This window comes from Pipra filicauda, unplaced genomic scaffold (assembly GCF_003945595.2).
Source record: "Pipra filicauda isolate LSUMZ 115617 unplaced genomic scaffold, ASM394559v2 scaffold71_size5581439_pilon, whole genome shotgun sequence".
In the NCBI taxonomy this organism is placed as follows: Eukaryota; Metazoa; Chordata; class Aves; order Passeriformes; family Pipridae; genus Pipra; species Pipra filicauda.
The window spans coordinates 4,381,345-4,491,311 of NW_024104887.1; the positions used below are offsets into that span (position 1 = coordinate 4,381,345).

The 109,967-nt window shown below is 44.0% G+C and overlaps 4 protein-coding genes and 1 long non-coding RNA gene across 19 annotated transcripts; 4 read left to right on the forward strand and 1 right to left on the reverse strand.

The window, feature by feature from the left end:
* The first annotated feature begins 1,784 nt into the window (after positions 1-1,784).
* On the forward strand, positions 1,785-33,000 carry TPST1 (tyrosylprotein sulfotransferase 1). Of its 5 annotated transcripts, none has more exons than XM_039389312.1 (8): positions 2,153-2,242; positions 3,678-3,792; positions 8,133-9,075; positions 15,742-15,940; positions 24,280-24,330; positions 25,242-25,317; positions 26,379-26,426; positions 32,465-33,000. In XM_039389312.1, exons 3-6 carry the CDS (start codon positions 8,231-8,233, stop codon positions 25,284-25,286), a joined length of 1,140 nt encoding a protein of 379 aa, XP_039245246.1. In that variant the 5' UTR covers positions 2,153-2,242; positions 3,678-3,792; positions 8,133-8,230; the 3' UTR covers positions 25,287-25,317; positions 26,379-26,426; positions 32,465-33,000. The 5 variants fall into 5 exon arrangements, with proteins under 5 accessions (XP_039245244.1, XP_039245248.1, XP_039245245.1 ...); XM_039389313.1 differs by having other exon boundaries at positions 3,678-3,756; XM_039389310.1 differs by lacking the exons at positions 2,153-2,242; positions 3,678-3,792 and adding an exon at positions 1,785-1,996.
* On the reverse strand, positions 26,774-34,749 carry LOC113990466. The gene is made up of 3 exons (XR_003541633.2): positions 34,295-34,749; positions 32,220-32,624; positions 26,774-27,411 (listed from the first exon to the last, which is right to left on the reverse strand). It is a non-coding gene; the product is annotated as an uncharacterized LOC113990466 (long non-coding RNA).
* Positions 33,097-48,041, forward strand: KCTD7 (potassium channel tetramerization domain containing 7). Of its 7 annotated transcripts, none has more exons than XM_027725930.2 (7): positions 33,097-33,359; positions 33,584-34,117; positions 35,844-36,123; positions 38,175-38,367; positions 39,088-39,257; positions 40,440-40,618; positions 41,096-48,041. In XM_027725930.2, the coding sequence occupies exons 3-7, from the start codon at positions 36,074-36,076 to the stop codon at positions 41,470-41,472; spliced, it is 969 nt and encodes a 322-aa protein (XP_027581731.1). In that variant the 5' UTR covers positions 33,097-33,359; positions 33,584-34,117; positions 35,844-36,073; the 3' UTR covers positions 41,473-48,041. The 7 variants fall into 7 exon arrangements, with proteins under 7 accessions (XP_027581731.1, XP_027581739.1, XP_027581734.1 ...); XM_027725938.2 differs by having other exon boundaries at positions 39,088-39,224; XM_027725933.2 differs by having other exon boundaries at positions 38,178-38,367.
* A 684-nt stretch (positions 48,042-48,725) lies between these two features.
* RABGEF1 (RAB guanine nucleotide exchange factor 1) lies at positions 48,726-71,599 on the forward strand. Of its 4 annotated transcripts, none has more exons than XM_039389308.1 (10): positions 48,726-48,748; positions 58,349-58,534; positions 60,484-60,650; positions 61,669-61,788; positions 64,555-64,721; positions 66,445-66,526; positions 67,274-67,406; positions 67,815-67,906; positions 68,255-68,511; positions 69,454-71,599. In XM_039389308.1, exons 1-10 carry the CDS (start codon positions 48,741-48,743, stop codon positions 69,850-69,852), a joined length of 1,611 nt encoding a protein of 536 aa, XP_039245242.1. In that variant the 5' UTR covers positions 48,726-48,740; the 3' UTR covers positions 69,853-71,599. The 4 variants fall into 4 exon arrangements, with proteins under 4 accessions (XP_039245242.1, XP_039245243.1, XP_027581720.2 ...); XM_039389309.1 differs by lacking the exon at positions 48,726-48,748 and adding an exon at positions 48,839-49,133; XM_027725919.2 differs by lacking the exons at positions 48,726-48,748; positions 61,669-61,788 and having other exon boundaries at positions 64,552-64,721.
* A 920-nt stretch (positions 71,600-72,519) lies between these two features.
* TMEM248 (transmembrane protein 248) lies at positions 72,520-87,950 on the forward strand. Of its 2 annotated transcripts, none has more exons than XM_027725943.2 (7): positions 72,520-72,641; positions 82,276-82,450; positions 83,426-83,711; positions 85,277-85,427; positions 86,186-86,369; positions 86,824-86,967; positions 87,757-87,950. In XM_027725943.2, exons 2-7 carry the CDS (start codon positions 82,292-82,294, stop codon positions 87,775-87,777), a joined length of 945 nt encoding a protein of 314 aa, XP_027581744.1. In that variant the 5' UTR covers positions 72,520-72,641; positions 82,276-82,291; the 3' UTR covers positions 87,778-87,950. The 2 variants fall into 2 exon arrangements, with proteins under 2 accessions (XP_027581744.1, XP_027581745.1); XM_027725944.2 differs by lacking the exon at positions 72,520-72,641 and adding an exon at positions 73,553-73,716.
* The last annotated feature ends 22,017 nt before the right edge of the window (positions 87,951-109,967 follow it).

A 109,967-nucleotide genomic window follows, 5' to 3' on the forward strand; every position in this document is an offset into this window, starting at 1 on the left:
CACAGGTATCTGCTCACATGGAAAATATTTGTTTGCTAAGAAAATACTTATTTTCTTAGCAAATAAAACAGCTATGAGCTACACTGTGTTCACCCCTTTTGACAGTGATGCTTTTTCACCACCTCAGTGAAGCAGGAGCAGCACAAGAGCTCCTCCGTGTCAGCTCTCCAGGCAGTTCAGTGTCAGTGGAAACCATGTCCTGACAGGCTCGTAAAAGTTTTATAACAGGCACTTTGCAAGGGCCCTGAGACACGAGGTAATGGGCTGTGATTAATTCCCCCATCCTGATGGTATCACTGTCAGCTCAGGCCCCATCCCATGAGTCGGATGATGGCAAAGCCCAGCTGGTTGTCGCCCCAGCCACGAGGGATTTGTACCATCCCTCTGGGAGACAGGACAGAGAGTCAGATCTGATATGAGGGATTTCAGGATTAAAAGGGGATGTTTTCCCACATGGTGGTTTCCATCCTTTTTATACCAAGATCTTGCTGCTGGTGCCATCTCCCAGCCCCGAGCCCTCGAGTCTCGTGGCTCTGGTCAGCTGCCAGCTCTGCTGCAGGGATGGCAGAGGGGGTGTCCCAGCCACAGGAGGATTTGGGACACAGAGGGCAAAGGGCACAAACATCTGTTGTGGATGAGCAGGGACAAGCAACACAAATTTGGGGAATATCCCGTGGGATTGTTCCCCTTGATATGACCCTGCAGCAGCACTGGCATTTCCACAGGGTGTTTGTCTGCAAACAGTGACAGCTGCTGGGCCAGAGCTTCTGTATGTAAAGAAGAAATATGTTTTCAGTTTGATTTAGCTTTTACATATCACTATGTTAATGTTAACGAGTCCAACTCAACCTGTTTTCCTGCTCTTGAGGAACAAAAGTTGGCTCTCTGCATGGAGCACCGAGAAGGAAGTGGTTAGGATGGCCTAGGGCCACCCTTTGTCAGAGATGAACTAATCTATAGAGGTGAGACTCCTCCTAGAGCTGCACTTCCAGGGGCAAAAGAGCTGCTGCAGGTCATCCTCATTCCTTGCCTGGCCAACTCACCCGGCTGTGGGTCAGAGCAGTTGGGAGATGTGCCAGCAGCTGGCGCAGGCTCAGGCTTGTGCTGCAGCCTGACGCTATTCCAGATGTTTTCACAGTCGCACACGTGGTGGGCACGTGGCTTGTGCTTCCCCACTGCTGCAGACCAGGTGTGTGACCCCCGGGGACACCTGAGCCCTGAGCGGGGCCGTCAGCGCCTCGTGCCTGTTGTGATGCTTGGCTGTGACTTTCCTCAACTTACAGGGCTGCAGTTGGAGCACTGCACTCAGACATTTGCCCGGGACAGCGGGACTGTGTGTTTGGGATGGTTTCACCTGCAAGACCCACCTGCAAAAGGCAAACCGAGCGGCAGCACTCGCCAAAATATCCCTGTGTGAGAACCAGCCTTTACCTTTAGCAACGCGGGGGGTGCGGGGGGGTGTGTGTTCTCGTGGTGTGAGCGGTGACCGGGCTCCCTCTCCCAACATCCGCCTGGCACAGCTGGCCAGATGTGCGTGCACGTGGGCCCCTCCAGACGCTCACGTGGCGGCGGCGCCGCCCAGATGTGCCCGCGCGCGCCGCCCGGCCCAGCTGTGCGCGCCAGATGTTCCCGAGGCCCCGCCCGCGGGGGGAGAGGCAGCGGCCACGCCCCCTCAGCTGCCAATCATCCGCTCCGGCCCAACCGCGGCCCGCGACACATCGAGGCCCGCGACCAATCAGGGCGTGGTTGTGATTTCCATGGCAGCCGCAGCCGCGCGGCTCCAGGGCAGGCGGCGGCGGCGGCGGCGCGGCCGCTCCCGGTCCCGACCCCGGTGCTTGTCGCGATCGCGGTCCCTGTCGCGACCCCGGTCCCTGTCGCGATCCCGCTCGCTGCCCACTGCGATGGTGCCCGAGCGGAGCCGCGGCGGAGGAGGGGCGGCGGCGCCGCTGCCGCGCGGCTCCAGCCCGGCGCGGGGGCGGCGGCAGCAGCAGCGCAGGTGAGGGCGCGGCCGCACCTGGGGCGGGCGGGGCGGCCCCGGCAGCCGCCACTCCCCGTGCCCGCCCTGCCCCGCCCGTGCCGGTGCCGTTTTCAGTCCCGGCGCCGTTTTCAGTCCCGGCCGGGCTGTGGCGGCCGCGGCCTGAGGCGGCGGGAGTGGGTCGGTGCCCGCGGGGCTCGGGCCGGGCCGTGCTCCCGCAGGATGCGCCGCGGGGCCGGGGCGCTGCTCCCCGCGGATCCCTGCAGGGTAAATCCCAAAGTTTCCGTGCGGGGCGGGAGAACTCGCTTGGAGGAGCGCCCGGCGCTTTGTTCGGCGGCGGAGCGGTGTCGGGGCGGCTCGGAGTGCCCGCGGGGGCGGCGGGGGTGGTACCTGCGGGTGCGGCGGTCGCGGGCAGGGGGTCGGGGAATGGCTGGGTCGGAAGGGACGGGGAAGCTCCTCTCGTTCCAGCCCCTGCCGCGGGCAGGGACACCTTCCACTAGCCCGGGTTACTCCACGCCCCGTTAGATTTACAGCTTTGCAGCCCTGGACTTTTATGTGCCGCTCAGCTGGACGTGGGTTCGCTGCTGGCGTTGCTGGAATGAGCCCGTTTGCGTTTGCTCCGGGGAACGTGTTGTGCGGATTTCTGTAGGTCCGTGTGTTTGTGAAGCAGTTCGGTTCTCTGCAGTGCCTTACCCGGGGAACGGGGTGCTGAAATCCCTCTGCGGAGCCACAGCACGTATAAAAGTGCACAGAGCGGTAGCTCATCTGCTCTTAGGGTGCCACTGACTTTTTTTTCATCTTTTTTTCCCTTTCTTTTTCCTTTATACGTAACTTGAAAGAGCCTGAAGCCTCTGTGTGTTGCCAATAAAATTCCTCTCGTTGAATTGTTCTCAAGCAGTAACTGTAGAACTTAACAAATGCTGTTTATTCTTGCATAACCGGGAGCATGTTGGTAACTCTTTTTTGACCATCTTATGTGCAAATACAGATAATTTTCTCTATATGTCATATATGTAAGTAGAGCAGAACGTATGGAGTTATTTTCTTTCACTTGAAGCAGAGCTTTTTAATTAGCTGAATTTCAATTAGTTGAATTTTAAGTGCTTTGATAACCTTATTGGCTGTTTTGGTATGTTTTTTCTAATGGTTGTTAAGGAAACCTGTAAGTGTTGCTAAATTCAGAGGAAGGACTGACACTTCTGAATTTCTCTGTACACACATATGTATTTATTCATGTGTGTATCTATTTATCTGACTAATGGAGGATTATGAAGAAAGTTAGATTTAGGGGTGTCTTTTTGAGGGGGATAACTGGTAAAAGGAAAGTATACAGCTTTCTTTATCTCTTACTGATTATAGGATGGAAATGCATAATAATGTATAAAAAGCATATTTTTTTTTACTCTTTGTAACATGACTGTACTAGAAATTGTGGAATTATCACATAGTTGTATGTGTTATTCACCTATTATAGAAATTTAAGATTCAGCAATAGAGTATGACCATGAAGGTTAATCTGGCCTTTTAAAGTTCTCAGAGCTTTAGAGTTTAAAAAAAAAAAAGCAACCTTGAACCTTGTAGGTTCAAGGGAATGCAAATGTGTGAACAGTATTTCTAAAGCTCCTGCAGTTTGCACTATAAGGGAAAGTTGTTCACACATCTGCATTCCCTTATCTTGTCCATCTTTGTTCTGTCATTCTAGCTGTGAAACTGCTTTTCAGGAAGACTGGCTTCACTAGGTCAAGTTTGCTGTCTTTCATCCCAGATGCTTTCTGCCACTGGTTAGTTCTCTGTGGACTCCTTATTTCTTTGTGGAGGTGAATAAAAATTGCTCATTCAATTTTATCATCTTTTTTTTCCTATATGACTAATGGGAGGAGAAATCTGGGGGGGAAACAGCTGCAGGGCTTGAGAACCATGAGGACTTAAACAGCTAAAGATGGACTTGCTACTCAAGGCTTCTTGATTTTTATTTTTAGCTTTGAGTATTTTGCTTGGGATTTGCTTCCTGGTGCTGTTCCGTGACTGGTGGTAACACACATCCAGTCTTTGGGGGAATCATTAAGGTGATTGTGCAAACACTGCTTTGAAGGGATAAAAATGCTTCCTGAATACTCAAATTGTTTTTGGAGCAGTCTTCTAAATGAGCCTGTGATGGTTTGGGTGGCTCCTTGAAGTGGTGTTCTGGGAATATTTCAGCTGTGTTCCCCAGTGTTGTGCTATACCATTGTCATGTAACTTGGCTTTCCTGTGCAATCTTCTTTGTGGTGAACACGCACAACCAACCAGAAACAAACCAGTTCATTGAAGGAAAGGTGTCAGGGAATTCCTTTCTTTAGCTTTCATTAAGGGATGCTGACAGACTTAACACTGCGTGCAACTTGGACTATTTGATCAGCTTAATATAGAACTTCCTCTAAAAAATATATTGTCTCCAGTTTTCTAAATGGACTATTTCAAAGATGATTCTTGAGAATTCTCAGTAGTTGCTGCCTTTCCAGTATTTATTTTTACATTGTGAACTATAAAGGAAAGTTGTTCAGTGCACTTGGGCAGCTGCAGGAACAAGACACACTCCACAAAAATCTAAGCTGTACCACCATACTCGCCCTTCCCAGAAGATGATCCTGTTATCAGAATCTGAGCCAAAAGCTTGAGACATGGAAGCAGAGGACAAGCTAATCACTGTAAAATGCTTTATATATATGTAGAGTTGGAATTTTTTTTGAGATGGATAATGCCAGTGTTGCTGTCCTGTCAATTTAACCTTGGAAAAAAGCTGTCTGGTTGAACATGAGAAGGGAGGTGGTCCCTTTCCAGCCTCCAAAGTGAAAGTCTGAGCTCTGGAGCTCGAGAGGATTCCTCATGATTGGGTGGTAAAGGAACATCTTTTTTTCCTTTGGCAGGGGATGTTTCAAACAACAACAAGACCTGAACTGTTCTAACATAAAATACAAATGAATGATTTGCCTCTTGACTAAGCTAAAAATCTTCAACATTTTTTGGATGAACTCAAGGGAAAAGGTCTTGACCTGCTGCATGCAGGGGGAGGGAAGGGGAATGAGTGTCTGCAGCAGAAGGAAACAAAGCAGTCGGTTTTGCTTTACTAACATCATCTAGTGGCTGACTCATAGGCCTGACTTTTCTGGGCATAAAACTCAGTTACATACAATTCTGCTTGGCTGCACTTTCTTGTGATGAAACTTGTAGATCCTAATTCTTTTTTTTTTTTTTTTTTTTTTTTTTGAGTTACACTTAAATTTTTCTGGGAGTTCTCTTTAGTCTGTCATTTGAAACGTGCTGCCAAAGGCCTCTCTACCATTGTAATCATTGTAATCATCTGCAACTTCCTCACTGTGTTGTGTGTGTTAGGGGGTTGTGTTTGTTTGTAGTGGGTGAGTTATGTTTTTTGTTTGGTTTGGGGTATTTTTATTAAAAAGTTGTCTGTGCTTGTAGGGTGAGTGACACTTTGCTCTCCTTGGGTCATAGTTGGTAAAAGCAATATTTCAAAGCTCTGCTTAAATGCTGACAAGGGATTGCTAATTGCCTTGTTGTGATTTTTTTTGAATGCTGTCAGTTTAGTTACTGTCAACAGCAGAGCAGTAATAACTTCTATAATCCTTCAGGTTGACAGATGTGCTCCAGAGCACTTACGCATGGGGAGGAGGGGGAAGGTGGGGTTGATTTGCAGGCTGTTAGAAGGGCAGTAACTTCCATATGTCATATATATCCCAAAGAGCTTTACTTGTAACTTCAGGCCCAGAGGGGAGTTTGCTGGCTCATAGAATAGATTAATTTGCTGAGAGGAGCTGTTTCTGACCGCTCCTCTCTCGGTTTCGTGACATACAAAGCCCTGGTCTTGCCACAGTTTATGGCTCCAGGTATTGATTCCAGGCAAAAAAAAAAAAAAACAATACAGAAGGTTATGGAAGAGTTTAATTCTGGTCCTTTATGGTCTCACAGCCTTTGGCATCTTTGAACTTACCCAAGCAAGTTACTGCATCAAATGAAAGTATTTGTGGTCGATTGATGTGGGCTTTTTGTCACGTGGGTGGGGGTTTGGTGGTGTAGGTGAGTGGTCAGTACTCAACCCACTCACAGGCTGCAAGGCTCCTTTGCATTCCCAGCTGGAATTGTGCCCAGCATGAGTCATCATTTTGCTTTACCCAACCTGTGAGTTGAGGATTTCAGTCTTCAGTCTCCAGGCTTTCCTCCAGCACTGCTTGTTGTGAAAGCTGGTGTTGGTTTTGTTCTGCTTTGGAGTGATATTCTGATAGAAATGACCGGAGTAAAGCAGTGGATGCCCTCGGTCTTGCTACGTTTTCCTCTAATGATCACTTACCAGTTACTTTAGAAGAACATTACTGATTTCAAGGAGTGGTTTTTAGTTTGGAAGATGGAGATTTTTGTGGAAGGTTTTTAATTTTATGGAATTTACTCAAACTGAGTAATGTTAGGGATTGTATGAAGTGTAAATATTTGCAGGTCTTGTGTGCTCTGTGGTAAAACACTGTTTCAGTTGTGTTAACTTTTCTCTTGAATGAGTACTGACTTTTAACTAAATCTTTACTGTCTCTAAAGAATTCAAAGAGATTCTGTGTACTTTTTGCTAGTTTTAAGCAGAACAGTTTCACCTTCCCTAACTGTAAGTTAGGTCTGCATGCTGAATCTTTCTGAAGAGAAACTTTCTGATTCTTGGTGCTATGGAAGTATTGACTTCACGATCTACATTTTTCTTTCTTTTTGAGCATTGTTCAGATGACCTCCAGTTTAACTTCTGGGAACTTGTTTTGGTTTGTTTGGGTTTTTTTTAATATTCAGATATTTAAAATACAGTTAAAGCCAGCTCTTCAGCAAGGAGAGGTACGTAAGTAGAATGAAACGTGTTACAGAGGATGAATTGTTTATAAGAGCCATATTCTGGCCAGAGAGTGTGGGGAGCTCCTTGGCTGCTTTACAGAAAAAGAAGTGAATTAATCTTCAAGCTATATTTCCAGTTTAAATTTGGTAACAAAGACTAGAAGCTGAACTTTGAGTGCAGCATTGTGACAGCTGTTGATTGGAATAAGCTTTGTTAGCGCGAAGGGGCGAGGCGTTCTCGTGCAGGTTGGTGACCGGCTCTCTTGGATGGAAAATTACTGCTGTGACAGATGCCTGCATGAGGAATTCCTTCCTTTTTTTTTTCCCCTTGCACTGCTGTGGTGCTGAGTGGGAATTGGGTGCTCTGCCTGTGTGGCTGCCCAGCCTCACGAACAGGGGCTGTGGAGCGCGGGGGGACGGGGCCTTGCGCAAATCCTGCCTTCCGAGTTACCGACTGGATTGGCGTGGAGGGAAAGGTTAAGTGGATAATGCTTTGGAGGGAGTAGGCACAAGGGTGTTCTTCAGTCAGGGATGTGCTGTGCCTTGCTGACAGAGATGGAAAAGCTTTGAGGAAGCCAGTCATTTAAAAAGTTGGCGGTACCTCAGCGCTTGGAGATCCTCACAATTAAAAGCATCTGTGATTCAGACTGTTCACGGAGCTATTCCCGCCCTGAGCAGCCAGCTCGTACTTGAAAATTCAATTAGAGTACCAATTTGGTTTGAGTTCTGAGAGGAAGAGTCAGTTTTCAGCCTATCTTATCTGAAAATCCAAAGCAGTTGAACTACAGAACACAGGTAAAATGACTGTCTGTACATTATCTTTATTTTTTTCCAGGCATCACAGTTACAGGTTGGCAAGAACAGATTGAATCATCCAGGCAGCAGATTTCTGTAAGCCAGTGTTGGATGTAACCCTCTGGTATTCACTGTAGGACATGGCATGTTCTTAATCCTTCTTGTAAATGTCTACATTGGAATTCAGCAGACAGACATTTAAATCTTTTGTTTCTATCTAAAAGTTTTATTCAGACTCTAAGACATGTCCAGAAATTGTCTAATATAGTCTGGTTTCTTTCAATTTGTAAAAATTGAAATGACTTTTGAATAATGCAATTTTAAGAAGCTGAACTGGAAAAAAAAATAATGAAAAACCTTGGGTTTATTTTGTGTTTCTTGGGGTTTCAGCCTTAATCTCATCTCATTACAGCTTGGAGAAATAATTGCTCTGTTGATTTATTGTAGTAGTTCTTAAAAATGTTCTAATTTTTTTTCTTTACTTTTTCCTCCCCTTTGACAGACCTTAATTTATTTCGGAGGATTCCCATGGCACGTGAACTAGAAGATAATTCAGACTAGAAGGTCTCCTTACTTTGAAGTGACAGTCTTTAAACCAAAATGGTGGGAAAACTCAAACAGAACTTGCTGCTGGCGTGCCTGGTGATCAGCTCGGTGACGGTGTTCTACCTGGGCCAGCACGCCATGGAATGTCACCACCGGATCGAGGAGCGCAGCCAGCCCGGGAGGGCGGAGGGCGTGAGGAGCACGGTGAGAACTGCTCCCAGTGGGAATGCGACCAAAACCTTTGCCTACAACAAGGACATGCCTTTGATATTCATCGGGGGAGTCCCTCGCAGCGGCACCACCCTGATGCGGGCCATGCTGGACGCCCACCCGGACATTCGCTGCGGGGAGGAGACGAGGGTGATCCCGCGGATTCTGGCGGTGAAGCAGATGTGGGCGAGGTCGAGCAAGGAGAAGATCCGGCTGGACGAAGCCGGAGTCACGGATGAGGTTCTGGACTCGGCCATGCAGGCGTTTCTGTTGGAAATCATCGTCAAACACGGGGAGCCTGCGCCCTACTTGTGTAACAAAGATCCTTTTGCTTTAAAATCCTTAACTTATCTTGCTAGGATTTTCCCCAATGCCAAATTTCTCCTGATGGTACGGGATGGCCGTGCATCAGTGCATTCCATGATATCTAGAAAAGTCACAATAGCTGGATTTGACCTGAACAGCTACAGGGACTGCCTGACCAAGTGGAACCGTGCTATAGAAACCATGTACAACCAGTGCATGGAGGTTGGGTTTGAAAGGTGTATGCTGGTGCACTATGAGCAACTTGTGTTGCATCCTGAAAGGTGGATGAGAACTCTCCTGAAGTTTCTCCGCATCCCATGGAACCAAGCAGTGCTGCACCACGAAGAGATGATTGGAAAAGCCGGGGGTGTTTCTCTTTCAAAGTGAGTATGAACGTTCCTCCTTTACCCTGGGTTGTTTTAAGGGTTGAAATAGTCCCAGTCATGACTTGGTTTCAGTTTTTACGTAGCTGATGATGCCTCAGGAAGCTGATTTATGATGCACCTGGAAAATAAGAGTCACTGTTAACTAACAATTTGCAATCTGATTTGTTCCACTGAACAACTGTCCCATGAACATGCATATGGAGCATATGAACAAACTTCTAATGGTCAAGTCTAACTTGACTTTGGATGTCTAATATCAGCTTTGCTTTTCTCTCTGCCCCAAAATAAACCCGAACTGCTTTATCTAGGCTGGTGTTATCCATCCCAGCAAGATCATCCATTTGATTTCAGGAGCAATGTTGTTGTCAATGCAAAAATGGCCTTTGAGTTATATTTGCCAAGAACAGACTCTTCCAGGAAACTTGAGAAACTGTTCCAACAGAATAGAAAGCAGAGTTGGCCTGCTCTTCTGTTGGCAAGTGCTCCTAAAAGGACAAGCATTTTGATGAAAATTAACCTTGTTGTAAGCAAATCTCTCTCTATTCTGTTCAGCCATCTGTGCACCTGATTGAGCTGCTTTCAGAAACCAGTCCAGCCCTGCTTAGAAAACCTAGATGGTTATTGTGAAAAGCAAATCTATTAATTCTCTGGTTAAACTACTCTAGTTTCTTTGTCACTGTTTGCAGTTGAACAACTGAAATACAGAAGCTGGCTCGTCTTTACATCGAGAGGGAAAAGTGTAAATGTTTGACTCTCTTCCCTGTTTTTGCTGTGGCAGATGCATCTACCAGGTTGTCTTGTTTAAGTTTCTAAAATATTGATTAAAAAGCCCTATTCCAGCAGCAAATTAAATTACTTGGCTTCTGTTTTTTTGAATATTCCTCACTGGCCAAGTGCTTCTGAGTCAGAGGCACCTTGCACAGCAAGCAGGGTGTGCTGGGCAGAGACATGTCTGACTGTTCCAGAGTGGGTGTATTCTTTGTAAACTGCAGTTTTGTGAAATACAAATTGTAAGATTTTTTTATTTTCTTTATTTCATACCTAGGAATGTGACTGTGGATTTTCTGATAGATCGTAGGGGCATATGATTTAAATCATAGAATTGTTAGTCAGTGGTTACAACGAGAACTTAAAATTCAGGTAATAGTTCTATACTTACAGTCTGGAGGTTTTACATCACCAGCACTGTGTTCCCAGAGCTATCAGGAAGGGATCTCACCCCTTTTTTTTGGCAGTGTTGTTTGGTAGCAGATTGGAGGCTTCTGGAAGTGTTAACCTGAAGCACTGCACTGTTGTATCTCCCTGGAAGATGATCTGCTTGGGAATTCTCTGTAGTTACCTGTCTTTTGTTGCTTCTTCACAGTGGCAGCTGAGGGGGGAATAATGTTACATTTACTGATGTAAATGGGTGGTTGCCAAGTTCTGTTAAGTGTCCTGTAGAAAATAACTATTCATAATGCCATCTCTAGTAAAATATTACTCCCTTGCAGCTTCCAGATTAGTGTTTTTAAAAATTAATGGACCTTTATACTATAAAACTCAATAACCTTGCTGAATTCATACAGTCTCAAGTAATATTTCTTGCTAAATGTGGTAGAATGTGATATGAGGAGTTGGGAATACTTGTTCGTGGTTCTAAAAATTACAAAAATGGGCTGTTCAAAGTAAAATGTGGCTTGATGTTTATTTTTTTTTTTTAGTAAAACTTTCCAGCTTAAGACAAATGAGTATGGATGTGTTCTTGTGATCCTCAATTCAGTCTGTTCACTGAATTCTTTATGCTTTTATTATCTCTCATGAGATGATATATGACAGTAATTTCTTATTTCAGAAGGCTCTGGCAATAATGGAAAAAAGAATGAGTTACGAGTGTTATGTCTGTGGTGAGTTTTATCTAATCAAACAGCCTGGTAGAAGGTGGTGAGATTTGTTTTTCAGTTGCTGGAGACCTTTATGATTTGATAATGATTTCAGTGACTCAGTCTTTTGAGGGCTGCAGAAAAACCAGTGCATGTGAAAGCCTTGAACTTAGATGCCTGTGTTGTATAATTATATGATACCAGTTGAAATTGTGCAGGGGGAGCCTGAGATTCCCCACTTTGTTCTTGTGCCAGTTAAAACCTGCTGGTTTTGGCATCCCCAGCCCCAAGGGGGGTCCTTGCCCAGGGCAGGGGGTAAGTGCCCGGGGGAATTACTCTTTGAAGAGGTGCTTGGTAAGTAGTTTACTGAGAACTTGAGAGTCTGCCACAGCTTATCACATTTTGACAGCTGGACAAAATACACCTTGTGTTGGTTTTCCTTCTCTCCAGTTGCCTTTGGCTTGTTCTCAGCTGCAGCCAAGTCCTTTGAGGCCTCAGGTGTGTGTGGCTCTTACTTTCTGGGTCAGATTTTTACCAACATTGTTCTCTTCTGACTCCTTTCGGCTGAAACAACAGAATCTGCAGCAGTGGAGCTCCATATTCCAATTAGTGGCTTTCTCCCACCTCACTTTCCAAAGGGACAGTGCTGGAGATCAGAGATAATTAAGGAAATCCAAAGTGCTGCTGTCTCCTGCAACTCTGTCTTCTCACAGAGCTTTATTTTACCGTGTGCCTCATACCAAGTGCTCCAGGCTGTTTAATAATAGCATATTAAAATCAGAACACTCAAATCATATTGCAGTTTTTACTGACAGGAGGAGGAGATCACAAATAGCAAATCCCCTCTGTTGAAATGGGATGTTCATTTAAAAGATGTCACCGTGTAGGCCTGGCCTCTGTCACGTAGTGGGGAACAATATGAGAATCTTGATGAAATTAGTTCCCTGGTTGTCAGCAAGGTATTAGGTAGGGTAGAAAACCTCTGAAATCAGAGGATGAACTACTATTATAATCTGCAAAGGGTGTCATACTGTGTAAAGGCTTAAGAAGACAAGCAGAGACACCTGCCTTAATCATCTTTCTGTCACCTTTGAGACTTGCAGGTCTTTCAGACGGGCTCAGCATCCACTTCAGAGGCATGGTGTGGGTCCAGCACCAGATGCCTGGAGGTATTTTAATTGTTGGAGGTTTTTTTGAAATGAAATCTGTCAAGAGTTTGTTGTCTTGAAATATTTAAAACATTTCAAGAAAGATATCCCACTAAAATACCTTTATGATGATGCCATTACCTGCTAACAGAAAGGAAATGTTTGAGAATATATTTTTCACTTGTTAGAAATCAAAATTAACGCTTTTCAAGTGAAATCTGTGTCAGATGGAATGAGGCTGTAGGCTGCAAGATGTTTTCTATTCAGTTGTGTATAGAATTAAACTGTGCATGCAGGTTGTTTCTTTTCCAGAGATGAGCCAGCCCCTGGATTGCAGAATTCTTCCAGCAGTGAGCTGACTCCACTTTTCTCTTACTGCAAACTCAGAAACTCTTATGCATTATTCTGGTAATAGCACTAGGAGATAGCAAACAGACTGGATTTAAGATTCTGACTTCATTTGTTCCCCTGGCTGCTTGATTTGAGGAAACTTTTGGCTGCCTCACTCTCCTCTTCTGCATGTGTTTAGTAGTCCCTGCTTTTTCTGTTGCTGATGCAGCCCTTCCCTCACTGTTCTTCTGTTGTACTTAGGATTTTTGCCCTTATTTTGATTTTTGTCCAGCTGCAAGGAGAAACACTGCAAGGGTTCTAGAGATGAGCACCACAGCATTTGCAGTAGTGTGAAACCTTCTGTGGTTTGAAGTAATTGCCAACGTGGCTGTTGAAGGAATGTATTATGGCTGGACTACAAGCTATAACTAGTATTGTTAATAGAGCTCTGGCATTTGCCTCCTAACTGAAAGCAGCTGTGCTGACCACTGATGCAGAGAAATGTCAACCCTTTTATAGCAATTTTTATTAGGCTTATAATGGAAATAGCTGTCTAGGCAAAATTACTTCACAATATACACTATATTTAATGCATACCTTTCATTTGATTCTGGTACAGATGCAGAATTACTTGGGGTTAGTCCTGTGTTCTGTCCTACCAGCTGCTTCCAAAGCTGAAACTCTTCCTGAGGTGGAGCCTGGAATCACTGCCCAGCATTTGCCATAGACACACATAACAAAAGTTGCCAAGACTTGATGTGTTCCCTTGTTTTGCTGTTTGGATTTTTGGGTGTTTCTCTCCCATAGCCCTCAGAAGTTCTTTATCTGAAGAACCTTTCCCTCAAGTTGTGTTTTGCTTTTCTTCCCACCTTAACTGAAAGGACAGAAGAGGATTTAAACAGCCCAGATGGAGTGGTGTGTTTCTGAGTCAGTGCCTGGGAGCAGCTCCGTGTAGTCCCTTCTCTCTTCCCTGCTATTAATCACCAGGAAATGTTTCATGCTGAGGGTGTTGTTACCAAAGTGGGGGCAAAGCATACACCTTGAAAATGTGCTTTTGCTTCAGGATGAGGTATCCACATGTGTACAAATTTAGGTCCAAACTGATGTATAGCACCTGCTGTTTTGGGGTTCCATCAAGGTGTTAGACAAGCCCATTGCTTGGTTCTCACAGCATCACCCTTATTTTAAATGGTCAAATCAATCTGCAGTTTTGGTGAAGGGATTTTGGGCTTGGCTGGCTCAGTCTGAGGACCATAAATCTTACATTTTTCAAACACCGAGTGATAATTTTTTCCTGAGGGTCCCAGGCTCCTTTTCCCCTGGACTCGTGACTGTTGTGGTGCTTTTGCCTGTGCCTTGGTACTTTGAGCTTCTGAAACTCAACTCTTAACAGCTATTTGCTTGCTAATTTGATGCTCATCTTTTAATGAGAAGGATCAAAAAGGCAATGCCCAGGCTTTTTAGTTTTCCATACAGACTTGGGAGCCTTCAGGGAGGCTGAAATTCAGTTGCAGCTCCCTGGTCCCAAAATCCCCTTCTGTGTTCCGGCCTTTGGTCTGAGTTACTGAGAAGGGTTGAAGTGACTAAGGCTGAAAAATCTGGGGGTTGTTTTACAGGTGTTCTTTTGTTTGTCAGGCCCTTACTCATCAGCTCCCATTAAACACCTTTTGCAGCAATCTGAGGGCCAAGACATTTTCCCTGTGGGTGACCATTTCCCTGTCTGGTTTGTTCTTTGTTGATTGTGGTTAAAGTACTTAAGTCACTGACCTTCCAGCAGTGTATGAGTAATTTCCTTCCTCTAACCTGGAAGAATTTTAGTTATGATGATGAGTAAAAAAGAGGAACAAGGTAAAGCCTGGTGTTAAGATTAAACTGAGTTAATGACTGGCAGACATATACAGGTTGTTATTTAAGGCTCTCATTCTTGGTGCCCCTGTGAATGGGATGCCTCTTGCTATTGATTTATTGTTGGTCTATACAACAATTCTTCAGCCTCTTCTTGGACTCATGAGGTTAATTTGAGAACTGTAATCAAACTTCTTCCTGTTGTGAGTTGAGTGATGTCAGTCTTGAGAGCAATTTCACTTCAGGCTTCTGACCTCAGAAACTGCTGTATGGAAATTTCTGTCCATTTTTCTCAGATGTTTTCTCACCTTTTGCCTGCTGAATATCTGAAGAATTAGCTGCTTGAGAATGAATTTGAATCTCAGTGTTCTCATTCTTTACCCTGTGTAGATGAGGTGCTGGTATTACACTTTGTACTGTTACTTTCAGGTATAAAAATTCCATTTTCTGAGCGGTAGAGCTTTTTGAGCTCAAAATTCTTTGATGTAAAGGAGGGCAGTAGCTCCAAGTGGATGTGATGGAGTGTGCTCAGGTTTGAGGCAGGTGTAGCCAACCAGCAGCAACTGCTGATATTAATTGCAGTGCAGGTACAAATATTCCTTTAGGCAACTTTATATATACAGATGATGTATATATAAAGAGTGCATGTGCACTCTTTTTTAAGGCCAGGAAAAAAAAAGCTTTAAATTATTCAGAGTAAAAAGTCAGAGTTTTCAATTACTCTGAGTCTTGCTGGCCTGTTCCAGAAATAAACACAGTAAAGTTGTGTATCTTATAATCTGAAAGAAGCAAATAATGTGTGAGAACAAAGCAGTGCCAGATTTCTTCCCTTGAAAAAAAGCACAACAAAACTCGAGCAAGAATGAAAATTGCATTAGGACCTTTGATTAAATGACAGCTATTTTCTGTGACACTGCTGTGATTGTGCACTTGCCTTTAAGAACTATGTAATGACCAAACAATCAGTTAAAGGAATGGTTATGAAAAATATGACTGTAGTCCACACCTTTCTGTCAAGTCTCAGGTCTCTCTTTTATTAAACAAAGGAAAAAAAAAAAGAGATAAGTCACAGAATGGGCATGGGAAAAAATGGCACATGTATTTTAATTTAGAATGCAGCTTTTAAGAGCATCTGAGACAATTAACCAGCAAATGTGGGAACATGCCAGTGGGAAAACAGCTTTATATGTAGGTGTGTGCTTACTTCTCACTTAACAGCTCCTTGGGTTTCACTGCTGCCTTTATGTAAAGAACTTGCTTCAGTGTGTTCTGTGTGAAAGCCTAAACCAGGGAGCACGTGCAAATGCTGTGGTTAAAACTTCACTTCCCGTCAGCTCTGTAGAAACATGAAATTTTGAGAGAGAAGAGGGAGGGGGGGAAAAAAAACCAACACAGACAAAACAAGCTGAAGGTCTTGGTGATGGTGAACTGGCAGGTGTTGGTTGGAAAGCAGAAAATAACCTTCCCTTCTCCCTCCACAGGGTTGAAAGATCCACTGACCAAGTCATCAAGCCAGTCAATGTGGAAGCACTGTCCAAGTGGGTCGGGAAGATCCCTGCTGATGTTCTGCAAGACATGCCTGTGATTGCCCCCATGCTGGCCAAGCTGGGCTATGATCCATATGCCAATCCACCAAACTATGGAAAACCAGATCAAAAGGTTGTGGAAAACACAAGGAGGGTAAGGCTGCTGTGTGTTTAACTATTGACTGACTGGCTGGGAGCTGTAGAGCAGAAGTCTTGTGTTTTGTTTGGGGTTTTATAAGTCTGTTTCTAGTACCTTTTGATACTCCTTGCCCTGGAGGAGAAAAGAATTCTTTGGGACCTTGAGCACTGCAAGTCTGGCTCCTGCTGTTTGTCCAGTTTGATTCATCTCCCTTTATCCCAACCACAGGCTTGAGCTGTGCTCTTTGGTGTGTGGAGCCAGACCTCTTGAGAACTGTCCAGATAGTTGGGGAACTAGCTGGTAGTAGAAAAAAGCTTTCTTGTCTGGATGTCAAACTTGACTGAGCTCAGCTTTTTATACATGAGGGTTGGCAGGAGCTCTGTCACAAAATTACACCCCAAATACTTGTTAGAGTTTGAAAAATGACCCATGGAAAATGGCCCAAGATGATTAACCTAAACTTAAGCATTTTAGTCTGAATTTAATGTTGTTGGAATTTGAGTAGTTAGGCTCTAGGGCTGTTTATCCCTGGAGGTACCCATTGAAAAGTTCACTGCCATTGTTAGAAACAAAATTATTAACTCTGCTTTTGTTCTTCTGAGCACGTTTACTTTATTAAAAGACAGTGACTTTTGCTGCTGCAGCGAAGTAATCAGTGGAAAAATGGAATTAAACAATTTAAAAGGACTGTCTTCCACCAGCCTTCTGATACTGAAAAACTGTGGTAGGGGTAGTGGTTGGCATTTATAGCTCTCCTTGTGCTTACTGTTTTAAAAGGCTCACAAACAAACTGACTTTTCTGCACTTAATTCAACCACTTTAAAAATCCGAATTTGTATTGTAATGCAATAATTCAAGGTTGGTTATGTCTTACTGATAAAATCTACGTCAGTTTTCACAGCGTGGTGACCTTTTTGAGGCCTCTACCTGTGTGTGGCAAACTCAGTCCAAGTTGTAAAAATTGTCTGGATTTCAGTTGCTTTTTGAAATCTATGTCAGTTCAAAATCCAAGAAAGAAAATCAGCTAGTAAAGCTTTTAAAGAAATTAAAGCCTAATTTCAAAGGCTCAAGTGTTTTGAGGCTTTGAAAAGTTTGTTTTGAAGGACAGTTTGTTTTGTTGGTTTTTTTTTTTTTACTAATGTAAGAACAGCTGTTAAAAACTGAAGGCTAGTGCTATAATAGCTGATCTAAATATTGCAGACATATGGGACACTTGTTAATATTTTGACTGCTATTTTAATTAAATTGGTTTACTTACAGCCCGAGATAGGATTTTAATTTTGTTGCTTGTTGTAGTAGGCAGAGTATATTTTCTTAGTCACTTGCTCTTTATAATAAAATTCCATTTGCACATATGGTTTGATAGACAAAATGAGGGAGATGTCCTGAATTAAGGCTAAAATCCAAAAAAAGCAAAAGAATTAAAGATGGTTAAACTTCAAAACTTAAAATATTCCTTTTGAAAGGGAATATTTTGAGGAGGGGCAACGTGAGGCTTTCAGAATGTCGTGTACCCCAAGGAGCTGTTTTAACCGTGGCTCAAATGAGTGTTTGGGTTTGCACTTGGAAGCTTGAATTCCTCCCCAGTCGCTTTGCTTCGTTTCCTCCCAGCTGGTTCCCAGCAAATCCCTGCTCGGACCGTTGTGTCCTGTCTTTCTCCTTGGCTGTGGATGTCCTGCCTTCCCAGGGTTCAGGATATAAGGCTTCCCAGCTCCTTACATTCCCTGCCTCCCAGGGCAGCAGGCTGGGCACCCCCTGGCAGTGCCAGTTCTGGGAATGCCCCTGGAGCTTGGCCCCGGAGCCAGGCCGCTGGGAATACCGAATATCCTGGCTGGTGTCAGGGGGAACTGACTCACTTCGCAAAAACGCTTGGCTTTGTTTCCTCCCAGCATCTTTATTTTGTTTTTATTTGGGGAACAGACACATCAAAACACTTCAAGGTTTTGGGGAGAGGGAGAGAAGGAGCAAACTGGGATGGCAGTTTTGCCATCAGGGACAGCCAGTGTTGTCCTATGGATTTCCCTTTCCCTTCCATCAGCCTGTGTTAATTTATCCCTTGCTGCTGCAGCTTGGAGAAGGGAGCATTTATTTAAATAGATAAGTAAATATGTCTGGATTTTTCCAGCCTTTTGGAACTGGCACTTGGCAAGTTAAGTGTGTTCCTGTGAGTTTTTAAATCACTGTAGCACTACTTTCCCTCTTGCTTTCTTTGAGTTTCTTCACCTGGGATAGTTTTTCACAGCATTCTGCACTGGGTGTGTTGTTGGAGGTGAAGCTGTCCAAATAAAGCCTTTCCAGAGTTGCTGTTCAGTACATAGTAAGATTATGTCTATCTTGCTTGTAACCATTTATTCCTTCACTTTGTGTTTGGAAGCAGTTCTACTACGTTTATATTTGTGGTTTCCAAGACATTAAACTGAACACAGAACTTTATCTGTTTCCAGTGAATACAATTCAAGCTCAGACTTCTAAAGCTGACCTGTGTTGTGTTGGTGTAGTAACCCCTCAGAGTGACTAATTTGAAATAAATTTGGATTATCTGACACTTGCTGCTCCGATACCAGTCTCTTAGTCCAATTAAAATGGCACAAGTGGCACTTCAGATGAAGGAATTTGTCCCTGCCTGGCAAACACAAAGCAAAAATAGGGGGGAATAACTGATTATTTTATTTTAACTTTTTTGGAGGGGAGCTTGTCACTTTTGAGGGGGTTATGTAATGCTTAACTTTATTATGGAAGTTGCAACAGGAGGGTGGAAGCCCAGCACCACTGAAATTATTGGCAAGGCAGATTCTGGCTCCACCTAAAGATGGAACAACACTGTGTCATCTGGTTCATTGCATAAAGATAAGTGGAATGAAAATTTAAAAAAAAAATTGCTTAGTATGCAGAACATACTTGTAGCTAAAAAGCCTCTTTGGGATGTAGACAGGTCAGTATTTTATGATCAGTCCATGTTGTAGAAGATAATTTAAAAATATTTCAGACTTTCAGCTGCAAGATGTCTTTGTTCTAAAATGTGATTAAATGCAGCTGTAGATCTGCGTTTATACTGCACTGAGCAAAATCTGTGACTTCTTGGAAAAGACTGCAAATTGGACTTAACAGTGAAAATACTGTTCAACAATTTCAAAGCTGCTGCTGTTAGTTCAGAAGGGAAGAACCAAGTGTTTAAAAGTGCCTAAAACAAGGGCTGGTACTGAAGAAAAATGGAAAGAAGTGGCTAGTCTGGTGTAAAATACTGGTTTCCCCTAAGCTTTCTGAGCAGTCAGGTCCTGTTCTTGTTTTTCCTCTTCTCTCCTTTTCTGTCCCCTGCCGGTGACTTGCATGTGTACAGCTTTAAATATTTCTCTTTTTCTTCAGTCTGATGACAAAATGATGGTTCTCTCCAGCTGAAATGCAGTGCTTAGATTAGAAATTCTATCCACTTGTAGATAATGCAAGGAAAGCAATGCTCTCTGCTAAATTTGGATTTTTCACTTTGCTGTTACCTGTGTAGGACACCAGAACGCTGAGGCTGGTTTTCTGTGCACAGAAATAATAAGATACAACCAGTGCTTGTGCTTTGTCATCTTAGCTCTGCTTTTGTTTTAGGAACTAACAGAGCATGGAGCCAATTTCCCCTCTTCTTGTGTTGGTGTCCCAGTGCTGTGGGGTGTTATGAAATAAGACACCTCTGACAGTACCTGCATGGGGGGAGTGCAGAGCTGTCACAGCACAGCAGATTTTTCTGCTGTTTTCAATAACAAAGCCATTAACTTTCTGTTTATCTGTTTTATGTTAAGCCTGACAGTATTATCGTTTATGACAGTTTATCCTGTCTCAGTTAAGGAATGCAGAGCAGAGAGAACGAGGTCTGGACAGGATTGTGCTGTTCAGCAGATCTCTGCATGTGACCTCTTCAAGGCAGCCTTTACTTAGCCCAGTTCTGCCATCACTGAATATGTTGTGGTTTTTCTTGTAAGTCTGTTGCTGGTCTGTTCATTTTATAGTGACTGCAAGGCCTCCTTCCTTACAGATGCATAAATGACTACTTGTTTTTTCCCCTCCTAGAGTTTGAACAAATTCTACATCCTGAACATAAAGGAAAATAACATCCTTAAGTAAATGGAGTTTTCATCTGCAAACGATGCAGAAAATGCAAATAATTAAGCAGTGTGAGCTGATTACCCAATCACTGTGTGATGAAGTACCAAGGCAGAATCACTCCTCCTTAGAACAGTGTCTCCTGTGTCCTTTCACTGTTGGGAGTTTGTGTGTGTCAGCAGGCTCCCAGAACACCCCAAAAGTGGGGACCAGCTCAGGGCTGCAGGGCTCTGCCTCGTGCCCAGCAGAGACTGGAGTATTGTTGTGTTATGGTTGGCAGAGTGGTTTCCTCCCACATCTGTAACACATTACATCAGATTTTCTTTGGCACGTCCTTCCCACTAAATGAATTTGTATGCTTGGAATACACACTCTAGTAAGTTCTTTTAACTTCTTCGTGGAGTTGTGTTCCTTGCCCTGGAGAGGTTGGGAGATGGAAGTGTAGAGAACTCTGTAGGAAAAGCTGTGGTTTAAATACACATGGTCCTTCTAATCACATCCAAAAGCTGTTATCTACCTCTGGCTTGTGTTCAGTTGGTGGCATTTTCTGCAGTAACATCTTGGAGGAAAAAAAAAAAAAGAGTTTTCCTAACTCCAGTTTTGTACCTAGTTTAAATTGTGAGGAAACATCTCCTGTCAAGAGTCGAAGCGTCCATGACAGCTGTGATTTCAAGACTTTGTTTCTGTCTTTTAGAAATCTCAATCTATGAAACAAATATACAAAGTATATTTACACTATCTATATTTGTATTTATGCATGAGAATAATTTTGCTGCCAAAGATGTGTCATGGTGGGGGTGGCTGTAATGCAGGGCTGCTCAGGGCTGTGTCCCCATTTACACTGGTTAATAAAGGCATTTGGCTTGTTGGGCATCTTCTCTGATATTTGAAACAAAAATTGGGGGAGGTTATTTCATCTCACTTGTGACCACCAACAGCACAGATTTGTTTAATACCCTCTTTAGTGGGTGTTTCTTCCAGCATGTGGATTTCCAACTGCATAGTTTTTTTCCAGAGGTGCTGATATCTCATTTAAAAAAAAAAAACAAACAAACCCCTCGAGTATGCATATATGTGATTAGTAATGCATGAAGAGTTATTAACAACCAAAGCAGAAAATGAGGTATGGTTGCAAGCTGCCTTTTGGCAGATATTCATGCCTGAAATCCTGCTCTCTGTGTTGTTCCTGCTGGGTAAACATTTACATCTCAGATGTCCCTTCCTTGGCAGTTCCAGTAGAGGTGAAGAATTGTGTAAACCTTGAGAGCTGCTTTAAAAGTTAAGGAGAGTCTGAAAGAGCAGGATGAGGGTGTGCTGTGCAGTAGAGGATTGGTTGTAGAAAGAGGCTCTGGTCTGGTTTTACCAGTGTTCTTTCTTTTTCTGACAATAAACTTGTACTCTGCAACTTTGTTTTTGAAGTCTACCAAGCCCAGACACACTTAGTTGCAGGGTGACTTTTACACAAAAAGACCCATTATCTCTGTGACTGGAACTGGACAAATATACTGTGGCTCTTTCCAAACCAGGCAGGAAAGTGGGTGAAAAGGAGTGCTTTAATCTTCTGTAAAGATGAATTATAGGTTACACTTCTGTGTTATGCTTCTGTTCTTAAGTTTTCTCTGTGTTTTTTAAAAGGATTTTTTCAGACAACTGGATGTGAAACTTGTTTTCTGATCTCTTTGAGAATATTGTGCATGTAGTTTGGCTATAAGAATGTGTTTTGTTTTTTTAATAGAACAGCTTGAATACTGCCAGCACTGAACATCAAACTGACACAGACTTAAAATCCCCCTCTTTTGGAATTCCATTTGGACTTACAAAATAATTCCCTTAGAAATGGCAAACACCATTTCTTCTCAATTCTACTGAATTCTTGCTCAGACTGGAAATCATTCCAATGTCCTGCTTCTGTCTCTCTAATGCCACTCTGAGTAATGTGTTTTAGACTTATAAATTGGTCAGGAAAGAATTTTGAATCTGAAGCCTCTTTAATTTCTTTGGCTGCAGATGGAGCCATTGTTTTTAGAATTTCTGGATTGCCATTGATCCCTGGCTTTTGATTCAGAAGGGACCACTTACAGTTTTTGGAACTCCTTTAAACCAGTCTCTGTGCAGTCTCAGTCCTGACAAAACCAGCCTTCTAGGTAATGTCAGTTCTGAACTGAAATTAGGCACATTTGTGTGTTAAACCTGATCTTGGGCCTGCCACTGGTTAGATTTGCCTTTGTAAATTGTGGTGTATAATTGGTGATATTTCATGTGAATATAACATCAAATATAACAACAAAAGCATTTTCATTCCAGGCTGTGACATTATTTTTCTTATGGATGGATGAATGCCCTTGGCTATCCACTGTTGGATGCCTGTTAGGAGTAAATGCTGTTCCTACAAAGGACATTACTGTGGTGAAGTTTTTAGGGCAGACAAATATATATAAAAGAGATAGATAGATACACATATATAGATAGAATGTAAAAATTAAACTGAGTCATAATTGCAGGAGAAGGGAAAAGGAGGAGGCTTCTAGAGAGACAGATGTGGCTTTGGCCACTGTGGTTCTGAATCAGTCACAAGGTACCATCATCTCATCAGTATTAACTGGTTTTGAGAACTCCCAGCTGATGACTGCAGTGCTTTGCCAGAAAAGGTGAAGACTCCTGCCTGTTATTCTGTAACATTTTTGATGTGATACTATTGTTCATTTGTAACTTCCATTCCTGCTCTCTGGGACACAGCCTGCATTTTAATGGCTTGGTTAAAAGCTGCAAATGTGAAATCCTCTCCTTCATTTATAAATATTTATGGTATAAGAAGGCTCCAGTAGCCACACGCTGGATTTCTGACCGGGCCGACTTTCATTAAGGTTTCCATGGGAATCACAGTAGCCCCTGGCTGAATACAAATGAGAGCTGTGCCTTTTGCTTTTCTATTTTAACTAAAACACGGAATATTGGAAGGAGGAGAGTTCCACACTGTATGTTGGGGCTTAGTGAAGCCTCGTTTGGGTCTGTTTAGCCCAGGGATGAGGAGTGATGGGAGCTGCCAGCCCTGAGTCCACCCCCGTGAGTCACAGAGTCACAGGGTCCGATGCTTTCAGGGCTGGGGCGGCCGCTGGGCAGGAAATTCCGAGCTGACTCAGCTGCACTGCCGGGCCACTGCAGCATATTGACAAAACCAGGCTGGCTCTGTATTCTGGTCATCCCTTCGGAGGGAAGCAGAGAAAATGGATATTGTTAATAAGCATCCCCTGCCTTCCTGAGTCTTCTCCCTTTGGCGCAAACCAGGGAGTGCAGCTCTGAGCGAGGCTTTGGAGTAGCCCCATTTCCATTTTAGGGCCCATTTTCCATTTTTATAGAATTTTTCTACGTAGGTTTGTGCCTTTTGTAAAATTTTTTTTTATTTATTTTTAAATGATTACACAAGACTACAAAGAACTTAGGACATTGGGATGATTACTCCTTATGGTTCAGTAGAAAGAATGGTAAAACTCTTCAAGTGTACTTTTTTTTTTTAGGGGAAAAAACTAGAACAAAACAACAAAAAGAAACCCCCAAACAAAACCAGAATACTTTTTTCCCCCCTTTGGAATATTTAATCTCAGAAGCAAAGAGCTTTTAAGAATTATCCTCCGGAGAGAAGACGATACGTTGCCAATTTATTTCCTAATTGGTCAGATAGTGGAAAGGCTTGTTTGCTGTGGTTGTTGGTGTGTTGGAGGATATTTATTACTTGCTCTTTCTCCAAACAGTGTTGTTTCAGAATTAATATTATGCTCTAAAAAATTGGAAATCTTGATAATTCCCATGCAGTCAGGCTGGTAATGAGGCTGCAGTATGTGTTGTAGCAAGTCACTCCTAGTGTTTTTAATCATCCTGTTGAAAATCTTTTTCTGAAAGCTTAGTGCATGGATTACACTGGACTTAGATTAGATTTCAAACTTGCTTGAAATAACTTGAATATTATTTGAGTTGCATATTTTTACCATTTTAATGCAAACAGGGTCAGAGTGTTGAGTACAGACCAAGCCTGGAACTGAGAGAGCAGCTGTGGAACCACTTTGGAGAACCAAACCTTGGGAATAAAACTTGCTTTTACAAAGACATTGTTCTCAGTTTAAGTAGATCTGTTCTAGCTTTACTGGATGCTAATAACACAAAGGAATCTTTTTCCCTTTTGTTCTTTTTTCCTTCCCTTAACAAGCTCTTTAACATTTCAAACAGCAGTGAATGAGGGCTTTGAGTAGTGTATTTTTTGTTTGTTTTTCCAGGTCTATAAAGGTGAATTTCAGCTTCCTGACTTCCTTAAAGAAGTGCCACAGGTACAGTATTGAATTGATTTCCTCATTTGTAGCAGCAAATCAGTGTGCAAACAGTCTTTATAAAACCACTTCTTCATGAACCTGATTTTTCTGAGTGATGACAAGAGAACAGCTTGTCCATGAGGTGGAATCTCCAGTTCCAAGCCTCTCTTGAGTCCATGTGTAACTCCAGTTGATGCTTGTCAACCTGAGCTGCCTGAATTTTTGCTGTGAAACTCCAGGAAAGTTGGAGTTTCTTTTGTAGACCAAACTGCAAAGTGTGTTATTTGCAGAGGAGCTTTTATCTTTTGTTACCTTGCATGGAAAGGTTTAAAGCAAGTATAATACAGAGAGAGCAGAGTTATAAGTACTGAGAAACTTTAAAAAGAGATAGTAATGTTATCAGACATAAACAAAACCAGTTCAGCCATGGATAGGGATGCTGTGTTGGGTTAATAATCAAGTGAGCTATTGAACTTCAGATTTTACTGAGAATTCATAAGTTGGTACCTTCAAATGCTGTTAATTGTCGTCAGCTCCCTGAGGGGCCTGACCTGTGCAATTGCAGTTGAAAAAGCAAAATCCTTGTCATGGAGCTCTCAAACTGCAGGATCTTGTGGCACCCTCCCCCAGCCATGTGAACATCACGGAATCATAGAATCACAGGATGGTTTGGGTTGGAAGGGACCTTAAAGCTCATCCCTTCCATGGGCAGGGACACCTTCCACTAGACCAGGTTGTTCCAAGACCCCTCCAACCTGGCCTGGGACACTTCCAGGGATGGGGCAGCCACAGCTTCTCCGTGTGGGAGGCACACAGGTTAAGAGTACACAGGAGAATCTACCACATGCAAACAAAGCATTTTGACTTTTTCCTTTTGTTCAAACAAAAATTAATTGCTTAAAAAGGAAAATCGGTTTCTTTTGTTCCAGCCAAAGAAGACAGTAGAAAGGAAGTCTCGTGGCAAGATAAAATGAACGTGGACCAGTGAAGTCAAATAGCTGTAGTGTCTGTGTCATGTTTTCAGAACATAACTTTGCTGTGGGCACCAAATCTCTCTGATCAGTCTTTGTGTGATCTCTAATGTGGGCTTGGCTTTTTACTGGATGTCTGCCTGCTCTCACCCTTGGATCAGTTAGTGCTCCTGCTTTGCAAGTCGTGCTCAGCTCCTGGAGAGCCATTCCAGAGCTGGCACCACGCAGCTGCCTGGGCTGTGCTCACAGCATCGTCCCCTCTCCACTGCTGGCCCGAGTCTCTGCAGCTTAGCGGCAGAAATGCTGTTTAAATGTTCTTAATGTGCTGCTTAACGGTCCTGTCAGCAAACTGTGCTGAGAGAGCTGCTGGGGTTAGTTCTGATGCTTTCACGTGCCATTCCTGTGGTGATTCCCAGATTATCTGCAGCCTTTCAGATAAAGCTGCGGCATTATCTGGCTGCAGGCACAGGGTGTGCCATGACAGATTAAATGTTGCTGATAAGGATTTATGGAAAAGGCAGGGATACGAGTTATCTTCAAAACTGAGCACACTGTGTGTGTGTGCTAGCAAAGTAAATCCTTGATTTTTTTGAATGAATCCTTGATTAAATCCTTTAAATCCTTGGTCTTTGTACAGTGTCCACTAGTTAAATTTTGCTATTTTTGTTTTTCAGTTATCTTGTGACGCTTCAAAAGAACCTGGGCCACTCTAACTAGTAAATGTCCTTTCACTCCATATGACAGGGAGGTTTCCAAATGGCACTCTGCTAAATTCCAGGAGGTGGATTTATACAGTTAGCTTGGTGCATTACAGTATTGACCAGACTCTGAGCAGATTTATCCAGAGTAAAAGAAAGATCATCTAAAAGGCAAAAAATAAGCTTTGTGAAATAGTAAAAGAATATTTCTTAAACCATAAAAACGGACACTGGAGTTGAAGTTGATAGTGTTCTCTTTTAGTGTATTATACAAAAGATAACATGAACATAATGTAACTAAACACCTCAATGGTTTGGAATACAAACATAAGTGCTCATAATGATATTTTTTTTTCCTCTAATGTGAAATAGCTAATTTTAGTTATTTTTTTGACAGACTGAACCTATGGAATAGAAGATAAAATGGATGTTTCTTGCACAGAAGGTAATAAAAGTGTGTTGCAGTCCTGCTCATTTGTTGCTCTGAATTTAGTTTAACTAATTTTTTTTTAAACTTATGTTAAAAAACTATGTAAGATTCTGGGTAAGAAAAATATGAAGTACAGACCTTAGTTCAGAACGTGTAAAAATCACTGTGAGGTAAGTGCAGTGCAGTCCTATATGGCTCATCATAATTCAGTATTTGCTATGTTATTGGATTGACAACTCTATTTTAGAGCTTGAAATTGGAAGGAGTACATAAAACTATACTTTTATTATTAAAAAAACAGGGAAACTTTAAGGATGACTCTTCATCACCTGTGTAATTTTGTTTTTAGAGTAATTGCCCTTTTGTGATAGTGGAAACTGATAAGCTCATTTGTTTTTAATGTGTCCCATAGCCAGTATTTTTAATAAACTGCATTTTAGTAATTGAATAAACAATGGCAAATTGTGCAGTAAATTCTAGACTAATTAAGGAATGAATGATGCAAGAATTACTGTATTAATCCAGGATTTTTACTTGTCAGCTATGTTATCAGATATTCTGGCTTGACAACAAAAAATGACAAAATGCTTCCAGTTTAAATATAGCCAAAAGCAACATGCCCCACCAATACACCCAAAATAGATCCTTACATGGCCATAAATATAGTGCCCTAAATATAGCCAAAAGCATTGCACCACTTAGAAATAATGGATATAAAAGGTTTCCAAAGATTAATTGCAGGCTTTCAATCTGAAATGGATAGAGAAACCATAATCTTTTCCTGTAGTCAATGTTAAAATGACTAAAACAGCAGCTTCATTTTGCCACTTAGCTCTGAAAAATATATGTGCAAATGCAATATTTCTGTCTAAAGCTGCTGCCCAGTTTCTGGGAAACCAAATTGTGAACTTCCCAGCAGTAACTTCCCCTGGTACAATGCTGACTTCCAGCACGTCAGTGCAGCCCATTGTCACAAATTCTTGGAATGTAAGTGGAAAACCTGTCGCGACGGAAAGCTCTAGACACCTCAATGTGAGAATCCAGGAACTTCGTTTATTGTAGATTGACAGCAGCTTAATATACACTCTATAATAGGTTCATGAATATTACAGAGATCAGGCTCATTATTGGTACTCAGTTAGGTGGTGATATCATCGTAACTGCCTTCCATTGTTGACACAGGTGGTACTCAGTTGTTTTTTGTTTTGCTAATCACAATGTCCTGTTTACCAGCCTATTAACACATACAAGGGCACTCTAACTTTGCTATCTAAGATGTTCTCACGGCCTAGGCCAGCCCTGTTCTATAGCCAATTCCCTACAAATACCCCTGTTTTTTTATTCTGGGCCAACAATGTTTTCTCTGTTATAGCACTTACACGTTTAACAATACAAGAAAAATCAATATGAACTATTACTAAAATTATAACAATTGTCAACAACCATCGTAGGCTTTTCTTTAACAAAACATAAAACTCATTCAGACATAGAACCAAAAATAGATTGAAGCTATGAGTCTATAGGACTAGTTGTTACTGTTACTTTCTTTGTGTGTTCTACTGTTTCACCCAGGCTCTACAATTCTTTTGTGTACAGGTTAGGTAGTTTGTGCCAGCTGGACAAGTCGTGGCTTTGATAAACACTTAATCTAGATTGAAATAATCTTAACATAAAACAGGTTTGAGTCTCATTATCACTTGTGTTACGTACAGACAGTGATCTCATTAAACTTAACTCCTGGGGATCTTTTGCCAGAGTAAGACCTCGAGGGTTAGTACTAAAATAGACAGTACAAGCACGACGACAATCTGGACAAGAGACAACAACTGAGCGAGCAATAGAATGGATCAAGCTAAATTGACATCTGAAGGCTTCTGTATGCTGTGTTCTCCGTTTCTCACCAGTGCCTTCCTCCTTGCTCTCAGCCCTGTCACGAGGCTCAGGCAACATGGCCGAGGTGGGTGCTGAGGCCAGGCTGAAGGACGAACTGATATGCCCCATCTGCCTGGACATTTACAGGAACTCTATGTCCCTGGGGTGCGGTCACAGCTTCTGCAAGGAGTGCATACAGAAGGAACAGAAATACACCCGCAGGGCCCTTCCCAGTGCCCACTCTGCCTTTACTCCACAGGCCCCCATCTAGCCATGAAGACTTGCCTGACTTATAAGGCTTCCCTGTGCCAAGCCCACCTGAGTAAGCATAGCACAAAGAACACTCAGAAAAAACTACGTCCTGGTGGGGCTCTGTGGTGCCCAGGTTTTGGCTGAGAGGAAATCTTCCAGCATGGTAAACTGCTGGAATGCTACTGTGAGAAGGACAAGGTCCGCACCTGCACGCTGCACTCCGCCCCTAGCTCTCACAGGGACACAAGACTATCAGCTTAAAGGAGGCTTGTGGCCAAGCACAGCGTGTTTTTCTCAAAACTGTAAAAGAGGTGAAAAACTATGAAGCTGCACTGGATTGAAGCATAGGAAACTTGCTGGAACAATCCTCTGCAAAGGAGTTCTTTAGAGTACAAACAACACTTGAAAATTAAGACTTGGCATAACTGGTCTGCTCTGGCCTCCAGCCAAGAGGCCTGAAGACACACTATCCACAGCACTGCAGATGTTTTTGAGAAGGCACACAGGATGGCCTTGACAACCTAAAGGCCCCCCTGCAACGAGCAGCAACATCGACTACTCCTGATTTAAATCCTGAAAAACACAGAAAAGCTCAAAACGACCCTCACTACTGCCACAGCAGATGAAAATGCAATTATTTGATGGTCTAAGGACCTCATCCCGGCACAAACCTGCATTATCTCTAGTTAGTTATGTAACTAGCAACTTCTGTAACTGTCACAAAACTTGTTTCTCTACAGCGTCTTGCAGCTTTTCTACGAATTGTAAGAATGGTTCCCGGGCACCTGGATGCATAGTGGTGCACCCTGCCTCGGGCTCTGCCAACCTTGCAGTCTGCACCAATGTTTGCTGGCTTATGGTTTTTACTCGCTCTAAAACTAGTGGTCTCCTGCGCAGCTCGCACAGCTAAGGAACAACAGCAGTAGAAAAACTCTACCTGAGATTTAACTTCCATAAATTTCTGAAACAAGGCAGAAATAGAACACCAAATTTATGTAAGAACTTCTTATTTAACCTCAGTTCAGATCAAACAGCTAGCTGGACAGGGCTAGTCTTGAGATAACTAAAACCTCACCACTCATGGTGGGAATTTGAAGAATTCATATTCAGGATAAGGATTCACTATGGTTCAACAGAATCGTGTTACACATCTCTAAAATCTTGACACCGGCAGAAAGTATTTTTAAGTTTACACAGTCACACATTCATGTAGCTTTTTTCTTTCACACAACATTCAGGTGGCCACCTCAGACATTCTCCTCAATCACACACACATTTTCAAGTAGTCATTGGCTGCGCACTTCTTATCAGTTTCATAATTCAAAGGAAATTTATGGCATAGCCGCCATCAGCAATCTGCAAATCCTGCATAACTCTCCATGTAAAAGACAAATACAGCAAGAAAGAACAGAATATTATCTTGGAAATCTTCAACCTTTCTTATAGAGCAATGCTATTTTATCATAAAGACAATAAAACTACTTTTGCAGGGGGCAAGACTATATCCCCTTCTGTCTCATCGTTCCGTCTCTAAATCTCCTACCTGCACCTTGCCCTTGGGGGAAACAGCCAAATTTTATGTAAGAGAAGCAAAATGGCAAACTATAGGAAATTCTTAACAACCTTCTGCAATATGCAAAAAGCTAAGCACGGATGTTCTGTTATTTCTAATCTTACTTCAAAGGATTTTCGTCAGTCTCCCTGTTTTGAAGAAAACGTTTGAGAATGCCATGAGCACACTGCATGCTTAACACCTATTGCTGTAAAAACAATGCAATCTTATTTGATTTATAAGTTGGGATATTGTTAATTTTAAGTTGTTTTTTCTCTTTTGCCTTTTTTCCGTGTTTTACCGTCTTTGCCTCCCCCACGCTCCTCATTGCCGAAGGACGAAGGAGGGGGAGGAGGGGCTGGGCTCACCTAGAGAGATCAGCAGAAGGAACTTAACTTAATCACAGGGTCTGCTTAAAAAGAGACAAAAGCGTAGGAGAGGGAGAGAACAGCTGCAAACAGGCACGTTTCAGAGAAGGGGTGATTGGTGTAACGGGGAAAAAGAGAAACAGCTTTCCCTCTCCCCCAGCTGCACCCTCTGAAGCTTTTGCTACCGTCATTAACTCGCCGCTCTAGGAAGAAGAGCGGCACCAGGGAAAAAACACTCGCTGCAAAGAAGGGAAGGGGAACGCACACCCCCCGGGCCCATGGCTGTCAGCAGTGCGGGGAAAACAGAGCCCCCCCGCCGCCCGCCGCGCCCGGGGCCGCCGGCGTGCACGCACACGGGCGCACCGCTCCGAGCCGGGGCCGCGCAGGCGGCGCGACCACCACCATTGCCCCGCTGCTCGGCGCCGCCCCGTATTCACTCAGCACGGCGGCGCAAGCACCCAGCGCCGTGAACACAGCCGCAAATGTGCAGCGCAGTCCCGCAGCACAGTTCAGATGAAAAGCTGGAAATGTCTTAAGGTGGAACTCAGTCATAGTGTTCGTAAAGTTCATTTCTGGTCTATCAGCAGTACTTTCACACTGCAGCTGTCGTCTCCGATCGTCCTGGATATGCACTGCCGAGAGGCTGGCACCGCATTCATGTTGGCGGGGCCGCCCGGTTGTCCCCGGCCCCGATCTGTGATCTCTGGTCCCGCACCGGCTCCCTTCAACTCCGCTCGACTCCCTTTTTACACGATTTCTCCGTATGATGGTATCTAGTAGCATTCTAATGTCCTCAGACTGTGCTTTAATGTCTTTTACTGTTCTAGATAACAATCGCCAAATTGTAAGGAGGGAAGCAGCAACTTTTTCTCCCTTATAGGTAGCAGTAAAGAGCTTATCACTAAGTTCTTTCCAAGTAGAGATAGTAAAGGCAGTTACAGTGTTCGCTTCATATCCCTGGCCCTTACATGAAAGCAGCATCTGCCTCAAAGCCAGTTCGTCTTAACTCCCCGCTTTCCCAGAAAGCATTGGAGCAATGATAGTGCCGCCTGTCCCTCCATTACCTAAAAAACGTGTTACCACGCTTTGTGCAGCCCTTTCCACGTGACTTTGCGGCTTTGTCGGCGGGCCTCCTTCTTCAGGAGTCGTCCCGGGCGCCGGGCCCTGGAAGCACGGAACTTAACTCTTTCGCCGTCCGAAATCCCCGAAAGGGAGGCGTCCGGCGGCGGCAAGTTGAGCTCTTTTTCTTCCAGCCCTTTCGCCTTCTTGTGCTGCACGGCAAGACCGACCGAAACTCCTACGTCCGACCGTGGCTGCGAGAACCCGACTTGGCTCTCGGGAGTCCGACTTGACTCCGAGTCCGACTTGACTCCGACCCAGGAGATCCGACTTGATCCCCTAGGGACCCCCCTCTGGTCCCTGTTCGGGCGCCAAATTTGTCGCGACGGAAAGCTCTAGACACCTCAATGTGAGAATCCAGGAACTTCGTTTATTGTAGATTGACAGTAGCTTAATATACACTCTATAATAGGTTCATGAATATTACAGAGATCAGGCTCATTATTGGTACTCAGTTAGGTGGTGATATCATCGTAACTGCCTCCCATTGTTGACACAGGTGGTACTCAGTTGTTTTTTGTTTTGCTAATCACAATGTCCTGTTTACCAGCCTATTAACACGTACAAGGGCACTCTAACTTTGCTATCTAAGATGTTCTCACGGCCTAGGCCAGCCCTGTTCTATAGCCAATTCCCTACAAATACCAATATATGTTTTGCATCTATATGTTCTCCAGGAAGTCACCCTAATGATAAACGATGGACAAAGCAGCCACATTCCTTACAGGAACGTTTTAGTGACTGTGTTTTGTCTTAACAGTGACTTTCCACCTACTGAAAGAGCAGTTAATTAATTCTGCATTATATATAATTCTAAAACAGTTGTCGAGGATAAGAGCTGAATATTACCCAGAAAGCTCAAACATAACTTTATTTTTCCTTTTCTTTAGAAAATCGACTGCTGCCTTTTCCGTGGGAATGATCCATCCGGCCTGTCCCCCCAGGATCAGTGAGGTGTGCTGCTCATGGCCTGCTTCCCTCAGAATTTTCTCTCCCGTTTCTTTCATACTGTTTTTGTTCCAAATTTTGCTGTTGTGAGCGCATGTAAACCTGTTAAAGAAAATAAAAAACACTGATGTTGATGTAGAACTGTATTACATTCGCACAACTATTTTTTTAAGGTTTTAAAAAAATGCAAAGCAATGCCTGTCTCTGAAATTGCTCTTCTGTCTTAATTACAAAGCTCCATCTTCAAAGATTTTGTTTGTTTGTTTCTTGTAGCAGTTTGGTTTTAAATGTATGAAGCTTTCAAGAGTGGTCTGTGCTTGTCCTAAAAGATTTCTGGTGGAACAGTTGTCTGTTTTATTCATATGTGGAAATTGTTAAATATCTTTTATTTAAAAAAAAAAGTTGATAAATTACATGTATAATTACAATTCAATGATCTTTTGTATTTTATTTTTCAAAATAAATGCTTTAAATGTGATTTTCATTTATTAATATTTTTGCTTCGGAGTTAAGATTTTAATAATTCAAGATGTTGATGCATTAGTGGAGGGGGAGATATGATCTCATGTCCTGGGTCTGGGTCTCTCTTTAAGGTTTGCAATTCAATGCTTTTTGTTTGCTTTTAATAGCTGGGTGACGAGGAAAAATTAAATTAGAGTGTCCCACTGAGAGTTATAAAGAAAGTAACATGAGATTTCTTTACTGCAGGAGAACGAAGGTAATTTTTAGCCTCTCGAATTTGTTCCTCCAAAGCCGTTGTGTTCAGAGTTGTGCTGCTGGGGTGAAACTGCTGCTGAACCCCTGCTGTTATCAAAACTTTAGGATACAACGTGGAAGGTGATTATTCCAGAAAGGTATTTTTTAGGTGGTTTTTGCCTCATTTTGTCCCATTTTCTGTTCACCTCAGTGGCTCACGATGCTGAAGTTGGGCTCAGCCTTCCCCACTGCTTTTACGAGAAGTTCTTTCAAAAATACTTGTGTTTCCACAACTTTTGCCTTTCCGCTCTGAAACAGTTTTGTTTTTTTTTTTTTATTTCCCTCCGTTCCTTTTGTTGCTGCAGTTGAGATGATTAACGCGTGTCTCTAAAACCACCGCGAACACCAGTGAAGGATATCAAAGTGCCTTCAGGGAATTCGACACTTGGGTCCAGCTTTCCCAGCTCCTTCACCCTCGGCTCGTTCTCAAAAGTGATCCCGGGGCCTCCCCTAGTGCCCGGCGCGGGCAGCGCGGCCGCGGAGCCACCATCGGTGCTCCCGGTGCTCTCCGGCAATTAATCACGGCTAATTAATTACCCGCGGGGCGTTTCGTCGCGGGATGGAGGAGCGAGGCGCAGCCCCGGGCGGGGCCGTGAGGGGAGTGGGGGGGGTGTGGGCGCTCCCACCGCCCCCCGTGTGGGGACGGGCCCGGCCCCGCCCGCGCGGGACCCGGATGGGCCCTACGTGACGCGGGGCCGGGGCAGGTGAGGGCGGGCGGGGAGAGGCGGCCCCGCTGCCCCCCTCCCGTCCATCCCCCGGCTGATGCGGCGGCGGCTGCTCCCCCCGGAGCCGGGGCTCTGCTACCGACCCCCGGCGGCAGCGCGGGAGGGGCCGCTCAGGTGAGGGGCGGGAGGGGCCGCGGGGCGGGAGGGGGACGGAGCGGGGGCCGCTGCCCCGCGTCCGGGGACTCCGTTCAGACTGTGCGGGAGGCCCCAGCAAGTCGCTAGGTGACAGCTAATGGTTATTTATTTATTAATTAATTATTGATTTACTTGCCGGACGCCTGGTGTACCCACCTGAGCCCGCCTGGGGGCTGTGCTGCCCGGCCCACATGCTGTGGTGGTGCCCGTGGATGATGCCTCTGCTCCCCTCGGCTGTCAGACTGCGGAGCGGCTCCAGGCTCTAAAAGCTGTGGAATTCTGTGTGAGGTGGCAGTGCCAGCCACCAGCGAGTACAGCCCCAGTGTCCTTTACCCACTGGTTGCTCGCAGCTCCTAGTCAGGTCTCCCTGCTGTCCTGCTGCTGCCCTGGAAGTCACTGGTGATGGAGGGTCCCATCGTACACACCCATACACCGTGTCTGTGCTCTCTGCTGCAAAGGTTAAGTTACACTATCCCTTCATCGTACTCTGTGTTGGCTTTTGCTCATGCCTAGAGGTGCTGAGAATGTCCAGGATTTTATAGTCCGATGTATAATACTGTTCACAGCAGCTCAGGGATCCCGCCCCCTTTTTCAGGGTGTTCCTTCACTGTTCTGATGCAGATTTATGAGAATTTACTGGATGTCATGTCTCGTCCCAGTGTGTTCACACAAACCTTTGATCATCTGAGTCTTTTGAAGATAGCTATGGAGAGACTGCTAAGTGACATCTCATTCTGTGACCTCACAGGGACCCAGTTGCTCTTGAAAAAGGGGGAGCCTTCCTAAAATCCAGTTGGTATCTCCTCAAAACAAGCACATCCCGAGGAGTTAGCTTTGAACTGAAGTCTGTGTGGGTCTCCTAGGATGGATTCATACATGTAATCATTATGTCCCTTTTTTTGTAGATATGTAGCTTTTTTAGGTGTGTCACTTTGCCAACACTCATGTAATCTCAAAGTATTTAAGAAAAGGTTGTTTAAACCAATACAGAAAAGCTGAGGGAACAGCAGAGCCTTGAAAACTTTTGTTGACTCTTACTATCCGGTCCAACTTGATGCTGCTGTAGGGTTGCTATCATTCCCTGGGGAATGAAGCCAGACTGGCAGGGCCAGTTCATTTACTGAGATGTCTTTGGGGGTGGGTGTGTGTGTGACAGTATCTGAGCTGTCCATAACAAAGCTCCAGGAAGCAATTTCTGTATTTAAATGCCGGGTAGAAGGACTGGCAGGAGGTATTTTTGGTAGAGTTGGATGCTGCTGACCTTGGTTCAGTTAAATATCTGATTTAATAATTTTGTTCATTGATGATGCTTTCTCATTAACTGTCTGTTGATCTGCACTCAGATATATTTGAAAGTGAAATGGATGCATTTACTTAGTTTAAATAAATAAAACAAACCCTGTAACTTTAATGAGAGATTTAACAAAAGGAATATTTTTGTGCATAGTTAAAAATAATTATTGCATGTTCTTTAAGTGGCAAGAAGAGGATAAGACCAGGTTGGATGGGGCTTGGAGCAACCTGGTGTAGTGGAAGGTGTCCCTGCCCAGGGCAGGGGGTTGGAACAAGATGAGCTTTAAGGTCCCTTCCAACCCAAACCATTCTTGATTTTATGATACAGATGGATGCTTATTCTTCATGAAATGCAGAGAACTGAGTGTCTGTCAGAGAACTGGGCAGTGATCAGCTTCTGTTTTTCTTTCAGGGAGACTCTGCTCCTGTCACCACTCCACTGTTCCACTGCTCCGTGCCCGGGGGTGAACTGGTGAAGCAAACCTAGAGAGGGACTTCAGTCACCTTTTAATGAAGGTCAAAAAACAGGTTAAACTTGTCAGTGATTAATCTCTTCATTTTACTGCCACTAAACTTAATCTTGAAATCCTGGGCCGAGAACTTGTCTGCCAAACCTCGCTGTTGAGGGCATTGTTTGTGTGAATGTTCCAATGGCAAAGGAGGCTGTTACTCCTGGGTGTAAGAGAATTAAGGTATGCTCTCTCATGTTTTTTTTTTCTTAAACCTTGGTGTCATGTTGAAGGAGGATTACGAAAGAGGAAGAATTCCTTTTTCTCAAACCTCTAGTTCTGGTAGGAAAGGGGCCCTTTTTGGTACAGTGCCAAATGGAGGAACTTACCCCAAACACATTCTGGGGTCGATGATTGCCATATACTTAATGGAGCTGAATGTTGTTTACTCACAGGATGATCCATTTAAGCGAAATATATGGGACATTCTTGAAAAATGTAGACAATTACAGAACACATTTTTGGTCAATCTTGAGTCTTAAGAGAACTGGAAATAGCAGGCAAAGCACTGGTGTCAAGTGACAGCATTATAAATAATACATTCACAGTAAATACAGGCTCACTCAGTTTTGACTGTGCATCTTATAAATGAAGCTTCTGCAAGCTGTTTCTGGGTGATAATTTGTTTACTTCTTTAAAGGAACCCTACCAAAATAATATTTCATTTATGTTGTGTCTGTTCTTTATCTGTGAGGCGTAGTTGAGTTGTTTTGATAATTGATAATGTCGGAACAAATGTTGTTTCAGGACAAATATTAAAATTGCTAACAGGGTGTGGACATTGAGAAGCCCTTCCACCCTTATTTGTCTGCCTATGCATTGGACTGTGGTGGAAAAATGGTTATAAACTGTAGAGAAGTTAAATACCTGTCCTAAGCTGAGCCAAACCTCTTAACGAGCTGCAGCTTAAACGGAATGTTTGACACTTCAGGGTACCTATTTATCTGTGTTTATTATGGTGTTAAACAGGGTGTAGAATTCACATCCAAATTTTGGTAAAAGCAGGCTGTGGACACTCCCTCAGAATGTGGAGGCTGTGATCTGATCAGCTCTCTACAGAGTATCTGTTTTGCCCAGGAGCATCCAGGGTCTGTCTGGGTTCTTTCTGAACTTGCAGCATTTCCTTTAAGAGCTGAGATCTACAGATGGGCTGATGATGTGCACAGTGCACTGTATTAGCAGAATTATACAATTAATCATGTCTTTCAAAATTTTGTGTCATTTCTTCTTGCTGATTTTGATGGGAAGCACCCTTTATGAAACATTTGTTTAGTCAATAAATAAACGCACCAGATGTGCTCGTGTAAATAATCCTTCTCTTTTTATATTTCATAATGATTTCAGAGAAGGAGCTTGCAGGGTTAGAGCTAAAGCCTCTGGTAGTGCCTTTGTTATGGCATTGTGATGCTGCTTGGAGGCACCACAGCATTCCTGGAAACAGGGATTTTACATAATGCAGCGTAAAGGGAGCAGCAGGGTTTCCTCCTCTTTGCTGCTCTGCTCCTTCAGGTATTATTTTTATAGTGCAGCTGGTTAGTCCATCCCGTCCTGAGATTGAAGGTGGACTGTGAGAGCCTGCTCTGTGCCGGAAAGGAAATGGATAATTAGCAGTAAATGCGCAGAATAATAAGCAGAATTAAATACACGTGTGTCAGATGGGCGCGTTCATGTGCGATGAGATGTGGTGCGGTGGGCACGGAGACATCAGTTTTCTCCGGCTGGTTGGAAACCTCAATTGGAAAATTTGCCAGGGAATGCTGAGCGGAGCCTGCCCGTGCCCGTCCCTGCTCCCGGCGAGCGGCTGAAGGTGACAGACGGAGCGCGGGTGTCGCCCGGCGCGGGGCCAATGGCAGGACGTGTTCCTGCATCCCGCCCATGGCGAGGGACAGGCTGGGCCAGCGGCCACCCAAATCCACCCAGCAAATGACATTTTCCTGCAAAAGCGCGGCGGAGCCAATCGCTCCCTGCACTGTGCAGCCAATGGATGCCGGGCTCTTACCCAGCCACTGACAGCGGCTCCGGGGCTGGAGGGCCTTGGGACAGCTCTGCCGAGCGCATTCCTGCACAGCCCGAGCCCCCGGTGTGGGTCCCATCCGTGCCGTGATTCATTTCCCGGCCGTAGCGATGCCATTGTGAGCCCTCGGGGTGACGCGGCCAGCGACGCGTCCCGCCCGCCCCGACCCGCGGCTGGCGGGGGCAGCCCGAGGCGATCCGGGGTTTGTGTTCCCGTTTAGCAGTGCCACGGCTGCCTACCCAGCAGACCTGCTCCCGAGAGCCAGAGGGATGGTGGTAGTTACGGGGCAGAACAAAGTGAGCGGAAACCCGGATGATGCCATGTCGAGCTCGGATGCAGAGGATGATTTCCAAGAGCCGGCCACTCCTACTGCAACCCAGGCAGGACAAGCTCTACCTCTGCTGCCCCAGGAGGTAAGAGCTCCCCGGTGCTGCTCACCTGACAAGGTCCAGTGATGGCAGCACGCACTGCTCAGCTGCCAAAGAATCCAGGATTTATTTGCTGGACTATTTGTGGATGCCCAGTTCAGTTTCCATTAGTAGCTAAATGTTTGAATAAAACTAAGTCTCTTGAATTTATTTCAGTTGCTTGGCGGCTTTAGTTGTAAGTTCCATCCATGTTTGGAGTTGAGAAATACAATGAAGTGTTTATTCTGGTACTTCAGGCGTCTTAGAGTGTAATACTAAGATTTTAGGCCTGATGTAAATACAAAATCACTGGGGATTTTTAGTGTATGGTTTAGCAGTGTAAAGAAACCACAGTGTAGAAACTGAGTGCAAGTCCCAAGGCTGGCCTGAGATTTCTTCCCTTTTTTTTTTTTTTAGCTCTGCATGTGTGTCTGTCTCTGTGTAAGGGTGGGGAGCCAAGAGGAGGCGTTAATACTTTAAATTAATATCTGGCATTAAAGCTGAGTGGAATCTGCTGTTTCAGATTCCAGCTACAATTAAACTACTCATTGATTCCACCAGAAGCCAAAGTATCCAAGCTGTTAACCCTCAAACCTCTCTGGTTTGTGGCAACAGGGCAGGCAAGAGGAGTTTGTCACGGCGGCAAAGACCGCACGCTGTGTTTTGGAAGCTGCAACCCTGCAAAAGGCTGGAGGCTCCTCTCTGATGATGTGATTGCTTTTGCAGTTTCCAGAAGTTGTCCCCCTGAACGTGGGAGGGATGTACTTTACCACGAGACTGTCCACCCTGAGGCGTTACGAGGACACCATGCTGGCAGCCATGTTCAGCGGGAGGCACTACATCCCCACGGATGCTGAAGGCAGGTACTTCATCGACAGAGATGGAACCTACTTTGGGTATGTGCAGTGCCCCCAGTGCTCCCAGAGTTCTTCCTGAAGGAAGTCAGTTTTCAAGAAAAAATAAGTTTTATAACGTTTATTTTCCTTCTGGTGAAATCCCGTTTGTGTGGGAGGTAAATGTGACTGGCTGGCATCCACACCCTCAAAACATAACAATAGTATATGGCAATTAAACAGCTATTCATTTGACTCTCAAGTTATGCAACGGGAAAGGAAAAGCAACCAATGTTTTGTATTTGTACACTGTCTCCTCTAGAGTGTCTCCTTTCAAGGTATTAAGTTGTTTTGATGTCTTAAAAAAGAACGTGTTTGGTGTTGCTTTACATAGGAAGCTCCTTTGAACAGCGCTGGGTTTTAATTGATATTACAGTATCTAGGATAAAGAAGGAATGGAAGGAATGCATCTAGGTTTCTTACACAGTTGAAAGTATGTTATTTTCAGTCTTTAAACAGGATATAAAAGAACTGGTAAAAAAGCCCAAGCCTCAAAGAATTTCTTTTTTAAAATTATTTTTGCTGGTAGTGCCATATCCCTTCACCTTCAAGATTCCTTCTTAAGGAAGGTCAGTAATAGTTTTGTTAGTTAATACTTACAAAGTGATTTCTTTCCCTTGTAAAAAATCTTGTCACATAACATTGTCAGAGCTGCAAGGAAATGTTCTCTCTCTTCTTTTTAAAATTCTTATTCTGTATATGGCCCTGAGCCTGTGTAGAGAAACCTCCTTTGCAGATGAACCATCCATTCAGATACAACCCTGGATCTGTGTGAGATAAAATGTCCATGCATATAATTCTCTAGGAAAATATTATTTTGTCACAGACCTAAATTTGAAATACAGTGCCTACAATCTCTTTCCCGTGGAATACTGTATCCTCTTCTATTTGAAGTGGTTCCTCCTCATTGAACTTTTTGTTTAAAATATGATTATGTTTTTTTGAATGAGTTTTGACATTAACAGAGGCAAAATATGGAATGGTGACTTGGAAACTTGAACATGGCAAATGATTTTAAAACCAGATGTTGGGAATATGGATCACTTGTTTCAGTTACTGTCTAAACATAAGGATTTCTGTCTCAAGAGAGTAAACAATAAATATCCAGCATTTCCTCTCTTTTACCACCTGCAACAGTTTTGGCAGAAATGTGTTCCTTAATAATATTTTTGCCCTTTTTTTTAGAGACATACTTAACTTTCTACGCTCTGGTGACCTGCCACCAAGAGAACGAGTGAGGTCAGTTTACAAGGAAGCTCAGTATTATTCCATAGGACCATTGCTAGACAATCTAGAGGATATCCAGCCTCTGAAAGGAGAAAAAGTTAGACAAGCTTTCCTGGGCCTAATGCCATATTACAAAGGTAAATAAATGAAGTAGTGTTGACTGTTTCTTCTAGTGTGATTCGAGTGTGGTGCTTTCAGTCTGCTTTCAGCTTCCAAGCTAATTCCACTGCAGTTGAGAAGTTCATTATGTACTTTTCATGCTGTTTAGATCTGTGAGGTCTCCACATCAGATTTGTGGATTTTTATTTAAGAAGGAGCAATATCTAGGCCATAACATGCAAGGCTTATTAAATGAGAGGGTTTCTCTGCTTTTGTTGTGTCAGGACCTGCAGCTGAATAAACTTGGGCCTATTGTAAGGACACCAAGTTCACCAGATAACTGAGATTGATTTGTTTGCTGTCTATTTTGCTACATGCAGTTTCCTGTTAGGCTGAGAATAACTCATCAAACACTGCAGTAATATGTTTCACGTGAAATAGTTGCATTTGATCTCTTTTACTTGATACTTTGTTGTAATTCTCTATTTTTGGGTGTTCTGGGGTTTTTTTTTTAGATCACTTGGAGCGGATAATCGAAATAGCAAAGCTCCGAGCTATGCAGAGAAAAGCCAGATTTGCAAAACTGAAGGTCTGTGTCTTCAAAGAGGAGATGCCCATCACTCCCTACGAGTGCCCCCACTTCAATTCCCTGCGTTTTGAGAGGAGTGAGAGCGAGACCAAGCTGTTTGAGCACCACTGTGAGGTGGATGTGTCCTTTGGGCCCTGGGAGGCCGTGGCCGATGTCTACGACCTGCTGCACTGCATCGTGACAGACCTGTCTGACAGGGGCATCACTGTGGATCACCAGTGCATCGGGGTGTGTGACAAACACCTCATCAACCACTACTACTGCAAGAGGCCCATCTATGAGTTCAAGATCACTTGGTGGTGAGTTGTTTTGTCCGGGACGGCGCGAGGGATAAAAGGACTTCTAGGTGACGGTCGATTGCTTTGGATATTTTTGCAACGTGTCTCTGGAAATGCATTGCTGCTAACATTCCTTGGAGTCAGTGAGCTGCTCAGCAAAGGGAACCTGGTGCAGAGGTTAAAGAACCTCTGGAATCTTGAAAAACCAGCCTGACATCAGACTGTGTTGGCTCAGGTACCTTAACGAGGCACAACACAAAAATCACCTCATGGAAATGGTGGAGAGGAGTGTCTGACATCTTCTAAAAGGTGCCCCCAACCACGTGGCTTTAGTGTCCCAGTCTGCAGAATGGAATTGCAGACCTCTCCTGCTTTATTGGGAAGCTGGGGTGCTAATAATGCTGACATGTGGTTCAGCTTTACCCACTTAGAGATGTTTTAGTTCCTACTTAAACTTACCACTTTATAAAATTGAGTAATACCCAGCACAAAGATTCTGGAAATGTAATTTTGATGTAATAGATAATTTAAAAAAGGGGAAAAAAAGAGTATTCCCTATATATTATTAATTGTTGTCAGGATTAAGGTGTATTTCTTTTTTAATTAAGAATCTACATTGTGAATTATAATGTTATATTTCAATTATTATTATTGTTATAACAAGGAATAGCAGATTTGGAATATATTCCTTAATGCTTTTAGGAATAATAACTGTCCATGGAAGACTTGTGCCTGTTTTTAGCCTTAGAAATCCTAAATGTTTACAATATCTACAAAAAAAAAAAAAGAAGCTCTATAGAATCAGGTCATTTACAAAGGCTTTTGGTAAATGAGAAAACCCTATATGTATGTTCCTATTAGCAGAAGTAAGAGGAATATTTAATGTATGTTATTTTATTACTGACTCTTTTTACATTCTGTGATATTTAAACTTTGTTCTAGAGTTAAAGTCAGATGATACAGTACAAGTGCTTCCTTCACCTCACCTTCTTCAGACAATTAATTCTTATTTTTATCATTCTTGTTGACCCTTCCTGGTGTCATATAAGGAAAAACAAAATTCAACCTTCCTATTCAAATATTTCTCCAATTATAAATCAGTAGATCTGGGTGATAAATCCCTTTCCATGCCAAAAGAGGCAGCCATTGCAGAATCACATTCTTTTCAGAAGGCAATTGTTGCACTTTTGACAGGAGTAACCACATCCCAAAGTTGAATTACTTGATGTCCAAAACCAAAAGGGAGATTTAAACGTCTGCAGATATTAATGTTTTGTGAGGTACAGGAAACTCAACTGTTTTTCTAAAATACTCCACTTGAAGGGGCTTCCAAATAATCTTAAAGAGGGAGAAAAAGTAAATATTTGCATATTGCATTCCACTGGATTAGATGATCCAACAATATTGCTTAATTAAGCTTTTGACCAAAATGCTTAAGAAACACATTAATTACAGGGATCAAAATTCGTAGTTACCTGAGGTAATTTTTAGTATAATTCTAAAAACTTTATGGTCAAATTGTCTTGCAAAAAAAGAGCCAAATTGTTTGCATTGTCACACTTTCAGGCACTTAATTTAGCAATTTTTAGTAAATTGTCTCTCTGTAGTGGGGGCTCTGATGATCTCTTTGCAAATGTTTACTTACAGAGGCTCCTTGTCAAGTGCTGAGTTTCAAGTCCAGAGCTTGAAACGGCATTTGGATCTTAAGTTTCTTTTAATTGTTTTCTTAAATATTGGCTTTTGTGTTACAGGTTCTTGTACTTGTGTTTGGTGACCCAAAATTAAGAGTTAAACTGAGACTGGTAAAGCTCCCCTACAATGAGAGGAATTTGGTTTCTTTGCTGCTTTGCTGGCTTCATTTATTTTCATTTTATTTTTTTTTTTCCCAGGGAATCTTAAACTGCAAACCACAATTTCTTCCAAAATTACGTAAGATCTTAAAGCTGAGGCTTGCAAACTTTTGGCTGCTTGTCCACTTCAGACATTTAAATTCGGGATTTTCAGCATAGTTTATTTAGGGATTACAATGAGAATTGCAGTTTTAAGGGGAGGTTTCAGTGGTTTTTTTGCCATTTCCCATATATGTATTTACACAGGACAGAACTCTGGTTTGAATTTCAGCACCACTTGCAGAAACAGGACACAGTCTGATTTTTAACAGTGTGTTTTTTGGTTTGGCTTTAAGAATTTTCTCACTGTTTTTACAGAGAAGCTGTGACGACAAAACCCCTGTTTTGACCACGTTTGCTATTTCTTAATATGCACATGCTGATATTTTATTACTTTCCCCTGTTCATTGCTTTAAAAAAGTAAACTACCGACCCAAAAAGCTAAAATGAAAATCTTGGTCTGTATCAGCTGCATCTTAATCAGAGCTCTCATCCTTCCAGTCCTCCTGGAGGCAGCAGACATTCAGTGCAATAATGGGAAGGAAAACATGGATTTAAGCCCACGTGCTTTCATTAAACACATCCGTTCTGTGCTGTGATTTGGGCAGGTTAACCCTATTTTTATTGACTGCCCCTGCTCTAAGCAGTCTTTGTTTACAACCATTTAGATGATCTTGCCTAATCTGTGCTCATTTTTTGACAGAAGCAGAGGAGTTGTGCAGGAGGATGGCAGGGGAGTAGAATCTAATCACTGCTTTATGTAACATTATTGACTTTTCTTGGCGTGTAGCATAACTTTGGAAATTCTCCATTTGCAACAGAAATGTGAGTAGCTGATCTACTAAATCCGTGTTTAACAGGATTGATGTTTTTGTACATTGTGGATGCTTTAGAATTGTCTGATTAAACTCAATGCCTATGGAATACTGCTTTTTTCTTTCCTTTAGGACTTTTCTTTATATCCAGCCAGGCCAGAGGTTTGCTACAACATATTTACCTATTTCTCTGTGCTTCTCTTGGCTTTTTTGCCACTTTAGCATCTACAGAGCTACTTTTCCACCCCCACACTCTCAAATCCCTGTGTTTGTGAGCTGGCACTGGAAACAAATTGGGCACAGTAAATAGTCTCGTGTCATCAATATAACCTTGCTGTGAATATCATGTTTGCAGATCATTAAAAGGACAGTGCATGTCCATTTAGCTGATTCAGTTTGAAGGACATACATTTTTTATTTCATATTCTGAGACTGGATACAGGCCCTTTTTCCATTTTTAGTTCCAAATTGATACGCAGGAACACACATATTACAATTGACTTTTTTTCCTCCCCCAAATAAGTCTGAAATATTTTCAGAGCCCAGATCACATATCTGGATTGCAGTGATTATTCTGCTTTTATCAATACTGGTGGGACAATTGGGGGATACTTATTTAAAATTAGAATTGTTAGCTATTGTTTTATGTTGCTGTGTGTATGAAAAAAACATGACAAGACTAATTCTTTTTAACATTCTCTCTGGAATGTTTAACATTCCCTCTGGAATCCACTCTGCAGTGGTTTTTAATAGGGAGCAAAGGGAGGTCTAATTATCAGGTCTCATCTTAAATGACTTGGCCAATTCCACAGCACATTCAGTATTTCTGCACCTGTTTTACACTTGTAAAATAAGAAGGGTGAGAAAAGGAAAATTTAAAAATGAAGGAAAAAACCTCATCTTTCTGAATCACTCAAAATGACCTGAAAATATATTTATGTGCAGCAGCCACTTTATTGATTTCAAGAGCTTAAAAAAAATATATAAAAATAACTTTTGAGCTTGGTGTGGGCTTCTTAACTTGAATACCCAATACCCTACATAGGAATCTGAAATACTCCTTGGTGAACTTCAGTCCTCCTTGGAGGACAGTGAAGGTGCTGCCAGCTTTGATCTGGGAAGCCTTTGAGCCATAAACAGATTCTCTGTGGTCCTCGTGCTGCATGTTTTCTTCTGAGACTGCTGGGCTTTTATTTTTATTTTAAAGCTTATTTTAACCAAAACTTATAATGAGGGATCAGCTTCTGCATTGGTGAGGGTGTGAGTTCTCTGGTTTGTTTTGGAGCACTTCAGGTCTTAGTTACCTGAGTAACAAAAGCAGTGAGTTATCGCAGCAGGAAGTTCTGCATGACCCCCTTTTGATGGATTCTTAAAAGTTTTTAGGAAGTCTGCCCGGGAGACACCTCATGATGTAATATATGCAAATACCTGAACTTGTTAATGTGAATATTTTTGAGATTTTGTGGTTCAGTTTTGTAATATTCTCCCCTGAAACTAGCAAGAGTGCTAAGGGTTGAGTTAAACACTGGTTTTCTGATAAGCCAGCTTATGCCTTAGATATCTCCTGCCCTCATTTTGTAAAATCACTCATCCCAAAGGCGTTTGATGTAGGAAAAAGTCAAGGCTGTTATAGTTACAGGAAAACCAGGAATCTTCCTTGATTCTCAACAATGAGTCATTAAGAGAATTAGGGCTTGTTAATCCACTCACACCCTCCATTCTTTGCTCTGGTGGTCTCAGGGCTGGGTCTGGCTCACAAGAGTCCTTGAAGGCAAAACTCAAACACTTCTGTTATGAGAAACGAGCTGATTTGCATAAGCACCTAATTTGGCCTTTGCTGAGTGATTGTTAAAATTCCTGCAAACCGAAGGATGTCGATATTTTAAACTGTTCCAAGCAATGGCTTTGTTAAACCCTAATCTGCTCTGAGCTAGTGGATGTATTGTCAGGGGTTGGCCAGGTCTTTTATCTGTGCTTCTCGGTGTATCCGTGTTTTCCCAGTGGAGTCTGAAGCCCGGGGAGGTTGCTGATCACGTCCAGGGAATACATTTTCAGGTGTGTCCTGAGCTCGAGCTGGATTTTGGAAATACGAAAGTGGGAGGGAATTAGCTCTGCAGTGTGTTCCCCAGGGATGATCCTCACTACCTCTAAAGGAACACTTTGGTGAGATGCTGATCCACACTCCCCCACAGCTCCCTTTGTGAGCTGAAGTGTAAAAGGCATGAGGAGATGAGGTGTCTGGGCTGAACACTCACAGTGAGATAATGATTCTGACTGGATCCCCCCTGGGCCTCACCCCCTTCTCTGACCCTGCAGATGTACAACTCTGTGTGCAGGAAATTTATTACTTCTCTCTGCTGCACCCTCAGATTTGTTTGCAAGGTGAATGCTTAGGGGTTGTTTTAATATTGCAATATGGTGACTGATAGTTGCTAAAGAATCCGTGAAAACCTTATTACTGTCAAAAATACCTGAGTAAATCAATTAAACTAACTTATAGCATAATCACTTTAATTTCACTCTTCTCCTTATTTTTTTTAGTAAAGACTTACTTCTTTTAAGGGCTTACATTTGTTTATCCCTCTGCTTGCTATGAGCTGAAGGATAAAGTGCACAATCCCTCATCTGTTTGGGGTTTTTCCCTTAAAATCTAATTACTCATATAATTAAAGGTCATGATTTTCTAGCTTCATTTGGCATTTGCAAGCCCTGGGAACCCTCCTTCCCAGCTTTATTCTCACTGCTCATTCTTCTTTATAGATGACGTGGGACAGGTGACATGATGAGGAAGATGATGGAAGTGCCAGCAGGGAAAAGCTCCTGTCAGAGCTGGTGGTTTCCATTGCAGGGTGTTCTTTGGGCTTGATTTCAGCTCTTGCTCTGTGTGAGGCACAGGAACCTTCAGCACCATTTGTGTGAGCTCAGTCTGTCAGGAATTCAGGGCAACTTCCACTGGTCGTTCCTTTCTGTGTGAGTTCACTGTGGTGTTGATTCTGGGAGCTAAGAGGGTGGGAAAATCCAGTGGATTGCAGGGTCACACTGCTTGAACTTTATGCCACAGCTGGATCTTTCTGCATGGCAAAGCAGAGGAATCATTTGGGACACAACTGCAGGACAGGTAAGAGAAGACTTCAGAGCAGGGACTGTAGAAAAATCATCTCTGAACTCACTATAAAACTCTGGGATATATTTCTTTCACTTCCATCATTTAATAACTACTTTGCTCTGGGCAATTTATAGACCCCACTGGCTTTAAGTTGTGGTTCCTGGAGTTGTGCTGATCTCTTTGGTCATTTGTAGGTAAACAATTGAAAATGTTTTCAGGTCGTTCACACACAGCAGAGAGGACCGAGGATGGTTCTGAGTTTCGGGCTATGGAAACAGAATTTCACTTAACAGAATCCCCCCCCTCCAGTCTTTGGTTATCTTTCTGCACATAAGCTGATTTCAGAGGGTAATTATGCTCTGTTTATTATCTCCTGTATATAGTTCTCTAACTGGAAATCACTTTCCAGAACAGCAGTTCTTAGTCATTTTACTTACACAAGCTTAGTATTAAGTTTACCTCCACTTTCACTGTGACTTTTATAAATGGATTTTGTTTTGCTGAATTATGAATTGTATGTGTCTATGCATTGTAACCCGTAATGCCTTTGAAAATCCAGCCTGGATGCTAACGATCAGGGTTTGGAATTCTCTCCAAATGTGTTTTGTTAATAATTCTGTTGACGTGTGATGTTCAATACTGTGAGTACTGCAGTGTATTATTTCTTAATATTTTTGACTTTTCAGTTCGGGTAATATATAGTCTATGTTTTTTATTTAAAACACATAGAAGAAAATGTGGATATAAATTTGTGTTGTGCAATAAAAGATTATTATACTGAAAACCGTTGGAATCTGGCTCCTCTGGTCTGCAGCCACTGCGGTGCCCCTCCTCACCTTCCCTGGCATTCGGGTTTGCTTTGCATGACTGCAAATGAAAATTAAGACACCAGTCTCTGTCTTGGGCTGTTTTAATGGCACCAAGTCGTTCATCATCACTTCCTTAGCAGATGGCATTTGTGCAGTGTCTGCTCTCTCCCCGGGGATGCTGACTGGTGTCAGATCATTTCAGTTCTGTTTCCTTCCCTCCAGTCCATGTGACACAGCGCAGAGAAAGTCCCAGTAGCTGTCCCTGATTGTGCAATGCTCGAAAACAAAGTTTCTGGATTTGCTTAGCTGGCTGCTTTCAGAAATATGTTTCTGAAGTAACTAAAATACCATTTCCTTGCTGTCCATCTGTCCTGTTGTTTCCAGCAGGATGACTGAGACCCAATGTGGCAGGGAAAAAAAAAGACCACAACCAGGTAACTGAGAATGAGAGGATGAGTGAGTTTGAAATAGCAGTGGCTATTTCTCTGTTTGCTGCAGTCAGCACTAATGCAGCTCTGGGGCAGGGCCTGGCTTTGGGGCGACAACAGAGGAGCTGGCCTGGGGGGTGTGTGGAGGGAGGGAAGGGAAGGCAGCCGTTCCCTGGGCTGGAAGGGGAGGAAAACAAGAAGCCGAAGAGAACCGTGGATCTATTCGCATTTCCAGGACTCAGGAACATGTACATGTGTGTAATAGCTCCGGTGCCGCCGTGCCAGGGCAGCTCTCCCGGCGCTCGCCCTTCCCCGGCTCCCGCTCCCGTCGGTTCCCCCTCAGGGCGGCGGGGCCGCTCCGCCCAGCCCGGCCGGGCTCCGATCCCCCCTCAGGGCGGCGGGGCCGCTCCGCCCAGCCCGGCCGGGCTCCGATCCCCCCTCAGGGCGGCGGGGCCGCTCCGCCCAGCCCGGCCGGGCTCCGCTTCCTTCCGTGCGCGGTCCCGCCCCGGAGGTGCCGCCCGCCCTTCCGCCGGAGCGGAGGGAGGGCCGGAGGCAGCGCCGGGCCGGGCCGAGCGGGGCCGCGGGAGCAGCGCAGCCGAGCGGGACGGGACGGGACGGCCCCGCCGCCCGGGGCAGCCGGTGAGAGCCGAGGGGCCGCGGGCCCTGCCCCGGGTGCGGGGGCTGCGGGGACCCTCCGGTATCGCCCACACTCGTTATAAGGGTCGGGGGTCGGGGTCCGAGGGGCTTCGCTCCGGCCCCGCTCCCCGGGGCTGGGCGGGGGGTCCCCCAGGCCCCACAGGGCGGCAGCGTCGGGATACGCTAAACTTAACCTTCCTCCGTGTGCAGCTCCTAAAACTAATCTTTATTATATATGTATATATATTAATTCCATGGGTGTGCTCCAGCAGTCAAGCAGGTGTCACTGATACCTTTCCCAGTATGCCCCCCCAGCCTGTTTTCCTGATGAGTTCCTTGTGGATCAATGAGTTTTTGGCTTTTTTCTTGTGAGTGTTGCCACTGCCCGGCTGAGGGTTAAAGCCCTTCAGGCTCAAGCCAGGTGAAGCTGGGAAAATTATTTAAAATGCCTCTGAGCAGTGCGTTTTGGATGCTTTTGTAGGTGTTTGTCTTCTTCCATGTGCAGCTCCTAAAACTAATTTCTTTTTATTACGTGTAAATATTTTTATATTTTTTTAATGTACTTAATGTGGTTTTAAAGAATTTCCTTTTTTTTTTTTTTTTTAATCCCATGGGTCTGTTTCCATAGTTAACAAGGAGCAGGTGTCACTGATACCTTTTCCCAATATACTCTCCTTCCCCCCCACCCCTCCCCGCCTGTTTTCCTGATGAGCTCCTTGTGGATCAATGAGTTTTTTGGCTTTTTTCCTGTAAGTGTTGCCGCTGCCTGGCTTCTCACTGCACGGCTGAGGATCAAAGTCCTTTAAATTCAAGCCAGGTGAAATCTGGAGAATATTTAAAGATGCTGAGCAGCGCGTTTTGGATGCTTTTGTGGGTGTTTGTCACTCTTTGAGGCACTTTGTGTAGTGTTCAGGTTGTTCCTTCCAGCAGGGAGTGGCTGTACCCTCAGAGAGGGTGTGAGATATTGAAAGATGAATGACGTGCTTGGAGTTACAAAAAAGTTCTCTGAGGGGTTGGTTCAATGCTGTCCTAAATCCTGCTGGTGTATGGCAGGGGCAGCATCGTTGTGATGTGGAGCTGGGTTGGCTTGAGGGGGTTTTAGAAGAAAAAGTAAACTGGTTTGTTTTTTTTTTTGGGTTGAGTGAGGCCCTGATCTGGCCCAGTGCTGGGAATTAGCAGCACTGCATGGTTTTGGAGAAAGGGTGGCATTGTGGTTATGATTTAAATCCCAATAGTCACTAAACTGTTTTTGAAGCAGTGCTTTGTGTTGGCAGTACCTCACACCAGTACTTTGAGAAGAGCACTGAGCTGCTCTTGGCTTTCCAGTTACTCAAGACTCCTTTGAGACCAATGACCAACCAGCATAGAAGGACGGGGTGATATCCAGGAACAGTGCTTTACTCTGGAATTGGATGTGTTGGCCTTCTGGATGTGGTTACACAAGTGTTTTGCAGCAGGGAGGATTAGGAAGAGAATTGTAGCTCAATGGAATGCTTTGCTGACAAAAAAACCCCCCAAAACAACATAAAATAGAATGGAAGAATAGGATAAAAAGCCAAATATAGCGATTCCCAAGACCCCTTTACTTACCCCTTTACCCAACAAACTTGTTGATTATAAGCTTGAAGATAGTCCATGATTCTGGTATTTAATTTTGTTCTGCGGTGTTATTTAAGGTAGAACAGTCTTTCTTAGCTCCCTCCTCCCTCTCTTGATGTTTGCTATATAATCCCCAATTATGCTTGGTTTTTTATCCAGATGATTAACTACTTGTGATCTAAAACTAGACCTTAAAATTATGCTTGTGAAGTCCTGCTAAAATGCTGTAACGAGTCAGGTATAAAGTGTATAAGATGTTTTGAGGTTTTTCTCTGAGGTTATAGCCAACTTAAATTTAATCCAGGTGAGCGTGGCTGACACGTTTGCAAAACATAGTGTGGAGGAGAAGTTTCTGAGGAGATTTTAGAAGTTTTAGCTAATCCTCTTCATCTTCTTGAATTCCCAATGAAAGAGTGCAAAGAGTTTTTAGATGTTTCCTGTGATTTCATTGAAAAGCACGGTTGTGAGTCACATGTAGATGGTGAGGCACAGTCTGTTAATTCATGAGTATGTGCTACTCCTGCTGGTAGCTGAGTGCTCATGGCTACAGGCAGGAGTTAAGGATTTAATGGGGACAAACAAACCTGTAGCTTCAGGCCTCTGCTGACATTTGAGGGGGGAAAGCACATCTCCAAGCTGAGTAAACTCTGAGCTCTCTGGGCAGCGTTGGAGCCTCGTGGCCATGAGGTTTTGGAGGTTTGAAGCAGTGGCTGCAATTTCCCCTCCAAATGACAGTCCCCAGCAGTGTGGTTTGTTTGAGGTGGCTGCTCAGCCCTTGTCTGGCATCACAGTAACGACTGTTTGTTTCCTTGGCATCATTTTTTTAGCAGCCTGCACTGTTTATCCAAGGAAACAACTGCTGTAGCTGGAATCTCTCAACTGCAAGAAAGGGGCACGTTAAAACTGTGAACACAGCAAAGATAGCAGCTGGGTTTCTTGCCTAATTCCCAAGTTGTCTAATGGCTTTTGTATTTTCTGAGATCATATTGCCCCACCCTTTCCTTTGGAGGAAATTAGCTCATGTTTAATTAGCCTTCTGCTAATTACACGCCTGAATGTTCGGGGTTACACCTGAATCACGACTATTTCAACACGTAGGTTGCTCTTAGGAGTTTTGTGGCATTTGGGTCAGTGACTGTTTTTTGGATTAAATACATTTTAAAGGGCCTTTTCCACTGGCAAAATACACGGTTGTTAGAGAGCTTAACCCTGCTCCATCCTTCCACCCCCTCAGTTTCGATGCACTTTCTAATCTACCTTGTAAATTTATTTTTAGTAAATGAAGTTGCTTGTTTCTCTCTTGATCTGAAGTATGGTGTAGTATTCAGGCACCAGTAAAATGTGAAACAGCAGCACTTAATGTAAGCATTGTGTGTTTGGAGACTTCCTCAGTTTTCCTACTTTTCCTGCTCTAAAATCCCACGTCTGGGAATGGCCATCAATGACCAAACAGTTGCAATGAGTGATGAGACATTGTGAACACACTTTGGAGCACTTTGATGTTTTTGAATAAGGGAAATTAAAGTTGTGTATTAAGTGCTATGAAGAAACTTGAAGAGCTGAATCACGTTTGCTTCGGTTCAGTGAAAGGACTGGTGTGGGTTGTTGCCAGTAGTTGTGCCAAAGGCTTTTTGAGAAGACTGTTGGTTTCATGGAGGAAAACAAAAACCCCAAAATAACAACAGCAAAAAGAAACCAAAACAAAGCCACAACCCAAAACAAACCCGTGTGTTATGAGTCTGTTTTGTGTTTTCCTGATTTAGATACATTCATTAATGAACTTGGTTACTAATAGTGAAACTCATTTACAGAACAGTCTTGCAAAGCTGCTGCTTTAATTTCCAGCGTTAGTGTGCAGAGTTTCTACCAAAGTGTTTTTCATAGCTTTCAGTAATTATACATTGCCTTGCAATTGCCCCTTACCAGAGGTGTTTATAGATTGATTAAACGAGACCCTTCCTATTCAGCTTTGGGGTGTGAGCTTTTCCAGCCAGCTCTCCTCTCAAAGGTGACCTCAGCAATTCAGGACTAATAAATAGTTTATGACCCAGTCGATATCTTGTCGTTGTGGTGGTGACACAACCTGCACTGGCAGTAGAGGGACCTGCCTGCTCCAAGCCTGGGAGCTGGAAAAGAACGAGGAAAACAAGCTGGTGGTGCTGGAGCCCATGGGAAATCTGTACTGCTCCTAAACTGTATTTCACACAGTGCCTTTCCTGAAGCCAAAGCTGTGTCTGCAGTCTTTGGAAACCCTGATGTGTTATGAAAACTATCTTGGGTTTATTGCTGAAAAGAAGGTGTTATGTAAGTTTAGTCTTTCATGTGTGCACTAAATCAGCCCTCAGTGACGGATCCTATTTGGATTGAAGGAACCCCTTTTTCCTACCACATAAAAGCTAAGGATGCACATGCTCTTTGCTGTGACTGATACCTGCTTTAATAGGTTCACTGTGAATTCTTCTGGCTATTTTGTGATCTGGTCTGTGTGAAAATTAAAATACAGTCCTTTCTGTGTCATACAAAAGGTCCAATGTCCTGGAGCAATGATTGCTGCTCCTTCAGTCCCCACTGTGGGACAAAAATGGGCTGAGGATTTATGGACTCATAACAAAATTCGTGTTTCCTGTGTCTTAACCCCTTCTGTGTTTTCTTCAGTAAATCATCAAAGGCAGATCAAAGTATGTGCTGGGGAAAGTGATGTGGTTGTCAGCCAGAGTATTTTGCAGAAAAGTTGGTTTTGCTGGTTTTGTTCATGGTCTGCTTCCCTGGCTGTGGTAACTGAAACCCTGAACTGTTTGCACATCTGTTCTCAGTTTCAGTTCTGACAGAGGCACAGAGGAACTGGTAGGCAGGCAGCTGGTTTATCCTTCCTAAAAAAAAAAAAAATGGTGTGAATTTCCATTTTCTGGAGTCGGAGCTGTGATTTGTTGAATGTTCTTCTTGGATGACAAACTCCACAGGAAAAACCTAGGGGTGTGAGCAAGGGATGAGAAACCTCTGAGTTGGTATTGCACTCTTTAAAATGTATTTGCTCTAAGTAAATAGGTGAATAAAAGAAAAAATTTAGGTAAGCCTAGGCACAAGAAAAATGTGTTGATAGGAAGATGCATTTGACAGCTTCAGAATAAATTGCATTAAAGCAAGTAAAAAGCTAATTTTGAATTAATCCACAGTGGCTTGGGGTTTTTCTCCACATGCCAGACATCATAAGAAAACTGCTGTAAGGTGCTTATGAGAAAGTTGGAGAAGGAGATCTGATCTGTCATCAGAGACCTTTGATGTGCAACCCTTCAGATACATCTGAGTTAATATGAATCACGTGCCTCATTTACCAGCTGTGCACCAATATTCATCTGCTCCTGATGGCTCTGCAGTTCAGAAAAGCAAAGCTGGACGTGTAGAAGAGCCTGGAATGCCGTGGCCATGGGCAGCTGAAGCTGTAGCTGGGGTGGGGACCAGCCTGGGGGTGCTCGTGGCAGTGAGACCAGGGGAGCTCCTTGGTGTCCCCACAGCCTCGTCCTCTGGGGGCTGGGGTACAGATGCACTGCTTGCCAGCAGTGGGACAGCTTTCCATGTTGGGATTGCCCAGAATAAATCCCCTTTGTCAGCCAGGGTGTGACAGCACATTTGCAGGGACCCTCTGAGGAGCCACACACGGGGTGTGAGGTGGAGCTTAAAGATCCTGGTCATGGAAAGGAGTTTTCCATTTTTCCATTTCAGAGGAGAACGGGAGGCAAGAAGCTTTTACTTGCAAATGAGTAACAAGGGGAAAGGGATTTTATAAATTAATAACTAAGAGCCCATTCTTTTTTTAAACTCTTCAGAGGGATGTTGCTAATTAACATAGATATTAATGTGTGATGAGGTGTAGTACTGGTACAGAAACCCTTAAAAGAAGATTCTGTACCATGGTATTTGTGAGGGGATGTGCAAGGAGGTGTCATTTCCCTGCTTTCCCTGATGATATTCACAGCAGAGCTATTTGAGGCACTTAAACAAAAGCAGTGTATGAGTATATTTTAAATTACAGGTGTTTGCTCCTGGGAGAGAGATGTGGTGCTTTTTGAAGTTGTCGAGATGTGTTTTAACTGGGATACAGGAGATGCAATAAGGATGTTTGGTGTAAATCACCTCTCCAAATGTTACTAGTTACTTAGTTATTATCTTCTGATACTTTATTGTCCTTGATTAGTTTTGTAGATTTTTTGGCTGAGTTTTTCTGTTGGTTTGGGTTGGAGGTTGGTTTTTTTTTTTTATAATGTGGAAGTTTGTTTCCTTCTTTACTGTTGTTTTCCTGGCTTCTCAGTGGTCAGGTGGTATGAAAGCTCTTCAGAGTTGCCTGCTCTCTGACTCCAGGAAAACAACAAATTTGTTCTTTGTTTTGTATTATGTTGCTCAGAGTTGACCTTTGAACAGGCCATGCACGAGTAAAATAAGAGGTCTGACCCTGCAAAATTAGTGGTGTGACTGTGCAAACACATTGAGGAGCTGATCTTTGAATAAGGAATGATACACCTTTAGCTGGGGTGGAAGGGAGAGAAGGGAATCGAGAAGGGGGGGGGGGGAAAGCATTTTGGACACTCAGAAGTCCCAACAAAACATTTCTAAGTGTGCAAGATCATAAAGTACACAGTGATTTAGCTGTTGAAAATTGGCTCGAGAGGGTTTTTTTCGTCAGTTTAATCAAAACTCGAGTTGTTCTGCTCATTAAAACGTTAATGCTGACCTGCAAAAATTGGCTGCAAAACTTTTTTTGTAATGGCCTTTTCTGTTTCAAGGAGGCAGAAAGGCTCTGCTTTATGTGCAGCATGTGACTTCTTCCTATTGATTCAGGGTGACCTCTTCAGTCCCTGGATCTGATGTAACTGCAATCTAAAACACTTGAAAGGGAGGGAACAGAACAACTTTCTAGTGCCTTGACTTTGCAGCTGTTTACAGACCTGGGGAAAGCTGCTGGACTTTGACACTAAACAGAACCTTATTTTTAGCTCTGGTGTTCACAGAGGGTGAGCGGGATGCCAGAGGTAATTGTGGGTAAAGCTCTGTGGGCACAGAAAGCTGATTTTTGTGCATCTCTGGAGAGAGTGAAAGTGCACAACTGGCATAGAAACAGCACGTGGTGGCTTTCAGAGAGGCAGAAGTTATTCAAAACATCTGAGTGTCTGGAGCACGGTGCTTTTGAGTAAGAACACACACCTGAGTTCATGACATGGGCCTGCAGACTGCAGTGGCAAAGCTGTTGTGACTGCTGTGGGGGGTGAGAGGAACTGGGCTTTATTTCCTTGGGTGCTACAGAATTTCTGTGAAGTTCGTGTTATGAAGATGTTTTTGTGTGTTGTGTCTTTATAGCTCCCTGTGGTTTACAGTGAAAACATTGAGACTGCTCAGCTTTACCAGTAATGGCAATATTGAGCATTTTAGGCACGTTGTTTTTTTTCTAGTACAGACACCTGCAATAGAAGCCTCTGATCAAAATGCTGCTGCAGCTTCTGGTTTTAAGAAGTGGTCTTGAAACTGAATCAGCAGCAAGTAAAGATTTTCAGGCTTTTGCTTCCCTTTTCTTTTCAGAGTTGGTGGTAAAGGGCAGGTGTGATGCTCTGAGAGGGGGCTGTGTGTCCAAATAGTGCCAAGGTGCAATTTCTGTCCCAGGCTCTGCAGCTGACAGACAGTAGGTGTTTAATTTCTGGGCTGTGAGGTAGATTGTCAGATAGATTGTATAACATACACCATCAGTATGTTATAGCCTTCCTTGAGAAGTCAGTAAATGAAACCAAAATATTTTTGTGAAGGCAGTGTGTTTATGTTTGTTAGTTTGTCCATATGGGAATGAAGTAAAGCTCTCAAATATTTAAAATCTAGGTTTGGGGATTTTTTATTATTTTGCTTTGCAGAAGCACATTAATGTCTGTTTAATTGTCAGACATTTCAGAGGGAAAGAAAAGAATATTCAGCTGCTCTCTGTCTATATAAATGTGAAAATGTATCTTCATAAATTATGCTGTTAAGAGACTGATTCCTTTAATATACATCTCTACAATGAAACTATTTTTAGATTATTTTTCAAAACTCATTACTTCTTTCCAAGATAGAAAAGATGTTAGTGAAGAAGGAGTCTTAATGGATAAGATGGAATATTCCCCCCTCAGAGAAAATCATGTGTGTTTCCTGTTACTGTACTTAAAATAACTTGATTAGATTAATGGGAAATGTTAAACATTATCAGTCTTTCTAAGTGGTTGATCTTAGATAATCCATCTTGGAAGAAAATAGCTGTTATTTCCTCTGGTAGAAGACTGTCAGTGGCAGTGACAGTTGTGCATCACATCTGTTTTGGTGGATGACTCAGGGAGGAGTTTGGGGCAGAATTTTAGGGGAAAACAAGATAATTCTGACAAGCTACTGCTATTCTTCAGATTAAGAAAATCACTTTTCATCTTGCTTTCCATCCATGGCATCTCCAAGTGTGTTCTGGTTGCCTTGTGTGATCTGAAGCCATGTGCTGGAGGGGAGGGCAGGGCCTTCAGACTATGGGGCAGTGTTGGTTTAAAAATCTGCTGCTCCTGTTGCAGGAAGGATGTCCTGGGGCACCTTTGATTGCCAGTGTGAGAGCAGTTGCTGAGGTGTTTGCTCAGCTTACAGAAAGCTCTCTGCTGAGAGTGGCAGGAAGAAAAAGGGGCTGGATTTGCTGGTCAAGACCTGCTTTCCAGTGCCTCGCTGTGATATTTTGTGTGTGTGTGTGTGTTTGTCAGTATTGTAATCCAGATATTAATATTTGAATAGGCAGGCCTTGCTAATGCAGATGATCCTGTGCTGCTTTTCTTCTCAAATGAATGCAGCATTTAGCATTAGAACACAGTATCTGAGGTGCCTTTGGGAACAAGCTGGCACGTGGGATGGTTTGTGCCAAGGGAAAGGAAGAGGAGGGCTGGATCCTTGCAAGACAGGCTCGGCACAGTGGTGGTGTGGGCACGAGAATCTTTTTGTAGCAGTCACTATATATAAATTCTATAGAGCTGTGCTGTGTGCAGGCACCCAGCTGAACTCTGGAGTAACTTGAGCGCTGGAGGAGAGGGAGATGCACCTTCTCCACGTCAGTGTGCCTGGCTGGGTCAGCTCGGATACCTCGCTGTGCTCTGAAGATATTTGTATCAGACATGATACCTAAAGCCTCACCAGGGTGATTCTGTGCAGTCTGAACACAAACCCATGTTCATTCTGTCTCTCACTCAGCCTGCTCCCTTTGTTGGTGGTTGGAACTTCCTATATTTCTTTTTTCCTCTGTTGCTTTGTGCCTGTGACTGGTAGAACAACGTGCTGGTGAGATCAGAGCCTTGGGCTTTTCTCCCTGAGTGTGACTGGCACTGCTGCTGTGCCCCTGGGCCAGCCCTGGTGCTGTTTGCAGGTCACAGCTATGCAAACACATTCTAATGCTGGGCTGGCTTTGGGGCTCCCTGCTTATATAACTGTGCTCTTCCTCCTCTGGCATTTATTTCGTTGCTATGGAACTGTTAAATAATTAAAACAGGTGACTTCCTTCTGAAAGGCAGACCTTCAAAAGAAATTATTTCTAGCTGGCTGTTGCCATGTCTCTGACTTTAACCCTTTTTCTCTTTAAACAGGAAGAAAATGAACCTGAAATCTGAACGCAGAGGAATCCACGTGGATCAGTCGGAGCTCCTGTGCAAGAAGGGATGTGGTTACTATGGCAATCCTGCTTGGCAGGGATTTTGCTCCAAGTGCTGGAGAGAGGAATACCATAAGGCCAGGCAGAAGCAAATTCAAGAGGATTGGGAGCTGGCAGAGCGGTAAAGAAGCCCCTTTATTCCTTCAGCTTTTGCAGTAGGGTGACTTCACTAAGTACTATTCCTGGCTCCTGTTTTCTAGTCCTATTTGCTCTGGCTCAGTTTCATCACAAGTTCTCATATTTGACCTTTCCAGCAGGAATTAAAACCTTCCTCTTGATGCAAAGATGAATATTTATGACATTCTAATTTAAGAGGATTCAGAAGAAAGTCTGTGAGTAGCAAGTGTAAACACCCACCTACCTCTCAATAAATACTTTGACCTAATTTGCATACTTAAATCTGTAATTTATGTAGCAGTTGGAAGGGTGGAAGTGACAATTTTGATTAAAATACCCCTGCCTCTGGAGTTGGCAGTTATTGTCTTGCATAGCCAGCACCATGGTTTTACATTTCAGCAGCTGATTGAAAAAAATGGTTTTAGTCTTGTCTGTGGTCATTCTTTTAAACTGCAGGGTTAAGCCCAAAAGCATCAAAGCTTTGGCTTTAATAATTTAGGTAATTTTTCTCTAGCACTTATTTTCTGCAACACAGTTTAGCTCTCTTAGTGTGATAAATGCTTGACCCTAAAAATGGGTGTTAGAGGTATTCTGTGCTTGGGTGAGAAAATACAAGCAGCTACAACTGCTTTTTGTTGGAGCTGGGCAGAGCTTGGAACCCTTTGGAGACCTTGAGTTACCCAGTGATACATTAACCAAGGTCATTGAGGAAGGAAGAAAAGTTATTAATTAAGTGCACTGGAGGAGGTGGCATCTGTGAAAGGTCTCTGAGCTTGAGTTGGGTCCAAACTGATGGTTACAGTTTGGAAGCCCTAAGTTTTCTGGCATCTCAAAGCCTTTGAAGTAGTTACTTGGTTTGTTTTTTAAATTCTCTTTCCTGTCTGGCACTGGAACAGATTAACTGCAGAGAAAGTGTTTGGAACCTTCTCTAGCCCAATCCAAAGGTGCCAGGACAGAGGACATGTCATTTTATAACTCTGCCATACATTTGTCTTAAACAGTTACTAAGAACTTAAGTATTATTAGAGCAGATAGTTATGCTGTCAGTCTTGTAACATCTCTGTACAAGAAAGTGGGGTATTTAAGGAGTTCTTCAATAAGTAGCTGCTCAGCAGGGAGATACTAAAGGCACAGATAAGCTGTGATTGTTGTAGTGCACAGACAGGCTTGTCAGCACAGATAAGATACAATTCCTGCCTCAAGAGATTGCAGATCCAAGACTATTTATGGTCCATCCTGAGCTGGATGGATGTTTAAAGACAATGGCTCAACCTTCTAGCATCTTGAAGGGCAATATAATTTAACCTATTTTAATCCTCCTGCACAGGAAGAAGAGTTGAAGGATTGGTACATTTGGCCTTCCCTACTTTGTACCTGTAGATTAAAAGCTGGCCTTGGTCTCTGCAGAGCACCCAGCAGAGTTGCAGTGAGGGGGTTTGTCCCATTCCTTCAAGTTTATCTATTACTAAGACTTAGAAAACAAATGATGACAACAATGATGTGTTTCCCAGAATATTTGTGAGATTGTGACAGGCTGTTTCCCTTCAGTGAGGGGGTAGAGGATTGAATTGCCTGTGGTTGTGAAACTCAGCATGATGCAGGGAGGGAGGCCATGAATGGATTTTTGGAAATCCTTCCACAGTCTATCCCCTCACTTTTGCCTTATAGAATTCAGGGCTGTGACATGAGGGGAAGGTGACCATGATTATACCTCAGTCTCCTCCCTTTTGACCTTACTATTTAATCTTCCCTGGACATCTTGACCTTTCCCTCACTTGGACCATTGCACCATGGAAAAGGTGGATGTCATGTAGCCAAGGGAGGAAGCAAGAAATGAAGATGGGCATAGGGGAAATCAGTTTGTCAAATGAGTAATTAATTATTGCAGAGGAAATTAGCTTATTTGTCTTGTTTTTAAGCACTTAAATTAGACCTGTATTTTTCTAATTCCAGGCTTCAGCGTGAGGAAGAAGAAGCCTATGCCAGTAGTCAGAGCACCCAAGGGGCCCAGTCACTGACCTTTTCAAAGTTTGAGGAGAAGAAAACCAATGAGAAAACACGAAAGGTCACTACTGTGAAGAAGTTCTTCACTGCTTCTTCCAGAGCAGGAGCTAAGAAGGGTAACTGTCTCCTTTGCTTTTAATGGTTCTGTACAACACGGTAAATTAAAAAGTATTTTGACAGATGTCACGTTCTAAAAGGCAGAGGAGTGCTCTGTGGTTTGACTTTAAAGAGGCTGGAATAGTGACACTTCTGGAGAGCGATTGCTACTGAAAACACAGAAAAATGTGGGCTTTTGAGTGATGCCAAACAATCTTTTAAATAGAATTCTGTGCAGTCCTAAACCTGTGGCTGTGTTTGTGTGCATTCCACAGGAGTTCTTCCACTAAAGTATAGCATAAATGTATTCCTGGTGGGGGTCTGCCACTGAAGGACCTTGTTCCTCTGACATGTATCCTTGCTAAATTCCTGAGTCAGCCACAGTGTCATGCCATGGTTTAGGAGTTGAAGGGGAATATCTCCTGAAGGAAGCAGGGGAAAAGGTACTGGCTGTCACTCACCTCGAAGAAACTGGTATGTCTAAGTGTGATAGAAACACTGAGATAACATATCAGCTGATGCTGCCATAATGGAGCACTTTGACAGCCTTAGCAGGAAAAATGGGATGTGTAAACAGGGTGCCTTTAACTGAAAATAAATGTGAGACTTGTAGTGTTTGTGTGTATGTGGGTTGTGAATACCAAGTTTGTGGTTGTCTGGATGTTTGTTCTACAGAGTGTGTTCCAACTAAGAATGATTAATGGCACTGATGTCTTTGCACAGCAACAGCTTAGACAGGCAAACACCAGAAAATGCTGGGCTGTGGAGTAGGAATTCCAGAAGGGAAATCAACACAAATCTACCTTAGCCTTATAGACAATGCATTTCCTTAATAAGAAACATGCCTGAATTTCATCCTGGAATTGTCCTGGTGCATGGCAGCAGCTGGCTACATGAGGCATTCATTCACCTGTGTAATTAAAACCTTTTTTTATGTTCACTCTTCTCACTTTTCCATATTTTCTTTTTTTACCCCCCTGCCATCTCTCCTGCCACGCTCCTGCTCTCGTGTCCCGCTCGCTCTCGCGTTCATTGCAGCTGCTCAAGAGAAAATCGTTAAGCAAGGACAGCCTGGGAGGGAGAGAAATGCTGATAACATTCTCAGGGATTTGAAGGAGATTTTTACTCCCTCCTGGGAACTGGCTTCCCCTTCTGAAGGTAATGCAGCACAGCCTGAGCAAGCTGTCTGCCTGGTTTTAGTGAGCTTACTTCTTAGTTGGGCTTTGCAAAGTACAAACTAGGGTTGTGCCAGTTCAACCTCGTGCTCTTGAACATGAAGATGACAAAAAAAGCAAGTCCAGCATCTTGAGGTGAACTTGGATCTCTAAACCAGTTCTTTGCTTTTTGGTAGGGAGAGTACAAGAATAAAGCTGAAGCTTCCTGGAGCTCCACCTTAGTGTGACCACTCTTTCAAAAAATAAGAATTTTGTAAGAAGTAGCTGGATCTTGTGCTGCTTCACGTTTTTTTATCAAAAAAGAATTCCAGATTGCTGTTCTAAATCTGATTATAAGTTGAAACTGCTGTTTCAATTTAATAGTTGACACTTCAAGCACTTTTGCATTCTCAAAACATCTCCAGATGTTTGTTATGTTAACCAAGAAGACAATTTCATATCAAGAGAAGACATCCTAGTTCCATTTACACCAAAAGGATGCCAACCCTCTTGATGCAAACAGCTTCAGGAGCTCGCCCTGTGTTATTTGTGTGCAACTCTGACTTGTTGTGCTGACTAAAGAAATTTGAAGATGTACCATTCTTTATTTTGCAAATTATATGGAGAAGATGAGTGGCTGTGTGTAGCAGAGCTAATGACAAACCCATTTTTTATGTTCCTTGCTTGGACTCAGATCCCTGACCGTGGCACAACCATAGTGAATCACTGGAGTGCTCATGTTCTGCTGTGACAATTAGCATTTCTGTAGAATGCCTTGAGAAAGATTTTACTATTAATAGTGTTTGTTCCTTGTGAAGGTGATCCTTTCTTAACTCCTCCAGTGCTCTTCCTTTTCATTTGGGGCATATTTCCTCTACTGGGTTCTCTTTAACTTGGTCAAATGGAATTTCTTTTCCATAATCGGCTTCTTTTTAGTTGGACTTAATTCTTTTAGAGCACGTGACAAACCTGAAAATAGTTTGTTGCTGAAAGTACATTTGTTCCTGCAGTCCTTAAGTAATCAGTGCATATTGTACAGATCAATTTTCCTTAAACCAGGATTTCAGCTCAGAGATTAATGAAGCTGCAACACTTCTGAGTGACTACAAGTAGTTCTTGGTGTGACTCGTTGAAGACAGTTCATTCTAACATTGTTTTTTAATACTTAACAGTAATCTGCCTCAGCTGACTACATCTCTCTAATAACTAAAAAAAAAAAATCTGTTTTCAATTTGTGACTGAAAAAATCATATTCTTTATGGTCAACCAGCAGAATGAGGTTCATTATTTTTATAGTAGAGTGAACTCAGTGTTGAAGTAAGTAAATAAATCTTCAACTGTACTTCAGACTGAGATCAGTAATTAATCATGGAAGAAATGTCATATAATTCTGCCCTTCTGAAAGCAGACCTGCTTTCTTTGTTTATTATTTCAGAACTAGGCTTCCTACTTATTGGTTATCTAATATGAAATGTGACAAATTTAGATCAACATGCAGGAGTGGTCACCCTTCAGCCTGAACCCTGTCCAGGCATTTGTATTGCACTGCTGGGAATCTTAAATACAAAGAAATCCCCTCTGGAAAAATGTCCTTGTGGAACACAAAAGGAGGTTTTTTTGCACTTTCTATCTCGATTGCTACAGTTGGAATTTAAATATTTGCTAAACCTTTTCTGTTCTTATCGCTTAAATACCATAAATGTTCTAATGGTGCCTGACCAAATTATTACCCAGAGAAGGTTATGCTGAAGTCTTGTGCTTTGGTCAGATGATCAGTGTTTGTTAATCACTGGATGACACAGCTTTGAATTTAGTGCTGAATCTTTTTAAAAGCAAATAACAACAAACAAACAAACAAAAACCCCTAGTAAGATACCTTAAGTATATTAATCCCATGCATTTCTTTTTATTTTGGAGTTCTGCATGTGTGCTTATTGAAACACGGATTTTTTGTTGTGCATGTTAGTATTTTCAGATTGAAAGATTTGTTTGTATCGTGTTGACCATGAATATTTTCATGTTTTCTGTCCCTCTGCTGCTTGCTTTTCACCATGTTCATTTACATCATCTCTGTTCAATCCTTCCATTTTGAACAGTGTTGGCTGGCAAGTTGAAAGGTGGGTGAACTAAACTTGGTTAGTGAAGGTATTGGAGCAGCAGAATTAACTTGCAGCTTGGAAAATCTTGTGTTTTGTGTGGGGAAAAAAAAAAACAACCCTGTGGTTGCAGCTCCCTAAACTTGCATCCAGTGGTGTGTGCAGTGTCCCTGGACTAGAACTGCCCAATCTGCTGCTCCCTGAGCTGGTTCATGAGCCAGTTGGATGAATACTTGTGTTGGTGCAAGCAAAGGAGCAGGAATTAGAGGTGAGGGGGAATGGAAAAGGGACCACTCCATTATCTTAAGCTGCTGCAGAATCCTGTCTGGAAGCCTTGATCTTCTATGGAGATACCTTACCTAGGGATGAAAATGTAAGAAACCCAAAAGCAAACCCACATCACAGTCATTTGCTGCTATAAAAAGGCCATTAGTGCAAATGAGTGTGTGGCTGAAAATGTTTCCTTTCCGTGGAATACTCAGTTTCCTGGAGTTCTGTTTAATAATATCCATCATTTCACTGGCAGAGCCTGAGAAGTACATGATCAATCATCTGCACAGTTAAAAAAAAAAGAAGAAAAGACCAACCTGAAACTTTAATACCTGTTAAACACTTGCTGAATTTATCCATCAGTGTACAAAAGCTTATCTGATGTGCCCAAATTTTCCCAGCAGAGATCCAAGAAGCCAAGGCTCCCAGCCCTTCCATAAACAGGCAGGCAAGCATCGAGACGGATCGAGTGTCCAAGGAGTTCATAGAATTTCTCAAGACATATCACAAGCCTGGACAAGACATCTATAAGCAATGTAAACTATTTTTGGACACAATGAATCATAAAAGGGTAAGTCTTGCATGCCTTTTGCATCAATCAAATGGGGAAACTGGGGAGAGATGGGGAAAATGCTGCACTTCTTCCAGCAGTTTGGATTTTATGGAGTGTACACAGGAGCCTTCAGGGGATGTGCTTAGTCAAGTGAAGATCTCAGGGCAGCTTTAAGTTCTGGCTGCCTTGTTTTTTGGTGTGGTGTGTGACCAAAGAATCCTTCCAACTCCAGTATCTCAGGGAACTTTCCTTTGCAACCCAAATAAATTAGTCCTGAATAAATCCCATATATATTAGTCTGTCCGATGGTTTTCTAGATAAATATGACTTGTGGAAATTATAAGATATTACATGCTGAGTTTTTAGATATCATGGGATCACCACAGAATGGTTTGGGTTGGAAGAGACCTTAAAGATCATCCAGTTCCAACCCCTGCCATGAGCAGGGACACCTTTCCCTAGCCCAGGTTGCTCCAAGCCCCATCCAACCTGGCCTGGACACTTCCAGGGATGGGGCATCTTAAGTCTAAAAGGTTATAAAGATAATACAACATCAACCCACACATCTTTTATTTGGGGAACAGGAACTTGACTGTACTTTTCTTTTTAGTATGGAATAAGGGTTACATCTTCATTTTCCTTTTAAAAAAAAATCAATGGTTTTGAAATATTAATCAGTCTGTAGTGCCACCTACGGTTGGAATGAGTCAGTATTCAGCACAACTCTTTTCTTCCCCCTTCTCCTACCTTTCCTGCTTAGTATGTAGTTACTCAGGTTGTTTCCTCAAATTGGACTGAATGTTAAAGGCAGTTCTGATGGAATCTTACATTCCCTCTATTTTGAAAACATCTTGAAGGCTTTTTTTTCCTTTAGAACTTATTCATTCTGAGTTTCACAAACTGAGAGTTTGTGAAAACAGTGTGGTGTTATTATTGGTTTCAAATACTGAAGGTGCTCTCATTTCCTACTTCCTTGATAGTTTGTGCTGGTCAAAAAGAACTCAAAACATACAATTTGCTATCACACACAAACCAGAGCTAAAATGCAGCACTGCCAGCAGAGCTGAGACTTTGTGTTGAGGGCAGCTGTCCAGTTTTTGCCCTTAGAGAATTCAGATGCCAAGTTCTCTCTCCATTTTTTTAAGTGTAGCTTTATGATGCTATTTAATGGTGAAAAAATGACTTGATCAGTAAAGTTAATTTTAACCCTTCAAACCTCTGTTATGTTCTTCAGGAGCTCAGTTAAGTAATGCCCAAAAGACAGTGTTGTTTTACAAATAACATTGTGAATGTATTTCAGAGTAACTTTATCATTAGAAATGTTTACTGTATAGATACTCTTTCAAACTGTGATTTGTGTTCTTGGGTTTTTGATACACTGTATATAATCTTTTAAAAATTAGAGGCAAAATAGGGACAAACTTTCTCTTAGGACTCTGTTATTTTGTCAGCATTACTCAGGGATGTGCCTGGGGAAAATGGCATTGCACCTGTCCAGTCCCATTGCTAATATTTATCTGTTCAGCAAGTAAATGCGAGTCTTTCACATGTCAAAGAGCCAGTGTGTCTTGGTTTCTCATATTTTTTAATATAATTTAGCCAATATAAACACCTCTGACGATACCTTTGCATTCTCAGACTATTACTGCAGCTGGACACTTTCCTTAAACAGAAACAAAACATCAGAGGTGTTGCTGCCAATCCTTACACACACAGGCACCTAATCTGTGTTCTGTTACAGGACTTAAGTATTGAGGAGCAGTCAGAATGTGCCCAGGACTTCTACCAAAATGTAGCAGACAAGTTACAGACACGTTGGAAAGGTATCAAGTTCCTCTTCCTGTTGAGAAAGTGATTATTTGAAGCTCAAGCCTCTTGCATTTTCAAGTAAAACTCAAGTAAAAATTGTAAAATATTGCAGCATTCCAAACCAGCTTTCAGAAATGCTGGTAGCAAATTCTAGTCCCATAGTTGGAATTATTCCCAGTTCTGTAAGGTTTTGCAGTCTAAATTATTTGTTTGTACAGGTTTTGCTTGAAGTCTCTAAAATTTGGTTCAGTTGTTTTAATTTTTTGTTTGAAGTCCAATACTGTTTGTTTAAAACTGAAGGTGGATGTGTAGCCTCCACCCAGGTAACAAACAGGCTTTGGGCCTTGTGTTACCCTGTAATGCTCCAGCAGCCAGTTCTGCTGGGAACTGCTTTTGTGTGTCTGCTATGTGAGAGACACAGCTCAAACCCAGGGAGTTTTTCAGACATAAACAGCAACAGAGGACTTGGAGGACCTCACTGGATTTATTTTCAAAGGATGACAATATTCTTGTAGGCTACAAGCAGCTGAACCTGCTCTGTGTGCTGAATGTGCTTCACTGTGACCCTTTGGCATGTGATGTTCGACCCATTATATTTTTGCTTCTGCTGTAGAGAGAGAAAATGCTCCAATTATGTCCATCCTGTGTGAGCTCAGGTTGGCTCGAGTCAGTCGTATTGATTTGATGATGCTGGGGTCAAACTGTATTAAATCTTCAGAGGAGCCATGGAATACTTCATTTATGGGATTTGTACCTTGCAGTGCCCCCTGAAAAAGTTGAGAAGGCAATGGATCAGATTGAAAAGTACATTATGACTCGGCAGTACAAATATGTCTTTTGCCCTGAAACAACTGATGATGAGAAGAAAGACCTTGCTGTCCAAAAGAGAATCAGGTAATGAATGCTTTAAAGGAAAAATAGTTGAGTAATCCCCAGTCCTGTAAATGAGCTCTGAATCAAACATGTTAAAAACTTTGTGCTGTGCACACAAAAATGGCAAAATTGTTGAGCAGAAAGGGTTAAAAACACCCTATTTAAAAACCAGAAGAAATTAAGGGAATGGATAATGGAAGTTGCTACACTGGGAAAACCAAGTGGTTTGCTTTTGTTAAATTATGGCAAAAATAGAAGAAAGTATTTCTTCTGAAAATAAATTACTTCAGTGGAATAAACTGGCTTAAGGCTGGACTAGTGCCTCACCCACACAAAGCACTCCTTGTGCCTTGAATTCAGGAAGCAGCTGGTTTCAAACACCTGAATGTCACTGGCACAGAAGAGTTTAACACTTCTGTCCTCTCACAGGGCTTTGCACTGGGTGACTCCCCAAATGCTGTGTGTTCCTGTCAATGAAGAAATTCCAGAAGTCTCTGATATGGTTGTAAAGGCAATTACAGGTTTGTGAATGATAAAGTTTACATTTGCAGCTTCAAATTTCATCTCTCTTGCTTATAGAGAGTTGATCACCCGAGGGGGGTCCAGGCTGTTAGATTTGCAGGAGTCTTTGTTGTATTGGACTGGAATATCACATGTGAGGCAGGAATAATTTTTCCACCACAGAAGTGTTTAGGCCTGACTGATCTGTTTGAAACACTTGGACTGAACCAAGAGAAGGTTGAATAAACAGATACTTTTATGGAACAGCAAGAACCACAGATAGAAATGATGCAAATTAGCATTGCCTGCTCATTCAGGTGTCTGATTAATACACTTTTAATGATCTGAGAACTCTTTTTATCTTACAGATATTATTGAAATGGACTCGAAGCGTGTGCCCCGTGATAAGTTAGCCTGCATCACCAAGTGCAGCAAGCACATATTTAATGCTATTAAAATCACAAAAAATGAACCAGCCTCTGCTGATGACTTTCTCCCAACACTCATATACATTGTTCTGAAGGGGAACCCCCCCCGCCTGCAGTCCAACATCCAGTACATAACACGCTTCTGCAACCCCAGCAGGTTAATGACAGGAGAGGATGGCTACTATTTCACCAACCTGGTAAGTGCAGGAATAGTGTGGGTTTTATACAAGGAGCTTGTCTTTTATTTGGATGTAGGAATTGCCAGTGAAGGGAAACATAACATAAGGTAGAAAAAAAATTAAAATGGTGGTTGAGGTTACTTCGAGTACAGCCAGTTCTGCTGTGTTTTATCTCCTCCTTTTCTGCTTTCCAAACCAGGAAGTGCTTTTCTTTCTTTATAATATTAAGTCCTTCGTTTGAACAGTCTGATGCTAAGACTGTGGTGTATTTTCATTCTGCCAGGAAATAAGTCCTTTCTATTCCTAAAATCCCAAGTTTGGACAGTGCAGATGTTACAGATGCAAAGTTTCCTACTTGCAAGAGCCCATGAGATTTTTCTCTTGAAGGGGCTGCAGAACTAGGCCATTAATTTGTGGAGGTAAACAGGCTTTTTAAAGCTCCTGCAAGAGGCGTTTATTGGTGTGCTCTGCATTTCATCATAAAGCAATTTGTGAGGGAAATTATGTAGTTGAATGAAATACTTGGAATATTAAAAGTTCATTTTAGTAGGAGCAGAGAATCCGCAAGATGAGATGGGGATTTGACATTGCTTCCTTCAGAATATTAAGAGCATGGCAGATCTCTGCTGATCAGATTATTAAATATTAATTTAGTGCTCTTGTCTTGTTGTTGTGTTCCTTCTGTTCTCCCACCTCCCAAACACCCTGAGGTGACCCTGAAGTTTGGAATGTACATTGCCCAGCGAGTCAGTGCTGTTCAACCGAGTTTTTGACTTCTTCAGACTTTGGGGAGAGGAAAGAGGCATATGAACTGTTTGGTACAGTGAACTTCTGGAAAAGATCAATCTGCTGGGGCATTAAAAAGAAATAACCAGTTACTGGTCTAACAGCAGGATCGAGAATAGAACACACACATTCCAGTCTGTGGCTTGCAGTGATCTCTCTCTGCTTTGTTTGCAGTGCTGTGCTGTGGCCTTCATTGAAAAGCTGGATGCTCAGTCTCTAAATCTAAGCCAAGAAGATTTCGATCGTTTCATGACGGGTCAGACGTCCCCGAAGAAGCAGGAATCCGACAGCTTCTCCCCTGACGTGTGCCTGGGGGTTAAACAGATGTGTAAAAGCTTAGACCTCCTCTCTCAGTTGAATGAGAGACAGGAAAGAATTGTCAGTGAAGCCAAGAAACTTGAGAAAGACCTAATAGATTGGACTGATGGAATCACAAAGGAAGTGGAAGATATTGTTGAGAAATATCCGTTAGAAATAAAACCAAAAAGTCAAGCCTTAGCAGCCATTGACTCTGAAAATGTGGAGAATGACAAGCTGCCCCCACCACTGCAGCCTCAGGTTTATGCAGGATAATTATCAGTGTTAACTCTGAAAAGCAGCATTATCCTCACCTAGTACTATCTGCTACTTGGGAAGGGAAATAAATTTAACGCTAAAAATCAGACGAGCTTAAATCAGTACATTTTTAAAGGTACATTTTTCTTTTTGTTAAGTGTAATGAATTGTATTTATTTTAGTCGAGTAGATTTCTATTAGGCTTTTGTGGGTTTTTGAACTGAATTTAAATTTTCTACACAAACTGGTGTAATTTTTAAGCAACACTAGTCCATTGACATCTTTCCTGAAAGCTTCCTTCTAAGCATGCACTTACTCGTTTTTAATGATTAGTTTAACCTGAATCCGAGTTCCAGCAGAAACTCAAAAGGTACCAATGTTAGTTTGAATTCATTCTGTAGCTGTAAAGATGAAATATATATTGTAAAATATGTAAAATTGTAAATAGATTTAAAACCTGATGTCTCAACTGTGCATGACAGCTTGTGTATGAGTGAAAATGATCTAAAAGTGTTCATTTTAGCACCTTTCACTTACATCATGTTGCAGTGTAAAGGCAAAAACACTGTTAGTATTTGGATAAGCTGGATGGGAGAACTGATGAATTGCAGAGGATATTGTTGTAATGATTTGAAAACTTGACACTCAATCTGCTTTGTAAAAAAAGGAAAAGTGCTATTTAAAAAATGACATTTCCCTTCATGTAAACCTTCTCCCTGCTTTGTCAGGACACCTGGTAGCCTTGAGTGGTGCCCAAAAGTGCTGATATTACTGTTTGGAAGAGAATGTGGAGCCAGGCTTCAGAAACAGGAAGGAGTATTAGTATTAAAAAATTACATAATGTGGAACAAGAGGTGGGAGGGGAGAAGATCATGCAAGAATTGCACCAAAAGTGGCTTTCTCTTCTGGCTTTGCCTGGTCATTTCCAAGTGGGATAAGTCTTGGTTGCTTTTGTGACAATCCTGGTAGATAAATAAGTTCATATAATTAGAGGTTGCTTTTTAGAAGCATGAGCAGAAAAATGCACTTTATTTTCATGAAACATCAGTCTTCTGATCTTTAGTTACCCCTTTAGCAAAGGGATTGACCTTGACCATCAAGGTACATATGGCTTTGTGTCACTAAAAGTTTAGATCCGTGTATTTCAAGAATAACAGCTCACTCCCCAAAAAAAGTAACCTCTTGCAATATAACTTTTTTATGCCAGTGAAACATTTTATATATCATTTGAAGTATCTTCCAGCTAATCCAGTTCTGCCGTGACTCCTTTGTGTACCTGAGATATTGAACATGGAGCTGCTTTTAAGCAATGTTAAGTTCTTACCATCAAGGAGGAAAGTACCTACCTCTTTTATTAAGTTCCACTGCTTTAAAACACTGCTCTATTAAATTTGCACTGCAATAATTTCAGACCACGACTGTGATTTGTCCCTTCCTGTCAGATGTATTTATCCTTATAAACTATGCATCCCTGGTGTTCCAGATAACCAGCTCCCCAAAGCACCACTGCTGAGGTGCAGCAATGAGCTCACTAGAAATTAAATTGAGATTTCAATTATTCAGTGTATCCATGTGTCACCGCGCCCAAATTGCTTCGGATCTGACCAGTGCTTGCAGTAAATAATACTGTAAAGGCTTTAGTTTTTAAACACTAGGTGCTAATTCTGATATCCAGGTACACAGGTTTTCCTGAGGCAGGGTGGGGGGAAAGCAAACTTTTAGCTATTGTGTAAATTACCATGTTTAAATAAAAGTGTGTACATTATGCCCTTGTTAATGAGTTCCTGAAAACCTCTTCACCCGGGTTTTGTTATGCTGTTAATGATTAATGTGAATATAATTAGGGCTGCTTTTGCATTCTCTGTGATTCAGAAGACAGCAATTCTCAGCCATTCAAGTGCAAGTCTGGGTAAGTCTTTTTTTTTTCCTTTGCAGAAAGGTCGTTGTAGTGATTAAGCACTTAAGGATTTACTGGTGCATTTGTAACTGAAGTATCTTTTATGCATATGCCCTCTTGTTATCAAGCCACTAAAGGGGGAATGTTTTCAGCAAACAAATCGGGCAGGTAAGATGGATTTCCAAACCTTACTTAGCAGTCAGAAAGCAGGAGTGATTTCCTCCTAGTAGTAATCCCTGGGCAGGGCTGTAGTAGAGGGGTGCTCTGATGAATTGCAGAGTTTGAGTAAAAGACAGTGAGAGACCCCTGTTCTGCAAAACATTATGGAATTGTATCCATGAACAAGTTACTTGTGAAACTGAGTTTAACTGAAATATGCTCTTCCAGTGAATTGGAATACAGGTGCTGTGCTGTGGTGAGTCATAGTATTGGGGTTTTTTTCAACAGCCCACTGCTAGTTCAGTATCACTGAAAACAAAGACTGCAGCTCATCCTTGGGAATCAGAATTTACGCTGTAAAATACTTCTTTACTGTTTTGTTCAGTAAAGAAGATATTTTACAGGAAATGCTGGTTAATTAAACTGTGCGGTGTCTTTGGTTCCGCACAACCGAGTTACGAAATTAAATTGATTTCTTCTACCCAGTTATCATCAGTGTTTACAAGTGCTCTGGGGTATATTCTCCTGTGGCTGGGGAGGGAGGCAGTGGCAGATGCTGGTACAGCTGGTGCTGCTGAACAGCGGTTTGGAAACGGGGGTTAAGAGGGTTGGGGGCACAAGGAGCGTTTTTCCATCTGACCCTCGGAGGCTCAGACGCTCGAGTGGCTGCCACAGGAGACCCGACAGTTGGACACTTCATCTGGGCATCCTGTGAGAGGTGAACACGTCCTTGTCCTGGATCTGCAGCCAGGTGTGTACAGGACTGGTGTTTTTTACAGGATGATTTTTTGCTGTCTGAGAGGCTGCCAACTGTGCTACCTCCTGCCTTCCACAGGCCTCGGGCAGGAGGAGGCATTGACTGTGGCTAGTAGTCATTAATTCAGGGCTGTCTTGGACATCTTTGAAGGCACGAAGTTCAGGAAACTATTTAGTTTTACCCTCCTAAAGTACCAACTCCTGGCAGAGCCCGGCTCTGTCCCTTCACCCATTATCCCCACACCATCCATGTCCTTCCCTGGAATCACTCCGGTGTGTTACAGCTCCCGGGGAAAAGATTTCACATTATCCTCCTGTGAACAGCATAATCATCACCATACTAATTATATCACCATTATATTAATATTACTGTTATTACTGATAATTATAATGATAAATATTAATGACGGTTATGATGACGGTTTCTTCTGTTACGCCCTTTGCTTTAAGTATTTAACTCCGAACCCTTCAAGGTATTGGGCACCTTTAGAAAACTATCGAACAAAAGAAAAAAGATGTTTTGGGTAGTTTTTATTGGAAGTTTTTTGTTGGAAAAGGGGGTGAAGAGCGGCTGGAGAAGGCGAGGAGTGTCGGGAGGGAGGGAGGAGCGGGGCTGCACCGGCCTGAGGGGACAAGGCGGTGAACCCCGACAAGGTTCGGCGGAGCCGCTCCCGGGGCCTGTTCCTGCTCGGTGCCGCTCCCGAGCCCACTCCCGGTGGAGCCCATTCTCGTGGAGCCCATTCTCGTGGAGCCATTCCCGAGCCCGTTCCCGGTCGCAGGCGCTGCCAGGGCCCCGCCCGCCGCCGGCTCCTCCCGCGCTGCCGGCGCCGCCGCAATCTTGTCCCCCCCGCGCCACCGTCGGCCCGCCTGGCGGGTGAGGGGTCACGGCTGCGGCCCCGGAAGCGGCGGCGGGGGCGGGCCCGGCCGTGTGTCTGTCCCGGGCTCCGTGTGTCTGTCCCGGGCTCTGCCCGGGCAGCGGTCTCTCCCCCCCGGCCGGGCAGGACGATGGTGCAGAGCCCGCCCGCTCGGCAGCGCCGCCGCCTCTGAGCCCCGCCCGGCCCGGGGCGCCGGTAAGGAGGGGACGGGGGCGGCCCCGCGGCCTGGCGGGGGTGGGTGGGGGGACCGGGGGGTCCCGCCGGTGTCGGGAGCGGGCTCTGGGCCGGGCGGGTTGGTTTGGCTGTGGTTTGGCTCAGCCTCGTGGATTTTAGCCTTGACTTGGCTTTATTATTTAAATTATTATTATTAATTATTTTTTGAACGGGGTCCGTTAGCTTGAACTTTGTATGTGTGGCGTCGTACCAGAAAAAAAAAAAAAAAACGGCAAAAAAAAGAGTAATTTCAGTAGCGCTGTATTTCCGTTTCAAAATAGCTTCTGAATAGTGATTCCTACATTAGGGGTTTTTTGTTTGGTTGCACCTTTTTTTTTTTTTTAATTTTTTTTCCTATTCGCTACGTACTTGTATTTCATCCTCTTTTACTCTTTTGGGGTTTAACTTGACTAATGTTCCCATGACGTCTTTAATAATAAAATTTCTGGTGCATCATGCCTAGGAACATGGCTGCTACATCCCCCCTGTTAAATTCAAACTATGTATCGGAATCGCGGGTGTGGACACGCCGGGAAAGGTTGGAGAGAACAGATTACAGCACAGCTGGGTGTTGGGTTTTTTTTTTTTCCCCTCCTTTTCCCTTTGTTTGCTGTTTAAGAATTTGTCTTCTCTGGGGAAAATTTATTGGCGGGATTAGCTCTGGCGGTGTAATTTTCCCTGTTAGACAGTCCTGGAGTGTAGATAGGGATTCGTTAAGGATTGCTCTCCACATCCTCGTCGAACTTCCATGAACTTTTTGCGACTGGGAGGAGAACCTGTCGTGGAAGGAGAGACCCTCTCACGGCCGGGCCTGCTGTGGTAAATCATTACTGCGTTTTTATAAAGGCTGAGTTCCAGGAGATAACGCGCTAATCCTTGAGCTTTTAGGCTGCACGTACAAAATGTTTCGACTTTCATCCGGTGAGTTACTGCCGCTTCCATCCCCCTCCGGTCCCTGGGAATCAGCCGGTGGCTGCAATCCAGCTCCTGGTCAGCAGGTGTGCCCAGGACAGGGATAACTTTTGTAGGCAGACAGAGCAGAGATCGTATTGAATTGCGAGATAATATTGAATTGTGCCTGCGGGACTGAACGATGCTCCCTGACCCCAGATTTAGTCGCATCGGAGAGGATTAAGCCCTTGGTAGCTTTGTTACCTCCCGCGATTTGAGGAGTGGCTCGGGGCCGGTGGAATGCGATTCTTCTCTTCCACTTGAAAGACAAGAACTTGAAATGCCGCCTGATAAGACAAAATAGTCACTGTGCTCTGTGAGCACCGGGGAGCATCCGAGGGCACGAACAAACAGACCTTGGTGCCCTTTGTGTGAGCCGGATGAGCCCGGAGAGACAGAGGAGAAGGAGCCTGGCACCTCCAGCCCCCTGTGTGCAGCTCCCTCCTGGAACACCCCCCGACCTGATCCTGCAGGTCTGTCACCTGTGATCATCTCGGTTTTTATTAAATAGCATAGGAGGTTTTGCAGAAATGAAGCTGTTTTATCAAATGAGCCCTAAAGTGAGTATTAATGAAACTCACTGGTGTCAGAATTCTGTTGTTTTTCCCAAATCTGCCCTTGCCAAAAGCAAGTATGTGTGGGAGTTTATTTTCTCTTTGAGAAGACCGTCCTGACCTGTGAATAAAGCTGGTTCCCAGGACTCAGAACTCCCAGGTTTTGTTTTGGAAGAAAACTGGTGTCCTGGCATGTCGGTTTTTGTTAGTTATCTGTAAAATGGAAACTGAACTCACCTGCGGGAGTTTGGGCTGAGCAAAATAAAGTCCTGTTTCCTTTGACCAGTGGGGGTGAAGTGATAATATTGCTGATGTGACATGATAATATTACTGCCATAGCCTTCATATTTCAGCTGTTGCCCAGGTCCCTTATTTCAGTTGTTTTTGCTGCTGTTTCTATTTTCATAAGTGGCTACTGGCTGCTTTCCTGCTTGTCTCACACAGCCAGAATTACCTTCTTTCTACACCCAGAGCTCTTTATTTTGCCATTCCCCAAAGCTGCCATTTCCTCCACTTGTCAGTCATTTTCTGCTTGGGATTCAAGCTGTGTATCTCTCTGCATCCTTGTCTCCTTACAGTTCTCATTACAGGCTGAAGAGCCTTTTTCTAGCATTTCTCTGCACTTTCACTGCTGAATTTGGTACCACATTCCTTGACAGGTGGCTTTAAAGAAGTCAGCAATTAACCTTATTAAACTGAGCACTCACCCAGTTCCTGATTATTAAACTGCTAGTGAGCATTTACATATTTCTTGATTAAAGATGTCCTGTATTTGTTTGGCCATTGTCAGTACAGTATACACAGAATTTAATTTCTCATGGGTCTTTAAAGGTCCTATAAAACAACATAACTTTACTTTTGCCTTCCTCTCCCAGGTTCTCTTGCTAAGCAGCAGTAACCAAAATATAATTTTTAATACAACTTCAAAGCCCTTCAGTCTATTATTGTATGTTTTATTGTAGTCTGTATTATTTAGATTATGGTAAGTCACGTTGTAAGTCATGACTTTGGCTTGTAGAAGTTGGAAGGTTTAAAAATGCCCATATACCTTCCTATATGGAAGTGTCCTAGTCCCCATGGCACAGGCTCGCTTGCCCTTTTCAAGTTTGGCACCAAAATATGTATTTTCAGTCAGAGGTAAGGTTCATTTTGATTTTACAGCTGGCTATGTTTTAAATTGTGTTTTTCACTTTTAACAAAAGTCAGAATTCAGAGTTCATTGGACCAGTGAAAAAAGGCTTCCTCACATTATTTATATTTCCTAACTTATAACTTCTTAACTTATAACCCTTTGCTGATTCTTTTTTTTTTTTTAAACTTCTAGCATTTAAAAAAATATTTGGAGCTTGTTTGGATTTGTCTGTTTCTGCATCAATTTTTCTTCAAGTGGGAAATGAAAATCAGCTTTGCTGTCCCAGGAGCAGCAGCTGGCACAGAGTTCAGGTGCTTGTGGTAAATCCACCACAGACATTTTGGGCTACAACACGTATTTTTTGGGAGGGGCTGTCATACACAGGTTGAGTAATGGGTGATCCACATATTTTCCATTTGATTTTTTAAGTCACCTGCCTTTTATAGTAACTTTTCTGTCTTTATAGAGAGTTGAAGTCAGAAACATGGGTGTTTGAAATTCAGCATCAATTTGGTCTTTAAAATTTGCTATAACCGACCAAATTACTTCCTTGGCTTTGTTTTATGGGCAGAACTGAAACGTTTGCTGTTCATGGAGCTCTTGGGGACGTTGAAATGCTTAATTATGCTTTGAAAAGGGTTTTGAGGGCTGGAGAGAAACATTTCATGCAAGTATGAAGCATTTTGCTTCATTCTGTTCTTGCGAGTCCCCAGGCTCTCAGGCTTTTGTTAATAATCCGCTTCCCTATTTATTTTTTATCAGAATAACACCAGGAAGGAATGTCCTTTTCAACAGGTGACATTCTCACTCTTGTTCTGCCCTGTTCAGTGTCCTCTGCCTGTGCTTTTTGCATATGCAAAGGGCCAGGCCGTTTTTCTGCCACAATTTCTGCTTCCAGGCTGTAGGGAAATATGGAGAATTTTATTTGTAGAATAAAATAGCTCAGAAAACTGATAAGCCACTGTCTGGTTTGAGCCAATCCTCTGTTATCTCCCACTCAGGAGCTTTCTCCTGGAGCAGTCCTGGGGGAGGAGATGTGTTTGTGCACATCTGGCTGCAGATCTTTTGGTTGTGTTCGGTTGCAGTGGATTCAAGAATCCAAGGTGATGTTTTCAGCAGGTTTCACCCTCCTCCACACACCCCAGTCACTTCTCTTCCTCTGTGTTGTGGAGAAGTCCAGTGGCATTTACTGAGAGGTTGTTTACTTTGGTGTATTTTTTTAGCAGTGAAGAACAGGAGAAGGAGAAGAGGCTCAGCTGGACAGAGGTAGTGCTCTGCTCTGGAGGATTCCCCTCCTTTTGTTCCTCTAGGATGAATTCCTCCTTCCTGCCTGCCCTTCTGCTGCTGACAGAGATTTTAGGCTGTACAGTTTCATCCCACATGGTCTTTATCTGCTTTCTAAAAGGATTTCCCCACAGATAGCAGTATGGTAAAGTAAATCTTGCACTTGGCCTTGTTGGACCTCATGAGCCCCACCTCTCCAGATCCCCCTGGATGGGATCCCTTCCCTCCACACGGCTTGGTGTCATTGCCAGACTTGCTGAGGGTGCCTTTAATCCCATGTCCATGTCATTTGTTTATCCCAGCTCCAACCCCAACTTCCCAGCTCACACACCTGGGATTTGTTCTGCTTCACTCTTTTCGGTGTTGGGTACCAAGTTCGATTTGAAGAGAAGAAAACAAAATTAAAGGTAATTTTGGTACCTGCTGCTGTTTAGTGCTCTGAAATGAGTGGCACTTTAATTTGAGATGAACAGCACTGCTTTGTTTGCATGTTATTTAGGGATGGTTTGCTAAGAAAATCACCCTTGGATTGATTTGTGTTAGTAAATATTTTTCTGGCAGCAACATTATTTTCATTCAAAGTGGTTAACCCTGATGTGACCCATTTCCTAACCCCATTGTACTGCTGGTAATGGGGCAGCTTTGAAAACCTAATTGATTTATAAATAAACTGAGCTGCACAGCTCAGATTAAACTCTGTTCTGTGCAGTGAGATGTTCAGGCTTGGAAAACATACAAGGTCTTCATGGGGCAGTGCTGCCTGTGCCCTTCCCTTCCACCCACAGTTTTCTTCCTTAAGATATTTCAGTGGTGGTTTTGTATTTAAACCCTTCCTCTAGACTGAATATCTTTACATGCACAACAAGAATGGGAATTATTTATAAGGAAATTCCATCATCTTAAGCTTTCTAGTGGGAAGATGGTAGTTGACATTATGGTAAGATACAGGTAAAAAATGTCAAACAATTTTGATCTCTTTAAAATTCATGTTTGGGTGGGTTTTTTTTCCTTTTGGCAACTGCAATTTTGCTTTTAATATCTGCTTTAGTACAGCATACATTTTTTTATTGTTGTTAGGAATTCAGTTCCTTTGATATTAAGCTCTGAAATGGGAATTTAATACTTCAGCTGTGACTCATTTCATTGACTTTTTGGTCTTTGCAACAGACTTCAAGATTTTCCTTATTTGTAATTTATTCTCAAAAAAACTCATCTGTCTGTTTCAGCAGTTTCCTTTTTTCATATATAAATAAGGAGGAATTACAAATGTTATTCCTTTGAGGTTGCTGTCTGTGATCTTGAGCTGTACCGGAGGGAAATTCCCCGAATTGCAGAATACGTGACTATTTTCTTGCTTTTTAGACAGCTGCCCAAATCTCTGTTTCCCTGGGACTCTGGTAGATTAACTGTTATATTTCCATCCTATCCTTTTCCATTTGTATCTCTTCACCTGTATAACAGAATTTCCAGGCTTTGTGGGGCCTGATTTCAGAGCATCTCCAGGGCTTGTCCAGGGTTTCCCAGTGAGTTCCATCAGCTGTAACTCTGCATTTGGTCCCGATGAACACCCTTCACTACCCAGCAATTACTTTGGAGCTGGTGGCCAATGTTCCAGGCTGGCAGTTTTCATTCTTCCCGTTGTACTTGAGCTACTTGTGCAGTAAAAATCTCCCCAGTCAGCCTTACAAGTATTAAAAAGCTTAGCCAGAGTAGGGAGAGGCAGCAGAGTCATTAGAGCCACTCACTAAATTATTTATTTGGCTAAAAAGTGAAATCTGATCTTGCTTGCCTGACCTGCCAGGAGGTAATAGCATTGGGTTTCTTTTTTTTAACTGTGTGAAGAAGAAATAAAGGTCTAAATCATAGTCCTTAAGTTATTCGTTTACACAGAGGAGGGAGTTAGTTACAGCTGGAGCTGGTAAAAGAATTGTGTTTGTGTTGTGATTCTCACGGGTCCTAAGAGAAAGGAGGAGGTTAAGAAAGCCCTAAAATCTAGTGGGAATATACATTTAGATGTACCTGCAGTGATCTGGTTCACAAATTCTTTAATAATTAATGTTATTTAAGTACTTTGATAAAAAATCAGTAGCTCTTTGGGCAGCAGCGTGGAAACGTTTGTCATTCTGGTTTGCACCAGCCACATCCAATTGCTGTTTTCATGTCAGCTCTAGTATTGAAATCCACAGTTGTTCCCTTTTCTCTCACAAATGCTCAAAAGGCATATTAGGCCTCGGAAATTGAGGCTTATAGCATTTTCTAATTGCTTTCAAAGCCGTTGAGTTATGGGAGCATATTAAGCAACTGGCACTTAAAAGCCGGTGATCTCTTACATAAAAATATTAGCCCAAATATTTTCCTGCGTGTGCTTTTCAGCACATCCCGTTTTATGGCTGAATTTAGGCCCTGTGGTAAACAAACATGCTAATGGAGCTGCTGGAAGCCCCTTTAAAAAGGACTCACAGCCCTGTATATGCTGTGAGTGACACTCAGCTCTGATTAAATGCTGCAATAAACCCTGCATCTGTGGTGTTTTCAAAAGGCAATTCAGAAGGGAGCACTGAATACAACTCTGCTTTTGGTTTATCTTTTGATCTTTTTCCATCTCAACATGTGTCTCCAATGTTTCTAGATGGAGTGTTTGGGATTTTTAACTAGGGCTCATTTAAGAAATTTGCTGCCAGGGACAAGACAGGCAGAACGTGCGGGAGGGCGGATCGTCCCCAGCATGATCCCTGCCAGCACCAGCTCTCCCTTCCCCTCTCATTCCTGCCTTCTGACACCTTCACTGGCCTGTTTGGCCGTGGCACAGCTGGTCTGGGACAAAGAGAGGAGTTCTGGTAAGGTGCACATTTATCATCACCTTTTCTTTCCTCTCTCCTTCCCCCCCTTCCCCTGCACTGTGCTCTCACTCAGAGACACACGTTGTTTTTGGAGAGGTGTTTGCAGCACCCGGTTGTTCTCCCTGATAAAAACTTGCTGGCTTTCCTGGTCTTTGCAGAGTGGATGAAAATGGGTTGATGGTGCAAAATAGTAAACCCAGGACGTGGTCTTGTGCTCTGCAGAGCACTGTCTCAGCAGGTTTCACCCAGGAGAGCAAGTAGGTGTGTGGGGAGAGGCAGCAGGCACAACTCAGTGTTGTGTTATTGTTGCAGGACCTCGGGGCTCTTCTCTGTGAGCTGAATTTTTCCCTCTCTCTGGGGCAGTTTTGCAGGTTTTGTCAGTATTTCTTCTGTTAATACTAATGGGAGCTGGGAGCATTTCTGCCAGTAAAATCCTGAGTATACACAAGGAAGTTGTGATCATTGTATACTGAAGGATCTGAAAAAGGCTTTGTTTCAATGCTTGTCCTTTACCCTTCTTTTGTTTTCTTTTAAATCAATAGATCAGATCAAAGATCACTCCCTCCCTTGCCCTGTTTCTCAAAACCTGTCCCTCTCATCCTCAGCCCTGCTACACCTGGATTCTAAATGACAACTGTGTGCTTTTAATAAGAGTCAGTGAGGATCACCCAGACCTGCAGGGAGCAGAGTCCCTGACTTAATTAAATGTTACCAGACCTGTATGGATGCTCAAACATTAACTCTAGCAGTGTGGAATTCTCTAAGATGCTGGTCCTGAAGTTGGCCTTTCCCTATGAATTTTGGAGATAGGCAGCACATTGGTAGGAACAGTTACTGCCTTTCTAGTTCAGTTGGGGTTAAAAGCCTTTTCAGCCAGGATTTTAGGTATGACATAGGTAAGAGGTTGGCTTGAAGTAACTCCTTGCAGACCTTCTCAAGTAGATGTCACAAGACTGCCCTTTAACACTGGACTGTTTGCTTTTCCTTTTGAGTGGAGATGGGGAAGTTGATACAGTAAAGTTAATTTGGGTCTTTCTGCTCTGTAAGTGAAAATTCAGGAGTGGAATCAGACAAAATATTATATTTTGGACAAAAATTAATGATGCAGTACATTTCCTCAGCATGTGTAAGTCTGTCTTTGCTTCCAGACTCTAGCAAAAGTTCTAGATCCTGCAAGAATCAAATAGAGTCTTCCAACCTCCACCCTAGTGCAGTTCTTAGGTGTTTCTGACCTCAGGATTCTTGATGCAGAAGCCTAAAATGCTTCTCAGATCCTGTTTTGAAAGTAGAGGCATTTGGGGCTAAGGATGGTGTAAAGAGGGATCCTTAAGGCTCCAGCCTCAGTTTTGAAAGGATGTACAAGGTTTGACCTGTGGGCTGTGTTACAACTCTGTCCACACTGTAATTTGGTGAATCCAAACCTCACTGGAATTCAAGTGTAACAGTGTATGTATATCCTGCCTCGGGGTGTGGGGAAAGGAAAGATCTGAGTTTATTTCTTATCAGTGATACTGGGCTGTGCTGGAAGTTCTCCTCATTTCTTAAAGTCTGTTCCCAGCTGGCAATTTCAGGTGCTGAGAAGGTGATGTCGAGCATGTTTTGATTTATGCTGTATTTAAGGCTCACAGTGTTCAGTGAGCAGTGCAGTCGTATAACTGAATCTCACTTCGGCGTATGATTCCATTTCTTGTCGTCAAACTTTTGTCTGGTGTGATCTGCCAGCCCCTCCACACTGTAGCACACAGCCCAGTCACTCTGTTGTAATATTCTTTCTTTTCAGGTGAACAATCAGAATAATGTTCTACATAAACCTGTTGGAGAACCTGAAGGTTTACATCAGCAGCCGACCTCCGCTCGTGGTCTTTATGATCAGTGTCAGTGCTATGGCAATAGCTTTCCTGACACTGGGTTATTTCTTCAAAATCAAGGAGATCAAGTCACCAGAAATGACAGAGGTAGGTACAAAAAGTTCCTGAGCTAAGCAGTGGATTATTTTTTCCCCTCCAAGAACTCTGTCTTGTGTTGTGGTTTAGGAATGTTCAGTGCCCCCACTGAGTGTTCCCTGCTCCCCCTCTCCAGCTGGAAGCACAAAAGGCAAAGATCACAGGTTGAAATAAGAACAGTTTACTGGAAACAGCAATGACATAGCAAAACAAACAGTAACAGCAACAATATCAATGACAAAAGGTGTAAGAAAAGAAATTATTTACATGGACTGACATTCCCGAGAATAGACAACACTGGACAGCTCCCTCCACCATGTTTTCTCAGCTGGAAGGAACACTCTTTCCCCCACCAATGATGTGAGGTGGTGTAGCATAACTCAGCTCCTGCAAAAAATTACCCCTGTCCTGGCCAGAATCAGAACATTATGGGAGAGCACAGAGTCTTGTGGGAGATTGTCTTCATTTATACTTGCCTCTCATTTCATAGGGGAGAGGCTGTTGGTGTCAATGTTTGGCAGTCTTGTTTTATTTCGAGGATGAGCCCAAATCATCTGTCATGGATCTTCCCTACTATGTCTAGAAACCTTTCTGTTTCTTGCTCTGTTGGCCCAGCTGGCTGTTTTGGGGAACTCCTTACCTAGCAGGACTGTTCTGTAATGAGGGAAACCTCGCCAGAAACCGCTCCTACCCCGGGCACGGTGGGAACAGACCGAGTTGGGATGTTCCCTTTGTAGTTCAGAGGATGCTGTGCTGAGCTGTGGTCAGGCAGTGGCTGGGATTGAACACATCTGACTTCTGTAAACAGCTTGCCCCGTTGTTGAGACAGCCCTGGTGGTGTTTGTGCTTGCTTTGTGAGCCGTGTAATTTTTGTTAAATGGCTTGGAACAGGGCAGGATGGTGCCTCTCAAGGCGTGCACAGCTCCCCAGAGGTGGCAGCCAGCAGAAACTGGCTAATCTGGTTGAAATCTCTGTGTTTGTTTTAAGGACTGGAATACTTTCCTCCTGAGGTTTAATGATTTGGACTTCTGTATATCTGAGAATGAAACCTTGAAGCATCTCATCAACGATACCACAACTCCAGAGAGCACCGTGACCAGTGGACAGGCGAGATCTTCCACACAGTCCCCACAGACTCTGGAGGACTCTGGCCCAATAAACATCTCAGTTACCATCACACTGACCCTGGACCCACTCAGACCATTTGGAGGATATTCTCGCAATGTCACACATCTGAGCTCCACAATTTTTGGGCACCAAATTGGACTTTCAGGTATGCAAGACTGGACCTTTAAAAATTCAGTTTATAGTTGGCTCTTAGAGGTTTTTTCATTTCAAGAGGGATTGGCTTCAGGGTGAAAGAAAGTAGGTTTAGATTGGATATTAGGGAAGAAATTCTTCCCTGTGAGGGTGGTGAGGCCCTGGCACAGGTTGCCCAGAGAAGCTGTAGCTGCCCCATCCCTGGAAGTGTCCAAGGCCAGGTTGGACAGGGCTTGGAGCAACCTGGGATAGTGGAAGGTTCCCTGCCCAAGGCAGGGGCGTGGAATGAGTTGAATCTTCCCTTCCAATCCAAACTATTCTGTGATTTAAATGCTTCTATCATTTGAATGCTAACTGTATAATCAAATAAAAGTTCACCAGCTAATTATTGGTATATAAATCTTTTGTGTACAACAGATATGTGTTCCCAGATTTGTTGTGAGTATATTCCTGTGTAGAGCCCTTTACTTGTTTGTTAGAAGAACTCTTCCCTGCATTCAGAGTGGCAAAGAACCTGCAGATGGACCCAGATCAGTCTTTGCAGTTTTAAATGATTAACCTAATGACAATGGAAGGTGATTTTTAAGCCAACAGAATTCCAAACAGCAAAAGCTTGTAAAGTGACTGTATTCAGATCTGTCTTGATACATCTTCAGGTCCTTAACTGACATTTTAAAGGCAGTGACAAATATACATTAGAGAGCAAGTATCATGTTGTCTAAAAAACTGTGGTTTATCTAAAATACATATGTGAATAAGCTTTAATATCACAAACAGCAACAGATAAGATGATTACAGTTTCTGTGGTGGGGAATGACCAGTCTGCTGTGTGGCTGCCTACCAGTAAGTTTTGACAGGAGTTTTTAGAAAATTAGTGGAAATTGATAATAGAACCTCACTGAATTTTAGCTTTTAACCAGGGTTGCATTTTATAATAATCCCTGAAGGAGTCTTGAACCTGAGAGACCTGTGAAGAGACATTGCCCATAGCTGCAAATCTATATTATTGTGTTTCCTGTTGTTATTTTGTTGCTGCTTTAAGAGCTATCAAATGCAAGTTCCATTTCCAGCAGCCTGGATTTATTTTGAGTCTGAATATATCCACGTGGAGTTATTGTACCTGACTTTATTTGCAGTCCAGTGTCTGCTGGTACCTTTTTGTCTACACAGATACCTCCAGTTTGAAAAGTGAGCATCAGAAAAAACAAATGTGGAACAAAGTTTTTAAGAGGAGAAAGGCTAAAGATCTAAAGATTTTACTTTCTAATAAAGTTCTCTGAAACATGCAGGAGTTCACTTATAAATAGTTTTTAATTTCTGAAAGGAGCTTAGTGACCCCAGTTCTTCTGGGGCAGGAGAGATTAGAAAGATCAGCAGCTGGGGTTTTTGTAGTTTGTTTTGGTTTTTAACTTTGTTTTTGCTCTCTTTGTTGCTAGTAAAGATCCGGGATGACTTCAAAGGTACAGATTCAGGGTGGTGGTTGCTGCCTTAGTCGTTTGTGTGTTGTCCTTATCCTGGTGATTGTTGCTCAGATACTTTTGTGAACGAAAACCAGCTTTCCTTCTCTCTTTCTCAAAGGCAGAGAATCCCATGAGGAAATAAATATTACATTCACCCTGCCAGCTGCCTGGAATTCAGATGACTGTGTTCTTCATGGCCACTGCGAGCAGGTCGTGTTCACAACCTGCATGACTGTGACAGCAGCCAGCAATGTATTTCCTGTCACAGTGTAAGTGCTTTTTAAACACTCCTTCCCAGACTGGTTCCTGGGTGATTAATTCCTCAGCTGGTTCTCTGAGGATGTTAGTTCCTGATGAACATTCCTGTTGACCGTGGAAATTATGTACCTTCCCTCCTTCCCCCACAGTAAAACATTTGTCTTGGAACTTCTGCTGTCTTTTAGCAGCACTAGATTTTTCTGAGGGTGTTTTAAACCATAGCATGTTTTTTAAACATGCCTTTCAACATGCTACCTAAACTTCACTGGGAGCAAAACAATCCGTGGAGATTTAAGAAAGATACCCTATAATTTAATGTCACTGCCTTGGGTGAGAGATAAGATTTGACCCTAAGGTTCTTATCCTCTTCCCTGCTGAGAAATCAGCAAAATGCTGTTGTGCTGCCCCTGCCCCAGCAGGTACAGACCTTCCATAAAATAGTTTCCCTTTGTCTTGTCTGGATTCCCTGACGCTGTTCAACCCAACCTGGAGAACCCCCAGATAGATTAACATGTGTGAAGCCTTATGAAAACCAGTGTTTTCCCAATTAAGCTGTGGGATGTTGACTTACTGGAACAACATGCAGTTAAAGTCTAATCTTAGTATGGGAATCATATGGTTTTTACAGACCCTTTTGGTTAGGCTTTGGGTTTTGCTGTTGTTTTGGAAGGTCCAAATTAAAACTGGGTTTTGAGAGGGCAGTAAAAGTTGTCCTTACTGAACATGGAGAATGTGCTCAGGGGGCTAATTATTTCTGTTTTTTCTGCAGTCAGCCACCACATTGTGTTCCTGAAACATACAGCAATGCTACCCTGTGGTACAAGATCTTCACCACAGCAAGGGACTCTAACACCAAATATGCACAAGATTACAACCCTTTCTGGTGTTACAAAGGAGCAATCGGAAAAGTGTATCATGCTTTAAATCCCAAACTAACTGTTATAGTTCCAGATGTAAGTGCTGGGGTGTTTCTATGTGTTATTTTGGATAAATGCTTAGCTCTGTTTTAATTGAATGTGGTTCTGTTCACGTCCTAAAATAGGCGTGTTCAGTGCTGGTTTATTATGCAGGGCTGAGACAGAGCTGGGAATGCTCTGCCCCCAGTGATGGTCTTCATGTAACCTCCATGTGCCTCACAGCTCTTAATAACAAACATTTATATTTTGAAATCATTTAAAAGCCTCTGCCAGTATTTGGGAAAAGATCTATAACACAGGTTTTTAACACAAGGAACATTTTGGCTCTTTGTGCCACAATTAGGAATCACTTTCATTACTACACCAGCTGCATAAAGGGGGGAAACTTGATTCATGAAGTAATTTCCGTGTTGATCTGATAATTATTACTTTAATATAAAATGCCAACCTTTGGTGCTCTGTCAGTAAATGGTTTTAATTCTCTGTGCAGGATGATCGCTCCCTAATAAACCTGCATCTCATGCACACCAGTTACTTCCTTTTTGTGATGGTGATTACAATGTTCTGCTATGCAGTTATTAAAGGCAGACCAAGCAAACTGAGGCAAAGCAATACAGAATTCTGCTCTGAAAAGGTGAGTCTGGGTGGTACCAAAATATTGACTCTGATAAGAAAACACAGAAGATGTTTTTTACACAGGACAGACTGGTTTTTTTTTGTCTCTGGAGATGTAGATTTAATGGCCTTCCAAAGAGACATGGGTGTTTCATTGTGGACAGTATAGGTGGGTGCTACAAAAGGCGTATATGTGCTTTGTACATCCTAAGAATTAGGTTTCTGTCCCACAGAAGTGGATTATTGCAGCTCAGTAAGTGCAGGGCTGCAGCTCTTCTGCCATAATTCTGATGTTACTTGAACTGTTTTGTGTGAAGCACTGAATTGATGGCATTGAGTAGTTCTATTTATCTTTTATCACAACAGGCTGAAAACTTTGACTAAAACATGATACATACTTCTAATGGTTGTTAATCAGAATTTAATTAAAAACAATAACAAAGCTATTGAAGCAGTCATTGTTCAGTAGTGCATTGGAGGATTTGCACTTTGCTTGAAGGATTAAATATTAAATTTATTAACTTGTGAAGTAGAAAGCCATTGTTGACACCTTTTGATCTTAATGATGTTTTGTAGAATAAGCTGGTTTGGTTTTTTGGGTTTGAATGGTTTGAGTTTTTTAATTTTATTGATTATGCTGAGTACAAAACACCTTCAGACTTGCTTTGATTTCCTTTCCAAGTTAGACTTCCCAAGGTTCTTTGAAAAGGCAAGCACAGATATGCCAGCTGCACAGAGATAAGTAATATCACTGTAACAGGATTAAGAACTTGCCTTTAATTAAATGTTTTCTTTCTCTTTTGTTTAGGTTGCTTTGTCAGAAGCATAATCCATCCTCTCCTTTTACCGAGAACGACTGAGAACCGTAATCATTGCCTGCTGAACCCAGAATGGGTCTTGACACTCTGTGAATACATTATCTTGCAATGTTGGTTTATTCCAACCAAAGACATTTCAAGTGCCTGTAATTGATTTGTACATATTTATAAAAGTATATTCAGACTAGGTCAGAGGATGCACTTGTTCCGCATCGTAGTGCGGCCGGACACCTTCAGTCTTTCCCTGTGGACATAGCGGAATGTTTGTGTAGATATGTTTAGTGATATGGCTACTTATAGTCAGAGCAAGATATTTTTGTCTAGCTGCATCTGGGCAGGTTAAGATGCCTTTGCAAGTGTCTCAAACAAACCAAGAGATCTTTGGTTTTTTTTTTTTTTTTGCCCAATATGTACAGTGTGTTTGAAACAGTATGCACCTTTGATATAATACTGCATTTCCAAAGCCACCAATCTACTACATGACTTAAATGTGTATTTGTGTGGCCTAATACTTTCTTCCATTTGCTCCTTGCTTGCAAGAAAAGATATCAACATTTTAGAATTTTTTTTCTTTTTCTTTTTTTTGGAAAAAAAAAAAAAAAAGAAACACATATTCACATTTTAATAGTGCTGTATTTAGGACAAACTTGTGCTTTTATTCATAGTAAAAAAATTAAGAAGTGAAGTCCCATTTTAAAATGTTTCTTACTGAAAAGTACTGATTGATTTTTTTTTTGTAATTTATTTTTTGGGTTTTTTTTTTTTGTTTTTTTCATTTGGCTTGCTGAATGCCAGAGAACCAGTCAGCACAGAGACTATCTGGAAAACTTTCCACTTGGCCTCCCATCCGCAGCCCTCAAGCCAGGATTGTGTGTCTCTGCTGCAGAGCAGCTTTCTGTAAACTTCTTCTTTTTTTTTTTTTTTTCTAGAAAGTGAAACTTAATAAAAAGATGTATTGTATTAACAGTCTGTCGGGGCTCTGCACAGCCTTGGGCAAGTGCAAATAATGAAAGGAAAAGAAATCCCATAGTCTGTTACAGAGCTTCACTTTGGGACTCTCCATCCATCTCTGAAGGGCAGCTAAAATGCCCCTTTGATTGGCTTTGTCCCATTCCCATTTAATGCTGTCCACTCAGGGGAAAATGACAAGAAAAGTAGTGATTAAGGTCAAAGAAACCACACAGTCAAACACTTTCTGTTCTCTGTGTCCATTCTTAAATCCGAGGTTTTATTCTGTGCATTTCTTCCCTTTCCCATTCTGCCTTTTGCTGTTTTTCTTTCTGGTTCCTTATTGAGTAGCCTCCTTGATTTCAGGAGTCAGGGTCTTCCTGCAGACATTTCCACCACTGCTTTTAAAATCTCACTGGTTGCCTTAATTGACCTTTCATCGTCTCTCAGCTTTCTCATCAGTGTAACAGGTCTGCGTTCATACCCACAGGCTTTTTTTTCCTCCTCCTTCTGCTCTAAACTACACAAAAGAAAAAAGCCAACTCAGAATCTCATAGTCTCAACTATGCTGGCATAAAATTCTCAGTTTGTTACCTACAGACACCATTGATTGGTATCCACTGGGCTGTGTGTGTGGGACTTCAGTGACTTCACGAGTCTTAAAAGTGTTTGAAGCGAAAGAGTCACAGTTTTCCTCAGAACATGTTTCCTTATAGAGTTTCAGTTACTTAAGTGGTATTAACTAACATGTTTTCTCCAGGGATGTTAAGGCAGAGCTTTAGACATGGCCTAGTTTGAAGTCTAGGGACAAAACGAAGCTTCCAGTTTTCTCCTGATGCTGCTATGGGCTAATGCTGCTTCCCTGAAACGAGTCAGAGGAGTCAAACAGGTAGACAGCTTCTCCTGAAAACAGTTCCTAATTCACCCATGCCCAGCCTTCTGTGTTAATACTGACTTTGAGAGTTGCCTACAAGGGTGGCTTGATCTGGGGACCAAAGGCAGGAAATAGGAAATAGGAAATGGATTGGGGGGGGAGGTATTTCTGGAAATACCTAGAAAACATCCAGTGTAATGTGACTCCTTTAGAAAAGCAAAGCCAAATGCTTTCCCTTTCACAAAATTAAGAATCAAACTCCAAATGTCCAAACTGGAATTTGGTCTGCTGGGGAAAAGAGATTTGGTTTTTTAATCTGGTTTTGCTAGTTGGCAGTTAAAGGAACCTCCTCGAAAACTTCTCACCCACTGTATTGAAGCCCCCAGAAGTACTAAGATTGTGACCCACAAATGCAAAAGGGAAGATGTTAGAGAGTTGTATTTTTGGCCTTAGTTTATCCCTTTGCACCCCTGTATTGCAGCAGAGAGGTGAGAGTGTCCCACCAGGTGGACGTGCTGTAATACTGAGGAATATTGGATTGTTCCTAGGCGCGGTGTACAAAGTTAAATGCAGCCAAACAGAAGAGTTAAAACTTAATATTAAAGTTCAGATCATATTGATCTTTCCTTTTTTTGTTTTCTTTTTTCTTTTTAACTATGACTTGAATCAGTTTTGATTCTATTTGTACGTGTTTTCTTGTTCTTAGAAAGCTGCCGTTTTCTTTTGCGTTTTCTTTGGCATTACATAGAAAATCTGAGCCTTGGTTTCAACCCTCTGCAGGTGATTGTAGGGTTAAAGATGGCTGTTTCGTTTTGTTTTGTTCTTACATTTCACTTGTCTTGTTGCATGATGGTTAATAGCTGATTTGGAAATGACATTTCTCTCCTAGATTAATTTTGTGTTTGTAAGATGTGCATATTGCTTTGCAGAATAAAAACTATGAAGTTTATTCCGTTGTCTTTATTTCCACAGCCCAGTTGCTGCAGAGGTTTCATAGATCACCTCCATTATTTGGGCCACTGGAGGAAATTAGTAGTGACAATCTGCAGCAGTGTGGAATTTCAAAACCTTTGTGTACCTAAGGTGGAGTGAGCACCTTATGTAGACTTGTTTTCTTCATGTTTTATGGTGTAGGGAATGTAGCCTGATGCCCATCATGCAGACTTTGTGTCCTAGCCCCACCTCTCCTCTTGCTGTTCCTTGGTGATGATCGTTCCTTCCACTGCCTCCCCTCTACAAATACTGGGTAACTTACTCAGATGAACCAAGACCAGATGCTGAGCATTTCCCAGTGGCTGGAGGATTTATATGGATGAGGGTTGAAATGAAGATAATGTGGCCTGTTAAGTTCTAACCCCAGCTGGAACAAGTTGCACCTGCATGTTTTCAGTGCTTGACAGAGTGGGAACATCATTGTTTTGCTCTTGGAAGCTTGTTAAGAGCCAGGCACCGTGTGTTTGACAAGTGCAGGAAGGCCAGCCTGCCTTGCTGCTCTGAAAAACACTTCAAAGCATCCAAATGCTGCCTATTCACATCTGGTGGTGAAAGGGAGCATCTTTTAAAAGCAAATCTGTGACACTGTTTTATAATTTCTACTGAGAGACTCTGAGAATTAGTAGAAAAAAGTGATTTTAATATAATTTTTTTTTTTTTACAAATCCCCTTGGGATGGGTCTAGGAAACCTGGCTAGTTCTGAAATGCCTGGAATGAGCCTTAATGCCCTGTGTTAGCACTGTCCCAGGTTTGAGTGAATGTTGCTACTTCAGGGAGCAAAGCAGTCGTCTTGGCCTCCTCTGAATTCTGTCCCTCAGCCAGCAGAGAGGAAGAGAAAGGCAGTTGGACACGTATCCACTTGTTTTGTTAAACAAACTCTCTTTCATAACGAGCAGCCGCTATTTGGCAAGTGCAGGGCTTTGTTCAAAGGGTTTTATACAAGTGCAACTTCCTTGAAGAAAGTCCTGGTTTCATACTCACAGAGTTACACTTGAGTAAACTGACAGGAGGATCCGTGGGGAGTTCCTGCTGGGGGAAAAGTACTGAGCAAATCAATAGGTGATTGAATTTGGTTTGTTCTAAAGTTAAAAGGTGAGCAACCTGCTGCCTGGACTGTTTCCCAAAGCCTTTTACATAGCAAAAGTCCTGCTGCAATTTAGTGCCACAGCCTTAAGTCAGGTTTTTCCAAAGCTGGCTCCTGATGGTATGAGCAGCTTAAAAGTAGGTGTTTTAAGGAGGTGTAGGGGAGGGGAAGAGGCCATTCTGCTGATATTTCCAGCTGCTGGAAGGGTGGGGTTCACTGGATAACACTGTAATCAGGCTGTTTGCTCATAACAATGGTGTTTGTTAACAAACTGAAATAAGGGCAATGAAAACTTACATGAAGGTTGCTCATCTGGAAAACACACACGTGCTGTGTTTGCAAGCAGATTACACCCAAGGTTAGCAGGCTGGGATGAGAGGGACCATCTGCCATCAGTGATGGCATTTCTTTAATTGGGTGTTTTGTGCCAAATATTTTGGTCTTACGTGAAAGCGTTGCTGAAAATTAGGAGCAGCATCTGTCTCCTTGCAGCAGCATCTTCTTCCTGCAAGGAAATTGCTCCAGCTTTCTTCGTAAAATGGAGAGTTTCAATGAAATGTTGCTCTCCAAAGTTCATATGAATGAGTGTGCCGGCAGCTGCTGGAATTTGGATTGTAAATTCTCCTTTTCCCTCCAGCACTAATCAAAACTTCGCTGGTGATGAATTGCCTGGCAGAGTCAGAAAATAAATCTGTAGCTAAAGGTAGAAACCCATGTTTCTGTTAAGCTCTTGTGACTTGTTTGTCTGCTGGCAGCAGCTAACTCGGTGACATTCAGACTTTTGATTTCTGGGCCCCACAACTGTCCTGGAAGGTCCTCAGAAGCTGCACACACAAAGGTTCCTTTGTGGTATCCTTTCTGTCAGCTTTTGCCAACCTTTTGGATGTAGTCTGTGGACTGACCTTGAGGTGTCTGTTAACCCTGGGCTGAAAACAGCTCAGCTAAATAAACCAGCCGTGCTGAGGAGCAAGGTGGGAGCTGGCTGGGTTTGGATCTTGCCCCAGCACCGTTGCTGAGCGGTGTCGCTGTCCCTCAGTGCCCTGCTCTGGAGATCCGGGTTCCTTGCTGTGCCTTTTGCTGGGTTACTGGGACAGCCTGCTCTGTGTTTCTGCTTTACAAAGGGCTTTTACAGCTCTAAGTGCTGTGACCTTTACTGATAGCAGGAACTTATCCTTGGCTTGCCAATGCATCTGACCAACCAGGCTGCTACAGGGAGGGGGAGACACTGTCCTGCCCTGCAGGGCTTCCCAGCAGAACCAATATTCCCTATTTACCTTTGGAAGATGTTTCTTTACAGGATATTAAAGAAACAGTTGGGATCTAAGCATAGACTTCCATGTGCTGTCTCTATTATTAGCTCCTTGCAACATGATTCTTGCACCTTAATGAAATAAATAACAACATTAGATTTAATCTGTAGTAACAAAAGAGTAGGGCAAGGCAGAGACCAGCTTTTGAGTAGACCTTACTAATGTTTGTGAATAAAAGATTTTACAGCACACTATTATCCTTTGAAAAGGTCCTTGCTGGTAATCACCTCTATTTTCTAGCAAGAGGAGACTGGCAATATATTTTCTGTGGTCTTGGTGTAAATCACACCATGGAGTTGTTTTGTCACTGGGGAAAGGATGAGAGCCCATGGGCAACTTGAGTAAGGTGAGTGACTGAGAAACTCAAATGGTTCAACTTGTGATGTCCTTGTACCCATTTCACCCCTGTCTGAGCAAAATTGTCACCTTTTAGCAAGCACAAAGGGGTAAGAAAGGTGATTATGGGGCTGTGGCCTTGTGCAGCTCCTCCCAACCGCCCAGGTGGGGTTTTCACCCTGGAATTTCATTGTTTTCCCTGGTCTCTTCCCCTCTCCTTCCCTTGCCAGCAGAATTGGTGGAGCAGCTGGGACTGGTCACTGCCTGCTCTGTTGTGGAGGGTCCCAGGTGGGTGGATTCACCGTTTTGCAGAGTAATGAGGATGAGCAATCCTGCAGGACGAGGGGCAGCTGCACGGGCTTTGCTCTGCAGTTGGGGTATAGCCGGGTGGGCTGGAGCCCTGGGCAGCCCAGCTGGAGCCTGGCCCTTGCCCACAGGTGATGCCAATCCCCCTGACAACCCCTCAGCCGGGTGGTGGGGGCTGTGCCAGACCTGGGGCAGTCACCCCCCAGCAGTCCCTGCTGCTCCGTGGTCAGGGGGGTCACTTGTCTCCCCGGGGAGACCCCGAAGAGGTATTTTAAGCAGTAAATTGATGGTTTGGGTGTGATGGAAGTGAACAGGCTGCACTGGAGCTGCTGGATTCCTCCGGCCCTGGTGAGTCCCTGTGGGTGTGGGGGGCTGCAGGGGTGACTCCAGCAGTGTATTTTCTGTTGTGGGGCAAAACTGAGCTTTGGAGGGAGCTCAGGGGGGTTTAGGAGACTGGTCAGTGGGCTCGGGGGGCACTGTAGTGAGGGGAGGATAAGGAGACCATTGTCAGGGGCCTCAGAGCAAACGGAGGTGGCTGGATGTGCCCTAAACTTGAGCCTCACCCCCCTCAGAGCCTGGAGGGGGGTTCCTTAAGGCTCAGGGAGGAGGGAAACAGCTTGAAAGTGCAGATTTCTAAGGAAATCCTCTCACAGGCAATGCAGGTGACCCGAAAATGCTTAGAAACAAGGAGAAACCCAGCACTGATCTGGGTCAGGAAAAGAAGCCTGAGCCTCCCGCAAGGGAGTAATTAATAGGGCTGAGGGGAGTTGAGGACTGTCAGCGGGGAAGAGGGGCTGGAAAGGGGAGCCCGGAGTGAGGGGAGCCCTGAGGACAGAGGGGCTGGATGGAGAGCCCGGAATGGTCTCGGGGCTGGAAGAGGGAGCCCGGAGGACGTGGGGGCTGGAGCGGGGAACCTGGAGTTGGGGGAGTCCTGCGGAGGGAGGGTCTGGAGGGGGAGCCCAAAGGAGGGGTATCCCCGCGGATGGAGGGGCTGTATTTGGGGTATCCCTGTGGCCAGAGGGGCTGTGTTTAGGGTGCCCCCGGGGCCGGAGGGGCTGTGTTCGGGGTTATCCCTGCGGATGGAAGGACCGTGTTCGGGGTTATCCCCGCGGATGGAGGGCTGTGTTCGGGGTTATCCCCGCGGATGGAGGGCTGTGTTCGGGGTTATCCCTGCGGATGGAAGGGCCGTGTTCGGGGTTATCCCTGCGGATGGAGGGCTGTGTTCGGGGTTATCCCTGCGGATGGAGGGCTGTGTTCGGGGTTATCCCTGCGGATGGAGGGCTGTGTTCGGGGTTATCCCTGCGGATGGAGGGCTGTGTTCGGGGTTATCCCCGCTCTGCCCCCGCAGCACCGCGAGGTGGCGGCAGGAGCTCGGCCTGAAGGCGCCGAAAGGAGCCGATGGAGCCGGGAAAGGCTCCCCCGAGGGGTGTGTGCGGCCCCGAGGGGAGCGGGGCACCCCTGCGTGGGGCTGCTGCGGGCTGGGGTCTGTGTCTGTTGGGTTGTGTCACATCTGAGCGGCTGCTGCCCTCCTTCCCCTGGCGACCGGCTCCTTGTCCGATGTTGTGGACCCCCTAAATTAGCGGGTGTTGGTTTAGGAAGGGATGAAAAATTGCGTGAACGGCAGCAGTTTTCCAGCCTTTCCCCCCCACGATGTTCCCCAGTGGTCTCTCACTTCAGGTGCTGTTTGGACTGGGTCAGTGCTCAGATTCTGTGTGCTGAGCGCAGGTATAGGAGTGAAAACGGGGATTTTCCAGCGAGGTTGACTTTATCTATAGCTCCTAGCCGAGGCCGTGTCCCTTGGCAGGCCCTCTTGCAGCAGACCCAGCTGAGGTGCCGGTGGGGACAGGGAGAGCTGTGAGATCTCCCCATGGGAGAGGCATTCCCAGCTGGCACAGGGAGACCTGTGTGTCTGGGGGGGCTCTGGTGCTCCCTCCTGCATCCCTGCTCTCCACCATGCCCCCCACTGCCTCCAAGCACAGCAGGAGACCACACTGTGCCGAAACACCTACCTGACAAAATGCCTTGTGTCTTTCCCTCCATCTGTATTTCCAATAAACAGCAAACCCAGCCTTAGCACTCACTTAGCAGCAGGCACGTGGTGTCCCTCTGAGCAGCATCCGAGGCAGTGGATGTACTTGTAATTACAAACATTCCACATCTGCAGTTGCTTGTGGAAAGTCTGGGGAATGAGTTTGTTTTTCCCAGGTCTTGCTTCCGGGCAGGGAAAAGGAAGAGCAGGAAACTTGTAAGGAATAAATTGGGCTTGTGGATCTCCCCCATCGAAGCCCAGCCTGGTGAGGAGAAGGTTTACTGAGTAAGGGTCAAAGCAATTAGACAAACCTTTTCCTGCTTTTGGTTAAAGGAGGAATTCCATAGGATTTGCTTTTCTCTGTTGTGACAATTGTAAACCTCAGCCCCCAGGTCTGATGCTGGTTGTCACACACAGGGTCTGTCTTAATTCATAATTAACACCAGTGGTGATATTGGGAGGAAAGAGATGGTGTTTCCAGGTCTGTGCCTCAGATCCCCGATGGCAGCAAGACATTAGTACATCTTGACCAGGACCCAACTCCCGTGCCTAACTTTGCCCTGAAGGCAGTGGGAATTAGTCACCTAATTGTTCTCTTGAGGATCTGAGCTTTCCCCCAGTCTCCTACTTCAAATAAAGCCACAGTTCTGTGTTTCCTGGCCCTGGTGGATGAGGGAACTCTTCTCCTTTCTCCCTCTGCTTTTGAATGAAGATGCTGTGTGCGTGGTTCCCTCTGGCTCTTAGGGAGTGAGGCAAACTCCTGGCACACTGTGCTGCACCCTGTGCTCTGGGAGCACAGCCTGCTTGTAATTATTTATGACACTCCATTGTGCATGAATAAAATGGTTTGTAGGAATACAGGAAGCCTTAATCATGGGAAATCTCCCAGGAGTGCCTGCCCTGGGAATGTCACTCGCATGAGGATGCTCTGCCATCGCTGGAGCACCATGCAGGGCTGCTGACTCCCCAGCATTTTGTGTGCAGAAGGGATGTAGACCGACACAAAGCAGTTTTTCAGAAGGAAATCTCTCTCCCCCGGGCATTGACTGTCCGTGTGTGGAACAAACAAGTGGCTGTGGCACGGGGGAAGCCGCGCCCTGGCACACAAGGTGCCCGTCATCTCCTCAAAGCCTGGGCACAGCTGGAGGCCGGCAGGGACCCTGGTGTCAGTCAGAGCAGCTTGAAAGCTGCTGTGTTGGAGGTGACTGGCAGGAGGAAGGAGTCCCCCGGAGCCCAGGGCTTGTTGGAGCCCAGCATGCCAGGACTTGCCTGCTTCTGCTTGACTGGGGTAGCTGAATATGCAGGGGCACATAATGGCCCCCTAGAACGGTTGCCCTGACAAAATCAAAATACTTAGAGAAGCACTTCTGCGTGGTTGACAACTGGGATCTGAGCAGATCTGCTGAAAACTGGAGGGCTGAGTGTGAGCATGCACTGAACACACCCTGGGCTACTGCAGCATCAACACCCGCCCTCGAGTCATTTGTGGCATTGCAGCAGCAGATAGAGATAAATGTGAGCTAAGGTTTATAGCTGCCCAAGAATAGAGTCCAGGCTACCATTTCTGGATGGGATGGGAGGACATGGGGATGCTCCCTGGGAGGAGCAGCAGGCTGTGCAGGGTGGGTGCTGGCAGCCCTGCTGCTGAAGGTGAGGGGCTTCTCCCTGTACCTGCCATCTGCTGCTGGCATCTCCACTGAACTCTCCCAAAGCCCTAAGTTCCCTCAGGCCTTCTGGTGCTGTGCAGATCTGGCTGCCACAGGAATATCTTGATCATCTTGATTAGAGCTCAGTGGTCTTTACCCAGATGTGGGGAGCGTTAGCCTTTGGGGGCTGACAGCGATGGGAACAGGCCTGGTGAAGGTTTGCTGGGTGGCCTGAGCTGCTGTGTATGAACAGGGTCAGCGTTTCAGATCATGGGCAACAGAAACTTGCTGAATCCAACATTTCTGGTAGCATCAAATCCTTCCACGTGTGGTTTATAACCTACTTTGAGCAGTAGGTGTGTGATGTTACGAGTGCTCTCCATGTGAGTCTCATGGTGTGACCTCAGGAGGGTCAAAAGTTTGTGACTCTTGAGGATAGCACGTCTGCTATTTCTGGCCAAATTTCCTGAGAGCAGCTTGCAGATGTTCATGTTGTTGGAAGCACAGAGTTTCCAAGAGCTGGCTGGGACAGCCCAGGAGAGCCACCGGGTGCCTGCTGGAGAGGTCTCTGTTGGGGTCTTCTTCTGGGGCTTTTAGTAATGCTGGTAATGCTGCTGCCTCCTCCTCCCAACCTCACGTCATGTGACACTCAGCCTTGCCCATAAGTGTGTCATTGACTGCAAAACCAGACGGTACCTTGCCAAGAGATTTTGGGAAACATCCCTCCCTGCTGCTCTCTCTGTGGGGAGAGGGTGCTCTGAGCATCATTCTACTCGTTTCCCCAAAACAGGTCACCTCCAGCCACAGAGCTGTGGGGTTTCTGCTGTTGCAGAAAGCTGCCAGTAAGGCTGCAGCCTTCAGCATGGCTGTGAGGGAGCCCATTCCTGGAAATGGGAAGCCCTCCACTGGGCTGACTGTCCATCCAACTCATCACCCAAACTTCTCCCCGCCGAGTGTTAGCAGGGATTGTTTTTCCTTCTGGCAAATGAAAGCACTGGGATTTGTTTGTTTGCTTTAACCTTCTGGGAGAAGATGCCAAGGATGTGTTAGAGGAGTTTAATTTAATTTCTTGGGCTGCCAGAGGTGCTGAAACCAGAGGGTGAATCACTAATCCGTCCCGTGTGGGAAGGCTGGGATCTGGATCTGCATCGTGCCAGGGTGGATGTCTGTGAATGGCAGGGGGGCATTTTTGAGGCTCATGCAAAGGGAAGGCAGAGTGATTTATTTGCTACCAAAGCCACAACAGAGAATAACCCCCTCAGCAGAGCCAGAAAGATCATTTAATCCAAAAATCTTTGATGTCTCTGTACTGGTTTGGGGGTCTGTTTGGGGCATTTGGCCTCGCTTATCCAGGGATGCTGTTACAAAGTGGGTAGCTGCTGGTGATTGGGGTCATCTCCTGGGTGGATGGATGGAAAGATGGGGTGGGAATGGCAGCATGCCAGATGGGAGTGGGCAGCCCCAGTGGTTTCTGTTAGGGGTGTTTTTTTGGGGCTGTCATAGTTTTGACAAATGCTGATACGGAGCACCCAAGTCAGGCTGCACTGCTGTGATGTAGGACCTGACTCAGATGGATTCCAAGCTGCAGCTCTACCCTTTCCATGGATGGAAGTGGCTCTGTTGGGCTTTCCCTCACCCACCACAACCATTTACTGTGACTGTGTTAAAAAAAACCAGTATCATGTCTCACCTTGTACAAACCTCACCTGCCTCGATGCCTTGGTGCTGAGGGATTGGGGTTTGTGTGTGTTTCTGTTAAAATTCATGATGCACAACAAAAATTGTGGCCAGACTAAAAGCTGTTCATGAAGAATTGAAGTCTGTTTCTGGTTGGGAAATGCTTTACAGGGCTAGGGGTGTGTTAATAAGATAAAGCAGAGTTGAAGCAAAGCATGGCTGTACCTCTGCAGTTTAGGTATTTAAATAAAAAATTATCAAGTCTCCTGTTCTGGCAAAGATACAAACTCAGGTGAATCGGAGAGAAACCCTGGTTTTTGGGGATCACCTCATGCCCAGTCTGCCTCTTGTTTCATGTCCTCATCTGCAAAACAGGGATAAAACCTCTCTGTCCTGATGGTTGAGAAGGTGGAAAGAGCCCTGGACTGGGATGGGATCAGTGCTCCCCCCAGGAAGAGCACTGGTGTGAGGTTGCTGCAGTTGTGGGTGGCAGTCCCACATCGCTGCATCAACAATTGCTAAAGGAGAGGTGGTGTTTAGAAGGATTTTGGGGGGGTGGTGAGGTCTGTAAGCCCCCCTGGGATGGCCAGGAGGAAAGGCAGGGCTCGTTGCTTCCCTCTGTGCTCGGGGTTAATGCTGCTGGTGCTCACAGTGCTGTGGCTTGAATCCAAAATCAGATGTTCAGAGCCCTCTCTGCAGGAATTCAAAGCACTCCTGGATTATTTCAGCGCTGGAGGTTGTAGTGAGAGGGAGAGCTGCAGCATTTAGCTTTGATTTGATTTCTCTTTCTTCTTGTGCCTTTTAAGACTTCCAGGCCTGTAACTTTCCCCTCCTACCCCCCAGGATCCACCACACCACGTCCATCTGCTCATCCCTTATCTGCAGCTGCCAGACAACCTTGGCAAACCTTGCTCCTGTCCTCAGCAGCAGGAATGTGGCTGGTTGTGTTGACAGCCTGAGAGTGGAGATCTCCCTCCTTTTTATGGCCAGGGCATTCCCACATGACAACAGAGGGAAGCCTGTTGTGTCTGTTGTCCATACATGGGTTGACCTTCCAGTGCCAGATGTGCTGCTTGGGTAACATATCCAAGCACAGGTTTCCTTCTGTAGGTGTCATATGGAAATCCAGACGTCATTCCCTGCAAATCACAGAATGGTTTGGGTTGGAAGGGATCTTAGAGATCATCTCGTTCCAACCCACTGCCATGGCCAGGGACACCTTCCACTAGACCAGGTTGCTCAGATCTTCATCCATCCTGGCCTTGAACACTTCCAGGGATGGGGCAGCCACAGTTTTTCTGGGCAGAGTGAGAGAAATCACCTTCAGAGTGATCCAAAGAGACACAAGCTTGGCTTTACCCCCGGGATTTGCTTACAGGAGGCCTTATTGTAGCATTTGGGTCCTGTATAGTCTTACAAACCTGGGTCTAAAATGTCTGAAGATATGAATACACATTGGCAAAATCATTATTTCAGGGGTCTGAGCTGTGGTCAGAACCAACTGAAGTTACTTTGAAGAGCTTTGGCTCTTCTCTCCTGGGGGGGATGTAGCCTGTCCCAGGTCACCTGGTGATTTACCTCCAGCTACGAGGGAGGGTGAGATTGGCAATGTTTAGTGCAATATCTGAAACATGTTTCATCACCTTCTCTAAATAGCAATACTCCCCTGGCTCTCCACGATTTAACACCCTCATCTTCTTAGTGGGGAAAATAAGCTCTTTGCTCAAGAAGCAAGGGCTTTTATCTAGATTAGGGCTGAGAAGACTAAGCAGGGAAGAGGCCTTAGAGTCTGCTCAGGACTGCTACCATCTGGTGCTTGAATGAGCTTTCTGTATTCTTTGCTGAATCTCTTTGTGGCTTTGGGTTAATTTGTGCTTGTTCCCTGACAAAAATAAACCACTGAGTGTCTGACTGGTTGTCCCAGGGACAGAGGGTCTCACTGATGGGAGCTGGTAATAGCAGAGGCTCTGGGTGGTTGAAGAGCTGTGAAGTGATCACTGTTATCATTGTGCTGATGACAGAGAGCCCTGAAAATGCTGCTCTGGACGTGGCAGCGTGTTGGCTCTGCAGAGGAGCCCCAGCACTGAAAGGGGGTTTGGAGCACGGCCTCTGTGTTGAACCTCTGCAGAGGTGAAGGTCTGATCCACTGCTGGGAGATTTCTGTGACAGTTTGTTATTTTTATTATGTTATTATTAAGTGATGGTGGCTGTTGCTTTTAACTGCTCAAAGTACAATTACTGCATTTAAAAACATGGTTTTTTCGAGTCCTGTGGTATTTTTTCTTGCGTGTGGTATGGCTGAGATGCTGAGCAATGTCACAAAAGGAGCCCTACAGTAAAAGGAAAGTAGATCCACACTTCTCAACACTGTTTCTAAATTATCCCTGGGTTTTCAGTCTATATTTTGGGTTGTGGCTCATCTGCACATCTCCTTTTTCTTTTTCTGTCCACCTGCGTCCTCTCCCTCTAACCCCATTCCTCTTCTTTAAGCTGCAGTTTCTTTCCTTCTATTTACCCTCACAAAGTGGTTTGTGTTGTTATTTTCTTGCCATACATCCTCTTGTCCCGACGAGAAAAATAATCCTGGTTGTGCTGTTGAAAAAAATTTAAATAAATAAAATTGGGAGGAGCAGATTTTGGCTTTCCAGGGACTGGGCATCACCTGCAGCGAGCAGGCCGTGAGTTGTGTTGCTGTGGCTGTTCCCCTTCCATTCCTGCCTGTCTGCATTTCTGCATTCCCCCACAGTTGCTTTGTATTTAACATCTTCCTTTTATGAACACGTTTTCCATCTGGGATGGATTATTTAGGCATCCCGAGGAATGTTTTAAGCTGTGTCCCCCCCTCCCCCTCTTCCCGGGAAACAAGTATTTTATGCAAAAGGCTTCAACCCCTCGCGGAGCGCTGGTTAATTAACTTTCTGGCAGTGAACGGGGCTGTTGGATACGGACAAGCCGAGAGGGTGGAGATGAATGAGCTCCAGTGACTGAGCACCCGGCTCTGGGCTTCTCTGCCAGGTTGGAAAAGGGAAAATCCGTGATTCCATCAAATCTTCTGACCCTTTGGGGGGATCAGAGGACGGGGAGCACTCACCAGCGAGGTTAAAACCTGAGCTGTACCCACTGCTGTGCTGATGAGGGGTCTTGGGCAACTGGGCTGGGAATTGGGGCTGCTTACCTGGGGGCGTGCTCGGGAACCAGCCCGAGGCAGCGTCGGGATGTTAATGCCTGGTTAAATCTCTTCGCTGTAATCTAAAATCAGGCGTGGTTCTGCAAAGCCCTGGGCTGCTCTGCTCCCCTGCCGCGGTGGGAGGGGATGGGGAGCTGTGACCCTGCGAGCCCTCAGGATGCTCGGCACAGTCCCAGTTAAACACAGCCGTGTCCTCTGCCAGGGGAGTGCTGAGAGAGCACATCGTGCTGGATCGGGTCAGCCTGACCTGCTGTGTTTCTGAAATGACCCAAACCCGTTTGATTATTTCAATGAAATTAAGTTGAATCTTACTGCTGGTGCAAAAGGGGTTTTTTATTGCCTATTTAATCCCATGGATGAGGCTTCCCAGCAAGGTCTATCCCAGCACTGCCTGGCAGGTGCCTTGTTAGGTCCACTTGGAGAAAGGCATCATCCCTGGAGCCCAGCCAGACCAGGAACCATCCCTGAGAGAGAGGAGGAAATGCATTATTAAGGAGATACACGGTGTAAAGTTGATTCCAGCTGCCTTGATCTAGTCACCTTATCACAGTAAACTGATAACAAAATTAGTGTTTCCAAAATCAGAAAGTGTTCCTCACACAAGTGAATGCAGACTTTGATTTATAATTATTTCTGAAATTCCAAGTTTTTACTCTGAGCTGGAAAGAAATGTGATTTAAGCCTCTCTGTGGACAGGAAGTATTGGATGTAGGTCAGTTTTAGCCCATGCTTGAGAGATTTGAACTGAAAACACAAAAAGATTTTACTTATTCCTTCTCAAAAGAAAGGTCTTTTCAGTTTCAAGGATGAGAAAGGTGCCTGAGCTGCACCATGGCATTACTTCAGACTTTGGGAAGGTCCAGATCTTGGTGTAATACATGCTGGGGATCTTGTTCCTGTTTGGAAAAATATGCCATTCCACTCTTTCCTCTAAATATTGTATTCTCTAAATAGAATATAATTCAGCTTCAGCAAAGTTAAAATGAAGAGGGCAAAAATTTTGCAGCTAAAGGCTGTTGTGCTGCACATGGTGGAGTTTGCAATCTCCAAACAATTGAGAGTTTAAGCCCAAATCTTCTGCTTTTTTGAATGCCCTGGAAACAGTCCCTTCATCCTAGTTAAAGCCTGGGATGACAGCACAGCTCGCTGAGGACACATCCAGTCAATGAACATTCACAATCCGAAAGGCAGATGAAATTATGAGGATTTATTTGCTGCCCTCCCCCTCCCGTCTGCCTCTATCTTCCTTTCAGGCTCCGTTGAGCAGCAGGTAACAGAGCTCAGAAATCACAATTTATTTATTATTTTAATCCCAGGGAGCTGCAAATGCCTTGCCTGCCTGAAATGCAGCCCTCAGGTGCCGGGGCTGATGGCAAACCCAGGCTGTGGACCTGTTTTTCCCTGGCCCTCGTCAGCAAACGTGCCCAGCGCCTGCACCGGGCAAAACGAAAAGGCTCTGAACGAGAGGGTTTTAAGCAGCTTTGCACAAATAGGATTTGTACCAGTTTGTTTCTGATAAACAAGCCCTGAGTTCAGCTCCTCCTGCTCAGCCCCAGTAGCTCCAGTGGAGAGAGGTTCTTTTGTTCCTCCCCTAACAAAAGGCACCGTGAGCTGGGCTCTGTGTGTTTGTGAAGGTAACCGGGCTGGCGTCGCTCTTGCCCTGCCTCTGGCACCCAGATTTGACAGGGCTGAGGCTGCCAAACAGCTGCAACTCGATCTCTACTGTGGAACTCTGGGTCCTGGATTAGGTTATGGAAGCAGGGAGCAGGAGGGTCGAGATGGAGGAGAGATGTTGGTGCTCCTGCATGTAAAACCTTTCAACTTTGGAGGCCACAAATTCAAACTGGGAATGGGCAGTGATGGCTGGAAAGGCAGTGCCTGTGGTGGGAAATGGGTCAGCCTTGTGTCCTCGTGGCCCCACGTTGTCCCCAGAAGCCACCTCAGCCTGGGGCTTCCAGCAGCACATCCATTGCCCCAGAGCTGCTCCTCCAAAGGGGCGTTAATGCCAAGCAAGAATTAGAGAGCAGGTACCCAGAAGTGCTTCGTCCCGGGACTCTGGCACGTGCAAAACTCAATAAACTCCTGTAATAACCAGTCACCCTCTTCCCGAGACAAAACATGCTCGGAGTTGGGCTGTGGCAGCGATGGATGGGGGTGGCCCCTCCAAAACATTCATCTTCACGTCATGGCTGGATTCTGGGAAACATTTGGAAACCATCAGGAGCGTGAGTCAAACTGACTTGTGGCTCTTGGCTCTGACTGGGTGCTGTGCTCGCTTCTCCCTCCCTGCAGAGGCTCCTCCAGGAGGGCTGGGTGTGATCCTGGTGGGGCTCCCCTTCCCAGTGATCGGCAGTGGGGTTGGCTGGGGATGGATCAGCCCCTCTGGCACTGCTGGGTGTTCATATCCCACTGTGGATCTGGTGCTGGAGCCCGGGAGGGGATACAACTGTGGCACAAAGCTATCTTTGGGAGAAATCCAAGAACGCGCTCCCAGAGTCTTGTCTCCCAGTTCCACATGTGAATTAGTGTTTTCCTTACAGCACAAAAAGGTAATTCTCCATGAAAATGCTCACTGATCTTTATTCCTGCTAAAGCATCTCAAGGTTCCCTGCAGACCAAAGTGCAGAAAGTTGCCCAAGACTTTTTAATCCTGCTGGAAGGAAAGCAAAGGGTAGCTTTCAAGATGACTCCAGAAAAATGTTTGGCAGCTTTAACCTCTTGCTAAACAACTTTTGGACAGTGTGTAAACAGCCTTTTGGTTTCATAAACACGGCATCCAGACTGTTGAGTGGGAAAGAAGCTGAAGCCATCACGTGAAGGGAAGATGAATTGCTTCCGGCTGCTTAAGTATTTTTGTATTTGCTCAGGGTTAAGGGTTTGAGTTTGGACATATTTTGCATGGGAAATCTGGGAGGAGAGAGAGAGGTGGCACTGCGGGGGGAAAGCACCTGAATTTGGAAAAATATGAGATTGTAAAAGTGCTTCTAGACAGCAATCCCCATGCACATTTGATACCTGAGTGTGGGGGAAGGTCAACGCTGCTGCCCTCTGCTCTGGAGGGATAAGTTTGGATGCAGAGGGGTCCATCCTCCCAGCACCCATGGGTGTGACACAGGCAAATGCCTCTACAGACCATCCCTTTGGACTGAGGAAAGGTTTCTGGTATCTAACAAATATTTTTCCACTCTTCTGATTTGACTAAGTGGTTAAACACTTGTCAGTGGCAAAAAACACCCCAACCACCACTCAGAAACCGAAAACAATAAATCCCCCAGCATACAATCTCTGGGAGATGAATGCAGCCTTTGCTGGAATTTAAATTTTTTAAAGTTAAAAACCCCACAAGAAAGCACTGGAGGGACCTTCTCTCGTGCCTCCCCAGGACAGTAGAGGAGAAGCTGGTGGTTGGATAATGGAGTGACAGCACATTTTGGTGGCACCCAGTGAGCCTGGCTTGGTGACAAGAATGGGGCATTGGGAGGTGAAGTGGTTTGGCCAAGGGTGTTGCATGAAAAATCCCCATTTCCATCTGTGGCAGCAGAATTGCTGGGAAGGGGTGTGGGATTTGCTTTGAATCCTAATCCTTTTCTTCTAAAAACACTTGTGTAGGTGCAGCTGTTGCAGTGTAATGAATGTGATAAGGTGCAGCAAATTAACAATTAAGAAGAAAGCTTTCCACATTGTGGTTTGGGGATTTTGGCAGCTCTGTGCTCTTGCCTGTAGGAGCTTTTTCCCCTGGTACCCAGCCCTGAGGAACATGCCTGCTTTCCTCATCCCCAGCCCCTCTCCAACCTGGGTGATGTTGAACTCAGATGAAATCGGAGTTCAGGGCAGATTTCAGGCAGCAAGGGAGAGCAGGAGGAGGGTGTTTCCCTCTGCATTGCACTGATATTTCTCTGGCTGCTCAGGTTGTGTTCTCCCTTGGTTTGGGGGATGAAGATAGGGATTTTTTTTTTTTTTTTTTTAATTCTTTTCACCTGCCTTTTGTAGCTTAGGCCGAATGTGGAGAATTAATTTAAAGGTGAATACGGGACGACTTCATTCATTTCCAGGAGGAAACATAAGTGCTTCTACATGAGATTCTTTCATTTCTCCTTAGAAACATCTCTCGGTACATTCAATGTTTCTCATCCCTGTTTATCCTGGAGTTCAGTTCATCTGCAATTCCACCTTGCAGCATTTCACAAGGCCCTTCAACCCTGTCTCACTGCTGTGCCTTGTCAAATCTGAACTGAATTAAGCTGAGGATGTGGATAGCCTTTTGTTCTTTTAAAATCACATTTTTCAATTGGGCCTTCTTCCCCAGAGATTGTCTGTTGAGACCGACTGCTCTCCTCTTGTTGGATTTGGTGGTGTCTTACAGTAAGGTTGCTTTTTTTTAAAGTAAGAGACAAAAATCACATTAACTCTGGGATTCCTTTAAATGCCATCTTGAAAGTAATGTTTCTCTTAGTCAGCTTAGTCTTTTCAAAGAGTGAGTAGCACTAACCTGAATCTGATGCTGACATTTAAAATCAATCTTAATAATTCCATCTCAGTCAAGAATAATTGGCAAGTCCTGTGCTGCCCTTCAAAGCAAGAGGATTTGATGAGAAACTGAGCTTGGTCCCTCTTGCAAAATACCCACTTATGAAGGTCTACAGGGTTAGACCCTCTTTTGAATATCCCACGTTGGATCATACTTGTCCCAAGTGGATTTTCCAGTTCAGGGTGGGAGTCCTGGGCAAAACCTGGGATCAGAAAGGGCAAGTTATGAAATCAATCTCCCCCATCCAAGCCTGTGAGTCCATGGATAAAGGGGGGAGCTCCAGCACTTTACAAAGCACATTGCAGAGGACAGCACAGGTGGGCTGGGAAGAGAGAAGCATGACTGGATTGTGAACTTCCAGTAAAACCAGTCAGTGCTTCCTGGAAATGGGAAGTTAGTTTTGTCTGTGACTAATCTGAAGCCAAATGTATATGCTACAGGTGTGCCAAGTGGTTTGGTGGTGGGTCCCCACACCTGGGATGTTGGGGAACTGAGGGTGAACGTCTCCATTTTTCAGGTATTTGATGTCAGACTTCCTGCACACCAGCTTATTCCATCAGGTTATTGACTCACACGGTATGGATGTTCCCTGGCCTCTGCAGAATGCACTGAAAAGCTTTAATTTCTTTTTGATGTAGAAGCAAGAACATTCTTAAATCTGAGTTTTGTGGGGAGGAGAAACTGTTGTCTTTCACGATTTCACGGTCTGAAGTTATTTCCCTTTAAAGCAGCGGATTTTTCTAACTCGCCCTTAATATTAGACATCATAAAAAGCATGAAAGGAGTTTTTAAAAAAAAAAAGAAACCCCCTTAGACAAACATCTACTAATTTGAAGTTTGCACACATCTGCACTAAGGAAAAAATGCACATTGGCTGTGGATCCACTAATGAGTTTAGCAGAACATTTCATCAGTCAGAGCTGCCGAGCGAGCTCCAGCCCCCAGAGCACTGCAGGACAGCCCCAGTTCCCAGCACACGAGGGCTGGGGTCAGGTTTTCTGGTGCTGGGTGGGCTTGGTTTACGTGTTTTGGGTGTATGTGGAAAACTGTGGGTGTCCATGAAAGCTGAGCGTTGCCATAAGGTCGGGTCTGCAGCTGGATGGGACCTTTTGAGGGTGTAGAAGTGAACAGTGCTCTGGGATGGAGCGTTGCTGAGGGATCTGCACATCTTGTACCATCGAGCCACCAGTGCTGAGCCTGGAGGTTATTCTTGAGCTGCCCTGAATGGTCACAGTTCCTTTGCATCCACTCACAGGGAACATAAATCCAGCTCCTCCAACCTGGCAGTGCTTGGTGTTTGCTTTGCATTCGTGTAACAAGAGCACACCCCACAATTTTGTCTCCTCTTTTTTTTCCCCCAGGCTTTGTCCTGTGTGCTATAAGTAAGTCTGATCAGAGAGGTTGATGAACTCTGCCCTGCTGACAGAAGTGTCAGGAGTGCAAAGGTTGGGCTTTATTTATTTACTCAGGCCATGGTTGCTGTGCAAAGCCACCTCCTTGGCCAGGATCCTTGTGGGCCAAGTTCCTCTCTCCTCTGGGCAGCAGGTGGGGAAGGGAGGGGGTCTGTAGCTTTAGTCCCAAGGGGATAGGTATGGTGGTATCCCACAAATGTGAGGTGGCCCCCTGGATGGACCTGAAGAGGTGGAGAGATGTCTGTGCCTTCCTGGTGTGGTCAGTCCTGCAGCCTGTGCTGCTAAAGCTGCCCCAACTCATGGGAAAGGGCACAAACAGCCCTTTTTAAAGTGGTTGAAAATCAGAGATGGGCTGGATTTGGTTCTCTATGTGCCTGGAATGAGTGATGGCTCTTGGCACAAGGGAGGTGTGTGCTTTTCCCTTCATCCTGGATGAGATGCTCTGTTTGTACAGAGCTGTGCCTCTTTGGAGGAGGCCCCATGGCCTCAAATTCTGGAGGAGTGCAGGGAACGGGGGATCTCAGCCCTGGCAGGGGTTTCTCTTTCTGTTTCTTTTCCATTATTCAATATTTTTGTTGGAAAGGTGAACTGACCTGACCTCGCTGGCTTCTTGCTGTACCACAGGCTTACAGATGTAAGTAAGGAACAGGCTCTGAGATGAAACTCAGGGACAGGCAGAGGATTTTAGGGCTGGAAGCACCTTGTCTGCCAGCTCCTGTTAGGCAGGAAGGTTGTGTGTACCAGCAGGACTGAGACTGCAGTTGCTGCTCAGGAAAGTACTGACAATGCTGCGTCTATTCCAGTGCAGAACGAACACACGAGGTGACCAGTCCTGTCCCACGGATTTTGGGGCATAGTGTCGGGCTCCAGGTCTGAAATGACTCTGCTTCAATGGCATTTTCAGACACAGACCCCACACAGCATCTTGCAGGGTCACAAAAGCCCTTCTTTAATGTCATTATGTGTCATAACCCTGCTAAGAGGACTGATCCTTTCGAAGGGAGGAGGCTGTACCTGGGATGACGTCTGCAGGGGAAAATGCTGCTGGAGGGGTGTCAGGCACCACTTCCCGCTGCCTCCTGTTGACATTGGCAAACTGGCTGCCTCTCCCTGACTTCTCCAGGGAGATTTACTGCCAGGTGAGGCCTTTGGTTAACACAAACTTGTGGTTTCTGCAAACCATTTGGCTGCGTGTTTCCTCATCTGACTTTACCTGATATGGCTGAACCACTGAAGTGTAGTTTTTGGCTCATGACAGCAGTCATGAGCTCTTTTTTGGGGGAAGACACCAGTGTTTGGTCCTGTTTTGGATCATGTGCTGCATGACTCTGTAAACCAGGGCCAAACTCTAGTGAAGTCAGTGGGGGTCTGTGTTGTTCTCGTGGTCTGGGTACAAAAATGCATTACATGAGTTGGCCTTTGGACTTTTAGGAACAATTACATGGGCCTCCAGCTGTTTGGTGATTGAGAGCTGCCTTTTATACATCAATATAACACAGCATTTGTGTGTTCATGGATGTGCAATTGCACAGGATGCAGAAACTTCTCACGTGTTGCTTTGGGATTGTTTCTAACACAGTTGCAAAACGCCCCCATAGCTCGTTCCTACCACAGGAGGTGATGCTTTCCCAGCTTGGGCACTGCACAGTGGCTGTGGTGTGTCTTCTGCCCTGGCCAAGCAGAGGTGTGGGGGTGGATGGAGAGTTTGCTGCGTGTCTGTGTTGGAAAACAGCCCCTTGCATTGGGACAGGGTCTGAGGCTGCTGCTGGGCCTCGTCAGTCCAAACCTTATCCCTCCCAGGCACTTCTGGAGCAATCTGTCTCCTGCAGCAGGTGAGCAGTGCCTGTATAAAGAGTTGTCCATCATAAGC

Coding starts and splice junctions, on each gene's coding strand:
- TMEM248 (XM_027725943.2), top strand. CDS start 82,292: ATGTTCTACATAAACCTGTTGGAGAACCTGAAGGTTTACATCAGCAGC. Junction 83,712..85,276: donor GCACCAAATTGGACTTTCAG/GTATGCAAGACT, acceptor TCTTTCTCAAAG/GCAGAGAATCCCATGAGGAA. Junction 86,968..87,756: donor CAGAATTCTGCTCTGAAAAG/GTGAGTCTGGGT, acceptor TCTTTTGTTTAG/GTTGCTTTGTCAGAAGCATA.
- RABGEF1 (XM_039389308.1), top strand. Junction 60,651..61,668: donor CAGAGCAGGAGCTAAGAAGG/GTAACTGTCTCC, acceptor CGTTCATTGCAG/CTGCTCAAGAGAAAATCGTT. Junction 61,789..64,554: donor ACTGGCTTCCCCTTCTGAAG/GTAATGCAGCAC, acceptor TTTTCCCAGCAG/AGATCCAAGAAGCCAAGGCT.
- TPST1 (XM_039389310.1), top strand. CDS start 8,231: ATGGTGGGAAAACTCAAACAGAACTTGCTGCTGGCGTGCCTGGTGATC. Junction 9,076..15,741: donor GGGGGTGTTTCTCTTTCAAA/GTGAGTATGAAC, acceptor CTCCCTCCACAG/GGTTGAAAGATCCACTGACC. Junction 15,941..24,279: donor TTGTGGAAAACACAAGGAGG/GTAAGGCTGCTG, acceptor TTGTTTTTCCAG/GTCTATAAAGGTGAATTTCA.
- KCTD7 (XM_027725930.2), top strand. CDS start 36,074: ATGTTCCAATGGCAAAGGAGGCTGTTACTCCTGGGTGTAAGAGAATTA. Junction 36,124..38,174: donor CTGGGTGTAAGAGAATTAAG/GTATGCTCTCTC, acceptor GTTCCCGTTTAG/CAGTGCCACGGCTGCCTACC. Junction 39,258..40,439: donor AGAGATGGAACCTACTTTGG/GTATGTGCAGTG, acceptor CCTTTTTTTTAG/AGACATACTTAACTTTCTAC.